Genomic DNA, 142083 nt, shown 5'->3' with positions numbered 1-142083 from the left:
CCAGGTAGGCCAGTTGAGAACAAGTTCTCATTTGCAATTGCGACCTGGCCAAGATAAAGTAAAGCAGTGCGGCAAAAACAACAACACGAAGTTACACATAAACAAACATAAGTCAATAACACAAAAGAAACAAAAATTGAAAAATCTATGTACAGTGTGTGCAAATGTAGAAGAGTAGGGAGGTAGGCAATAAATAGGCCCTAGAGGCGAAAATAATTACAATTTAGCATTAATACTGGAGTGATAGATGTGCAGATGATGATGTGCAAGTAGAGATACTGGGGTGCAAAAGAGCAAGAGCGTAAGTAATAATATGGGGATGAGGTAGTCGGGTGTGCTATTTACAGATTGGCTGTGTACAGGTACAGTGATCGGTAAGCTGCTCAGACAGCTGATAAGACTCCAGCTTCAGAGATTTTTGCAATTAGTTCCAGTCATTGGCAGCAGAGAACTGGAAGGAAAGGCGGCCAAAGTAAGTGTTGGCTTTGGGGATGACCAGTGCAATGTGCCTGCTGGAGCGCGTCTGTAACAACCACCACAGAACATTCCCCAAAGGTTCTCATTAGTTTTTCAGGTAATGTAATAACACAATATACCAGTAATGTTTTCCCAGCAAAAAAGACTGGTTCTGTGAAAATTCCCAGAACATTCGTTAGGTAGTGGCAAATGTTCTCATAACACAAATATGTTTCAGTTGTGCTGATGATTATACCATGTTTGTAAAATATTCACCTGATGTTACAAGAACATTCCTAGAACACATTTTGTCTGTTCTTTAAAGGTTCCCAGAATGTTTAATTAGGTTTTGGGAACAGTCTGGTCTGAACATTGTGGGAACATCACAAAAGAGTACAGTACGTTCCCAAAACACAAAAAATGTCCAGTTGGCCGGATTATTACAATGTTTCTATTAGGTTGCAAGAAACATTCACCTGATGTTGCAAGAACATTCCCAGAACACATTGTTATGTTCTTTAAAAGTTCCTAAAACATTTCTTTAGGTTGTGGGAACTTTGTGGAGATATGACAAGGTAGGTTCCAAAAACACTAAAACTGTCCTGACATTCAGATAATGTTTGAATGTTGCAAGAATGTAGACAGAACAGAATTCTTTAAAGGTTCCTAGAACATTTAGTTAAGTTATGGGAGTTGTCTGGGATGTTGAACAAATATTATTGTGATATTAACGAAAGTTGCGCAGAACATTCCCACAATGTTGCACAATGTTCCACAATTTCCAACTAAGTACGTTTTTATGACGATAATAGCATAATTGTTTTAGGTTTAACATAATATTCCATTGATGTTCATGCAAAATACATTTTAACTTGTCTTGGAGGTCCTCAGAACATTTAAAGAACGTTATATTTAAGTTTTACTTAATATTACCACAACATTCTCAGCAGGCACATGTCTAGCTCCTTAAAGCAGATTAAAATTCATCCCCATTATGTTTCTCTCCAAATTTAATGGCAATTTGCAGACTGTGTTATAGGCCGACTACAGCGTGGTACAGACACCCATGGCATTTTTATTTAATTCATAGGACATTTGAACTGTGCTAAATCATACAAAAAAACAACAATTTACATTTTTGGGTTGAAATCATGTGGAAACAATGTTGATTCAACCAGTTTTTGCAGAGTGATATTTGACTCCAATAATCAACATGATCTTCAGTTTGGAATGGAAATAGTTTCATCAGGTGTGTTAGCATTAGGGCTGGAGAAAAAGTTTGACACTAATCACGTCCTCGAGGGCTGGAGATCCAGATGCAATCAACAGACTCATGCTATGTAGAACAAACATGCATCTCTGACATGTAGAATAAGGAATCATGTCAGCTCTATTTGTGGTATTTTCTATCTGAAACTTTTCAGAATGTTTTTGTACTGAACAATGCCCAGGGCTCTCCAACCCTGTTCCTGGAGAGCTTGTAGTCTTTTTTTCCTTTTTTTCTCCAACCCTATCATCGCGACGAATGTATTTTCATCTGATTAACTATAAATCCGTCAAAACTACACCCAGTATTATCATTGTAATGTTTACCCAACTGAACTGCTTATTTTTCTATTCATAGTTGGCATATTATCCATCATGAAGCAAATCAAGACCCACATGAAGAACGGAAGTGGTTTACATAAATACCAATCACATGACTACACTAAATACAAATAAGAGCAAACTGCAGTACATACAGTACAGTAACTGTCGGCAACAACAGCTATCCCAACCCCCTAAGCCAGTGTTCACCAACTCCATCCCTCAAGTACACCCAACAGCACACATTGTGTTGTAGCCCCAGACAAAGCCACCTGATTCAACTCATTGAGGGCCTGATGATTAGTTGACAAGTTGAATCAGGTGTGCTTGTCTGGGGCTACAACACAATGTGTGCTGTTGGCAGAGAGGAAGAGGCGAAGCGAGAGGGATAACTGGGCCCAAAATCGGTCTTCTCCAGCAGGTGGCTTATTTTTGTTTCACTCACCAAGTGAGGAGTTTTTGTATGGAAGTCAATGAGTGTCGAATTTGGTTAACAAAAAATGTAATGGCTTATTTGCGACATGTGGCTTATTTGATCGAATAGAAGTTTTGTAATGCTTAGGTTGTTTCGAGTGTACAGGGAATAATTAGAACACCTGACATCCCGGCAACTTTGAGAAAAAAAACACTTTATATCGGAGTTGTGCCTGTTACCCACGCGTATACCTGCCATTTTATTGGCTAGAATGGTCCCCCCTGATCTTGCCTCCCGACTGCCTTCATTTTTAAGACATTTATTTTCATTGTTAGAGCGGCCACTTGAGTATCTGGTCAATGTAATGGACAATCTGTGCTGTTGGGGGTAGACTGGAATTGGAAAACACTGCCCTAGGCTGTGACATGTGGACATGGTATGGCAGAAAGCAAAGGAAGTGCATGACCTGAAACTTGGGAGTGATATGTACATTTAATATGAGACGTGACAATAAGTTGTAAGGACATGTCATTTCTATAGAGTAAGTTAGTCACTTTAAGTCACCATAGGGTTTCAGAAGCACACATTTCAACACCATTGGAGGGCAGTGACTGTACCTCGTATTGTGTAGTAGTACAAAGGTACATGATGATTCAGTTGTTTGGCACCTGACCTAAGGACAGTGGAATCTGGCTTACATAACAGCACTTTGTAAGTGACGGACCTTGGTTACTGAAGGAGTGACCTGCTTAATGATTGACTCTGTCCAAACTAAAGCCAGGCATTAACGCGCACACACACTGATATTCCTGTGTTGCTGTCCTCTAAGACAACTTTCTGTTACTATATCTTCTCATGAAATGATTGTGTTAATTTTCATTATATTGCTAATTTTCAGTTGTACCGTTATGTCAGTTATGTTTGTGTGTGGTAAATGTTCACAGTAAAAATGCTTTAGAACAGTGTGAACGGTATGGGACATGGTCTTCAACAAGCCTATTGAGTTTGTGAGAGTGCAAGCTTCGACAAACCGTCAGTGAGTGAACCCACTATTGCATTATCATCATAGTTGAGGGCATGTTCTCCCTATTTTCATGCTTCTTAAAGCTCCATAGACTAACGATGGACTTTAAACAATCTCTACATGACACTTACAAAAAGACACTGTTGGAAATGAACTTTTATTTTTCAATTGTTTGGAATAAAAAATATATCATTACATAAAATCTATTCAGGGTAAATTCATAATGGTTTATTACTTGTTTTATAATTCAGTACCATTGGACATTGTGTTGTAAGTCATTGTCAAGTACATTCATTGTTACTTCAAATGATTGCTTGAAAACCAAAATTAGATCAGCAAATGTTTGCCAGTGATTGAGTGATATTAAAGCAAAATAAAAGTCAGATAAATTAATATTGTAGACATTGTAGAATAGATGCTGTGAGCCAAGGACATTGAAGCAGTAAGATATTACCTTTACATAACAACAAAACATAGTACAATATAAAAGCAGTTTTATTTGGTAAAACGTTATATATTTCAAAACTACATTTATTTTCAAGTTTAAAAATCTAAACATTTACATGGATTTTAGATTTCATTCTAACAAACTGTTATCCATCGAATAGTTGAATATGTTCAACCTTTATACCCCCAAACCAGATTTAGCTAACAGCACAAAACATAAACTAAACACAATCAATCAATGAAAGATATACCACATCACAAATTCAACCCCATCTAACCCACTTTCCCTCTTCCTCAACCATAACAAATGTGCCACATCACATCTACTCCTATCTACTCCACACTAGAATTGTCATTTTCAGCCCAAACCCGACCGCCGGACGTGAAATTCTGAGAATTTATTCGGGCCGGACGGGGTTGGGAATTGCCGCGCTCTTTTATAACATTTTGGGGACCGTGCGTGTCTTCGTGACTACTAGCGCACCATAGCTTCTACTACTGCTCTCTCTCTCTAAATATCTCCCTCACCCTCCCTCTACTAGGCTTACGTGTTCAGATGATGAAGGAGAACAAGGAGGGTAGGACCGAGCGCTGCGTGCGTATTTGTGTGCCAAACAGGTGTTAGATTAAAAATGGTTTCATTTCTAGATTTGTTTAATTATTCAAGTCTCCCTTTGTTATTTCATTTTCTAAATAAAATGCCTGATTGTATTTAAGGCCATGAATGACGTATATGCTGTGTAAAGACATGAATGAATGACTGAGATTATATATTGATGTAAATTTCACTAAAACAGCTAAAACAGGACGTGCTCTCAACGCGATGGTGAATAGATTATATACGTTTACTATAGCCTACCAGGCATGATAATGATAATAATAATAACACTTAGTTCATTCATCATGATACCAATAGAAAATAACAGCAATCAATATTTTCAAAAGCATGCGAGTCTCGTGTTCATATTTCATAACCTCTGCGGGCTTTTGGAGTTACCTATACAAGAGTCAAGTGCAACATATTAACTTGATTTAGGCTACACTATTGCATGCAAAATGTTGCTGATCAGTGACAGATGAGCAAACAAATACATGAGCTACCACCTCCACTTATTTGCCCAGCCAGAGATCAACCAATTATACAGATTCAAACAAAATAACATTGATTGATTATCAGACAAGTCGCAATGTTTAGGTTACTACGAGAGTGAAGAGCAAAATCCACTTGTTAAGCTATATAACATGCTCATGAGCACTCACCTCAACTTAGCTAACATTTTCCCTACCGAATTGTAAACAAATATCCAAACGGAGATTCAGTGAAAAGAAATCCCCAAGCTTGTCTCAAAGCAGCGCGAAGGCACTGTCCCAATCAAAACGGTGCTGAAAATATCATCAAATTGACCACCCATGGCTATTGCTTTAAATGTATTATAGGCTAACGGTTGAATATGACTTTGGGAGCTTCCATAAGCAAAAATGTGATACATGCCTTCAATTGCATTAGCCTATAGCCTAATTAATTCCAATATTTTCGTAATTCAGTTGATCATAACTAGGCCTAAGGTGAGTTTTCCTCTCTCCTCGGTTTTCTGCCGCATTGTTCTCAACACCAGCTTAAATCAATAGGCTGTCTTCTAGAAATCTAGCTTTTTTGAGGGGTTCGGGTTCATAACATTTCTATGATGTGGGACCGGGCCTGAGCTCGGTCTTCAGCTCATCGGGCTTGGGTAAGACCAGGCTTTAATTTTCAGACCCAAAAGCAACTCTACTCCACACCCTCTTTCCATATATGTGTTTTAATATTAGAACTTTGAGTTGACGCTTAGGGTGTTGGAGGCAGAAGTGGTGAAGGTGCTGTAGCTGGAGGAGTAATCCACACTGCCCCTGCGGGAGCCACTCCTGGACCCGGAACGAGAGGTGGCCAGTGAGCCAGCCCTGGAGCCCGAACGGGAGCCTGGGTTGGACACGTTGTAAGGGCTGCTAATGCCCTTGCTGGACATGGAGGAAGCCTGGAGCATCTTCATGCCATTGCCTTCTTCCACCATGCAGCTGTCCATGGCCTCCTTGTAGGAGATCTTCAGCTTGGTCTTGGGGCATGTCAGGTTCTTGGTATGGCTCCTTGTGTCCTGAAGCTTCTGTGCTCCTCTCCCATCCAGCCAGCCCCTCCGGATGGCCGCCTCAATACTGGTCTTCTGTCCGTTGCCGGGTTCTAAAAGCCCTCCTGTCAGATACTGGAACTCCATGAACCTCGTGCCAGCCTCGTAAGGCAGCCATTTCTCCTTCATGGCCTCGACCACAGACATCTTCCTCTTGGTCTTCACATCCTCGAAGCCCATGAAGGCTTTCTGGGCTGGCTTCAGCTTGGTGGCCATGTCATCATCGATGAGGCCTTGGTGGACGGCATCCTGCAGGTTAAGCCGCTGGCCATTGGTGGGGTTGATGATGCCTCCAGTACAGGCCTGGGCCTCCAAAAGCTTCTGAGCTGTAATGGCATCAACTATGCCTCTCCGTAGAGCCTCCAGGATGGTGATCTTCTCCATTGTCTCCATGTCAAAGACGGCCGCTATGGGGCTCCCTTCATCAAACTCATCTGTTGGGGAGAAGGTGATGGATATGCTGTTGAAGCGCTTGCGTACGGTGGGGGAAGAAGGGCAGGCCTGGGTGGGACTGCTGCAGGTGGCCACATCCTCCATGTTGCTGGCGGTGATTGACAGCTCGCTCAGGCTGCTCTTGCTGGTGATGAGATCGGCGAACTGGGTCAGAGTCAGGGTTCCTAAACGATACTGCTCTAGGGAGGTCTGGTCGATGATGCCGCGGTCCAGGGAGTCCTGGATGTCATACTGTGTGCCTGTCTTCCTGTCCACCACCACCATACGGGCTGAACCATCAGAAGCTCTGATGGTGATCTCCTCCCACTCACATTCCTGCTCTGAGAGATTCAGAAAGGTGTCGTAGTCGATGAGCTCCTTATGGTAGGCTTCCCTCACGGTCATCTCTTTTCCAGTGTCAGGGTCTACGATCACTACCCTCCTCTTACGGAGGATGTTCTTCTGGCTGCTCTGCTGAACCATCTGCTGAGGATTGGTCTTGTCCCTCAAAGGCAGAAGAACCAGACCAGTCTTGGGGTCGGTGATACACCTCTCCTTCAGCTGCAGATAGGTCAGGTTCTCTTGGGTGTTGGGGTCAAAGAAGCCCTTGGTGTCGTCTCCTTCGTAGGTCAGGATCTCGTTCATTTCCTCGTCAAAGTAGCCCCTCTTGTAGGCAATGTCTACATCGATACGGTGGCTCTCCTTGGGGTCGATGATGCCACCACTGGCGATCTGAGCCTCTAGAAGCCTGATTCCATGGCCCTTCTCAATCAGATCCTTCTCGATGGCTTGGAAGAGGGAGATGATGTTGCCAGTGTGGGGGTCTTTGTATCCAGTGACTGCTTTCTCTGCAGACATCAGCTTGTCCTTGAACTCTTTGCCCACAAGGCCTCTCTTCCAGGCCTCCTCCACATTCATGCAGACATTGTTGATAGGGTCGATCACAAAGCCGGAGGCTGCCTGGGCTTCCAGAAGTTCCAGGGTGGTTCCTCGTCTGAGCAGTCCTTCCTTCATGGCCTGGTAGATGGTCATGATCCTGTTGTTTGCCTCATCATAGATCCCCGCAATACAGTTAGAACCATGCAGGTAGTTCTTGAGCTTGTCCTCAATTTCCTTGCTGCTGAGCTTTCCCTGGTTCAGCTTCTGCACATCGGTCTCAGACAGCAGGTTGGAGTTGATGAGCTCTGTGACGGACACCTCTCCCCTGAGACCCTGCACGGTCATGGGCTTCTCTGGGACTGGAAGGAGCAGCAGGCCAGAGGCGGGCTCCATCCTACACTTCAGCCTCAGATCACTGTAGCTGATCTTCTCCTCAGTGATTGGGTCCAGATAGCAGGCAGGTTTCTTGTTCAGAGCCCTGTAGAGGTCTTCGTCGATCAGGTTGCGATCAAGTGCAAGGTCTTTGGGCAGGAACACGCTCAGAACGGGGTCCAGGATGCCGCCAACGGACTCCTGAGCCTGCAGCAAACGGAGGGCTGTCTTCTTGTCCAGACGGTTCTGCTTTAGAGCCTGTCCGATGGACAGCAGCTTTCCAGTGTATGGGTCTTTGAAGCCTGTGCCGGCTGCTTCAGCTGTCATCAGGGTGTCTCTATCGTCTGTGTCCACCACCCCTCTGGAGCAGGCAGCATCAACTGACATCTTCTCGTTGAATTTGGGGTCCATGATGTGGCCGGTGGCAGCTTGAGCCTCCAGTAGCATGATGGCGCTCTCTTGGCTGAGCAGGTTCTTGGTCTTGGCTTCAGTGATGGACATCCTGCCCTGGGGGCCTCTGACCATCCCTGCAATGACGCCTGTTCCTTTGAGGCTGAGCTGGATGTCCATTGCCACATCCTCCACGGTCCTCTTTCCCTTCAGCAGCTGCTCCAGGGTGGCCTTGCTGATGATGCCGCAATCACACAGCTGGTGGGCGGTGACCTTTCGGCGAACCCCATTGAACACCAGCTTGGACGGATCCACAGTGACCACTTTCTCGTCCGTCTGGGTCTGGATGCTCATGGAGTCAGGCCTCTGCTGCAGCCTCCTCAGCTCCCTTTCCAGGGAATCTCTCTTCAGGGCCAGATCCGACACCTCCCTCTGTGAGCTTTGCAGCCTGCCCTTATGCCTCTCCTCCACAGTCCTCAGCTCCACCATCGTACGCTCCAAATCTCTCTTCAGGGAGAGCCTCTCCCTCTCCATCTTGTCCTTGTCTGAGTCACATTGCCTCATCTGCCCCTCCTTCAGTTCATACTGGCTCTTCCAGTATGTAAAGTCCTTGTGGATCTTGTCTCTTTCTTCCTGGAGACGCTGTTTGTTGCGAAGCTCAGTCTCAAGGGAGACCTTGATGCGGTTCAGTTCCTCTTCGTAGCGACCCTGGCGGGTCTTGTCCTGTTCCAGCTGCTTCAACTTGATCAGAAGGGTGTCCCTCTCAGACAGGATCTCAGTGTAGTGGTTCTGAGACTGCTGCACCATCATGGAGGTCTGGAAGGGAAAGAGAGAATAAGACATATTGGTCAACACACTCCCATGTTTAAAAAAAACTGTATGGATAAAGACTGTATAAATCATTATATATTAAAAAAGTTACCCTCTTCCCTTTCTGGTTAAAATATTGAGGGAAGAAAGATGAACACTATTGTTAGCAGATTGTTAGCAAATTTCCAGCAACCAGCGAATGTATAGTCTTAATTTACTGTAGATATCATGAGTGAGTGCAGTGCAAACCATGGAAGCACTCAGGTGGTGAACATTGGTCCTCTGAGAAAACAATGAAATTATTGATTAAATACTTATAGAATTTAGCCAGTGGAATTAGGAATTATTAATAATGAATGAATATTTCATAGTTGAGTAATAGTTATTAATTGTTAACAACAATACAATTGTTATTTGAGTGAACAAAAGCAAAGCCATTTTCTCATGCAAAAGTTTGAGAAAAAAAACCTGAATAATAGAAAACATTAATTAATCATGTAAATAATTTGAACTTGTTCCTCCTAGTGCCAGTCATTCATGCAGAGTTGTTGGAATTAGTTGGAATTATTTGGAATTGACCCCTCAGATCAATCAAAATACCTCAAATGATTGCTTTTGGACTTTGTCTAAATCCGATTTGAGCTTTTCCCTCTCCTTGGTCATGTCCTTGATGAGCGCTTGAAGTTCCAGTGTCATCTTGCTGCTGCTCTGGAGCTGGACATGCAGGGAAGAGATCTGGGATGTGCTCTCTCCATCAACCCTATCTCTGTCAAGTTTCAGTTGCTCTTTCTCCTGCTTTACTCCTCTCATTTCCTCCTCCAGCCTCAGCCTCTCCTTGGTCAGCTTCTGGGTCAGGCACTGGAGTTTCTCGATTTCTGTGGTGGCATCATTGAGCAGCCGGCTCTTCTCCTCAATGGTTTTGTAGAGGCTCTCGTTGCGGAGATTGACCTCACGGACCTTCGCATGCTCCTGGAGGAGCTGCTGTTGGAGTGCCTTTAGCTCTGCGGATACCTGACCCAGGCGATCCGTGGTAGCTGTGTGCACCCGCAGGCTCTTGTCCAGAGCCTCCTGGAGAGGCCGGAGCTCCTGCTCATACTTCCTTTCTGAGGTGGACACCTCTTCCTGCCTGGCCCGGAGGGTGTTGATGGTGGTGGTGTGTTCTCTGCAGCTCTGGGTCATCTTCTTCAGCTCAGACTCTATCCTCTTCCTGCGGGTGAACTCATCCTGGGTGGTTCTCTTCTGCTTCTCCACCTCCGCTTCCAGACTGTTCACCATGACCTGCACGTCCCGGATGCGGCTCTGAAGCCGGGCGGACGTCATCTCAGCCTTGGTCCTCTCATTGGTCTGCTTTTCGAGCTCCACTCGGACCAGGTGGATCTCCTGTTCTGAGCTTTTGAGCTTGTTGATGACCTCCCGAGAGGTGATGTTACTGGTCTGCAGCTCAGTGTAGGTCTGCCTCAGCTTGGTGACCTCTAACTCCAGGGCACTCCTCCTCTTGCCCTCCTCATCTAGGTTGTATGTGAGCAGGCTGATCTGCCTGCTCTTTTCCTGGCTGCTCCTGATGGCCTCGGCCAATGCTTCTTTCTGCCTTAGCTCCTCTTCTCCTCTCTGGGTGACCAGGGTCTGGAGCTGTATCTCCAGCTCTCTCCTCCTCCTCGACTCCTCCGTCCCCTTAGACCTCTGCTGGTGGGCCTCCTCCTCTGCCTTCCTCCACATATCCTCAGTCTGAGTCACAGATAGTCTCAAAGTCCTCAGCTCCTCTTCAAGATCACTCTTATCAGCTTCTAGTCTTTCACACTGCAGTTTGAGCTCGGCCATGTCCTCTTGTTTCTGCTGAGAAGCCTGGAGGATGGTGGTCTTGGTGACATGTACCTCCGACTCATAGTTTTGCTTAAGGTTACTAATCTCCTGGTTGCACTGCGTTCTTACCTTAGAGATATCCTGCTCTGCCCCGCGCCTCCTCGTGGCCTCCTCTTCCAGCTGCATCCTGAGCCTCTCCAGCTCACGATCCTTGTCCTTCACCGCTTTCTCCAGGTCGATCTTGGACCAGTTGACCTCGTCCAGCTCCTTCTGGCGCCGGCGCACGGCTGCCTCGTACTCTTCCTGCTGGCTCGTATAGCGCTCCTCGGCCAGCCTCCTCTTCCTCTTCTCCTCATCCAGCTGGTAGGTGAGGCGGGCCAGCTTGTCACTGAGCTCAGTCAGCTGGCTACTGGTGGTGTCCAGGCTCTCCCTGGCCACGCTGGCCTGCATGGCTGTGGTCCTCTTCACCTCCTCCATGGAGATGAGCTGTTCTTTAGACTGTGAGAGCTCTAGCTTATAGCGGGACAGGGCATCCTCTAAGGAACGGTTCTTCTCGCTGCGGTCCTGGATGTTATCCTTCAGACGCCTCAGCTCCTCCTCCAGAAGCTCGATCTTGGTGTTCCTTATCTGAAGGGGGGAAATAGAAGAGTCACAATGAGATAATAGTCGCAATGAAAAGTAGTTGCCCTTAAAAACTAGGATCAGATTAACCTAACTCTATCATAACCAAGGAAAGTCATATCACTTCCGGAAATTAATCATTTGGAGGAAACTCATATGCTACATATATGGCAAACACATTCTTTTTATGATTCTGCCATTACGCCCTTACCTTCAGTTCCTCCATGTTTTTCAACATCTCCCCCAGGAACTTGTAATAATCACTGGAGCGGGTCAGGAGCTCTATGTAGCGAGACTGGAGGTCATTTGCCTAGTGGGGTACAGTTAGATTTAATAGATAAACAAGCAGTCATAGACTCTTAAATTAGTGTAAAAAATGATAATAGAGCAACTACTATGTACACTTAGAAAAAAGGGTTCCAAAAGGGGTTCTATTGCTGTCCTCATAGGAGCACCCTTTTTAGTTCCAGGTAGAACCCTTTTGGGTTCCATGTAGAACCCTCTGTGGAAAGGGTTTTACATTGAAGCCAAAGAATTATACCTGGAACCAAAATGGTTCTAGCTGGAACCAAAAAGGGTTCTTCAAAGGGTTCTCCTATGGGGACAGCCGAGGAACCCTTTAAGGTTCCAGATAACACCTTTTTTAATAGAGCCAAATAGCAAATCAATCCAAAAAACAAGGATTACCACACTGGGATTAACATCACTGTAATACCTGTAGGGTATTATGACTGGCATTATGCCACCTCAGGCTTCATGAACTCCTTTATCCACATTACCAGGGTGATTACCAGGGTGATGAAGAATGTCTTTGTTTTCTATGATGATAGTGTTTTGTATTCCTGTTTTGCATTTCATATGTGTACTTGATGTGCATCTTTGTAATTACAGGGCTCATTTGAAAAAGAAAAGAAAAAAGACCAGGCCCAGCATAAAACATAACAACCCCCCCCCACACACACACACACACACACACACACACACACACATTGCTCTAAACAGCTAAACTGATCCTACTCAGACGCTTTATATATACGGGCCCTGAAATCTTTATAACACTGTATACTGCCCCCTGTTGGACAGGCTGGTTCATTACCTCTTCTCTGACCACAGTGGCAGGAGACTGCAGCATGGTTTTCTTAATTGGGATGTTCAGCAGGGTCTCCAGTCCAGCACTGTAGGAGGCCAGCTGCAGCTCATAGTCCTGGAATGAAGTAGAACCATGTATGAATACAAGCATATCGTTTTTATTTTATTTTACAAGCTAAAGTATGATACGGTTTTAGTTGGCGATGTGATATGCAAACTGGTAAGATACTTTTAGTGACAACCAAATTCAAGGTGTTGAGAGAGGTTGTGAAAGCATGCCATTCACCTTGATGGAGGTAGCGCAGGTGTCTGCATCCTTCTGTACATCCTCCACCTTCTCCTTCTTTCCTTTGATCTCACTGTGCAGCACCTGTCCATCAAACACACAGGGCTTGTCATGAGTGTGTTCAAATCTATCAATCATACCTGAAACAACCAGTTAGTCTCTGTACTGTACAGAATTGTACGACACCATTTTAGATAAAACATTTTTTGGGGGGATGGCTGTGCAGTGGCCTACCTTCTGTTGGTTGAGGTGCTCCATGAGGGCCTGGATGTCGCTGAACTTGGCTGCCTGCAGGGTGTCCTGGCGCCTTTTAGCATTGTCTATCCACTGGTCTACCACTCCACTGCTCTGCTGAAAATGTCTTAGCTGTTTCTCCTGCTTCTCAAGGTCCCACACTCTTATTAGAGAGGGATGGAGAGAGGGAGAAGAAAAAGGAGAGTCAGTCCCATGGTCAATTGAGTTGCTGACTACCAGCAAAAAGAAGACTATGGAATGCAAGGAGGCTGAGTGTGATGGATCTCCTGGTAGTGCATAGAAGCAAGTATTATGAAACATCAGAACTGGATATGAGAGTGATTTCATGCACAGCAAATATGCCAGTCTTACCTAGCGAGATTTCTCAGTGTAACATTTCTAGTGTTGATTCAGAAGTTAAATGAACACTCAGTGGTGTAAAAGTACCCCAGTGTTGGTGTTAATAACCAGAGTTGAGTGTGATTGAGACAGTTTTACTCTGTGGAGAGTAAAACACTCCCATCAAAACCAGGGCCATCTTTATCTTTATTTTCCAGCATGCTCTACTGCAGCTCCATTTTTGGGGATTGTTTTTAATATGCGTTTTTGCATATACATTGATTAAATTAATCTTATGGTACACAAAGATAAATAACATACATTTTAGTTAGTTAGATTTATTGCACCTGTAACTGAAATAGTTGTTCCAGTTGAAATGGTTTAGGTTGTCTCCTTTATCAAAGTTCCCAAGACTGACAGTCATTCTGAATGCAGGTCGCGGGTGAATACAAATTCAAACTGTTGATTGTCCTAACTCTGTCCAGATTCCAATAATAAATACATATCATTTTGCAAGCCAGCATAATGTGACTTGGAGGCCTGATGTGGCTACAAATGGGGAAACAAAGCTTCTTGAAGCATTTAGCATTTCTGGCCAATTGTGTCGAAAATAGGTTCATTACGCGAAGCTATGATCAACACGTTGTACACTAGTGGCACTTGCTGATCAAAAGAATTTAGAACAGACAAATTAGTATAGATGATGCCGTAGCGCGTCGTGCGTGCACACGGTACCAATTTTGTCTTCTACCGAAACCAATACCAAACCAATCAGGTGGTTGTTTGACAAAACAAAGCCTTGGACGTCATTGATCACGTGCTTCTGATAAAGTGACACAAGCATCGGCACACTGCTTCAAAGCAAACTGCTTTGCGATTTCGGCGCATGCCTCGGAGCTCCGGTATCAAATATTACATCACTAAATGTGGCCTGTAAACCAGTAGATTCCTAACACCACTGTGTTAGGGTAAAACATGGCCTTGTGATATATGTAATGTATTGTCCCAAACAGTTACATTTTTATGATAAGATTCAAAAGGCACTCGCACATCTGAGCAATCTTGTTACAGGTGCATGGCAACAGTTGAAACAGGATGAAGGAAAAAAAGGAAACCGCACACTGTTCTTGATAGTATCACTGATATTTAATAAGCTTACGTATCGGCCTAACGGCCTTCGTCAGAGCTTTTGTGAATTTTCTGAAAACAGCACCTCTATGTAGACCTAGCCCCACCCACATCCGTTCCAAGTATGGAAAGGGGTTGGAGGCAAAGGAAAAATAAATAAATAAATAAGTGCTACCAAACATAACAATATGCATTTCACAAATATTACAAAAGTGTATAGACAAGACGCACCGAACACGTCCATAAAATCACAACGAGGACATAGCAAGTTTTCATTAATCATTGGGTACATCAAACGAAAAAACAAAGTAATCTTGAATAGGAACATATTTTATAACATACAGTAGAAACTCAATTGGTAAAGTCCACAGAACAAAGGATGTTCTAATTCAACAACCATGTCTCTGTCACTAACAAATATAGTCATGGGTGGTAACTCTACAAATCATTCAAAAAGTCAAGGCACACTGGGAAATTATATTCGAGGCATGGCTTAGTGGCAACATGGCTTTCAATTCGTTATTTTTGGCCACCAGTGAGTGGAAGTGCCTTTCTAGGGAGTGTTTCCTTGCCATCATGCTTCTACAGCTGCATTGCTTGTTGTTTAGGGTTTTAGTTTAGTTTTCTGCTTATGTAAAAAGGGCTTTATAAATACATTTGATTGATTGATTGAAGTATTGTACAGTTTGTGGTCTACGGTTATGTTAATTTAAGTTTGAGAATGTCTGCTGCCAGTTCTGAAGTCTATAAATGCTCACAAGGGCATGTTGCAGTAAAGACCAGTACATATTATATTATCTCCTTAACCCAACACTGAATGACCTAGTCAAGAGACACAGATCTCTTTCTGTGATGGTTAAAAATACTATGAGGTGTTATTGCATAACACTGAAAGTGTTAATTACCTAACATCAGCACTAAGCTGATCATCACATCAGCACTAAGCACTGTGTTCATTTAACACTCCAAAGTGTGGACCCGTATAGACACTGGGCCAGTGTTAAACTGAACACTGTCAGTGTTGATTTAACACGAGAATTTGCTGTGTGTGTTTAAAAGAGTTTGTAAGAGTGTATGTGAGAAGTGTATGTTTAGAGATCTAAGTGAGCTCACCTGCTGTCAATCTGGGTCTGGATGCGTCGCCAGCGGTCAGACATCTGACCCACCAGGTCAGCGTACTTGGACAGGTCCACATCACACTTGTGGAAGGAGGCTGAGATCTGACTGTTCACGTGCACTGCATTGACCAGGTCACTCTCCATGGCCTTCAGCAAGTCTCTCTTATTTTCCAGTTCCGACTTCATTTGCTGTAGGGGCAGACAACAGACAGACAAGCCTTAGGAAAAACACTGACACTCTTCTAGTTGAAATACACTCCCCTTTGCAATGCCATCACCGACACAGCCACAGTGCAGCAAACCACACAACAACCCAGAAGCATCATATATTTGTTTATATTAGGCCGTTCAGAGTCAAACAGTCACAGCACTCCATAATGTACACACTAAACATGGATTGAAAGACATGAATTGACAGCAGTTGGTAACTGATGGTTTATCTGACCTTGAGGGTGGATCTGTAGCGCTCCACCTCGTTGAGATCCAGGGAGGTGGTCTCCTTCTCAGTCAGACGGGCCTCGTGGACCTTGATGACATCCTCAGCCTGGAGGAGGCTCTGGCACAAGTTCCGAAGATACGACAGTCTACACAAGGAAAGCAGACACATGCACCACGTTACAACACCATCTCAACAAACGACATTTCAACAGTGAAACATGAGACAACACCACAACAAACTATAACCATTTTACAGAGGTGACACTTTCCCCCAACAAACATTTGCTAACCAGTTTGTTTACGCAACCATTTCTTAACATAGGAAGAAGACTAGAAGGTAGGAGCTCCTGTGAGAGCCATACCTCTGGAGGTAGGCAGAGGATAGTCCCTGCAGATCTCCCAGTTTCTGGTTGAGGAGGTCTAGCTCTTTCCTGAGGAACTTGGCCTGCTCTGAGTCTGCTGCTGTCCCTTCCAGCTGCCTGAGGACCCTCTCCCTTAGCCTCAGGTACTCATCACGCACCCCGTCCAGATCATGGTGTATGCCCTGAGAATCAGGAACAAGGGTTAGTTCATCATGTACAATAGGTTGCGTTTAGGATTATAAAGATTATTCAAAGAGAAATACACAAATGGATAGGATTGACCACACAGGTTGCATTCATTGCTGTCGCCTATCCAGTCATGTTATCTCAGATACTACATTAAAGACAGGAGGAAGAAATGCAAAGTTTGTCAAACTTTTTACAGGCCCATTTTCTCTATTGAATGTCTGTTATTGATGTAGTTGCATACTTCCAGCTTTAGGAGACGCTGTGAGCACTCCTGCACACTGTTCTCCCCCAGGGGCACATGGAGGTGGTGGCTAAGGCCGGACTCGGCCAGCTCCAGCCTGCGTCTGAGGGCGTGGAGGTCACTAAGCAGGGTCAGGCTGAGGGTAGAGCCCTGTAAGGTATTGGTCGTCTCCACCTTGATGGGCGGCTCATGCTGGACCACCAGCTTGACCACCTCCTTCTTGACCACCTCCGCTTTGGATTGATCTGTGAAATGGAACCAATTTGAATTTAGTGCACTGGCATCAAATCCAGTCGCATAACATATTAATGTAGTAACCTATATCCAACATAATCTGAGTGATTTCTTGGCAAACATCTGTAGCAATTGGAGTCACAGTGTCCTATTTCAATGATTAAATTCATTCTCTTAACCTCCCTGACTCTACGATTTCTATTGAACAGATGTAGTTTGCAGTGTAGACAGGGAAGGCATTCAGCCATCTAAGAAGCTCCACTAGGTGCCCTAGGACTCACTGTATGTAGGCAGCCCTATGACCAGTGTGTCGTAGTGGGTCTGGGCTCCAGCATACTGGCCCTCCATCCTCTTCTTCTCATCCTCTCCAAACATCTCGGAGCCATGGCTGTTGCGAAGGAACTCCTGGTAGTGAGTCTCCAGACTCTTTATGATGTTCCGGTACTCCTCAGGACGCATCTGGGACAGCTAGGAGAGAGAATGACAGAGAGGAAGGAAGAGTGAGATTTACAACTACTGTGGGCTAAGAAGACTACTCTTAAAGACCACCAAGGGGAGAGAGAACGCTTATTAAACATATACAGTTGAAGTCGGAAGTTTACATACACTTAGGTTGGAGTCATTCAAACTTGTTTTTCAACCACTCCACAAATTTCTTGTTAACAAACTATAGTTTTGGCAAGTCGGTTAGGACATCTACTTTGTGCATGACACAAATAATTTTACCAACAATTGTTTCACAGACAGATAATTTCACTTATAATTCACATTTACATTTACGTCATTTAGCAGACACTCTTATCCAGAGCGACTTATCTGACACCGCTGTGTAAGTGGTAGTCTTGTGTAAGGCCTTACCATGGTGAGGGTGAGAGAGTTAATGTGGTTGATGTCTTTAACACAGTACTGCCAGGAGATGAGGCTCTTGATGTTGATGTAGAGCTGATTCCAGATGCCCATGATGGCCTCGTAGTACTGCTCATTCCTGCAATACACAATATAGGATCAGTTACTAATCAACGATCTGTTTGTGTCATAATAGTAGGAAGTCAGTTGATGTAGTCTGTTGTAATGTCATTTTTATGGCAGAGTTATTGAAATGGCAGTAATGTCAGAGAGCCAGACAGCGTGGACGTTGAGGGAGTCTTACTTGTTGGCCAGTCCGATGCTGATAGGGTTGGGCGGGGGGATGAGGAGGCACACAGATGGGATCAGCATGTCCAGACCTCCAGGACCTGTCACGTGCCACTTACTGCGCTGGGTGTTGTCCGTCAGGATGCCCTCGTCCCCCTTGAAGATCCCTTTCTGATGGACACAAAGAACACAGTTCTTCTCTGCAAATATTGTATGCGTGTGTTGGTGGTGGTAGTGGTAGTATACAAGCATATACACAAGAATGTGCATGTGCTACATAAGATCATGGGTTAACAATTTAGAATGAGTGTTTTTTTCTTGTGTGTGTTGTTGTGTTGTGCTGTGCTGTGTGTGTGTGTCTGTCTGACCTGGTCTTGCTTGAAGTCACACAGTGCCTGTACTATAACAGGACTAGGACTACTACTCTTCTCCTCAGGGTTACGTGGTCTCAGCCTCACGATGCTCTTGGACTTGTTGACCAGGTTTTTGACCTGCCTCTTATTCTCCATGATCGTCTCCTTCTCTCTCTGGGGACAAACACACGTCATATAAAGGTCACGGAAACAGGTCCAATAGTCCTATAGTTATCCCTAAAGCTACTAGTTCTCCCATTGAAATAATTCCAACTAGTTTTATATCCACAACTTTCTCACCAACAATAATTCAGTTACATATCAATCATGTCTTGGGATACATGAACCACCCTAAACAATTGCAATATACCTGTATGTCATATGCATTCTGTTGCGCATATGCACATTTTTTTTAAACAAGCCAGAGCGGATCTTAATTTGAGCCAGTTTGCAACAGCAGGAAAATAATCCTACAGCAACAGGAAATGTGAATTATTATGTGGATTATAATTAATGGACATTTTTGTAGGGTTTGACACATTTTTCATTTGGAAAAATCAAGTCTGAAATTTCAAAGTAAAAATTACAAACTTCAGAAGCCTTTTTAAAACTCAAATACACTGCACGTTTTACATTTCCTGGATAGCAAGTAAATTCACCTGCAACAGGGTGATCGACTTAAGATCCTGTAAGAGTAGTAAGGAGGATTGTCTAATATATAGCAAAAATGCTCACTTCATGTCCATCATACTCTTGTCAACTATTTGTTGATATTATGATAGTTACTATAGAAACTATAGAAACATTCCCAGGTGTCAATCAGTTTTAGGTACCTCAAGGTTCTTGAGGAGCTCAGTGAGGTTCTCCAGAGATGTTCCTTTATCACAGGTGAACTTGTTACGGATGTTCTCATGTTCCTTCTGCAGCTTGCTGTAGATCTCATTGGCCTCCTTGAAGAACTGAAGTGGAGCGGGAAGTTTAGTAAAAAAATTACCTATGGTAGCTTTTAAGCAGCATTCCTTGTGTGTGTGTGTCTGTGCATGCATGTCTGTGTGTTTATGGAAGTATGCACTTGTGTGTTCACCTGGCTGTAGGCAGCGTTCTCTTTCAGGTGGACATGTATACACTTGGTGATCTGGAGGAGCCAGCTCCACTGGGTCTGCAGAGTGTCCATGTAGGCCTGGGGAACAAACACCGCCTTTTGGATAGCAGCACCTCCATAAATTGTATAGAACAAACTGATGTTTCCACTTCACTACTTATGGGAGGCTAAGGGTAGGGTTGCAAAATGCCGGTAACTTTCCCCAAATTCCCAGGTTTTCCTGTGTTTACCCGTCTGATTCCAGGAATCTTCCAACCTGAATTTCGAGAACCTGATTTTGGGAACGTTGGGGAAATGTTCAACCCTAGCTAAGGGTAAAGTGACTCTCACCTCGATCTTGTCTGAGGCTGGGTGATTGTTCTTCAGGAGGCCATCGACTTTTTGCTTCAGTTTGTTTAGCTCCTTCTCCTTTACCTCCAGGGCACTCATCAGTTTCTGGATAGAGACAGTGAGAGGACCTTCAAAAAGGCTACTAGAGTATAGGAATCTAGGCGTGTCTACTCATGGTTACCAGTGAAAGGACTTTGGTATCCATTGTTCCCATGTTAGTTTGTAAATAGACAGCAAAGTGAAAAACGAAACTAGGAAGTGTAACATGAGACTAATGAGTGTTCAGAATAGGTATAATGTCAGTGTAAAGCCTTACGGAGTAGCTTTCCTGTTTCTTGGGGATGTAGACGTCAATGTTCTTGTCTCCCCAGTTGAACACCAGCTCCTCCTCCTCTCTCTCGTTGACCCACATGATGGCCCTGGAGATCTCCTCGATGATGTTCTGCAGCTCTCTCAGCTGGCCCATACGAGCAAATGACATTTTCTGACAGAGGAGAAGAGTTCAATGTTAATACACTAATCATAACTCTGAAGAAATGAATGATCAAATGATTGTATTTTGTTCAATTGATTGTTGTTAATATGGACTCATACCTGAAGACTGTCCCATTCTTGCTGCAGGGAATGGAGGCCACCCTTGTCATCATTTTGGGCCTGAGTAAAGACACAGACGATCAGTAGGGTCTATGTGAACTATGTGGCCTGTCCAGGGGGAACTCTGGGCCCTAGTTACAGTCAGCTCTACAGTACGTACCAGCTCATCTCTGGCGCGTTCCACCTCTTGGCTCCTCTGGATGGAGCTGTGGAACTTGTTCTGGCTCAGGATCTGTTGCTCGATGGTGGCTGCGTCCTCACCCCACGGAGACGTCTCGATCAGACGCTGCATACAGACAGACACACAGGAGAGATACAGCTTACTTTACCACAACGACACTGCAAAACAGCATGCCACCAAAAGCTTAACTACATTATTATTACTGAATAACAACCTCTCAGCTTCAGGATCATAAAAAAAAAGCACAATTTGGTGTCATTTAGTTAGGAATTCTATTGAATATTTCCATGTAAGCTGTAGGACAGTGACGACGTGCTACTGAAACCATATCTGTTTGTATGGAAGCCTAAATAAATGTGTTTCTTAACTCTATCCCCTAGATGGTAGTAAATAATAATTAACTGTTCCCACTGTCAGTGTGTCTGGCATCAGCAGGAAACTATTCCACCTATTCCCCCTGTAGAGAGTTCACTTCACTCCACTCATCTTTGATAAGAAAAAGGGTGAGTGCTGTGCTCAGTTGAAACTAGCTGGGATGGTTGGCCACCCCACCACTCCCAGACAGTTTCTACAGAAGTGCACTCTCCCTTTTTCTTCCCTCTCTGCTTCCTTTTGTTTTCTTTCCCCACCCTTTTTTTTATGCATTTATGTTTGTAAGTTGGTATGCACAAATGTCTATTTGGTGAGCTACACTGTCGCAGTGAATAAAGAGGTAGGAGAGGGATATGTGGGCGGGGAGAGAGGGTATGTGACGGCTCAAATAGGGTCACGACAGAGAAACGTTTTATTGTTGCCGTTTTACTGTTGCCAATACTTTTATCAACTTGACATGCTAAAGAGAAGGAGAGAACGTACACAACACAACACGCAGTGACAAAGTCAGAAGGACAAACATCTGGGAAAGAAAAACATCTGAGAACAAGGGATGAGATAATGATAGGTAAGGGATGAGACGGAGGGATGGAATGTTTTATTTAACTAGGCAAGTCACTACTAATTCTTATTTACAATGACGGCGTAGGAACAGTGGGTTAACTGCCTTGTTCAAGGGCAGAACGACAGCTTGTCAGCTTGGGGATTCAATCCACCAACCTTTTAGTTACTGGCCCAACGCTCTAACCACTAGCCTACCTGCCACCCCAAATAGGGAGAGGTAGGGAGTGGTGTGTGTCTGACTGAGCAGATTAGTTGGAAGCAAGGCGTGCAGGGTGTGTTCGCATAGGCATGTAAGTCATCAGTCTAACAGTCATGTTCCACAACACTGTGTGTCAGTAGTGAGTGTTAGATTTCACATTCCTCTCCTTCTTTTGCCCTTTTTTCACTCTCTACTGCTCAATCTCTCTCTCCCTCTCTGGTATGTGTTCTCTCCCCCTTGTTTGTCATTTCTCTTTCTCTGAACCCTCCCCCCCTTCACTCTCTGTCTGTCTGTCTGTCTGTCCCCACCCTCCTCTCTCTCTCTCTCTTTTTGAGCAGCTTATGTTTTTTGCATCGTGGTGGTTTGAGTTTCAGCAGGCCAGAATCTGCGATAAGATTGGTGTCATGCTCCAACCTCCCTGCACACACACACGCACACGCACACACTCAAACTATCTATCCTACTGCTCTAAACCGGTTTGGAGCTTCGAGAGAAGGATGGCATATTGTCTAGGGGCTGAGTTCCAGAGTGATGCAGTCATCTATTCACCCTTTGCAATCACCTTGAGGGGGAATCGGTAGATACATTATGCAGGTTTAATTGCAGGTTTTCTAGCTTTAATACCTTCTGTTGGCCGATCCAAGACATGGCATCAGTGTAGGTCCTCCCCCTCTCCTCCCAGCCAATGCTGCCCCTGCTCATCCTCTGGGTTGTCCCACTGATGGAGGAGGTGATCCCACTCTGCATGTTCTGGAGATGCTGTATGCTGTAGGGAGGGTGAGACGGCAAATGTCAGACATGAAAGATAAGAGTGGATTCGTCCCATCTGTTTCTGAGCACAAATGTAAATGCAAACACATATGCAAATGAATGTATCAAACACACACAAACACACGAGCACACTCTCACTAGCTCTCTCTGTTTTCTCCATCTCTTTCTCTGTCCTTACCTCTTGATGATTTTGTCTTTGGGTTGTTTCATGTGCTGCAGCTCCATGGCACATCCCTTCAGCTGGTCTATAGCCTCAGAAGACATACTCATCAGCTTGTCCACCTCCCCCGCTGGACCACCCTGGGGGAGGACAATCATATGGTCAGTACAACAATACACACATACACAGTCAACACAGTACTGTCAACACACCCACACTGTCCACAAGACTGCCCAGTAAGCTACTATGTCAACATGGTAAACACACCAAAACAGCCAACAAGACAAGCGCCTAACACCTGAACATGGCAATACAGTACGCACCAGTGGAGGCTTCTGAGGGGAGGACGGCTCATAATAATGGCTGGAACGGAACTACGTCAAACACATGGAACCCATCCCACTTAATCCGCTCCAGCCATTACCACGAGCCCGTCCTCCCTAATTAAGGTGCCAGCAACCTGCTGTGGTACACACTACACCAGCGTTTCCCAAACTCTGCCCTCCGGACCTCAAAGGGAGCACTTTTTTTTTCTTCCCTAGCACTACACAGCTGATCCAAATAATCAACTAATCATCAAGCTTTGATCATCTGAATCAGCTGTGTGGTTTTTAATTTTTTTATAATTTGACCTTTATTTAACTAGACAAGTCAGTTAAGAACAAATTCTTATTTACAATGACGACCTACAGAGAAACAGCAGGTTAACTGCCTTGTTCAGGGGCAGAAAGACAGATTTTTACCTTATCAGTTCAGGGATTTGATCCAGCAACCTTTTGGTTACTGGCCCAACGCTCTAACCACTAGGTTGCCTGCCACCCCAGTGCTAGAGCAAAAAAACGAAACACGCACCCCTTGGGATCATGAGGACCGAGTTTGGGAAACACTGCACTAAACTGTCAAAAAGACAACCAGGAAGACCAACGAGGTCAAAAAGACCACACCATTATGACCCATAATGGCTGAAAACACTTCAGGAAGGGGAGATAATAATAGACCATTCATGGACAAAAAGGCAAACAGCACGTTTCAGGACAGTAATTCTAGATGAGTGAAATAGTATCAGTACAGCTGAAGACAGCTGCTACCAATGTTCCATCAACACAGAAAAAACAGGATTGCAAAATCCTCCTGTTTACACAGAAGCATCCAAGATAATTAAAAAAATATGACTTTATATTTGTAAGTGAAAGATCAATTATTATGCTAAAGCTAAACCCATTTTAATGCTGCTATTCCACAACCAAACAAGTTTGTGTGTGGGCGGGCATGTGCATCCATACGTGTGTGTGTTTCTATCCATAATTGACCTGTGTAGGGTACTTACTGCCTGGAGAATCTGCTGTACTCTCTGCAGGTACTCCTGACACTGGCTTTGCAGGAAGAAAGCTTTGTGTTGGATGCTCTGCACACTAAACATGACAAAACAAAGAACACACCATCAACGTTTGCAATATTGTAACACAAAACATCCATTATATTGGCATTATACTAATATTTACAATAACAACAAGGTACGTGACATTAGGTGACGTCACGTTCTGGGGGAGGATCAAGTTAAGGGGTATGTGTGTGTGTGTGTATGTTGTGTGTTGAAAGTTTCCAACACATTTCACTCTTGAACACAGTCAAATATAGATCTCAGATCTCAATGTATCGGCTTTGACCAAGAATATGTGTTGAGTTGAGTAATCTGTGCTTGTATTCTGGATAATGTAGCCTAGGCTATTGAAGCCCTGTATAGAATCAGGGCAATGACCACTATTGTGAGGGTAGTTTTGTCATTTAATACATAATGTAAAACAGTACTTTGTATAATGCTAATCATAATGTAATCTGATTTATCTTAATTAAGTCTAAAAAGTGTATTTCTTCAGTATTTAATATTCCAAAATACCATAAAGATCAATGTATCAAAATAAACTACAAAATACTTGTAGTTTGTAATGTATTTAATTAAAATACATGTATTTTGTATTTTAGCATTAAAAAAAAAAAACATTTTCAAATAGCCAGCCTAACAACAACAACGTTCTCAGTAACAGATTACATAAATGTTGACAGTGACTGTGATATGTTGTTCTTTATCTATCTTAGTTGAATACTCTGACTGTACGTGTCTGCTAAATGATCAAAATGTAAATATATATGTGAAAATGAACATTCCTATATTAACTGGAAAGCACACTGGGTATTATTATTGGCCTTGTTTCAGGGCGAAGCTTATTAGAATAATACTAATGCATGCTTTGCAATCATATACTTTTTATTTAGTTAATTTAGCAGACGCTCTTATCATACCATAGTGCCTTCAGAACTCTGATACCAATGCAGAGTGAAAATACAAATTACAGGTCTCGAAATTATCTTGTTACAAAATTCACTAGAGTGTAGTTCAGCCCAATGTATTTCAAATGACAAAATACTCAGAAGTAATTGAAATACATATTTCAAATACATGCAACAGAAATACTGCCCATCTCTGCTCAAGGGGCGCCACAACCGGTACGCGAACCCTGGTCCAGCTACTGTCAAACCAACACGTAGCCACCTAAATGCGTGGTTCGGTGCGTGGTTCGGACCTCTTGGTCTAACGATTAAGGTGTTGGCTAGACAGTTGCTGGACTCCGGTTCGACTTCTGGTCGGGGATAAACCCCGAATTCACTATGATTAAAAATGCTGATCCAATGTCGGATTGATGTATTTGACAAAACAAAGTTAGATTTTTTTCCACTGTCTAAATACAATGCATTTATTCATCTGATTCACAGTAAACTAGTCATTAACGTTAACTATTGGTCCAATTTTTATCCTGTCCTTAATCAACCTTTAGCCTAATTCTGAACGCAAGGTGCACATACCTTGCTCCCCCTCCAAGTCCCCCTCCGTAGCCCCCACCACCTCCCCCCATGGCCGTTTTGGAGAAAGTTTGTGAATAGCTGTATCCGTCTGCATATTCCTGTTGATAGCCGTTTCCACCAACGACGAACTGAGTGCCGCTTGTCAGGTCTGGTCGAGAATTAGACCTCCGACTCAATGTCGGAAGTCTATTTTGAGAGCCGTACATACTAATTTCAAGTACAGTTTCTGATTTACAATTTTGTTTAAAAAAAAGGTAAATGGTCTTGAAAGAAGTGTAGTCCTAAACGTCGGAGGTGTTCGTCCCTACGCCCACCCTCTCCGACGTCTTCCTGTCGCGCAGATATTGTAGTTACTACTGTGAGAACACGGAGGACAGTCGTTTTTGGACAGACCACTCCTAGCGTCGCAGCGTCGCTAACGAAGACAGACAGTGGGCGGCAGTAACGCCCCTTTGTTAATTATATTTGGTGGTAACTTTCTACTTGCTGTGCAAAGAATTTGTCACGCTCTTCACAAGCAAGATTCTTGAGGTCGGGAAGGTCGAATGAGTATAATAATATTGTCTCTCTTTTTTTTCAAACTAAATGCTCAAATGGACAAGTGATTATTATACTATGAATTTGTTGGTACAATTATATTTTCAGTCTGCAACATAAAACAAATAAAAAAAATGCTATAATATGGGAATTAGTTTTATTAGGTTGAATAAATTAGATTTAGACACACATAGCGTACAGGTGTGTCTGAGCAGCAGGCTTTAACGGGAAAGGAATGGAGGAGGGAGGGGAGTACACACCCAGTCTGAGGCAGAGGTTAAGCTGAGGCAGACAATAAGTGAGCATTAGGCTATAACAGTGGTATTCAAACTTCTTCAGCGGGGACCCCATTTTTTTCTGCCAGAATTTCTGGGGACCAATTTCTTTCCACAATAATTTTTCTTGACCCCACCCCACCCCAAATATAATGACACAACCTTAAAATCAAGTTTTTTACATCAACAAATAACCCTCAATTCATTACATTTTCAACTCTTATTAAAATGAAAAGAAACCAATACATACGTTTACACAATAAAATTGGATTTTTCAAATTATCTTTCTCAAAAACATTTGTATATTGTCCCATACAATAATCTGTCATCTTAATCTTTTGTTCCTTTTTGGTGACCCCACTACAGTCCCTCCGTGACCCCGATTTGAATACCATTGGGCTAATCATAGCGTTAACATAAAACAGCAACGTCACACAAGTGAATAGCTGATTGCTGGAGCAAGTGAAGCTGATCTGAAGTGCTTTACAATAACTTCAACAATATGACACTCACATGTTCAATGTTATCAACCACTCCATCTTAAACTGATAGTGGCCAGACGTTATGCTTATTTTGGCCAGAAGATAAAACAGCTGAGTCATGTGTCTCTTTTTAAACAATGTGTCTGAGAGTGGATTTTTCAGAATGACATATTCTGCCCTCTGGTGTTTAAATCCTGTCTGTGTCGATCCCTAATGGATTGAGTGCACTCTCTCTGGTGTGTGTGTGTGTGTGTGTGTGTGTGTGTGTGTGTGTGTGTGTGTGTGTGTGTGTGTGTGTGTGTGTGTGTGTGTGTGTGTGTGTGTGTGTGTGTGTCATAGCCACTACTTCCAGTGGTTATGTCCACACCTCTCTAGTAATGACTATAGTAAAGATTCAGCCATTCATATTTGCTTCTCATCAATTAAATTAGGCTACTGTAATTACAAGAAAAAGAAACATCAATGCACCCACATATAACTGCATGGTGAATAATACATAACATGTGGTCCTATTCAGTGATGAAGTGGTAAAAAAAAAATGGATGGGTAAACTTTGATAGCTGGTCACAGTGAGAAAAGAAACGCATCATATACTCCCTGCTAAAATAGTGGTACATGTTTTTTGATGAAATACAATCCCCCAAAAGGTGGGTAAACTGTCATGCAAAAAAAGGTGATTAAACTGTGTTTACTTGTGTTTACCCTCCACTACACCACTGGTCCTATCTCTGTATCATGAGATATCTCTTTGATATGTATAGAGCAGCAGAATCCATGATTCGTGTCTCTTATTGAATGGACAGTGTTTAGAATGAAGAGTGTTTTGCATGTGCATATACAGGTAACTGCCAAAATAAAGGAAACGCCAACATAAAGTGTCTTAATAGGGTGTTGCGCCACACCACAAGCTGCCAGAACAGCTTCAATGCACCTTGGCATTGATTCTAAAAGTGTCTGGAACTCCAATGGAGTGATGCAACACCATTCTTCCATTAGAAATTCCATCAGTCGGTGTTTTGTTGATGGTGCTGGAAAACGCTGTCTCAGGCCTGCTCCAGAATCTCCCAGATTTTTTTATTTAAATTTTTACATTTAACATTTATTTAACTATGCAAGTCAGTTAAGAAGTAATTCTTATTCAGTGTTAAACTGGGTTGAGATCAGGTGACTGACACACACGGACACACACACTTTTAAACCCCCTATGCTCTTTTATACGTTACCCTACATTACCCATGATGGGATGTTAATTGCTTAATTAACTAAGGAACCACACTGTGTGGAAGCACCTGCTTTCAATATACTTTGTATCCCTAATTTACTCAAGTGTTTATTTTGGCCAGTTACCTGTATCCTTCAGAGGTGTTAATGAGGGTCCTCCTAGGGCTAGGCTATTGATATAAGGTAATCCGATGTTTATAACCAATACTGAAATGTTTATAACCAATGTCTGCTATGGGTATGGAGGTGTGTAGACACTTCGCAGTGTATTTTTGGGTGAAACAACAACGACAGTAACATTTCTATTTTGCAATGTACCAAACAGTTCTACCCTATTTCTTCTCTACCGTATGCATAATCAGAACCAGGCCATTGTTCTCGACTTGAAGGGCCAAACACACCCCACACCCAAAGGACACACCTTGTTTTTTTCAGCAGAGATAGAGTGATGATGTTCGCTTTGCTCCTTTCTTTCCCTCCTTAGATCTAATAATCCTTACTGCACCAACAAACCCCAGAGCGAGACTGAACGCGCCTGTGTTTTCAAATGTCATGTGTGTAGTGGGGAGCCACTTTGAAATAGCTGGACTGAACGCTGCCTAATATCCCCTAACAAAGACTTCAACAGACATGATGTGTCACCCTGACTCCCTCCAGCAATATGGGGTTGGGATCATTAGATAGTTAACAGAACGATGACAATGAGTTGCAATTATGTCCATGCCTCATTTTTGTATTTGTTGTTAATGTCTGATTCTAGATTGGAAAGTTGGTAAGTATAAGGGGTTCAGTAGGAAGGCTCCAGTCAGAATGTATGAATCTCTTACAGACTCACTCACTCAACAGTGCAGTAGGTGTGGCACAGGGTTGGGCCTTCATGTCTGCCCACCTCCCTCGCCCACTTCTCTCATTGTCAGCAATGCTAAGAGCGTGTGTCCATGTTAATACCCTGTCTAACCCTCTCTAACCCTTTCTCAATATCCTCTTGGCTACATGTGCTGCTATGAACAGCCTGGAGAACTTTTGCAAGCTTTTACTTTCGATTGGCAGTGCACAACCAGTTTGGCTGCATGTCTATCTTTACCCCTCTCTCTCTCTCTCAACTATTTCTGTCTGTCTCTGATCTTTCGCACTCAGTCACACACACACACACACACACACACACACACACACACACACACACATTCGTCATAAAAATGTTGAGGTACCTGCATTTCCAATTCAATGGTAAATCACTCCAATGTTTGCTTTCCACTCTACGTCACTGCACATTGGAGTATACACTACTACAATTCAGACATTAACAGAAAAAAATATGATTTACTAAATAAATCTAATATCCCTTTACATTTAGACAGTTGTATTTTTTTCAACAAATATAAACAGCATTATGAGGCACACCTTGTCTGAAACGTGTTATGGGTGTCTGTGTGTGTGATAATTACTCCAGTCCCAAAACAGTGTTCACTGTATGTGAATCATAGTGATTATGAGCCAGTCAGAAGACAGCTGGTACCTGTAGAGACTAACCTGAATCCACCAGACAGTGACATTATTATCATCTGAGTAAGACAGAGAACGGATTGTGACAGCTAGGTGATGAGCACTTCCTATGTATACTCAGTGGTGACCCGTCATTCAGGGCAGGTGGAGCAGAACCCCACCTGTTCTGAGCCCCACCTGTTAAGCTAAATATATATAGTACCAGTCAAAAGTTTGGACACACCTACTCATTCCAGGGTTTTTCTTTATTTTTACTATTTTCTACATTGTATAATAATAATGAAGACATTTAAACTATGAAATAACACATATGGACTAATGTAGTAACCAAAAAAGTGTTGAACAAATCAAAATATATTTTATATTTGAGATTCTTCAAAGTAGCCACCCTTTGCCTTGATGATAGCTTTGCATACTCTTGGCATTCTCTCAAACAGCTTTTCAATTAACAGGTGTGCCTTGTTAAAAGGGGTATACAGCAGTTAGCCCTATTTGGTAAAAGACAAAGTCTGTATTATGGCAAGAACACCTCAAATAAGCACAGAGAAACGACAGCCCATCATTATTTGTCTTGTCATCTAAAATACTTACAAACTTTTACAGATGCACAATCGAGAGCATCCTGTCGGGCTGTATCACCGCCTGGTACGGCAGTTGCACCGCCCTCAACCGCAAGGCTCTCCAGAGGGTAGTGCGGTCTGCACAACGCATCACCGGGGGCGAACTACCTGCCCTCCAAGACACCTACAGCACCCGATGTCTCAGGAAGGCCAAAAAGATAATCAAGGACAACAACCACCTGAGCCACTGCCTGTTCACCCCACTATCATCCAGAAGGCGAGGTCAGTACAGGTGCATCAAAGCTGGGACCGAGACACTGAAAAACAGTTTCTATCTCAAGGCCATCAGACTGTTAAACAGCCATCACTAACATGTGACGCACGTTAAGGATAGGGGGCGCTACAGCGAATTTTGAAAAAAATACGTGCCCATTTTAAACGGCCTCCTACTCAAACTCAGAAGCTAGGATATGCATATAATTAGTAGATTTGGATAGAAACCACTCTAAAGTTTCTAAAACTGTTTGAATGGTGTCTGTGAGTATAACAGAACTCATATGGCAGTCAAAACCCCGAGACAGATCCTAACAGGAAGTGGAAATCTGATTTGTGGAATCACCTTCAACACTTTGCCTATGAAACACACCGTGAGTTAGGATTCATTGAGCACTTCCTAAGGCTTCCACTAGATGTCAACAGTCTTTACAAAGTGGTTTGAGTCTTCTATGGTAGAAACTGACCGAAAGAGAGGCTTGGAAAGTTGGTCATAGGGGGAGGGCCATTACTACTATGACGCGGGCGCCCATGGGTAGCCTCCCCTTCCGAAACGTTTCGTAAGTCAATGCAATTGAACCTTGAATATTATTGAAGCTCTGATTGAGAAAATCCCTAAAGATTTATGTTATACAACGTTTGACATGTTTGAACGAACGTAAATATATATTTTTTGCACATTCGTGACGACAAGTCCCGCGCGCTTCGGTACATTTTGAGTAGCCTTCGGAACGCGCTAACAAGAAGGAGCTATTGGGACATAAATTATTAACTTTTTCGAACAAAACTACATTTGTTGTGGACCTGGGATTCCTGGAAGTGCCTTCTGATGAAGATAATCAAAGGTAACGGAATATTTACAATAGTATATTTGATTTTAGATGGTTCCAAGATGGTGCTAATCTGTATCGCCTAGACTATTTTTCTGAGCATAGCACCTCGTTTATTGCAAAGTGTGATTTCCCAGTAAAGTTATTTTTAAATCTGGCAATGCGGTTGCATTCACGAGATGTTAATCTATAATTCTTTGACTGACAATATTACATTTTAAAAATGTTTTCGAATAGTAATTTAGTAAATTGTAGCGCTGATTCACCGGATGCATTTGAGGGAAAATATTTTCTGAACGTCACGTGCCGATGTAAAATGCTGTTTTTATATATAAATATGAACTTTATCGAACAAAAGAATGCATGTATTGTGTAACATGATGTCCTAGGAGTGTCATCTGATGAAGATTGTCAAAGGTTAGTGCTTCATTTAGCTGTTTTTTGGTTATTTGTGATGCATGTGGTTGGTCGGAAAATGGCGGTGTGGCTATTTTGACGATGTACTCTCCTAACATAATGTAATGTTTTGCTTTCACTGTAAAGCCTTTTTGAAATCGGACAACGTGGTTCGATTCAGGAGAAGTGTATCTATAAAACGGTGTAAAATAGTCCTATGTTTGAGAAACAGAAATTATTAGATTTGGTTATGAATATGGCGCTCTGATTTTTCGCTGGATGTTGATCCCGATTACGGGACCAGCGTTTAATACGTGTCATATATCAGTTTGAAAACAATGTATTTTTTTCAACATTCAGTTAATAAAGCCGCATACAAACATGGTCTCTTTTTTGCTTTTTTGAGTAAGGCAGCTCCAAAATGCAGGTGTTTCAGCCTAGCTCATTGTTTTCTGTGGTGGTGGAGCAGCCAGCAGAAAATACAGAGCACAGGGGTTGGTAATGTTTTCTAGTTGTGACATGATTAGATCAGTGTTCTGTCACTCACGGAGACACTACGTCACCGCAAAATCTATGGGGAGAGCTCGAAAATCCAAGCCCCTTGGGTGCTGCCATAGAGTTACATTAGAAGTGCCCATCCAAGAAGGCTCAAGATCATTGGCCACAGATAAAATGACTTCAAATCCTGTTATATTTACTGTAGCTTTGATTGGATTTATCATGTCAACATCATACTTTCAAAATCTTAGCTAGTAAGCTAGTGTAAGGGTCCTGTGTGTAGCTGGTGTAGAGAGTCAGGCGCAGGACAGCAAATAGGAGTAATCAATGTACTTTTACTCAAAATGACATATGTACAAAGTAACATCACGAGCACACCATAACAGACCAAAAATACAATAAACAATCACTCACAAACAAACATGGGGAACAGAGGGTTAAATAATAAACAGGTAATTGGGTGAGTGAACCCAGGTGTGTAAGACTAAGACAAAACAAATGTAAAATGAAAAGTGGTTCGGCGGTGGCTAGAAAGCCGGTGACGTCGACCGCCGAACGCAGCCCGAATAAGGAGAGGGACCGACTTCGGCGGAAGTTGTGACAGTACCCCCACCCTTGACGCGCCGACACCGACCTCGGGGATGACCTGGAGGACGAGGCGCAGGGCAATGCGGATGGAGACGGTGGAACTCTCGCAGCAACGAAGGGTCCAAAACGTCCTCCACCGGCACCCAGCATCTCTCCTCCGGACCATACCCCTCCCACTCCACAAGGTACTGAAGGCCCCTCGCCCGACACCTCGAGTCCAGGATGGCTCGAACAGCATACGCCAGGGCCCCCTCGATGTCCAAAGGGGGCGGAGGAACCTCCCTCACCTCAGGCTCCTGGAGTGGACCAGCCACCACCGGTCTGAGGAGAGACACATGGAACGAGGGATTAATACGGTAATCTGGGTGAAGCTGTAACCTGTAGCATACCTTGTTCAGTCTCCTCAGGACTTTGAATGGCCCCACAAACCGCGGGCCCAGCTTCCGGCGGGGCAGGCGGAGGGGCAGGTTTCGGGTCGAGAGCCAGACCCGGCCCCCTGGTGCGAACACCGGGGCCTCACTGCGGTGGCGGTCAGCGCTCGCCTTTTGCCGCCTCACGGCCCGTTGTAGGTAGACATGGGCGGCGTCCCAGGTCTCATCCGAGCGCTTAAACAATTTGTCCACCGCAGGAGCTTCGATCTGGCTCTGATGCCACAGTGCCAGAACGGGCTGATACCCCAGTACGCACTGGAAAGGAGAGAGGTTAGTGGAGGAGTGAGTTTTGGGCCATCTCTGCCCAGGGGATGAACGCCGCCCACTCCCCCGGCCGGTCCTGGCAATATGACCGCAGAAACCTACCCACATCCTGGTTTACTCTCTCCACCTGCCCGTTACTTTTGGGGTGAAAGCCTGAGGTGAGGCTGACCGAGACCCACAGACGTTCCATGAACGCTCTCCAGACCCTGGGCATGAACTGGGACCCCGATCAGAAACTATGTCCTCAGGCACCCCGTAGTGCCGGAAGACGTGTGTAAACAGGGCCTCCACAGTCTGTAGGGCCGTAGGGAGACTGGGCAAAGGGAGGAGACGGCAGACTTAGAAAACCGATCCACAACGATCAGGATCGTGGTGTTGCCCTGTGAGGGAGGAAGATCCGTCAGGAAGTCCACCGACAGGTGTGACCACGGCCGTTGTGGAACAGGTAGGGGTTGTAACTTCCCTCTGGGCAGGTGCCTAGGAGCCTTGCACTGGGCGCACACCGAGCAGGAGGAAACATAAACCCTCACGTCCTTGGCCAAGGTGGACCACCAGTACTTCCCACTAAGGCAACGCACCGTCCGACCGATGCCAAGGTGACCAGAGGAGGGTGACATGTGGGCCCAATAGATCAACCGGTCACGGACAGCAAACGGAACGTACAGGTGCCCAGCTGGACACTGGGGGGGGAGTGGGCTCTGTGCGTAACGCCTGCTTGATGTCCGCGTCCAGCTCCCACACCACCGGTGCCACCAGGCAAGAGGCTGGAAGTATGGGAGTATGATCCATGGACCGCTCCTCTGTGTCATACATCCGGGACAGTGCGTCTGCCTTAGCGTTCTGGGAACCTGGTCTATAGGATAGAGTGAAAACAAAACATGTAGAAAACATGGCCCACCTTGCCTGGCGAGGATTCAGTCTCCTCGCCGCCCGGATATACTCCTGATTGCGATTGTCAGTCCAGATGAGAAAAGGGTGTTTAGCCCCCTCAAGCCAATGTCTCCACGCCTTCAGAGCCTTGACAACAGCCAACAGCTCCTATCCCAGCCTTGGACGCGTCCACCTCCACTATGAACGCCAAAGAGGGATCCGGATGAGCCAGTAAGGGAGCCGAGGTAAACAGAGCCTTCAGGTGACCAAAAGCCCTGTCCGCCTCAGCCGACCACTGCAACCACACCGGTCCCCCCTTCAGCAGTGAGGTAATGGGAGCTGCTACCTGACCAAAACTCCGGATAAACCTCCGGTAGTAGTTGGCAAACCCTAGAAACCACTGCACTTCCTTTACCTGCGCACCAGGGACACATGCTCGGCGCGTGTCGCGGAGTATATCAGAATGTTGTTGATATACACCACTACACCCTGCCCGTGCAGGTCCCGGAAAGTCTCGTCAACAAAAGCCTGGAAGACTGATGGAGCATTCATCAACCCATATGGCATGACGAGGTACTCATAGTGCCCTGAGGTGGTACTAAATGCCGTCTTCCACTCGACCCCTCCCGGATACGCACCAGGTTGTAAGCACTCCTGAGATCCAATTTTGTGAAGAAGCGCGCCCCGTGCATTGACTCGATGGCACTGGCGATGAGAGGCAGCGGGTAGCTATACCTCACTCTGATCTGATTGATCCCTCGATAGTCAATACACGGGCGCAGACCCCGATCCTTCTTCTTCACAAAAAAGAAACTCGAGGAGGCAGGTGAAGTGGAGGGCCGAAGTATCCCTGCCCCAAGGATTCGGAAACATATGTTTCCATAGCCGCCGTCTCCTCCTGTGACAGAGGATACACGTGACTTCTGGGAAGTGCTGCGTCTACCAGGAGATTTATCGCACAATCGCCCTGTCGATGGGGTGGTAATTTAGTCGCCCTCTTCTTACAGAAGGCGAGAGCCAAATCAGCATATTCTGAGGGGATGCGGACGGTGGAGACCTGGTCTGGACTTTCCACCGTAGTCACCCCGATGGAAACCCCCACACACCTCCCTGAGCATTCTCGTGACCACCCCTTGAGAGCCCTCTGTTGCCACGAAATAGTGGGGTTATGACAGGCCAACCAGGGTAGGCCCAGCACCACTTGAAACGCAGGAGAATCAATAAGGAAGAGACTGATTCTCTCCTTGTGACCTTCCTGTGTAACCATGTCAAGTGGAGCGGTGGCCTCTCTAATCAGCTCTGACCCTAATGGTCGACTATCTAGGGCGTGCACAGGGAAGGGCATATCCACAGGAACAAGGGGAATCCCTAAACTATGAGCAAATGAACAGTCAATAAAATTCCCAGCTGCGCCTGAATCTACTAGCGCCTTATGCTGGGAATGCGGGGAAAACTCAGGAAATGAAATAAACACATACATGTGAGCAACAGGGGGCTCTGGGTGAGCCTGGTGCCGACTCACCTGTGGCGACACGATAGTGCCCTGCCTGCTGCCTCGACTCCCTGAGGAACACCCCAGCACCGACCAGCAGTGTGCCCTCTGCGGCCACAGATGGTGCAGGGAATGGCCCCTCCGGTCGCCCTAAGTGCAGCACCTCCCCAGCTCTATGGGCATCAGAGCGGAGATGCTGGGGGATAGAACTGACAGGTCCCGATCTGGACGTCTGTGGGCAGTCAGCAGGTTGTCCAGCCGGATGGACATGTCCACCAGCTGGTCCAATGTGAGGGTGGTGTCTCGGCAGGCCAACTCCCGACGGACATCCTCACGCAGACTGCACCTGTAGTGATCGATCAGGGCCCTGTTGTTCCATCCCGCACTGGCGGCCAGGGTCCGGATATCCAAGGCGAAATCCTGCGTGCTCCTCGTCCCCTGCCCCAGGTGGAACAGACGTTCACCCGCCGCTTGACCCTCAGGCGGGTGGTCGAACACTGCCCGAAAGCAGCGGGTGAACTCTGCGTAATGGTCCAACGCCGCGTCTCCCTCACTCCATACGGCATTGGCCCACTCCAGGGCTTTGCCGGAGAGGTAGGAGACGAGGGCGGACACACTTTTTCAGAGTTCCCAGTTGTCTTGAAAACACCATAAATCCATAGAATGCCAGACTTTGATGACAAAGTTTGATGACAAAATGTTCCTACAAGAAGGACCCCACGCCTCCTTCCTGTTCAAGTGAGTACAGCACAACAAGGTGAGTCCAAAATGTATTGTATGCTGCTTTACAAATTATGTAAATTCCCAGGGAGATATGTATACTGTAGCTAAGAAAGTCATACTAAGTATATGTTGTGTAGTAAGCTGTTAGTAGCCCATGTGCCTCACCCTAATATTTTGGTCTCTTTCCCCCTCATAACTTAGCCTCCTGTTCTGACTACATTAGGTGGTTCACATGTAGTCTATAGCCTGTTTTAGATAAATGTCATCATCGAAAATTGTTAGAGCTTTCATTGTCTGCTGATAAGTCCCCATTATTTATCCTATGGTTCTGACTTGGTGGTGTACAGGGAGAATACTGTAAGAACAGCCCATGTTCTTAATTCTGTCACTGTACATTTCAAGAGTGCTGAACAAAATAAACTCAGCAAAAAAGTAACGTCCTCTCATTGTCAACTGCGTTTATCTTCAGAAAACTTAACATGTGTAAATATTTGTATGAACATAACAAGATTCAACAACTGAGACATAAACTGAACAAGTTCCACAGACATGTGACTAACAGAAATTGAATAATGTGTCCCTGAACAAAGGGGGGGTCAAAATCAAAAGTAACAGTCAGTATCTGCTGTGGCCACCAGCTGCATTTAAGTACTGCAATGCATCTCCTCCTCATGGACTGCACCAGATTTGCCAGTTCTTGCAGTGAGATGTTACCCCACTCTTCCACCAAGGCACCTGCAAGTTCCCGGACATTTCTGGGGAGAATGGCCCTAGCTCTCACCCTCCGATCCAACAGGTCCCAGACTTGCTCAATGGGATTGAGATCCGGGGTCTTCGATGGCCATGGCAGAACACTGACATTCCTGTCTTGCAGGAAATCATGCACAGAACGAGCAGTATGGCTGGAGGTGTGACAAAACCGCGACTCGTCAGTGAAGAGCACTTTTTGCCAGTACTGTCTGGTCCAGCGACGGTGGGTTTGTGCCCATAGGCGACATTGTTGCCGGTGATGTCTGGTGAGGACCTGCCTTACAACAGGCCTACAAGCCCTCAGTCCAGCCTCTCTAAGCCTATTGCGGACAGTCTGAGCACTGATGGAGGAATTGTGCCGTTCCTGGTGTAACTCGGCAGTTGTTGTTGCCATCATGTACCTGTCCCGCAGGTGTGATGTTCGAATATACCAATCCTGTGCAGGTGTTACACGTAGTCTGCCCCTGCGAGGACTATCAGCTGTCCGTCCTGTCTCCCTGTAGTGCTGTCTTAGGTGTCTCACAGTACAGACGTTGCAATTTGTTTCCCTGGACACATCTGCAGTCCTCATGCCTCCTTGCAGCATGCTCAAGGCACGTTCACGCAGATGAGCAGGGACCCTGGGCATCGTTCTTTTGGTGTTTATCAGAGTCAGTAGAAAGGCCTCTTTAGTGTCCTAAGTTTTCATAACTGTGACCTTAATCTCCTACCGTAACAACACTCACTTATGTCATCATGAAGTGCTTTGAGAGGCTAGTTAAGGATCATATCCCCTCTACCTTAAAACTCTTAGGGCTAGGGGGCAGTGTTCGGAAGTTCGGATAAATGACGTGCCCAAAGTAAACTGCCTGTTACTCAGGCCCAGAAGCTAGGATATGCATATAATTGGTAGCATTGGATAGAAAACACTCTGAAGTTTTTAACACTGTTAAAATAATGTCTGTGAGTATAACAGAACTGATATGGCAGGCAGTCCATTTTAACGCTTGTCTATGAGATATACAAATAAATAGCTCCCAGATTTACATTTACATTTACGTAATTTAGCAGACGCTCTTGTCCAGAGCGACTTACAGATTGCAGTTCCTATGGCTTCCACTAGATGTCAACAGTCTTTACAAAGGGTTTCAAGCTTTTAAAAAAAAAATGAATTAGTAGTTGTAGTTTCTCAAGGTGGCTCTCATTTTGACTGTAGTCTTCTGGCGCTAGTGGATGAGGGCGCGCACCTCGTTATTTATCTCCGTTATTGAACATACTACATTCCGTCTTAAATTGTATCGTTTATTTACATATTAGGGTACCTGAGGATTGATTAGAAATGTTGTTTGACTTGTTTGGATGAAGTTTATTGGTAACTTTTCGGATTCCTTTGTCTGCATGTTGAATGGGTGGATTACTGAATCAAACGTGAAAACTAAACTGGGATATAAAGAAGGACTTTATCGAACAAAACTACCATTTGTTGTGTAGCTGGGTCCCTTGGGATTGCAAACAGAGGAAGATCTTCAAAGGTAAGTGATTTATTTTATCGCTAATTCAGATTTTTATGACGCCTCTGCTGGTTTGGAAAATGTTTTTAATGCTGGCGTATGCGGGGCGCTGTCCTCAGATAATCGCATGGTATGCTTTCGCCGTAAAGCCTTTTTGAAATCTGACAACGTGGTTGGATTAATAAGAAGTTAAGCTTTTAAATGATGTAAGACACTTGTATGTTCATGAATGTTTAATATTACAATTTTGTAATTTGAATTTGGCACGCTCCAGCTTCACCGGATGTTGTCGATTTTGATCCCGGTAACGGGATCCGTGCGCTAAGAGGTGTACCTTAACTGACACCCTAGACCCACTACAATTTGCTTACCGACCCAAATAGATCCATAGACGATGCAATCGCCATCGCACTGCACACTGCCCTATCCCATCTGGGCAAGAGGAATACCTATGTAAGAATGTTGTTCATTGACTATTGCTCAGCATTCAACACCATGCTCAACACTCCATGATCCTCATTAAGCTCAGGGCCCTGGGTCTGAACCCCGCCCTGTACAGCTGGGTCCTGGACTTCCTGACGGGCTGCCCGCAGGTGGTGAAGGTAGGAAACAACACCTCCAATGCGCTGATCCTCAATACAGGGGCCCCAGAAGGGGGCGTGCTCAGCCCCCTCCTGTACTCCCTGTTCACTCATGACTGCGTGGCCAACCACGCCTCCAACTCAATCATCAAATTTGCAGACAACACAACAGTAGTAGGCCTGATTACCAACAATGACGAGACAGCCTACAGTGAAGAGGTGAGGGCCCTCTTCTCTGACCTCTCATTCAATGTAGACAAAACAAAGGAGCTGATCGTGGACTTCAGGAAACAGCAGAGGGAGCATGCCCCTATCCACATCAACGGGACCACAATGGACATGTGGAAAGCTTCAAGTTCCTCGGCGTACACATCACTGACGATCTGATATGGTCCACCCACACAGACAGTGTGGTTAAGAAGGTGCAACAGCGCCTCTTCAACCTGGCACCTAAAAGCCTCACAAACTTTTACAGATTACTTTTACTTTTACAAACTTGCACAACTGAGAGCATCCTGTCGGGCTGTATCACCACCTGGTACTGCAACTGCACCACCCCCAACCGCAGGGATCTCCAGAGGGTGGTGCGGTCTTCCCAACGCATCACCGGGGGCAAACTATCATCCAGAAGGCAAGGTCAGTACAGGTGCATCAAAGGTGGGAACGAGAGACTGAAAAACAGCTTCTTCCTCAAGGACATCAGACTGTTAAATAGCCATCACTAGGCGGCTTCCACCCGGTTACATAACCCTGCACCTTAGAGACTGCTGCCCCATATACATAGACTTGAAATCACTGGCCACTTAATAATGGAACACTAGTCACTTTAATAATGTTTACATATTTTTGCTTTACTCATCTCATATGTGCACTGTATATACTGTATTCTATTCTACTGTATTTTAGTCTATGCCTCTCCGACATTGCTTTCCTAATATTTATATATTCCTTAATTCCATTATTTTACTTTCAGGTTGTGCGTTTTGTCAGATATTACTCTATTGTTGGAGCTAGAAACACAAAGCATTTCTCTACACCTGCAATAACATATGCATAACATAACCATGTGCATGTGACAGATGAAATTGGATTTGATTTAATAACCTTATACCATTATAGCTTGGGGATTGGTTAGTAGATCTCTCTTTTGCCTTACACACCAATTTCACCAACGCTCTAGCAAGATACAAATCTGATCTATCTTTGTGTGTGTGTGTGTGTGTGTGTGTGTGTGTGTGTGTGTGTGTGTGCACATGCATGTGTGAGAGAAAAATAAGCTAATTCAACACGTGTACATTGCTCTCACATGATCTCTGTATACAAGAGTAGACACATGGCAATAAAGCCTTCTGAGAAATAATAAATGTGTTTATCTGCACCTCTCAGTTGGACTTTGAATTCAGTGATGCACCTGGACACATTTGAAACATCACAAAGTGATACTATGTATGCAAATCTCATACAGTGCCTTGCAGAAGTATCACCCCCTTGGCGTTTTACTATTTTGTTGCATTACAACATGTAATTTAAATGGATTTTTATTTGAATTTCATGTAATGGACATATACAAAATAGTCAAATAAAAAACTGAAATGTGGTGCGTGCATATGTATTCACCCCCTTTGCTATGAAGACCCTAAATGAGATCTGGTGCAACCAATTACCTTCAGAAGTCACATAATGAGTTAAATAAAGTCCACCTGTGGGCAATCTAAGTGTCACATGATCTGTCACGTGATCTCAGTGTATATATACACCTGTTCTGAAAGGCCCCAGAGTCTGCAACACCACTAAGCAAGGGGCACCACCAAGCAAGCGGCACTATGAAGACCAAACAAGTCAGGGACAAAGTTGTGGAGAAGTACAGATCAGGGTTGGGTTATAAAAAAATATCAGAAACATTGAACATCCCACAGAGCACCATTAAATCCATTATAAAGAAATTGAAAGAATACAGCACCACAACAAACCTGCTAAGAGAGGGCCGCCCACCAAAACTCACGGACCAGGCAAGGAGAGCATTAATCAGAGAGGCAACAAAGTGACCAAAGATAACCCTAAAGGAGCTGCAAAGCTCCACAGCGGAGATTGGAGTATGTGTCCATAGGACCACCTTAAGCCGTACACTCCACAGAGCTGGGCTTTACAGAAGAGTGACCAGAAAAAAGCCAATGCTTAAAGAAAAAAATAAGCAAACACATTTGGTGTTCGCCAAAAGGCATGTGGGAGACTCTCCAAACATATGGAAGAAGGCACTCTGGTCAGATGAGACTAAAATGTTGCTTTTTGGCCATCAAGGAAAACACTTTGTCTGGCGCAAACCCAACACCTCTCATCACCCCGAGAACACCATCCCTACAGTGAAGCATGGTGGTGGCAGCATCATGCTGTGGTGTATGATTTATTTTCATTGGCAGGGACAGGAAACTGGTCAGAATTGAAGGAATGATGGATGGCACTAAATACAGGGAAATTCTTGAGGGAAACCTGTTTCAGTCTTTCAGAGATTTGAGACTGGGACGGAGGTTCACTTTCCAGCAGGACAATGAACCTAAGCATACTGCTAAAGCAACACTTGAGTGGTTTAAGGGGTAAGATTGAAATGTCTTGGAATGGCCTAGTCAAAGCCCAGACCTCAATTCAATTGAGAATATGTGGTATGACTTAAATATTGCTGTACACCAGCAGAACCCATTCAACTTGAAGGAGCTGGAGAAGTTGTTCCTTGAAGAATGGGCAAAAATCCCAGTGGCTAGATGTGCCAAGCTTATAGAGACATACCCCAAGAGACTTGCAGCTGTAATTGCTGCAAAAGGTGGTTCTACAAAGTATTGACTTTTTTGGGGGGGGTGTATAGTTATGCACGCTCAAGTTTTTGGTTGTTGTCTTATTTCTTGTTTGTCTCACAAGAGAAAATATTTTACATCTTCAAAGTGGTAGGCATGTTGTGTAAATCAAATGATACAACCCCCCCCCCCCAAAAATCAATTTTAATTCCAGGTTAGGAAAAATGCCAAGGGGGGTGAATACTTTCGCAAACCACTGTACAGTCTGCATTGTCTTGGAGTCTTGCCTGGCACAGCTACAGTAGCAGGGTGTGGCACTGCTAGTATAACTCAGCAGACAACTAGGATGGAAATCCAGTTTAACAATGTCACATAGACACCTCAACTCACACTCTATGACCTAAAGGCAGACAGGGAAGAATTAAATAATTACTCATTCGTTTGAAAGGTGATTTTCTTGCAGCTGGTTCTGTGGGAAAACTATGAGTCCAGTATGAACTGTTTATCCTCTAGCAACTGATAGTTTTGAATAATTTTAAACAATTCGATTTATATGGAGCAATGATGGTGTGCTCACAAAGCTTTGATCATTAGATACAGTGAGACAGAAAAGGGGAAAATGTGTGTGTGTGTGTGTGTGTGTGTATGTATGTGTGTGGGGGTTGGTTCGTCTATCCTTGTGGGGACCTAAAATCCCCAAAGTCCCCACAAGGATAGTAAAACAAAGAAAATTCTTCCTCGTGGGGACATTTCCCACATTCCCATGAGGGGTTAGATTTAGGGTTACAATTAGGGTTAGTGGTTTGGTTTAGGGTTAAGGTTATGGTAAGGGTTTGGCTTAGGGCTAGGTTTAGGGGGTTAGGGAAAATAGGATTTTGAATGGAAATGTATTTTAGGTCCCCACGAGAATATAAGATCCTTAACGTGTGTGTGTTTGTGTGTGTGTGTGGCAGCATCATGTGTGTGTGTGCGCGTGTCTGTGTGCTAGCAAGAGAGTGAGAGTGTTCTACACAGCAAAGTTAGAATTGACAGCACTGTTTAAGCCTGAGGCAAACCACCAGTGCTTTCCAGCCGAGCATTAATCACCAGCCTAGTGAGTGTTGACAGTTTCCGACACACACACCTACACACACGCACGCGTGCGCACACACACACACAAACACACGCAGGTCAACCGAAGCACATACGGTTTGGCTTCCCGCCACACCTGAGATTGTTGCCATGGTGACAAAGAAGCAGGTTTGAACAATAACAAACAGTATGGTGAGACAGGGCTTGTTTGAGTGGTAAGGCGAAAGCAACCGACTGTGGACGAAAGTCGAGGAGTGAAGGCGAGGGAGGTGCATCTGCGACAGCCGAAAGTCGGACACTGTTGTGGTTTTCCAACAGCAAGGCTTAGATCATTATGGCAGAGTCAACATAGATTGTATTGTTTGTAAAAGTCTTTATAAATGTAAAAATAAATGTTTCTATACCCCCATATCACATACTCACAAACTGAAAACATAACGTGTGAAAAATGAATTGGTTAGACTGGTCTCAAATACCACTTTTCATTTGTATCCCTTGTAGCTTTAGAATCACCCAAAGTTGGTTCCTGTTTCAGTCACGTATTTGGCCACATTCACGTGGGTCAAACAAAAAACACTCTAATGATTAGTTGACAAATAGTGCTTTGCATGATGCAGTTGGTGAGAAGCAACTGCAGCAACTTGAAGGTGACTTCATCAAAAACTGCATGACCTTTGATCAGTTCATGCAGTCGACATGCAAGTCGGACACTTTTTATAACCATAATGCAACACGCTTTGAAAGGCAGTTCACAAAAGTGACCCATTCGAACGTGCCCACAGATAGTGTTGTGGTGTGAAGGCAGGTCAGGTTTTATTGGCAGACACTCAACAAAGTGGGCAAAAACTGGTTGAATAAATATTGTTTCCATGTTATTTCAACCCAAAATATCAATGTGATGATGTTGATGATGATTTGCAAAGAGTCATCTATGTAAGGGAATTTTGTATTTTTTGACAACTCAACCAAATGTAAATCAAAACTAGACTTTGAACTGACGTCTGTACCCAGTGGGTTGTGACAGGCTACATTGACAGGACCAGGTTTTGTGGGAAAGGCTTGTGAATTAAGCATATTAGTGATATTGCACAATTATAGAACGTTTCACTGAAACATTACTGTTAACTCTGTTCAACTAGGATGAATAATTGTATTTTTGTAAATCAAATCAAATATTATTTGTCACATGCTTCGTAAACAACAGGTGTAGCCAAACAGTGAAATGCTTACTGACGGGTCCTTTTCCAACAATGCAGAGTTAAAGATAAATGTATTTTTTATAAATAGAAATAGTGACACAAGGAATAAATACACAGTAAATAACGAATAACAATAACGAGAAAATGTAACATTGCTATATACAGGGACTACCAGTACCGAGTCGATGTGCAGGGGTACGAGGTAATGTACATATAGGTAGGGGTAAAGTGACAAGGCAACAGGATAGATAATACATAGTACCAGCAGCAAGTGTGTTGGGGTGTCAGTGTAAGTATGTCTGAGTGTGTGGGTAAAGTCCAGTGTGTGTGTGCATAGAGTCAGTGCAGGAGAGTTAGTGCAAATAATCGTTTGTGTGTGTTGGGATGTGCATGTGTGTTGGGGTGTTAGTGTAAGTATGTCCAGTGTGTGTATACATAGAGTCAGTGCAAACGAGTGCAATAAAGGGTCAATGCAGGTAGTCCAGGTAGCCATTTGCTTAGCTATTTAGCAGTTTTATGGCTTGGGGTTAGAAGCTGTTCATGGTCCTGTTGGTTCCAGACTTGGTGCAAACACAATAAAGGTAGCCTAGCTGTTAGATCGTTGGGCCAGTAACTGAAAGGGTGCTGGTTTAAATACCCAACATAATTAGTCAAATTAGTCAAAAGGTGAAAAATCTGTTGATGTGTCCTTGAGCAAGGCACTTTGCTCTAGGGGTGCTGTACTACTATGACTGACCCTGGAAAACAACACATTTGACTGCACTTGTCCAGTGCATATGACAATAAAAAACATATATCTTTTTTTACAGGATATCTTTTCATAAAAACGATGCCCTAAGCCACATTGAGCGTAAGAATATTACCTTGAACAGTCAAATGCTACATGACAGTTACATTTGTAGATATATGTCTTTGATCTTTGCTAAGAGCTGTATAATTCCCACATCAAGGTTGACAAGAGCTGTTACTCAGGTTTAGCAGTGCAGGGCAGCAGTGTGTCAGTTAAGACAATGGTAACAAGCTGGAACTGCTCCACGGTCTGTTAGACTACAGTAGGTCTGTATTCTACAGTAGTGGCGAGGAGCTTGGAAACAGTCAGAGAGTTGCATCTTTGGTTGGGGCTGACCGTTACCAAATAGAGCCTATGCTAGTGGAGCTTATTGAAATGTCAAACAAAGAAATAAGTAACTAAGTTATGTGTCATTGGACTAATTGCCATTTACTATCTACATTAAAAGTAAATACCTTGTCATTTCTGTAATGTAAAATAAAGTGGTACCAAAATAATCAAAACATCACATTTTGGGGACAGTTCCAATACCAACAAAACCTCTACCGACAATCCAAGGCCTATGTCAAGGCCTATGTCCTTTAGAATGACTGTTCACACTTTTTTGTGTAAACTAAAAATGGCAATGCTGTAGTGACACACTGTAACCAGCAGAGAGCGGCATTGCCACTAAATAGAAAGAAAAGAGGAAGGGGTGAAAGGGGTGAAACATGAATCAAATATATACCAGTCAAAAGTTTGGAAACACCTACTCATTCAAAGGTTTTTCTTTATTTTTACTATTTTCTACATTGTAGACTAATAGTGAAGACATCAAAACTATGAAATAACACATATGGAATCATGTACTAACCAAAAAAGGGTTAAACAAATCAAAATAGATTTTATATTCTTCAAAGTAGCCACCCATTGCCTTGAAGACAGCTTTGCAGGCTCTTGGCTGGTTTTCCTTCACTCTGCGGTCCAACTCATCCCAAACGACCTCATTTTTTTTCTTTAGCCCTTTTTTTCTCCCCAACGTGCACAGTCTTGTCTCATCGCTGCAACTCCCGTACGGACTCAGGAGAGGCGAAAGTCGAGAGCCATGCATCCTCCGAAAGACAAATACCATACACCTGGCGACCTGGTCAGCGTGCACTGCGCCCGGCCCGACACAGGAGTCTAGTGCGCGATGAGACAAGGATATCCCTGCCGGCCAAACCCCCCCCCAACCCAGACAATGCAGGGCCAATTGTGCGCCGCCCCATGGGCCTCCCGGTCACGGCCGGCTGTGACAGAGCCTGGGCTCGAACCCAGAAAAAATGAGGTAGTTAGTGTCTTAGACCACTGCACCACCCAGGATGCCATCCCAAATTATCTCAATTGGGTTGAGGTTGGATGATTGTGGAGGCCAGGTCATCTGGTGCATCACTCCATCACTCTCCTTCTTGGTTATATAGTCCTTACACAGCCTGAAGGTGTGTTGGGTCATTGGCCTTTTGAAAAACAAATGATAGTCCCACTAAGCCCAAACCAGATGGGATGGAGTATCGCTGCAGAATGCTGTGGTAGCCAAGCTAGTTAAGCGTGCCATGAATTCGAAATAAATCACCAGTGTAAATCACAGTGTCACCAGCAAAACACCCCCACACCATCACACCTCCTCCTCCATGCTTCACTGTGTGAACCACACATGCGGAGATCATCCACTCATCTACTCTGCGTCTCACAAAGACACAGTGGTTGGAACCAAAAATCTCAAATTTGAACACATCAGACCAAAGGACAGATTTCCACTGGTCTAATGTCCATTGCTTGTGTTTCTTGGCCCAAGCAAGTCTCTTGTTCTTATTGGTGTCCTTTAGTAGTGGTTTCTTTGCAGCAATTCGACAATGAAGGCCTGATTCACACAGTCTCCTCTGAACAGTTGATGTTGAGATGTGTCTGTCACTTGAACTCTGTGAAGCATTTATTTGGGCTGCAATTTCTGAGGCTGGTAACTCTAATGAACGTATCCTCTGCAGCAGAGGTAACTCTGGGTCTTCCATTCCTGTGGCGGTCCTCATGAGTGCCAGTTTCATCATAGCACTTGATGGTTTTTGAGACTGCACTTGAAGAAACTTTCAAAGTACTTGACATTTTCCGGATTGACTGACCTGCATGTCTTAAAGTAATGATGGACTGTTTTCTGGGCTTATTTGAGCTGTTCTTGCCTTGTCTTTTACCAAATAGGGTTATCTTCTTTATACCATCCCTACCTTCTCACAACACAACTGATTGGCTCAAACGCATTAAGACGGAAAGAAATTCCACAAATTAATGTTTAACAAGGCACACCTGTTAATTGAAATGCATTACAGGTGTCTACCTCATGAAGCTGGTTGAGAGAATGCCAAGAGTGTGCAAAGCTGTTATTTCATAGTTTGATGTCTTCGCTATTATTCTACAATGTAGAAAATAGTAAAAATAAAGAAAAACCCTGGACTGAGTAGGTGTGTTAAAAATTTTGACTGGCACTGTACTTCATATTGATTTTGTTGTGTTGATTTCAATTATGTAATTTCCTCATAGTTTACAGTATTTTATCTGACCACACAAGACAGTGTCGCTGAGAGTTACAGTTAATCATTACTGAAATAATAATATGATAAGATCATAAAATAATGTGGTTGACTGACTGTATTGCACAGGTGATATTAATCACTCTCTCTGTATATCTGTGGTAATAATAAAATACCCCCTGTATATATGTGTGTGTGTGTGTGTGTGTGTGTGTGTGTGAGAGAGTAGGTCTACACCCCTACATTTTTCTTCTCAACTCTCAATTGCACACTCTCTTCTCCTTTCCCTCCACTATGACAGTCCTATTGTCACAGAACTATAAAGGGCAGGCGTATGGCCTACTAAACGTCTCCTACACACATTACAATGGGGACTTTTGTTGCTATCTAGTGCCAAAGCCTAATAGAGAGCAATAGTACTGGTGTATGTTTGTAGGCACTCACTCCGTCATGGCTCGTTGGCCAAAGCCTATGGGGGAAATGTATGTTTTTTGGGGGGATTTGATTGAAGCCCAAAATAAGGTCTGTGGTAAACACAGGTTTAGGGAAATCTTATACGTTTTGTTCTATGAGATAATCTTCATCAGTTAACGTCACTTTTTTGAATGATATCACATCGTGAGATAAATACATGTTTACCTGACCAAATTATTAGATGGCCTGCAAAAAAAGAGATTTGTTTTTAAGGTAGCCTACTGAAATAATTTGTGCAGACCAGAATGACGCTCTCCTCCCGTATTGTTCCTGAGCTGAGGAATTACCATCAATGTCTTTTATATAGACTAATTTATCTGTGGATAATCGATATCTGGAGCTCAAAAAGCAATAGTAACAATATGCAAATCGGAAGCCAAATGAAAGGCTCTTTCACAGATGCGATTCTGTTCCCGACGTTCTCAAAAACAGCTGTTAAAAAAAGTGACGTTCTTAGCAAACGACCCACCACCAGTCTATTGTTATGCACCCTGTAGGTGTATGCGACGGACAAGGGTGGAGGGTTGCTCAAAGTTCCGCTTATCTTATTCTGCAAACAGAATCCGTGGTACTCCACCGCTGTGTAAATGATTAAAAAAGCATAAACTTTCGATACAGCGGATGACTTGACAGGAAAAGAGGGAATAGGCTTGTGTTTACAAGAAGTCAGAGCTCAATGAGTGTACTGTACTCTGTAATTACATCTGCAACCTTGTACATGTGACTATTTAACTCTGAACGCTATAGGCTACTCTAAAGGACTGTATTTGGGCAGGTGTGTTACCTGTACGTGCAACCGTGTAAGGGGCAAGGTTGTATTCCCTCCCTTGGTTTACTACTTCTTCCGGCACAGCTCACACAGATAGGTTGATCAAATTCTATGCAAACGAGATGTATCCAGCAGATGGGAAATATTGGTGATTAAAAACTTCCCTCGCCGCATGTTCTCGCGCTTGTCTGTTCTAATATAGGACATTTGCCAGCCTGCATTTAAACCTGCTTGCTGTCAGCAAATAAGCGCTCTTCCTTCAGTGATAATAGTGCGTGGAGTCCACCTAAACAGGATCACAGGGAGCGAGCAGCTTCCTGGTCATAAAGAAGTGCGTCTTGCTTCAATTTCAGTGAATGCCTACGCACCGCAGTCACCACCAGAGCGGGGTTATTGACGCAGTGTGGAGTCTCCCGGCAGCATTGCCAACTCGGCTGCACTACAGACGCATCCATGAGTGAAACCGCGATGGCCGTGGTACAGCTCGATACCGAGGACCATCAATCGGAGAACGGCTTTGTGTCCCCCGAAACAGAGTCGCCGGGATTGCTCACACGCATTGACAGTTGTGTCTTGCCTTTTCTTGGGGGATTTGGGAAGTACCAGAGACAGCTAATCGTGCTGACATGGATTCCGGCGTTATTTATTGGATTCAGCCAGTACTCTGATGAATTCCTTCTTGCCCAACCGAACAACACATGTGTTCCGCCTATGGCAAACACGACTAATTTGACTAGAAGTCCTTTATTTCATGGGGCAAATAATAGTTTTCCGCGAACAGCGGCGTACGTTTATACCAATGGCACCCACAACGTAACGGCTAGGCATCTGCAACATTGTATGTGCAAAGAGTGGACGTTTGAGCTGCATACAGGACTCATTCAGAATGTGGTTACCAAGGTAAGTTTCGTAGCCTGACATTGAGAAATTAGGACTGCATTTCCAGTTTATATTATGTCATATACATTCCTCCCTCTTTTCAGATGAGGTGCATTGGGTCAATTGATTTATAATAGGCTATCAGCATATTGTGGCGGGTTACCCACAGCCATAAGTAAAGGCTGTTACCAGATAAGGCCTTTGTCGTTTTCACATTGTTTTATTGTAGGACTATAGACCTATTCCATGTATTGTGGTCTCATACACTAGCGGTTCTGGGGGGGGGCAGTGCCCCCGTGACAACAATTTTGGACCCCCTTGTGACCCTCCTAAATGTGGAGTATGAAATAATTTTTACATAACTCATTTTTGCTATCGTTCTTTTTTTTACATCCGTTATTAGACAGTGGCAACGATGATGATTATGAACATGGTCTTTTGCCTGCTAATGCCTGCAATGCAGTGAAGAAAACGATATGACAACAATAACGTCTAATGTAACTGGCCCCTCTAACAGTACAACTGGCCCCAGCTTGGACCCCCTGTTTGAAATGGTCTAGAACCGCCACTGGTCTCATAATATAATATTGTTTTGATACAGACCAGCACCTGGCTTAACCGTCACACCTTCATAGGAGTCAAAGCATATGGCTGGTTCATGCATTGCAGCCTCCAATATCCTACTGGCGCAACAAGCCCAGGAAAGGATTTTTCCACAATGGGCTATCCCCGAATAATAAAATGGGCTGCTGCACTGAGTGCATTAATAACCTGTTCACGGGGCTAAGAATAATAATGGCCAACTAGCACTATGTGGGCGGTTCTGTGATTTTCATTTTAACATGCCAACATGACATTACTATTCGGAGCAGCTGACGAGGTGTGAGCTATAGTGGAGAGATCTCTGACCACGGCGGAATGTGCCCGTGGTCATAAAGACCCAGACCAAAGTGATACTCGAGCTTTGATTTAGAGCAAAGGGCATGTACTGTCATGCTCATTAGTGCTCCCCCGCGCGCGCCTCCCGAGAATAACGACTTCCCTATTTTGCTATTGTCACCTGCCATATATCTAATTTAACACGCCAACACTAGTCTGCCTTGCTTGCTTGCTTGCTTTCTTTCTTTCTGAATTTATATCTGAAAAGTATACACTAGACTACTGTATCAAGGACTGTAGTCATCAGGTAATGGGATTTCTGCCCAGTTTCCATCTTATTTTTAATTGTTGATAGTTCAGATTAGGGCTGGGCGATATGGCCCAAATATTAATTCGTGGTATTTAAAAAAAAATGGACGGTATGACGGTATTTTTAGTTTGAATAATAAAAGGTCTACATTTGCTTTGATTAGTTAGTGATCCTATGGTGGCAACACATACATTCTAAGTGATTTCAATGAGTCTTTCTCCATTCTGATTGTTTTATACTATTCAGTTCAACTTCAACAAATGTCAGCACTTTTATAATTTCTGCAGTTCCTGCACCCAATTGTCATACTTGAGTAAAGTAAAGATACGCTAATAGAAAATGACTCAAGTAAAATTGAAAGTCACTCAGTAAAATACTACCTGAGTAAAAGTCTAAAAGTATTTTGTTTAAAATGTACATAAGTATCAAAAGTAAATGTAATTGATAAAATGTACATAAGTATCAAAAGTGAAACTATAAATAATTTCAAATTCCTTATATTAAGCAAACCAGATGGCATCATTTTTTATATATATATATATATATATCAGATAGCCAGGGGCACACTCCAACACTCAGACATAATTTACAAACAAATCATGTGTGTTCAGTTAGTCCTCCAGATCAGAGGCAGTCGATGACCAGGGATGTTCTCTTGACAAGTGTGTGAATTGAACCATTTTCCTGTGCTGCTAAGCATTCAAAATGTAACAAGTACTTTTAGGTGCCAGGGGAAATGTATGGAGTAAAAAGTACAATATTTTCTTCAAGAATGTAGTAACGTATAAGTTGTAAAAATAGTAAAGTACAGATAACAAACAAAATGACTTAAGTAGTACTTGAAAGTATTTTTACATAAGTGTTTTACACCACTGCTCAATTGAGAGAATTTCCCCAGGGAGGAGTTATTGTGACAGGGTAGGAACTAAAGTGTTGATAAGTGTTTCCTAGGGGACCCTGTATGCTTTAGCTGCATTGCATGTTTTCTCTTAGCTACTTCATGTAGCTAACATTTTCTTGCTTTGCATATTCCTCTTTGATTTAGAAGATACTGTTGCACAAACAACATGCTGATTTAAGTCTACACCATCACTGGTATTATCAGGCTGTATTAGCTAGCTACGTTTGCTCTTACTCAGTACATTTATTAGCTAGCTAGCTATTAGCATTAGTGGCTATTAGCATCTCACAAGATTTAGGGCAACTTGCTAAGAAAAGACAAACTAGCTGTTTGCTGATGTAAGAAACACAAACTAATACTGTCATTATAGAACGCTAGTGGATTTATATTAAGAAGCAAAGTGAAAACAGCATCGTTATCAACATTGTTGCATGTGCTGCATTGATCATGCAGACTGAACGCAAGTCTCTCGTGGTTGAGGAACATCAAATGCGCTCCTTGAGTGACAGGGGGCGTAGCTAGGTCTGTGTGGAAAGTGGTGCGGAGAGAGAGAGATGACTCAAGTAGCGAAGTAAACTATAAAAATTGACATTACACATGGCGTATCACATTTAACAAACCAAACATTCAAATACCGGTATAGAAGGTAAAGGTAAAACCCAAACCGGTCCCTGCATCAATACCGGTATATCATAAAATATGGTATACCGCTTAGTTCAGTTGTAGTTCAGTTCCTCTTGTGTTTATTGATCCACACAGGCCTAGATCTAAGCCTCCAGCACCGAAACTCTCATCCATGACTCTGGAATTTCCTGTTTGGACTATTGCAACACTCTCCTCACTGGTATCCTCACCAACAGACTTCAACTGAACTCTGCTTCCAGAATCCTCACCCGCATCAGGCCAACCGAACACATCACACCAATCCTAAGCAATCTACACTGGCTCCCTGTCCAATCCCGTATTAACTTTAAGACACTCCTCACCTACAAAGCAGGGGTAGGCAACCCTGTTCATGGAGTGCCGTAGACTGCGTGAATTTGTTCCAACTAGTCACCACACCTGACCAACTGAGCTAAGGGTTGCCTTCCCCTGACCTATAGTTTAGGATTGATTCTGTCCCCCCCCCCCCCACACTCTTACCCTAAACCCGGTCTGTAACCTATTCCCAACCCCGTAAACCTAAACCCTTACCCTCTAGTCTAAATTGTATCCTCTACCCAACCCCTCCTCATTATCTGTCCTGTTTTGTCTGGTCCATTAATTTAAAATTGCACTTTGAGGCACTTGATTTGATGTATATATATATATATATATATATATGTGTGTGTGTGTGTGTGTGTGTGTGTGTGTGTGTGTGTGTGTGTGTGTGTGTGTGTGTGTGTGTGTGTGTGTGTGTGTGTATGTATGTATGTGTATGTACTAACTGCACTTGATTTTATGTAGCCCTACTTTTAATATAAGATGTCCTTGAGTACCCTGGAAGGTGTCCACCAAATAAAATGTATTTATTTATTATTATTATTATTATTATTATTATATACTAGGCTTAGATATATTTTTTTAACCCAAATAGTGACAAAAAAACATGATTTTGCACATTCAAAATAGACCTCATAAGGCCTACTATTTCACAAAAGGGTGTCTTTCTGTGAGAAGATATTGAGAAATTATTTGGCATTCTTCTCATGGACCCCTAGCGGTATAAGAGTACATCCATAGCAGAGATGCCAGTCATGTGGCCTTTTCTGTCGTTTTTGGAGGGCTGCACATCAGCAACAAAACTACGACTTTAGGCCAATGTTGGACACCCCCTAATTGTTTGTTGAGCTTTGTAGTTACACTTTGTCCCAGTGATTCCTTTCTGATGTGTAGTAAGTTCTACATAGATAAACTAAACATCCTCTGTACTGAGTTAATGATTTATATTTTTATCAAAAAGGTTGAAAACTGAACTTTAAGGTCACGTATTACTACATTCTAAACGCTATGTCCTGTGTCCCTGTCGTGTGGGTGTGTGTGTGTGTGTGTTTGTGTGTGTGTGTACACAACTGTCGAAAGCAAACTTTTTTTTTTAAAGTAGCCTAGTATATCCATCTCCATTGGGGCTGGGAAGGAAGGGGCAGTAGAGTTTGATAGGTTTCTGTTGAAGGTACACATTCTTAATCAAACACTGTACTTCAAATACACCCGTTTACACACAGATGCGTCATCCAGTCCAGTGTCTCTCAACTCCAGTCCATAAGTACACATTTTTGTTGTTGCCCCGGGGACAAACAGACCTAATTCAACTCATCACATGCTTAATGATTAGTTCACATGTTGAATCAGGTGTGCTTGTTGAGGGTTACAAAAAAAATGTACTGTTGGTACTTGAGGACTGGAGTTGGGAGACACTGTAGTCTGCTCTATGTTGACCTAGACCTGACATTTTGCTGCTCAAAGGCATAAGAGGACCAGCTTGATAAAGAGGCTGGTTTTGAAGGCTCTCAGTACTATACAAAGTGGTTGTACCTATGGCTGTTGCAGTGACCGTATTACCGCCACACCGGCGGTCACGAGTCATGAAGGCAGTCAAATTCCACATGACTGTTTAGTCACGGTAATTAGACTTCTCCAAGCTCTGATGCTGCTGCTGGTAATTAGTAACCTACCAAACTTGATAACTGCCTGGTACTCAGCACTCTATTGTCCCTCTAATCACCCTGACATCAATGCAAATGCATTTGAAAATCTAATCAAACACTTCATGGGTGCCCATGAACTCATCTTGTGCAAAATTTCTATAGGCTATGTAATTGCGGGAGATAACAGAGTTGATGGCCTCTATTAAAAAGAGGAGGATACCATCAGCTTTCTATAGGCTTAGTATATTTATTTCTCAACTTTCCTAATATTAAGCACATTGCTTATATTTACAACAGGAGAATAGCCTACCTGGCTGGCATGAAAATTAACCACGGGGAAAAGTGTCCTCCATTCGCTATTTAAGTGCATAGATGTCATGTATTTTATCCCACTGCCCGTTTTGATACAGGTGCATGATAATGGTCCATTCTACATCAAAACAAATGTCACACATATATTATTTAGTATATTTAAAGAGAAGATTAAATCAAGAATAGTCTGATCGGTGCCAACATTAGCTAATCACTTGTGAGTTATATACAGTATTATCACTTGAATGATGCCCTGCATAAGAAACAATGTGTTTTTTGTGTAAATTTAAAAAAAAATCAGTCACACACCTCATGTTGCCTAGCCCATAGGCCTATATGTTTTAATACGGTTTGTATAACTAAAGTGGCCAAATGAATTCTTAAAATTAAGCATAATAATCTGATTTACATTACATTACATTACACATACAATGTAATGTAATGTAAATGTAATGTAATGCTTTACAAGGGGTGTAGAGTCTAACTGGCATAATTAAGCAGCGCATGAGTTTCAAGTTTGAGGAAGATAATTTTCACCTTAAATGCACCTTTATAATAAAAGCCTTACATTTTATAATTGCATTTCCGGTCACTTTTGATAATGGTGTTTTCAACTAATGGAACATTCAAACTTATAGCCTACGACCATGTGCGCATTGCTGCGTTTTATAATGTGAAGAAATAGCCTAATAGTTTAACATTTTAAGCTAAACGTACAGTTTTTTTAATTTTTTTTTATGCTATTGGTTGTATTAATTTGGGATCTATCGCATCCCACAACTTTCCCAGACTATGTTTGGAATATTTATTTCTCGCACAGAACAGAGTAGGTTGACTTTTGTACTATGGGGGATAGTAAATTGACATAGACTAGTGCTTTTGCTGTTGGTTAAGACTACTCATCTTGTTGGCTGACGAAAAGTAAATGTGGACAGTTCTTCCAATCTCTTCAATTATGCACCTTGGAATTGGATAAGGACGCCTTCAGTTGCGTCCCCAATAAGTCTGTCTTCACTTGTAGACTGTGAGAAAGACCCCATCACGTGACGGAGAGCCATGCAAGTGAGAGACACTTCGGAATTCGCAGCACACTCAGGGAGAAGGGCACAATGTAGAACTCCGGATCGCAAAAGGCATGGATTTTTTTAGGATGCATTACGGCCACAAAGGGGATGCCGCTGTGAAATTCAAGGCAATATCAAGTGCTTGTCAAATTGTGAATGAGAGACTATTGTAGTGTGTACAGCCTGCACAAAAAACAAAGCAGAGCTCGTGCCTTTCAAGCGACTTTTTTTTCAAATCCTCATTAGTCTCATCATGCAGCCTTAGAATGTATTAAAAATCAAAACGAATAGCCCAACGTTTGTCGAACTAAAGTTACATTAATAACTCTAAATTCAGCATATAGGAGGACCTATTTGTTTTGTTAACCACTCAACACAATAGCCGCATATGTGCACTACCTCAAATCGTTTGGAGAAAATATTTTATATTTATTCAGCTTTGTTCAATTCTTCTTCATACTATAAAATAATGCCACGGAATTCAAAGCAAATCTTGTCTGCTAAATGAACTAGTGTAGCCCACAGCCATTTGGCATAGCCACACCAGGACCTAGCATAAGGACAACTCAGAGTATGCTATTCTTCTGAAATAGACATGTTCTCTAAATCATGGTTCTTTAGACCTGTCTGAAATAAATCATGGATTTATTGTGCTCAGTGTGATATGACAATGAGCAACCGCACGTGCTCCACATTCTCGGACATCTTAAAATCACAGATAATGTCCCCTGTTTAAATGAGCAGCAGATAAAAATGCAGAAGCCTTGCATGCACAGTGTTTCATTCCACCACAAGCCAAGGGAGACTTTAGCCACACTTCATTTTACTGTGGTGTCTTTTTGATACCACTTTGATTGGTAGAGTTGGTATTGAAACTCTAAACAATATGATAGCCTACCCTTTTTTTATTTTATTTTTTTAAAGCATTGCGATGTCATTAAATACAAAGCTATTGTTAAGTTCTTTTACCATAGTAATTACAGCTTTACTACACAGGTATAACAGCAGCTAAAAGTAGTATTACCACAATATTAAAGTCCCAGTGCAGTCAAAAACATGACTTCCCTGTGTTTTTTGCAAAATATGGAGGAATACTGTGAAAATTATGATAATGCCCTTTTAGTGTAAGAGCTGTTTGAAAAGGCCGCCTGAAATTTCAGCCTGTTTTGGTGGGATGGAGTTTTGGCCTGCATGGCGACGTCACAAGAAGGTAAATTAGTTTATAGACAATTAAGGAAGCCCATTCCAAACCTCTCTGCCAATAAATAACAGCTAGTTTTCAGTTTTCCGCTCGCCACTCAGAATTCTTGTTTGGGAAATTGCTCTTTGCTAAGCTATTTTTGACCAATTTTTTTGTTGTTGAAACAATCACATTAAGGTACTTAATTGTTGGCCATAAATTATTTGATATTGAGATACAAATGTCTGCATTGGACCTTTTCAACAATATCTAACAATGTTGCATCATTCCATCTCCTCTCTTGGACTAAATTGTATAGCTACTGATATTTGTGTTGGTTTTCCTGTTGACACTGGCACCAGGGCAAGGCAGTTGTTGACACAGCCGAGCAGTTGGTGACAAAAACTAGAGGTGTCCTTTTTCCCAAGCAAGCATTCCACAAACCAACAAGGTCGTCCCCAGAAGGAATTGATTCTCAGGCTAATGGACGAATCCAATCCCACTAAAGGACCTCATAAGCCCACTCCCTTTCCCTAGACTCCTGGTCCGACATGCTATAACCAGGAAGTGACACACACGATGACATAAAGTGACGGCAACGCAGTCCTTGGTGTGTTTAGATTACATGGGCATAATGGCACATGGTTCCATCTGTTGAAAATTCTGTCTCCCTATCCTTCAGGAGTGGAGCAGAGTGCCGACGCCATGGAAAGGTGGTGTCGTTTTCCTGTCACAATGTACCGGAACACTACGTTAGCGTCTTATCTCAGACGGTTAATGCTTTCTAAGAGAAATCAAAGGAATTACTTTCGCTACGTCTCTTGGAGTAGCATAGCAATACAGTAAGAGGATATATTTCCTTGAATAGTAATAGTACAACATAGTAATAATGCAATAAGAGCTTTGGCTATATCGTCTTTAAATATTAATAGTAGAGCAACAGAATGGATTTACACGGTAGCGTCTCCTTGAATAGTCATGGCATAGTAACTGTGCTCCTCAGTACAACTCTGCCCTCATAGCTATGTTCAGAGAAGGATTTGATAACGCTAGGTTCAGAGGAGGAGCGGATAGGGGCAGATGAGGGATCCAGACTGGCTGGTGTGGATGTGGAGGCCCATCCTAATTGAGACCTTGGGCTCCTCGGGGACTCAGTTAATTGGACTGAGCTGAATAAAATAAAACGAGCCCGGATCATTAGAGAGAGACAGAGGGTCTCCCACGCTCCCTGCTTAATCTCACGCCGCTCATATATTCTACATTATATTCAGATGGCAGCAGCATCACACAGCCAGGAGTAGAGCCTTAAAACTCTCATCACATTCTATCTAGACCAGTGGTCGCCCACCGGTCAATCACAACAGACTGGTCGATCTTCAAGACATTCCTAGTTGATCACCAGACATTTCTGTTGAAAAGCCAACGATAAAGGCTTGCGCTCCGCCTACTGGGCGGCCTGGGAGATTTAAAAAATGTTTTAGTCATTTTAGCAGACGCTCTTATCCAGAGCGACTTACAGTACATACATTTCATAAGTTTTTTTTTTTTTGTACTGGCCCCCCGTGGGAATCGAACCCACAACCCTGGCGTTGCACACACCATGCTGGCGTTGCAAACACCATGCTCTACCAACTGAGCAATGGCCAATCAGCTCAAATCACAGTTTCCTACAGAGCTTCCACGTCCCTGGCCACAGCAAAGTTTGATAGGCTACTAGCCTACGTAAGATTTAATACATTTTAAAATCATGACCAGAGAGAGAGACTGTGAAAGTATACAGCAAAGAGCTGTTGTTTTTATGAGTTCAAGTTCATGTTTAAGATTTTATTCAGCACTGTCAACACTGTTTTCATTCAACACTATTACAAAACATAAAACGCGCTTCTCTGTACGTCCGCTCACGCTGCGATAAATGAGTAGCGAAGTGTATCGATAACCCTGTTTTTTTTATTTTTATTAGTCTATTTTAATTTTGAAGAGTATTTCACTTCTCTGGCCATAGGAACAACATGAATTTGCGCATGAGGCAGATGCGCTGCGGCTCGAGCTTCGTCATCAGGTGTAAGACTGTGTCCTCCCCTCTGTCTCATCGGAGGAAAGGAAGGAGTGAGCAGGGACCGTGAGAGGCGGACAATAAGGGGATACTTCTGATAAATATCCAGCTAACCATACATACAGCCAGCTTTTATAGCTAGCTAACTAGCCATGCATCCCGCTAGTTATCTAATGATAGCTGGCCAGCATACTAGCCATGCATTCAGAAGCTAGCTAGCTAGCTAGTCTACCTAACAGATATGCAATAAAAATATGCTCTTACTCAGAACTGCGTCCATTTCTTTAAAGTACGGGCAGTACTGGGGGTTTGAGCAATTTTTTTGTTGTTGTGCTTAATGCTCTGTCGATACTTTCTTTTCAGATAGTTGATTTGTTCACAGTACTTCGCTGCGTCGACAAATGTTGATTTTTACGGCTGGACATTCCTCACACACCTGCTTAAATATTTCTTCCCAAACTTTTTATGGTTGTGAATAATTTTCTCGAAATGGCGCTGAAAGCGCAGCTCCCCCAACACAGATTTGTGGCATACTGTCTCCTTTCTTGTCCAGTGCCTGGTTTTCTTCGACTTGGGTGCCATATTTTGAATTGCCGCTGCGGTTTCCACGTGTGTTGTTGTTGTGGTAGGCGGAAGTAGTGTGTGACAAGTACATCTGGGAACAGACCAAACTTACTATCATACTCCCTCAGTGATTTTTGGTGAGAAGCCTTATCCCATGCGGATCGTTTATTAAAATCACTGATGTGCAATAGTAAAAAGCACATTACCCACATCCTGTAATACTAAATCCGATTGACTAGGGCTCAAGACAACTGGGGACGCTGAAAAAAAACTAGATCCAACTACCAAGTCAAACTCTTTCTAGAGCTCCGACTTTCTAACGTGACGATCACTAACCTCATGATTATACTTCAATTATATACTGCTAAAAAAAATAAAGGGAACACTTAAACAACACAATGTAACTCTAAGTCAATCACGCTTCTGTGAAATCAAACTGTCCACTTAGGAAGCAACACTGATTGACAATAAATTTCACATGCTGTTGTGCAAATGGAATAGACAACAGGTGGAAATTATAGGCAATTAGCAAGACACCCCCAATAAAGAAGTGGTTTTGCAGGTGGTGACCACAGACCACTTCTCAGTTCCTATGCTTCCTGGCTGATGTTTTGGTCACTTTTGAATGCTGGCGGTGCTTTCACTCTAGTGTTAGCATGAGACGGAGTCTACAACCCACACAAGTGGCTCAGATAGTGCAGCTCGTCCAGGATGGCACATCAATGCGAGCTGTGGCAAGAAGGTTTGCTGTGTCTGTCAGCGTAGTGTCCAGAGCATGGAGGCGCTACCAGGAGAAAGGCCAGTACATCAGGAGACGTGGAGGAGGCCGTAGGAGGGCAACAACCCCGACGTCCACAGGCGGGGGTTGTGCTTACAGCCCAACACCGTGCAGGACGTTTGGCATTTGCCAGAGAACACCAAGATTGCCAAATTCGCCACTGGCGCCCTGTGCTCTTCACAGATGAAAGCAGGTTCACACTGAGCACATGTGACAGACGTGACAGAGTCTGGAGACGCCGTGGAGAACGTTCTGCTGCCTGCAACATCCTCCAGCATGACCGGTTTGACAGTGGGTCAGTCATGGTGTGGGGTGGCATTTCTTTGGGGGGCCGCACAGTCCTCCATGTGCTCGCCAGAGGTAGCCTGACGGCCATTAGGTACCGAGATGAGATCCTCAGACCCCTTGTGAGACCATATGCTGGTGCGGTTGGCCCTGGGTTCCTCCTAATGCAAGACAATGCTAGACCTCATGTGGCTGGAGTGTGTCAGCAGTTCCTGCAAGAGGAAGGCATTGATGCTATGGACTGGCCCGCCCGTTCCCCAGACCTGAATCCAATTGAGCACATCTGGGACATCATGTCTCTCTCCATCCACCAACGCCACGTTGCACCACAGACTGTCCAGGAGTTGGCGGATGCTTTAGTCCAGGTCTGGGAGGAGATCCCTCCGGAGACCATCCGCCACCTCATCAGGAGCATGCCCAGGCGTTGTAGGGAGGTCATACAGGCACATGGAGGCCACACACACTACTGAGCCTCATTTTGACTTGTTTTAAGGACATTACATCAAGTTGGATCAGCCTGTAGAGTGGTTTTCCACTTTAATTTTGAGTGTGACTCCAAATCCAGACCTCCATGGGTTGATAAATTGGATTTCCATTGATTATTTTTGTGTGATTTTGTTGTCAGCACATTCAACTATGTAAAGAAAAAAGTATTTAATAAGATTATTTCATTCATTCAGATCTAGGATGTGTTATTTTAGTGTTCCCTTTATTTTTTTGAGCATTTGTATATATTTTTTTTGCGGGGGGGGGGGGGCGGGGGGAGTTCCCAGTTGTCTTGAATTCACCATGACCAACAAAAGCAGGTAACATCAGTCCAGTAAAAAAAAAAGCTAATTATTTCAATTCATGCTCTGCAGTGCCTTGCAAATGGTACACTAACTGATCTATTTTGTCATCAAAGCTCGAGATTTGAAATATAGTATGGTCTGAGCATAATGAAATTTGGCAGGCCAGGCATATAGCCAGTATGCTGTGATCATGAATTAAGCCTACTGCCCAAACCCCATTTCTACAGAACTGTTTTATTAAGTTCATGTTTTTTTTTGTAGTCATGTAAAAAATATCAAATCTGAGGGTTAGATCTCAGCTTGCTTTTTGACTGTGAAAGTGATTTTGACTTAGAAAATGTTGGTGGCCACTGATCTAGACTATACTGACTAAAACCCCCAGTGTGTTCAAGGAATGTTGTGGTTGTCCATATTAGTTGCAGAGTTAGTGGTTGGAGAAGGCAGAGAAGGGGCAACAGAACTTCTTCAAATGTAGCTGGAGAAGTATCTAGGTGGGACTGTTGTATAGGGGTGCAATAAAATGTTAATTTCTCTAGCAGAGAATTTGGCAGTACGGCCTCACAACCGCAGACCACGTGTATGGCTTCGTGCGGGCGAGTGATTTGCTGATGTAAACAGTGTGCCTCATGGTGACGGTGGGGTTATGGTATGGATAGGCATTAGCTACAGACAACAAACGCAATTGCATTTGATCAATGGCAATTTGAATGCACAGAGATACTGTGACGAGATCCTGAGGCCCATTGAGCATGTTTGTGATGCTCTGTATGTCAGCCTGTTCCATTTCCCGCCAATATCCAGCAGTTTAGCACAGTCATTGAAGAGAAGTAGGACAACATTCCACAGGCCACAATCAACAGCCTGATCAACTCTATACGATGGAGATGTGTTGTGCTACATGAGGCAATTGGTGATCACACCAGATACTGACTGGGTTTCGATCCACGCCCCTACCTTTTTTTTAAGGTATTTGTGACCAACATAGGCATGTCTGTATTCCAAGTCGTGAAATCCATTGATTACGGCCTAATGAATTTATTTAAGTTGACTGATTTCCTTATATGAATTGTAACTCAGTAAAATCTTTGAAATTGTTGTGTTTCGTTTTTATATTTTTGTTTAGTATAACAACATGCAGTAATTCTTTACATTTAAATAAGAAATGTTAGAATATACAGCTCCCCAAGCTTGCACCCCTATTCTCTCATACACATTACCTGTTATGTGTATATGTCCAAGCAGATATCTTTTTCGTTTTTTACGAAAGTCTGTATTCTTTATCTGTAGAAAAAGATTAACTGTATGTCATGACACCTCACTTTCATACAAGTACGGCGCGATAAGGTTTGCACCTAATTCCACTGTAGTGATAGAGTAGCAGGACTGGATAATGGCCCCCACAATGCCCTGTGAGTGAATACAGGAACACCTAGCCTTAGAGAATCTCTATCTTCCATATACTGGCCTGCCCTGTCTTATCCACAGACCCAGGATCAGGGTGGAACAGCAGGAGACCGACAGATCTGTTTGGATAGACGCACGCACACACCTCAAGTGGGAGGAAAAGAGGCCTGCCTGTGGCACTGAAAGATAAAGCTTTGTACAGGCGTTGTATGTGTGTGCTGGCGGGAGTTAGATTCTGATAATATGTGACCCGGCTCAACCTTTGGCCCTGGTCACAGTGGTTTTAGGATTCATTGATGTAATGCAAGGATCAGAGGGAAGTAGCTAATCATGCCCTTTCTCTCCACCCCTCTCTCTGCAGGGTGACAAACAGTGAGATTTAAAAAAAATATAAAAAATTCAACATTGAATTATATGGTTCATCAGCTATATTACCAGAACTGGATAGACTGGAGCACTTTGTGTGTAAGAGACAGAGAGGAGCTATGAGAGTCAGGCAGTACAGTAATCGTTCACTGCATGCTGACACACTACAAGGACAAAAGCCTCTCGTTTCACCCACTATCCGCCCAATAATATTGTCTAGTCTCTCTCTCCACACAGTACAAGGTGACTCATACCCAATATGCTATTACCTTAGTGTAAACACACCCAAACTTAAGAATGTCTTCTGATCTTTTGATGTGTTTGAGTATGTCTGTGTGGACACTTTCAGGATACGGTAAGAATGTCTTGAGTGCTTCCTGCAGAACTCAGACAACTCTTTAGTTTGATCTGATCAAGTCTCTCTCTCTCAGAAAGTGGTCTGACGGACACTGGTACCATTTTTCACTGTGTGCTCTGTCACGGAAACACGCGCGCACACACACACACACACACACACACACACACACACACACACACACACACACACACACACACACACACACACACACAGCAGGCCTTCATAAGGAGATTTTGGTGTGGTGGAAGACTGTTGTCCTGTCACTGAGCGTGCCACTGTTCTCCAAGGCTGAAACCATTCATTTCAGTAGAGGAATAATGGTACTTTTCTTCAGACTGTTAATTTATTTGTGCCCCCGAGAGAAAAGGTGCCCCATTATTTCCATGAATGCTAACAGTAGAGACTTGACCTGAGGTGGTTTTTGAATGGATGTCACCATTGTCTGCTCAGCATGTAAATTGTATGTCCCAGACAGTCCCGTTTAACATTTCTGTAATATGTTTAACCGTTGTGTAAACTTGAGAATTGATTCTGGTATGATATTTATCTAGGATATGATATCAACACCTTCACATAATAGCTCTAGAATATGGCATTTCTAACCTAGGGGATTTCTAACCTAGGGGATTTCCAACCTAGGGGATTTCTCAATGAGTTGCATTTTAATTATCAAAATGATCCCACAGTTGTGGGTTTATATTTTTGGATATTATTTCTGTGACAGATGTACCGGTAATGGAATGTATTTGACGTCTCTCTCTCTGTCACTCACACCTCCACCTACTCTCCTATATTCCCTGATCCCAGAGATGAAATAATCCTTCTAAACTTATACTGTTAATTAGGAAAGAAACTGAGGTGAGTCTGTTGCTAGGTGGTAACTATGCATCAGTCTCTTTACTCCACTCTCCCTCTCTTCACAGTCCCTGTCAGGCATATAATTTCTCGCTCTTTTTCCCTTAATATAGTTCCTTATTCTCTTTCTCTTTCCAATCCTCATTCACTGTCAAGCATTTGCTTACCTCCCCCACCTCCCTCTTTCTACTCCCTCCCCTCCCTCCCTGTCTTTAGTTAGACATGTACTGTACATGTAGCTGGTGCATAGCGTCCTTGTCAGGGCCAATCCGAATCACTGATGCAGGGTGACCGTTGGGGTTAAACGATAGACGCAGCAGCGGGGTTTATACAGGGAGGCTCCTGTCCCCCTCTGTCTCCTCCCTGGACTGGGGCTGTCACTCGGGGCCAGTGTTCAGGCCCTGATGCCCTCCCCTGCTGCCACACACAGACCCAGAGCACAAATAGGCCTTTTGTCCTTCCACTTGCCTGTCAAACTAATGGATTAATAAGGCATTGCCTTCTGTCTAACACAGAGCCTTCAATTCAGCTCTCTGCAATGACCATTACAATAGTGTGTGAGTGAATCAGTGCACAAAAGGAAGCACGGTTAGGCTTTTTATCATGGGTAACATTTTAAGATTAGCATTAAGACATGCTGTTCCTCTAACTAAGATGTGGTCAGGCTTCTTGCCCGGTCATCTCTTTCTTTGCTGATTTTAATGGTTAAGGTTACTTTCAACCTTGCAGTCATCAACTGCTTTGAACTGCATTAATCGGTCATGCTTAGTCAGTCACCCCGACCGCGTGGTCTGGTTGGTCCCCCATTCTGCACAGTCATGAGTTCTCCATATCCCATGGTCTTCACAGTCCCAGCTCTGAAGCGCAAACACACACACCACACTTTCAACACGCTAGTTTAATACAGACCAAGACAGAGGAGACTTCCTTGGCTTTTTTTATGTGGTATTGCGCAACATTGAGTAACTTGTTTGCCTCCTGTCTTGGTCTTGATCCATAGTGACATCGATACTGAAGGTATGAATGACATGGCATGCATGTGTGTCTCATGATCACTGCATGGTGTCAATGAGTAATCCTCCAGAAGTTTCCACTCTGAACACAACAGGTCACTATGCCAGAGGTTATAAGAGGTTATAAACCTTGATAGCCTAAAGACATTGAGTTTCAAAGGAGAAGTGCAAACCCAGTCCCCATTTCATATCCATTGTTATATTCCTTCCTCATAATATTTGTATGCACAGAGAGGGCTCCAGACCAGAGTACCAGGAACCTAGTAACCGTCCCCAATAGCCTGCTTCTCAGTTCATTCACAGCTGCATTGGACTCAAATTTTCAGGTGATAGTGGATAAGTCAAACAGATTTGGGATGAGATTATCATCAGTTTTCTCAAAAGTGGGTTTATTCATCTACTTTATGTACTGTACACATACAGTACTTGTACAGGAGCTATGACTCGGTATACAATTTGATTTATTAGACATGATGTACGACTATCTACTTCATCAATATTGTGAGATTTGTTCAAAGTTGATTTGTTCTGTTCATATGTATGCACCTACTATATCTATAAATAAATAAAATGCTAATGCAAATCATCTAGAGTGGCACAGTATGCTTTGCATTCTGGGAATCCCACTGTTGCTGGGGTAGTGGACTACAGTACACAGCCGGAGGGAGAGCACACAGACAGAGGGTATATGTAATTATAGCCTAAACACAGAGGGAGATCTAGGCGCTGGAAGAGGAAACGCTGCATAATAGGCTATAGTACATTTACATGGCTGAACAATTTTAATGGAGGCTTTAAAGCAACGTTTCTGTGTTTTGCTGAGTCTCTCTGGTTAAGGCAGTGTTAGCAAAGTGAGAGTTTGGTTAGGGAAACTGGATTGGGATCAGGGGTTTTGTTGCCCGTTTCCAATCCCTATAGCAAGGTAGCTAATGCGTTTGAGCCCTGAGTTAATGTCCCCATACAGTCTGACAAATAATGTATGTGCTTCATTTAGTTATTGGATGTATTGAGTAACACACTCTGTGCAGAAAGTCTTCCTTCTAGTAATAGTCAGGGCTTGTTTATTCTTTTGAGGTGCAATGCCTGCTAGAGGGGGGATGGGCTGCCCACTGCTCTTCCACCATAACTGAAGGGTGCATACTTGACTGCAAACTCTGGACACGTCTCCTAACATGGTGGGGTGCTAGTGTGTCAATGCGAAACAATTATAATTATACTTCCACTTCCACCATTATCAACACTAGTACTAACAATTCAATGCTCTGTGTTTGTGGCAATAAATGAGTGACTTGAGTACCGTAATTTTCGGACTATAAGCCGCAACTTTTTTCCCAGGCTTTGAACCTCGCGGATTAAACAATGACGCGGCTAATATATGGATTTTTCCCGCTTTCACATTTTTTTTCTTCCAAAAAAACACATTCTGTGACGTGCTCAGTTTTTTTGGCGGCATGAAGCTTTCATTAGACCAATGAAATTGCCGAACGGGTTAAGGTCAAACAACTTTTTTGTTTACTGTTTTGATTAAATCGAGCGCGCTCAAACTTCCCATCATTCTGATTACGGTAGTCATTTTGTCACCCTGATTCCTGGGGGCACAACAAAGTATTTGCAGCCACTTGACATCAGTGTAAATCGTGCATTTAAGGTGGCGCTCTGTGTTCAGTGGGAGGCTTGGATGACAAGTGGGGAGAAATCCTTCACTAAAACGGGCCGCATGCGAAGAGCAACTTATGGTCAAGTCTGCCAGTGGGTCCTGACAGCGTGGAGCATTGTCAAAAAATCCACTATCATCAACGGGTTTCGAAAGGCTGGACTGCTGCGTGTTGAAGAGGGCTCAGAGGGGGATTTGCCTCCGGATGAAAGTGACGAGAGCGACAATGAAAACGATCCAATATCGGATGAAGCAATTCTGAGGCTATTCAACTCCGAGTGGTTTCAGTGGTTCAGTGGTTTCAGTGCACAGGAGGAGGAAGATAGTGACCAATGACTTTCTTGGTAGGCTACTTTTTACTGCTCATTTTTTATTTTTTGTTACATGCCGTGTTACGTTAAAGCCTGTGTAAAGTTAATTTGTTTCAATGTACCGGTAGGCACCTGCGGCTTATAGACATGTGCGGCTTATTTATGTTCAAAATAATATATATTTTTTAATTCAGTGGGTGCGGCTTATATTCAGGTGCGCTTAATAGTCCGGAAATTACGGTATGTCTCCTGCTGCATCATTGTCCCTGTGATCGGGGACTGGGGAGATTGTCTCTAGTTTAAACCTGCACCTTTCTGAGTTCACCGACCAACAGGTGGCACTCTTTTTCATGGTCATTCGAGACAGATTAGAGACGATTAACGCTGCCTGCCCGGCTGCGGTTCAAAGGCAACACTATCACTTCAGGCGACTGCCACTCCAGGAACTGATCCAAGTGACACCTCTGCTTCTCATCAGTGCTGATTACTCGCTCCTCATCACCCCAGTCCAGCTTGTTCGATCATGTATTGCAGGCAGTCCTGTAGCTGTTAAGACAAAGCTGGGCTGGTTGGTCTAGGGACCCATGGGTTTTCCTTCGCAGGACCCTCCTCGTCAGTGTCTGCTCACCGGCATCCTTATTAGAGACGATTAACCTGGAGAAATTACCAGTAGGGGCTACTCGCAGTCCTCTCTGCTCCCCAGCCAACTCTTGGTCTTGGATCAGGGTGGTCCTGACCAGAGTTATGCAAGCACACACCGGCGAAAAGAGGATGGCGGGAATTGCGGCGGCCTGCTCAGGAGGCTCACCTACCCGGAGAGATCTTTTGACGTGCTCATTGACGCTTTCGACCGGCCCAATCCTTAGTCACAGGCCTCAGGCGATCCACCTGACCAGCCTCAGCCCTGGCCAAGGTTGCCACAGTACATGCCACGGATCGGCGCCTTCATGCACTTAGAGAAACTGTCGCTCCCTGATTTCAACAAAGATGACAGGGGAGTTTGCTCTCTTCAAGATGACCCTCGAAAACCTGTTGCTCCCAGATGAGGACGCATTGGTTAAGTTCCACCACTTTCTCGACCACCTCAAGCTGCCTGATCCCCGTCTCATGGCCATCTCACTCCATGACCCAGTGCCATACACCGCTGCCATGGCAGACCTTGAGCAGCAATGGGGCCATCCACATTACCTTGCCCTGGAGATCTGTCATCATGAAGTTGCAAGACATCCGGCCAGGGGACACACAAGGCTTCAGTCAGTTCTCTTTTCTCATCCAGACCTTAGTGAGCATGCCCTCTTCACTCGGGCCCAGGGGTAATCAAGGCCTGTGGCTCCAAAGTTGAGTGTCTTCTGGGGAAGCTCTGAATACCGGGCCAACTTCATACATACATACATACATACATACATACAAGCTCCCCATACCCTTTTATACCGAGCACAATGGCTGAAGATGGAAGCAGAGTGCCAGAGCCACGACAGAGCAGCCAGTGCCCGTACACTACGAGACAAGCCTGCAGCCTTTGAGCAGAAACGCTCGGGTGCCGCTATACTATGGGGCAACAAAGACTCCTGCACAGGAACTACCACTTGCAGAGGCCAACGCGTAGTGCCCCTGTGCAAAAGCAGGGACCACTACCTCATCAGGTGTTAGATTCAACTCAATGACTGTCGAGCAGAGCCTCAAGTGGCTGAAGGACAAGAGCCACTGTCGGCGGTGCAGCCAAGCTCACCGTGAGGCTCGGTGTGACTTCAGGAGACTGATATGTGGTGGATAGCACCTCATTGTACTCCATTAAGTGCACACGTAGAAGTATAGGTCCAAATATCCCGACAGCTCTTCATATCCAGTGGTTGTTCAGATGGGTCAGGTGAGCTCCTCAGGCCGGACACTGCTCAAAGTGTTCAAGGTTCTCCTGCAAAACAAGGATGGAACCTTGGAGACCTATGAAGTGTTGGAAGACGGGGTTGGAATGCACAATGCCCTTCCCTGAAGCCTCAAGCTCAGGCATGACGGGGCGGAAGAGTCCCTCACCGTCCGGACAGTGCAACAAGATGAGAGCTCCCTACAAGGCTCATCTCTCAGCTTCAGGTGCTGTCCCTTGGAGGGACCCAGGAGGGCCTTCTCCAGGCCCTTCTCCATCAGACACACATTCACTGCAAAGAAGCTAAGCCTGGCAAACCTGTCACGCCCTGCCCTGCTTAGGCTCAAAGACAACACCGCCACTTCAGGAGCTGAACCAAGTGACACCTCTGCTTCTCATCAGTGCTAATTACTCGCACCTCATCACCCCAGTCCAGCTTGTTCGATCATGTATTGCAGGCAGTCATGTAGCTGTTAAGACAAAGCTGAGCTGGTTGGTCCAGGGACCCACGGATCTTCCTTCACAGGACCCTGCTCCTCGCCAGTGTCTGCTCACCGGCATCCTTACTCCTAGACGGATGACTGCATCCACCAGACGAGATTCCCCACAGCAAATGCAGCACCCCCTGCTGTGCTCACAGGGCAGCTATCCAGGCAATGGACACCAGCCTGCAATCACACTGATAACACAGGGCGGCGCAGTGCTTCTAGAGACAATCAAATTGTATTTGTCACATGCGCCAAATACAACCGGTGTAGGCCTAACCGTAAAATGCTTACTTATAAGCCCTTAACCAACAATGCAATTTTAAGAGAATATTTACCAAATAAACTAAAGTAACACAAAATAACAATAACCAGGCTATAAACGGTACTGAGTCAGTGTGCGGGGGTACATGTTAGTTGAGGTAATTTGTACATGTAGGTAGGAGTGAAGTGACTATGCATAGATAATTAACAGCCAGAAGCAGCAGTGTAAAAACAAAGGGGGTTGGGGGGGTCGAGGTCAATGCAAATAGTCTGGGTGGCCATTTGATTAATTGTTAAGCGGGCTTATGGCTTGGGGATTGAACCTGTTAAGGAGCCTTTTGGACCTAGACTTGGCGCTCCGGTACCGCTTGTTGTGCGGTAGCAGAGTGAATAGTCTATAGCTGTGTTTGAATACCCATACTAACATACTGTATACTACATACTTAATGAGTATATACTATTAGTTAATTTTAGTATACTGTAAACGAACAGTATGCTTTCAGTTGAGAGTACTAGCTCTTCGCCTGTCTAACATAAGTTAATGCTGTTGCATTGCAACCTCTTGCTAGCTAGTTAATTTTCTTTTTTACACTTTTTTTTCACCCCAATTTCGTGGTATCCAATTGGCAGTTAGTCTTGTCTCATCGCTGCAACTCCCGTACGGACTTGGGAGAGGCGAAAGTCGAGAGCTGTGTGTCCTCCGAAACACAACCCAACCCAACCCAACCAAGCCGCACTGCTTCTTGACACAATGCCCACTTAACAATTGTGCGCCGCCCCATGGGTCTCCCAGTCGCGGCCGACTGCGACAGAGCCTGTACTCAAACCCAGATTTTTTTTATTTTTGACCGCCTTTTTTTCTCCCCAATTTCGTGGTATCCAATTGGTAGTAGTTGCAGCGATGAGACAAGACTAACTCCCACACGGACTCGGTAGAGGTGAAGGTCGAGAGCAATGCGTCCTCCGAAACACAACCCAACCTAGCCGCACTGCTTCTTGACACAATGCACATCCAACCCAGAAGCCAGCAGCACCAACGTGTCGAATGAAACACCGTACACCTGGCGACCTGGTCAGCGTGCACTGCGCCCGGCCCGCCACAGGAGTCATTAGTGAGCGATGAGACAAGGATATCCCTGCCGGCCAAACCCTCCCTAACCCGGACGACGCTGGGCCAATTGTGCGTCGCCCCATGGACCTCCCGGTCGCGGCCGGCCGGCTGCGACAGAGCCTGGGCTCGAACCCAGAGTCTCTGGTGGCTTAGACCACTGCGCCACTTGCTAGCTAGTTAGCATGACAAATTATTAGTTAGACATTTTACGAGTTCGGGTGTGATCTTAAATTCAGAGTGCACATGTAAATTTAGAGACGTTTTTAAAATCAGTGTTTGTCCGTTTTTAAATTCAGTGTTTCGCTCTAGGAGGGCACACTGACTGCTCCGGCTGAGGAGTAGGGTTGATTTGAGCGTTCTGCCCATACAACGGCAGTCAAGCACCCAAGATAGCTTGCTAGCTACTTCCAGACTCAAATGAGACCACTTACCATTTTACTCGCCTTAGCAGAGCTAGTTAGGCAGTATTCATGTTATCCAGAGTGTTGGTGACTAACTGTGCAGCTGGCAACAATTTAATTATGCTTTTTTTGCCGACGTTTACTGACACTGGCCATATTCAAAGGGTGTTGAGCGCTTGTAAATGATTTATTCTGCGCTGTGGTACACTCAAACGAGAGTGCGCCGAAATCGGAGTAAATAGCCAGAGCGAATTTATGATAGCACCCGAATGTCCATTGAGAAGGCACAACAACTATACCATTTAGATAAGCTAAGAATGATGGGAATAATCAAATCAATAAACGTTGGGTAGGTAGTGAGCCTATAGTTAATATACTGGGAAGTTTGACGTTTAAGTAGCCAACTAACATTAGGTAGCTAGCTACAACATACCAGTACATGCTGCTATACTGATACGCTATGTGGTTCGTAAAGACAGTATAGCTAAAACATTGTCAGCCAATATAACATGTAAGGTAACTTATTTGAAAAGTCATTACTTTATTACATTTCTCAACATTTTTCATAACATTTGTCATAATTAGTTAAAGCAATGAATTTGTATCCGCTCTCATTGTACTTGGACTGCATATTTTCCGCCATTTTCTTCAATTCTGGAAACGATGTGAAGCCATGTCCGTTTCATGAAGAATTGAATTATGGTTCTAAACTACAGAATTAGTGTACTTTGCGTGTATGCTTCTTATTTTGGCGAATTTAGTACGACATCTGGAAACTTGTCATACTAACTATATCCATACTATGTCCAATAAACATACTATATACTCAATCACGTCACAAATAGTGCTGTTAGTATGAGTATTTGAACAAAGCTTACTGGAGTCTTTGACAATTTTTTGGGGGGGCCTTCCTCTAACACCATCTAGTATAGAGGTCCTGGATGGCAGGAAACTTGGCCCCAGTCAAGCGGAGTACACTTTAGCAGAAGAGTGCATACTGGACTGCAAACTCTGGACACTTCTCCTAACATGGGTGGGGTGCTAGTGCATCAATGCAACAAAAAATAAACTTTCACTCCCACCATTATCAACACTAGTACTAACAATTCAATGCTCTGTGTGTTTGTGGCAATAAATGAGTGACTTGAGTATGTCTCCTGCTGCGTCATTGTCCCTGTGACTGGGGACCCGAGGCGATTGTCTGTAGTTTAAACCAGCACTTTTCTGAGTTCACCAACCATCAGGTGGTGCTTTTTATTTTACCCTGGCTGAGATAATTTAATGTACATGTTCCAGTCTGAAATGACTGATGTTAATGTGTTCTTTCTCCCTACGCCGTATTATGGCTGCCCTCTCTGTGTGTGTGTTTCAGAGGGGTCCGGATAAAGCAGAAAACGCATCTGTTGTTTACATTGGATGGCCAATAGTAGCCTAACCTTCATATGTTCTTAATCTTCCTTTACAGTGGAGTCTGGTGTGTGACTCGGCATGGAAGGTCCACATCGCTAAGTTCTCTCTGCTTGTGGGCTCCATATTTGGATACCTGGTCTTTGGGGTCCTGGCAGACTGGTGAGTTTTATTTCTAACTACTACATAATATATTTGAATAGACATTCAGTTCAGGAGTGTTCAGTGTGTTTCTTGCTAATGCACTGAAACAATAAAATACCTTAAGGGGCAGACTCGAAGTCTTTAGCTTGTGTTGTTTAAATATGGGACATCTCCCCTCCTCCCCCTTGTCTCTCTCCCCACCCCCCATCCATTCTCAGGTTTGGTCGCCACCCGGTCCTGATCATCTCAGTCCTGTTCATGCTGGTGTTCGGTCTGACCGTGGCATTCTCGGTCAACGTTCCCATGTTCAGCACCTTGCGCTTCTTCGAGGGCTTTTGCCTGGCAGGCATCATCCTCTCCCTCTACATCCTCAGTAAGTCTTCAGTAAGTCCTGCAGGCCTAGTACACCATGCTTTTCTCCATGCCTTTGCTATGCTGTACAGTCAATTGATTTATCTGTTTTAGTGAGAATTTCAATTAGTGTTGTGGTAATGGATGTGCTGCATTGAGGGCAGCTGTTGGTTTCCATAGCCTTGTCTTTGTGGAGTGTGTTATATTAAACAGACCCCCATGTCTTGAGTTGGCGTTGGGATTCTATATATCATCAGATGGTGTTATGAGTAGGGCCATATTACCTGACTAGGGGCCACATCACAAATGGCACCCTATTCCCTAGGGCTCTTGTTGAAAGTGGTGTACTATGTACAGTAGGGAATAGAGTGCCATTTGGGACACAGACTAGGGAACACCCGAGTGACGAGGTGTTAATATGGTGTGAGGGGTGTGTTCTTTCCAACAGCTGCTGTTTGTTCTAGTTGCCTGTAAACTGTTAGGACAGGCCTCTGTATCACTGGAGATGACTGCAAGTGTTTCAGAAGGAGCTGTGGAAATGTATCGCCCCATAGAGAGAAACACTGCCTTTCCTATGTGGGTTATGTAGATGCTGTTGCAGCAGCTTCCATAGGTCCTAGCTATCGATCTGTGTTGTCACTCATCCCCATTTCCACCAGGCCTCTGCATTGATAGAGATAACTGCAAGCATATGTACCTGTGTGGAAACCTAGGTTGTGTCTAAAATGCCACCCTATTCTCTATATAGTACCCTACTTTGAACCAGGGCTCTGTGTCAATAGTAGCGCACTATATAGGGAATAGAGAACCACTTCAGACACAGCCCTAGCCTTTCCAATGTGGGTCATGTTTGTGGAGGGTCAGCAGAGGGTCAGAGGCTGTTGAATATGTACTAAACACAGAGGGAGGCAATACTGTACCTGCAGCCTGTCTGGTCTATTACATGGAACACTGTCAGGGCTGTGTCAGGCTCACCCTTTTGATGGGGTCAGTTACACTAGGTTTGTTTTGGTCTGGGTTATAGTTCTAGGAAAGACGACATCGCATTACTGGTAGACAGAGTGGAAAGTTATCAAAAGGTTTTTAAAAAAAGGTCATCCCAGCTTGACTTTGCTTGTGTGTTCCTGTGGAGCCAAATACCCTTGATCAAAGTGCCTTTCAGTGTAAATGTAGCCTCTGATAGCATACAGCTTCTATTTTAGAGGGTGTGACCTCCTTCTGAGGAGGTATCAACTGACAGAGAATTGCTGACTTTCCACTTTTTGGAAGTCCCTCCGAAGCACTCCCAACAAGTGCAGAATAGCTTTGAAATGAGTGCAGTTTTTCTAAATCAAGCTCACTTCCTTGGTTTGTCCTCTCATTACTGTTAACCAATAGACTGAGTGACAGATACTGAGATAGAAACAGAGGAGGTGGCAAGTTGATAATCTGTCCGCTCCACTGTACTCGCTGGCCTTGCCCACTGCAGTGCTTCACTGGAACTGTGTGTACTGTACACTCCATAACAGTCAGAGAGATGAATCCTTGTGACCTTTTCTCTCCACAGTAAAAGTTTGATGAGGGATAATCTGCCCGAGAAAGCCGTTCCAGTCGGTCCTGGCGCTCATTCCCATTGAAATGCATTTACCCAGCTAGCGAGGAGAGGGGGGGGGGGCCTTCTTGTCGTTCTAATTTACTCCACACCGTCTACCTTGAAAAGCCTCGCAGCGTTCCCAAAATAGACGGCTGGGACCTTCTGTCAGTTTGTTTTGTGTTTGATAATTGCATTCATTGGTTGGTTGTTTACATAGCTTTCGCAAAGTCGTCTCACTGTATGCTGACTAGATACTGTGTATGTATGGACATAATTAAATTAAGGCCCACTCTCTTTTTGTCTGTCTCGCCAACTCTTTTGTCCCTCCACCCTCTTTTTCTCTCGCGCTCTCTCTCCAGTCTCCACCTCTCCGCCCTGTCTTTCTCTATCCTGTTTTTCCACTCATTATCAACTGCCATCCCAGTGATTGCTGAGTAAATACTGTCGAGTGTACGTACGCTTTAAGGAGTGCCACTGAATCACTCCGGTAACGGTGGTAAAAGACTATGTACGAACCTGGAGTTCAAACCGACTGCATTTCATTCTCCGTCAGTGTTGTTGAGGAACACACAGCAGAAAGGCAGAGCAAGGATATGGGCATTTTCCATGAAGGCTATGTGCTGAGAGGATTCATTATGTCGGGACTACATTGGCTGTCTACTTGTTAAAACTACCACACGGTCATCACGCATTTAGAATGATTGGTATAATTGATTTGTAGCATACCCATGGTTTGGCTGTACTATATTTGCTTTACAGATTTGTCTAGATTATGTCTGAACTCGCCATTCAAGTTGTGCAAATGCCTACCAATACAGTTTGTAATAATTACTCTATGGAATGGGTGGAGTTCAAATAAAAAATTAAAAAATCAGCTAGTCAAGTCATTTAAGTTGAGCTATACCGTATTGTTGTTCTTAATGTGGAGGCGGTATACTTCACATTCTGCGCCTCCCCTCTGTATTGCCACAACTCTACTAATGCAGGTTCTCTTCAGATATTGGCACTGTTGTTATCCAAACCCTATATCACTATATACATAATACTGCTATGTACACTATAGGCATATTTAGACTTTCCCAAAAAAGTTTGATTCCCAAAACATCTACATTTTCCAGGGCAAATGGAAGAATTGTGTATGCCAGGCATCTAGGCTCTCATATCAACACAGCTGTTAAAAGAGACTTGTGGTGTGGGAAAACCTGGGAAGAACCATGTAGTATTTGGGTCAAGGATAGTTCAAGCTGTACTGTTAAGGAGGTTAGGCTACTCCTTTAACGTCCAAGGACTTCATATGTTCTGTTCAGAGGTAACTGGCTCTGGCAACCAAAACAGTCAAATACTCCATCTAAACGTCAATCCATTCTCAATTGCCATACGGTTGTAGAAACATAAATCCGTCAACTTTCATATCACATCAATATAATTTCAAATTTGCAAAATACACTGAGTGTACAAAACATTAAGGACACCTTCCTAATATGTAGTCGTCGTCCCCCCCATCAGAAATGCCTCAGTTTGTCTGGGCATGGACTCTACAAGGTGTCAAAACCTTTCCACAGGCATGCTGACTCCATTGCTTCCCACAGTTCTGTTAAGTTGGGTGGTGGACCATTCTTGATACACACAGGATACTGTTGAGCATGAAAAACGCAGCAGCATTGCAGTTCTTGACACAATCCGTTGCGCCTGGCACCTGCTACCCTACCCCGTTCAAAGGCACTTAAATATTTTGTCTTGCTCATTCACCCTCTGAATGGCACACATACACAATCCATGTCTCAATTTTCTCAAGGCTTATAAAAAAATCATTTTTTTAACCTGTATCCTCCCATTCATATTTTTTTTGTGTATTTTTGGGGGTATTTTATTAGGATCTCCATTAGCTGTTGCAAAAGCAGCAACTACTCTTCCTGGGGTCCACATGAAACATAATACAGAACATCAACAGACAAGAACAACTTAAAGACAGAACTATATACATTTTTTTTTAAAGGCACACACAACCTACATATCAATGCATACGCACAAACCATCTAGGCCAAATAGGGGAGAGGCTTTGTGCCGCGAGATGTTGCTTTATCTGTTTTCTGAAACCAGGGTTGCTGTTTATTTGAGCAATATGAGATGGAAGTTACATGCAATTAGGGTTCTATATAATACTGTACACGTTCTTGAATTTGTTCTGGATTTGGGGACTGTGAAAAGACACCCGGTGGCATGTCTGGTGGGATAAGTGTGTGTAAATTGACTATGCAAACAATTTGGGATTTGAAACGCATTAATGTTTCTTATAAAAAGAAGTGATGCAGTCAGTCTCTCCTCAACTCTTAGCCAAGAGAGACTGGCATGCATAGTATTTATATCAGCCCTCTAATTACAATGAAGAGCATAACGTGACGCTCTATTCTGGGCCAGCTGCAGCTTAACTAGGTCTTTCCTTGCAGCACTGGACCACACGACTGGACAATAATCAAGATTAGACAAAACTAGAGCCGGCAGGACTTGCTTTTTGGAGTGTGGTGTTAAAAAAGCAGAGCATCTCCTTTATTACGGCTAGACCTCTCCCCATCTTTACAACCATTGAATCTATATGTTTTGACCATGATAGTTTACAATCTGAAGTAACGCCAAGTAATTTAGTCTCCTCAACTTGTTCTACAGCCACACCATTCATTACCAGATCCAGCTGAGGTCTAGCACTTAAGGAATGATTTGTACCAAATACAATGCTCTTAGTTTTAGAGATGTTCAGGACCAGTTTTATTACTGGCCACCCATTCCAAAACAGACTGCAACTCTTTGTTAAGGGTTTCAGTGACTTCATTAGCTGTGTTTGTGGTTACTGATGTGTATATGGTTGAATCACCAGCATACATAGACACACATGCTTTGTTTAATGCCAGTGGCAGGTCATTGGTGAAAATAGTAGAGGGCCTAGAGAGCGGTACACCACACGTTACATGTTTGACATTAGAGAAGCTTCCGTTAAAGAGAACCCTTTGAGTTCTATTAGATAGCTCTGAATCCACGATAAGGCAATCTGAGGTTGAAAAGCCATAACACAAGTTATTTTCAACAACCGATTATGGTCAATAATATCAAAGGCTGCACTGAAATCTAACAGTACCGCTCCAACAATCTTCTTATTATCAATGTCTTTCAACCAATCAGTCATTTGTGTCAGTGCAGTACATGTTGAGTGCCCTTCTCCATAAGCATGCTGAAAGTCTTTGTTAACAGATAAATCGCATTGTATTTGGTCAAACACAATTTTTACCCAGCAGTTTGCTAAGAGCTGGGAGCAAGCTTATAGGTCTGCTGTTAGAACCAGTAAAGGCCGCTTTACCGCTCTTGGGTAGCGGAATTACTTTGTCCTCAGGCCTGGAGGGAAGCCAAAGACTTTCCTCTAGGCTCAGATAAAAAAATATGACAGATGGGAGTGGCTATAGAGTCAGCTACCATCCTCAGTTGCTTTCCATCTAAGTTGTCAATGCCAGGAGGTTTGTCATTATTGATTGATAACAATTTTTCCACCTCTCCCACACTAACTTATAAATTCAAAATTGCAATGCTTTTCTTTCATTATTTGTTTTTTTATGCATGAATACAATTGCTCACTGTTCGTTGTTAGCATTTCCTGCCTAAGTTTGCCCACTTTGCCAATGAAATGATCATAAAAATAATTGGCAACATCAAATGGATTCGTGATAAATAAGCCATCTGATTCGATGAAAGACGGAGTTGAATTTCTGCCCATCATTTCATTTCAAGTACTTTAACAAGTGACATCAATAAAGGATCATAGCTTTCATCTGGGTTCACCTTGTCAGATCATGTCATGGAAAGAGCAGGTGTCCTTAATGTTTTCTACACACAGTGTACACGGTTTTAACCTGTTTAACACAGTTGCAGCCGACAGTATTCAAATATTTCAGTTACAACACTTCTGGCATCCTTCTTTCGTTACACACAGGTATTCTGAGATGCTAGATAGCCAATTAGAACAGGTGGTCACCTCTGTCTTCCGTAAACAAGCGCTCTAACATGGAAATATGGCCGTGTGGGAACCCTAACCCTATAAAGATGTCGTAATTGAACCTTTTTTAAAATTTTTTTTATTGACAATTCTTTCTTGCTGATATGATGGTTAAGTTCCAAACGTTTACAAAACCGTATCGCAAGCGATGCATAGCCTATTAACGTTTAGACAGAGCTTCGGGGCAGTGTTGGAGCATCGGTGTATGTGGCAGATATGTAAGTGAATAGACGCTAACACGCTAGCTTTACCGTCTATGAATGTGCTAGGTCAAGGCTAAATGATTGGACCAAGGGAGTGACCATACACTAAAGGTATTTCATCGTGGTTATGTCACCTTCCCTTGCACTCCAAGATTCCCCACATCAATGTCATTCTTCTTCCTTCTCCTAAAGTGTGGCTGTGAGTGCATAGTCATGATCCTAGTAGTCTGATTTTGCTTTGCTAATCGTACACAAACGTCGATCTAGAGAGAGGGACTGTAACCCGGGTAAAACCCTGCAGGGTTCACTGTCAACAATGATATTTCCCCATGGAAACCACCATGTGAGCTACTGTGTCTTTTCAGTGTGGTTTCATCTTACCTAGAGACAGGGCGCAGTGCTGTACTATATAGAGCTGATTGACATACTCTCTGTGTGACTTGTGTTTTCCACTTGTGACTCAAAAGGCTCTGGAGTGTGTATGACAGTAATTCCCCTTTAATTACATAGGAAAGGTGCTCCCTTCCATCTAGCTTCCATCTGTTATCCCCTGCCTGAAAGTATTGGACATGGTATGTTTGGGCACTGGATGCTGCTTAGGGGTCTTAATGTACCTGTATGGGGAAACACTGAGGGTATGGTTAGTAAGAGAACATAACCAACCTCCTCTCTGTTTCCCTTCCCTAACTATATCCCCAGTGCCTGCCTGCCTGCCAGCCAGCCATTCAGTGAGCTCTACGGCAGGCGGTAAGCCCCGGTAGGGGAGAGGTTTGTGTTAATGCCTTTGTTCGCTCTGCTGCGCTGGCCTGTCAGATTCAGCCATACTGCAGGAGCGGACAGGGCTGATGTGAGGCTCCTGACACAACCTCTATCACCATCCAGACGAGGGAGAGGGAGAGCGATGGGAGAGACAGAAAGGCAGTGCGCTAGAGCGAGACCGAGGGTGGGGCAAATGGAGCGAGGGAGAGGAATATAGCTCACTATCTATGTGATGACTCATTATTACTCTTTTGGTGAGGATTTGATGTTATCAATCTTTTTTATGCTGACACAAGTGTGAATGTTTGCTGTGCTAATGTGTGCATTTACCTGCAGTGCCCAGGATGTGTGCACTCCAAAGCAGTGGGCCATATTAAGACTAGCACATCCATATCCACCCTATTTTTAAAACATAGCAGAATCGCTAATCAAATGCACTGCTATTTCTACTTCAGAGTTCCATCACTGACAAGGCCTACAGTATATTAGCATTTTTGCGCTGTAGCATCAGTAGGCATACAGTATGTTAGCATTTCTGCTAGGGTTATTGTGCTCAGGTGCAGTGGGTAGACTTAGCTAGCTAGATTTGTTTCTTTCTCTGTGTGTTATTGTTAGCTCATGTCTTGCCCCAGCTATGTAGGTCACTTTACTTCTCTCCCAGCCTGTGACGCGATTTGAATTCAACTAGTCTTCATTTTTATCATTTTAGCTAGGTCATTGGAAAAATTTAGTTGCCTATATTCTTTTAACTTAGTGAATGGTAAATGTTGACGACCATACTCTTATTCATTAGGCTAATCACAAAAGTATACAGTGTATTAGGGAGATCTCAGTATTTTGTGTATCTACAGCACATAGAAATCATATCAAACCTGAACATAGGCCTCAGCTTGTTGCTTCATATACTGTATCATTCCAGAGCACATGTGATCCTGGGATGTTGAACAGTGTCTAAGCAGACGATACTTGATGATATCACTCTCTGGCTGCAATGTATTCCCCAGGCTTGCCCCCGCCTGCCTCGCTCACAACATACTCGTGTTGTCTCAGGACTCTGACATCTTGTTGAGAGATTAGCTGGTAGAGCTGATGTCACCAAACAGCTAACTAGGAGTGCCCCAGCCCTGTGTACTAGTAGGAATCACAAGTTTGTGTGTGTAGAATTATCCAGATTTGACTACATATTGTTGCCATGCCTAACACTTCCTTATTATTGAACACTTGGGTTGTATTTCACAAAGGGTTAAGTTAGTCAACTTTTACACTCATTAAGAAATAACTTCAAAATAATTGTGATTATTTGATTGATTTAACTCTTCTATACTCTCGTCATGTTTATAAAGATGGAATGAGTCAAGTCAGTTACTTTGAATCACTGCGTCCTCTACGTGACCATATTTGTTCATCTATTCAGAATTCAACACCTCCAGATGAAAGTCATGTGATATTCTCACCGGGAAATCTAGTCTTGTGACTTTATCAGGAGGTGACTTCATCACGTTCTTGCTCTGTTTGTGTTGAAGGAGCAGGGCTGTGTCTTGATCACTGTGAAGCAGTGACATTAAATGAAATGTACTATTGACTATCTGATCATTCCGTTCATTCCAGTCTGACGTGTTGTAGTCTTTATGCTTCTCAACACTTACTGAACTGTATCGATTATTCTGTGTAGTTACAACTTGGAGACACTAGAGTCTGCACTCCAACTTAATTACATACATAGTCATACTCCTAGCTCTAATGGACAGGTAAGTATCTGCTGTACATCCACATTGCTATACATTTAGCATTGCACAGAGGAACTGAGAAGATGCATAGGAAAACACTTATCTACTCTAAAAAGTAGCTAGATGACGGCGTATCCCCTGTTTTGCCATGATCTGTCCTGGTCTGTTTCCCCTCTGGTGATGGGATAGTAAAGCTGGTTTATTCAGACAGGATTTGGGCCAGCTCTGTTCCCCTTCCTGCTGCAGTATGTATGGCTGGGTTCTGCTGCTCGGACAGATTGACTGTCGGTAATTAGTGTGCGTGCGTCCGTCCGTCCGTATCCAGAAGCATTCATCTCCCAGTACAGAGGGAGAGAAGAGACTGAAGTGAAGACAGACATGGGAGGGGGGTGGGTTTGAGTGAGTGAACGTGTCTGTGGGCATGCTGAGACTGAGTTCATGTTGGTGACCATATGTGAATGTTGGAGCTCCCATGGTCCAGAATGTACGAGTCTGGGGTCCTTATACTGTAGCTTCCATGTAATTTTATATTTTTCATTAATTTGATTGTCTATGGGTCTTAGCAAGCAGTTGCTTATCAACAGATAGTATGTTGATAGTGTGACCATCTGTAGAGCATTTACAGATGGATTACCAGACTATCCCCCAAAAATGTAACCGGATGAGTTAAAGCGGAATGATGGAGGCAAGGATGGAGGACCCTGGCTTAACTAGCTGACTATACTAGGATGAGTTAGGGTTGCACTAGGATCAGTTGAAGCAGAATGAAGGGGCCATGGAGTTCACTGGTTTAACTATCTGACTGAACTAGGATCAGTTTGTGCTGAATGATGGAGGTATAAAGGCATGAAGACTTTATGAAGGTATAAAGGCTTAACTGAACATGGATCAGTTAGTGATGTATAGACCTGGCCCACTAGACATTAATGAGCGCTGAGATCAGCCCTTTCTCAGAGAGAGACAGATAAGGATGTCTAGGCAGGATAAATGGTGGATTTTCTCAGCCAGAAGAGAGGAGGAAATCTGTGACTGGCTGGGAGATTCATGGGGAGCGATACCACGGAACCCCCTCCGTCCTTCTCTTCACGTCTTCTTCCTCCCCTCTCTCTCTGCTCTAGATGAGTTAAGGTGCAGACTCAGTGCTTCCTCTGAGCAGGGTAAAGTTCACTTTTGTGCGGGGTGTACATTCCCACTGGCTGCTCTGCAAACTTCCTTCCCTTCATTCTTATCTCTCACCCCTAGCACCCTTCCTCTCCCCTGGCGCTATATCCCTCCTATCAGAAGTCCCAGAGTCGTGGCTGGATGGGGACTTTCTATCCCATAGCTTAATACTGTAGTAGGCCCATATTGCTGACTCAGTTTTATTCAGTGTACAGAGACATGACTCACACTTTCATGATGTATCCAAAGGATGTAGTCACCCTTTGGATACGTGACATTTGCCCAGTACCGTCCAATGTTCCATATGCACAACAAGCTTATTTCTCTCAAATGTTGTGCACAAAGTTGTTTACATCCCTGTTACTGAGCATTTCTCCTTTGCTAAGGTAAGCCATCCACCTGACAGATGTGGTATATCAAGCAGCTGATTAAACGGCACGATCATTACACAGGTGCACCTTGTGCTGGGGACAATAAAAGGCCAATCTAAAATGTGCAGTTTTGTCACACAACACAATGCCACAGATGTCTGGAGGGAGTGTGCAATTGGCATGCTGACTGCAGGAATGTCCACCAGAGCTGTTGCCAGAGAATTACATTTTCAATTCTCTAGCATAAGCCACCTCCAACATTGTTTTAGAGAATTTGGCAGTTCGTCCAACCGGTCTCACAACCATGAACCACATGTATGGAATTGTGTGGACGAGCGGTTTGCAGATGTTAACGTTGTGAACGGAGTGCCCCATGGTGGCAGTGGGGTTATGGTATGGGCAGGCATAAGCTACGGACAACGAACACAATTGCATTTTATCGATGGCAATTTGAATGTACAGGGATACCGTGACGAGATCCTGAAGCCTATTGTTGTGCCATTCATTCGCTGCCATCACCTCATGTTTCAGTACGATAATGCACAGCCCCATGTCGCAAGAATCTGTACACAATTCCTGGAAGCTGAAAATATTCCAGTTCTTCCATGGCTTGCATACTTACCAGACATGTAACCCATTGAGCACGTTTGTGATGCTCTGGATCGACGTGTACGACAGCGTGTTCCAGTTCCCACCAATATCCAGCAACTTCGCACAGCCATTGAAGAGGATTGGGAAAATATTCCGCAGGCCACAATCAACAGCCTGATCAACTCTATGCAAAGGAGATGTGTCATGCTGCATGAGGCAAATTGGGTCACACCAGATACTAACTGGTTTTCTGATCCACGCCCCTACCTTTTCTTTTAAAACTATATCTGTATTCCCATACAAATCCATAGATTCGGGCCTAATTAATTCATTTAAATTTACTGATTTCCTTATGAACAGTAACTCAGTAAAACCTTTGAAATTGTTGCATTTATATTTTTGTTCAGTATACAGGTGAAGTCGGAAGTTTACATACACTTAGGTTGGAGTCATTAAAACACTATTTTCTCTACCACTCCACAAATTTATTGTTAAGAAACTATAGTTTTGGCAAGTCGGTTAGGACATCTACTTTGTGCATGACACAAGTAAGTTTTCCAACAATTGTTTACAGACAGATTATTTCACTTATAATTCACTGTATCACAATTCAGAGTCAGAATTTTGCATACACTAAGTCGACTGTGCCTTTAAACAGCTTGGAAAATTCCAGAAAATTATGTCATGGCTTTAAAAACTTCTGATTAGGCTAATTGACATCATTTGAGTCAATTGGAGGTGTACCTGTGGATGTATGTCAAGGCCTACCTTCAAACTCAGTGCCTCTTTGCTTGACATCATGGGAAAATCAAAAGAAATCAGCCAATCACCTCAGAGAAAAAATATTGTAGACCTCCACAAGTCTGGTTCATCCTTGGGAGCAATATCCAAATGCCTGAAGGTACCACGTTCATCTGTACAAACAATAGTACGCAAGTATAAACACCATGGGACCACGCAACGTTATACCGCTCAGGAAGGAGACGCGTTCTGTCTCCTAGAGATGAACGTACTTTGGTGCGAAAAGTGCAAATCAATCCGAGATCAACAGCAAAGGACCTTGTGAAGATGCTGGAGGAAACAGGTACAAAAGTATCTATATCCACAGTAAAATGAGTCCTATAACGACACAACCTGAAAGGCCGCTCAGTAAGGAAGAAGCCACTGCTCCAATACCGCCATAAAAAAGCAAGACTACGGTTTCCAACTGCACATAGGGACAAAGATTGTACTTTTTGGAGAAATGTCCTCTGGTCTGATGAAACAAAAATAGAACTGTTTGGCCATAATGACCATCGTTATGTTTGGAGGAAAAAGGGGGACGCTTGCAAGCCGAAGAACACCATCCCAACCGTGAAGCATGGGGGTGGCAGCATCATGTTGTGGGGGTGCTTTGCTGCAGGAGGGACTGGTGTTCTTCACAAAATAGATGGCATCTTGAGAAAGGAAAACCATGTGGATATATTGAAGCAACATCTCAAGACATCAGTCAGGAAGGTAAAGCTTGGTCGCAAATGGGTCTTCCAAATGGACAATATACCCCAAGCATACTTCCAAAGTTGTGGCAAAATGGCTTAAGGACAACAAAGTCAAGGTATTGGAGTGGCCATCACAAAGCCCTGACCTCAATCCTGTAGATAATTTGTGGGCAAAACTGAAAAAGCATGTGCAAGCAAGGAGGCCTACAAACCTGACACAGTTACACCAGCTCTGTCAGGAGGAATGGGACAAAATTCACCCAACATATTGTGGGAAGCTTGTGGAAGGCTACCCAAAATGTTTTGACCCAAGTTATACAATTTAAAGGCAATGTTACCAAATATTAATGAGTGTATATAAACGTCTGACCCACTGGGAATGTGATGAAAGAAATAAAAGCTGAAATAAATCATTCTCTCTATTATTCTGACATTTCACATTCTTAAATAAAGTGGTGATCCTAACTGACCTAAGACAGGGAATATTTACTAGGATTAAATGTCAGGAATTGTGAAAAACTAAGTCTAAATGTATCTGGCTAAGGTGTAAGTAGACTTCCGACTTCAAGTGAATGTCCGTGTGTACCGTATTTAGAATGAGCGGGCCCTGGGAACACGTGTTAGACAGACACACACACACACATAAACCCAGTGGCCGAGGTCAGTGAGGCAAGGAGGGGGAGGGCATGAGGAGATCATGTGACTGCTGGGGAAAAGTCAGTGGTCAGATAATGTAGTGTTCTCAGAACAATGGGCCTTCTTTTGCTAACTGGACGTTCAGTTCTTGACGTTGCATGCTCTAAGGATTCCACACTGTGCGTTACTCAACTGCTTGTATTGGTAAAGGCAGCAAAATAAGAAGATTATCGCTTTTGTTGGTAAGGCTACCCCTAGTCAACCTTCGATGATATCACCGTGGCGTTCAATGAGCACCTTGTTGTCACCAAAGCCCTTTATTAGTGCATTTGGTCACTCCGTCACCCTGGCTTTCTGAGTGTTTTTCTTTTGACATCAGCTGAGCGCTTCTCTGTGTCAGCAGGCAGGGCAGGGCCAGAGCTGATGGTTGGCGGTTCGGGTCTGGAGCAGGGAATTGTGGGACTGCTGATTTAGGAGGGATGGGGAGGATTAGGGCCAGCTGGAGTAAGATGCTCAGGTGGCCCCCCACCTCACCCCTCAACCCCTATTCTGCCCCTTCAGGAATTTGTTTGTGTGTGTGTGTCAGGGGATGTATGTGTGTCTTACATGTTTTCATACATAGTAATTCTGTACAGAATGTTCTGTTAGTGCGTCCGTATGTGTGATCCTCACAACCACCTAACACCAAACCAATGCTATTCCCATTGACCCATGACTTGACTCACAAAACTCCCACTGAGCTACGGGATGAGGTTACTCCAAAACCCAACATTCCCCCTCTCCTCGCTCCTCTTCAGTCTTAGCTTGGACGTTCCAGCTGTGTTACTGTTAGTGTCAGGTTGAAGTTACACCAAACCCAATACTCCCTCTCTTTTCTCCCCCCCTCTCTCCCCTCTCCCCCTCTTAGCTTAGTCGTTCCAGCTGTGTTACTGTTCCACGAACACAGAGCATTATTCATACTAGCCAGGAGGGGGGCAGATCCTAATTGAAATTCCAGGCTTTTCTTTGGGAGTGGAGCGGAGCTACAGCCTGCAGACACTGTATTATCCCGGCCCTGTCACCTTGAAAGACCCATCTGGAGCTGGGCCGCGTGCTCTGGCTGCAGAATGCGGCCGCCAGAAAAGAAAACACAAGTCAAAAAGGACAGGAGGACATGTGAAGGAAGGAATGAATGGAGGACAAAAGGCTGAGGGAGAGAAGGGGGAAGAAAGAGGCAAAGCAACTGTTACAGTACCAGACAACCTTGCCTGCTTTTAATATATTTTATAATGTGTGCTGCTGCAGCGTCTAGCTATCTAGCTAAGGGGCTGAGTTGTGTGTGTTTCTGCCGGCTAGCTGCTAGCGAGGTGGCGGCATGCATGCTAATGACTGTATGAATGAACCAGGATCTTTCTTATCGTAGCTGGGGAGAAGTAAGTACAAGTTGGCCATCATTAGTTCACTGCAATAGGCTCGGTTCAGGGCAGAGACTCTTCAGTGCTCTCATGACAAAATAAGCAAATATTTGGCGTCATATTCTCTGCATGATAGTTGTCGAATTATACAGTGGCATCAGTCATACAATGTCCCTGATCTTACCTCGGTATTGCATCAGTTCCAGACAAGGTAACTGGACAACGTTCACGATAATGGCATCGGTATCAGGGTACCTCCTCTCCTTCCCAGGGATGGAGCTGTGTAGTGGAACTCTAGTGCCACCACTCTCCCCTCTGTCCACTCTCTCTGTCAAGTTGTGTATATGTGGGGTTGACCTTTTGTTGCCTCTGCACCATCTATATCATAGACACAATTCTACTAGATACAGACAGTTCTATCATAGATGGAGATGTTTCTGTGATCAGAATCTGTGATCAGAATCTGTGTCTATCTGTATTTTAATTTGACTCGTAGGCTAACCTCTCGCTCTGTCTGTATTGTAATATTACTGACTCATGTCCCTCTCTTTCTTCCAGGGATTGAGCTGTGCCTACCAGCCTGGCGTTTCTCCATGACCATGGTTGCCAGCTTTGTGGTGCTGGGCGGGCAGCTCCTTATGCCGGGGATGGCATACCTCTGTCGAGACTGGCAGGTCCTGCAGGCCGTCATCATCTGCCCACTGATCCTCATGGTCTCTTATATCTGGTGAGGACAACACCTACTTTACTCCCCATCTCAGGCAAAGCACAAAAGAGTTCTGGGACAGGCTATACCCTCCACCTGCTATAATTTGGCATCTTAGTATTGATATATTTAGCTATTTATTATACTGGTGATCCCATTGAGATTGATACTACTGATTTTAATTTACTTGGTTAGTTGCTATAGCCTACCACTCCCAATCATCATACACTACAGGTCATGATTGGGTTATATTGTAGGCTAATGTGGGTTCTATTTATCCAATGCTGATATTATGTACACTATCGGTCAAAAGTTTTAGGACACCTACTCATTCAAGGGTTTTTCTTTATTTTTACTATTTTCTACATTGTAGAACTATGAAATAACTATTAAGTAACACATATGGAATCATGTAGTACCCAAAACAGTGTTAAACAGAGATTTTTAAAATAGCCACCCTTTGCATTGATGACAGCTTTGCACACTCTTGGCATTCTCTCAACCAGCTTCATCTGGAATGCTTTTCCAACAGTCTTGGAGTTCCCACATATGCTGAGCACTTGTTGGCTGTTTTTCCTTCACTCTGCGGTCCAACTCATCCCAAACCATCTCAATTGGGTTGAGGTCGGGTAATTGTGGAGGCCAGGTCATGTGATGCAGCACTCCATCACTCTCCTTCTTGGTCAAATAGCCCTTATACAGCCTGGAGGTGTGTTGGGTCATTGTCCTGTTGAAAAACAAATGACAGTCCCACTAAGCCCAAACCAGATGGGATGGCGTATCGCTGCAGCATGCTGTGGTAGCCATGCTGGTTAAGTGTGCCTTGAATTAGAAATAAATCAGTGTCTCCATTCTTTACGGTGGGAAATACACATGCAGAGATCATCCATTCACCCACACTGCATCTCTCACAAAAACCAAGCGGTTGGAACCAAACATCTCAATTTTGGACTCATCAGACCAAAGGACAGATTTCCACTGCTCTAATGTCCATTTCTCGATTTTCTTGGCCCAAGCAAGTCTCTTCTTATTATTGGTGTCCTTTAGTAGTGGTTTCTTTGCAGAAATTCGACCATGAAGGCCTGATTCACACAGTCTCCTCTGAACAGTTAATGTTGAGACGTGTCTGTTACTTGAACACTGTGAAGCATTTATTTGGGGTACAGTTTGAGGCTGGTAACTCATAATGAACTTATCCTTTATAGCAGGGGTAACTCTGGGTCTTCCATTCCTGTGGCGGTCCTCATGAGAGCCAGGTTCATCATAGTGCTTGATGGTTTTAGCGAATGCACTTGAAGAAACGTTCAAAGTTCTCAATGTTCTGTATTGACTGACCATGTCTTAAAGTAATGATGGACTGTCGTTTCTCTTTGCTTATTTGAGCTGTTCTTTCCATAATATGGACTTGTTTTTTTACCAAATAGGGCTATCTTCTGTATACCACCTGTACCTTGTCACAACACAACTGATTGGCTCAAACGCATTAAGAAGGAAAGAAATTCCACAAATGAACTTTTTAACAAGGTACACCTGTTCATTGAAATGCATTCCAGGTGACTACCTCATGAAGCTGGTTGAGAGAATGCCAAGAGTGTGCAAAGCTGTCATCAAGGCAAAGGGTGGCTATTTGAAGAATCTCAAATATATAATATATTTTGATTTGTTTAACACCGTTTGTTGGTTACTACATGATTCCATGTGTTATTTCATCATTTTGATTTCTTCACTATTGTTTTACAATGTAGAAAATACTTAAAATAAAGAAAAACCCTTGAATGAGTAGGTGTTCTAAAACATTTGACCGGTAGTGTATGTATGAAATGAAAGTGGGAATAGCGAGGCATGGGAGAACATGGAATTGGACATTATCTGTCTTTTCTGTGTAGAATCAGAGGGAAGCTTCTTGGACCCAAGGGAATTTTCCAGCGGTGCTTTCCCACTGTAGTAACAGCCATAATAGCGTATGATAATTAATAGCTTAACATCCATTCAAAGGACCTCTACTGTACATGTTACTACAGCTGGTGTCTCTAAGGCCTGGGCAATAAATACTCATTCATTAACCACCATTTACCTTGTATTCACACTGTATACCTGATGAGCGGCAGGTAGCATAGTGGTTAAGAGCGAGAGTACAGTATTGCAGTTATTAATGAGTTTCAATCAGCTAGAAAGAATGAATGCACACACACACACACACACACACACACACACACACTTTCCAGTACCCGGGGATTCCCACAGAGCCTGAGGAAGGAAGATAATATATTGAGGTTCCTTTCAGCCTCTCATTAAATCCCAATTGGGAAAAAAGGGACTAATTTAATTGATTCAACGGTTCATATTTTATTGAGCAGATTGTTCTCTTGTTTCCATGTAGGATCTTCCCCGAGTCTCTGCGGTGGCTGCTGGCCACTCAACAGTATGGCCGCTCCAAGTGGATCATGGGACACATTGCCAAGAAGAACCAGGTTAACACCGAGCTGGACACTGATCACATCCTCACAGGTATAGTACACAGGGGAGTGGGAGAGGTCATCCCTTTTTTAACTGCTCTAGTCAGATACACTCATATCAGTTTTAGAACTGGTTATATTGATGCTGTGTAACTACTCGGCTCTAGACGTCAGTCTTCGGGCTTGAATTTCTTTCTCTGTGTATTTGCTTTGCTTTTGGTTATTTGAAAGTGGAGGAGTTTGTCTTTTTCTGAAGGGAAAGGACTTTACATCTACTATTTCTCTAGCAAGATCAACTGGCTTGTCTCTGAGACAGAAGTGCTTGGTCAGTCTGAATGGATCTGACTGACGGGGGAAATCCCCTTCCTTCCTCTATGCCTGGTTCCCATAGTAACAGTCCTCTCTCCTGGGGCCGAGGGAAATTGGCAGGGTAGTAAACCTACACCATGGCCTTCCGGATGGGACCCTCCGGACCCTTAATTAACTTTATTAGGGCCTTTCGAGGGTGGAGGGGCAGAGGCATTGATCACAGACAACAGATGGGGCCAGGTCAATCACTTTGGATAGTGACTAGATACAACCATAGGCAGTGCCATACTGTAGGCAATGCTATATTCCTCCAGTGGACAAGAGATAACTATGATAGTGACAGAGGTTATGGTATATTAGATGCCCCTTTGAATGTAACTGTTTTTATGGGTGATTTGTGTGTGTGTGTGCGCTCATTAATAGTCAAAGGTTTGGACATTCCTACTCATTCAAGGGTTTTTCTTTATTTTTACTATTTTCTACATTGTAGAATAATAGTGAAGACGTAGACAACAACTGATGGACAATATAACTCACAGGGCTGAGCTTGTTTTATGCATGTTTGCATCATGCAGGCCTATGCAACTAATAAAACATTTACTCACATCTGTCATCACTATTATGTTGAATAATTCATTCCAGTTAATCATTTGGGATTAAAACGTATAGGCAGCCTAGCCAGCCCGGATTTGAATATAAACCAAATTTGATCACATTCACATTTTCTCCTGACACACAAATGGACTATAAATGCATAACGTTACCAATTTTGTTTACCCTGACCAGATGGACAGGGCACATAGGCTGTATGCAGCTGCTATTATTTGTAGCCTACAGTTGATCAGACTGAAATAGTCTCTTTTTCATCCAATACAGCATATCAGATCTCTATTTAGGTAGCCTAGGCTGCAGCAACATTTATGAAATTAGTTTTTGCTTGTGTCTGTCCGGAGTGATTGTGTTCTCACCTATGCTAAATAAATACAGAAAGAAAGGGGAAAGCCTACTTGAGCACGTGTGGGGAAAAAATGTGCTGCCCCAGCCTCTCTCTTTAATCTCACTTTTAATGGATGATGCGATGGAAGCTATCAAGTCATTCTTTATTGATTTCGACATCCCAGAAAAGACAGTCGGAAGTTCCATATTTTCAGCAAGTAAAGCATTGTAACGTGCAATTACCGCTGAAGAATGCCTTGCATGACTAAACTGTGAGTTTTCTAGCTAATTCTATGTTCATTAACTTCTAATGACTCAAATCCCGTTAACGTGATCGATTTGACAACATCCGGTGAAATGGCAGAGCGCCAAATTCAAATTAAATTACTATAAATATTAAACTTTTATGAAATCACACATGCAGTACACCAAATTAAAGCTACAGTTGTTGTTAATCCAGCCAATGTGTCAGATTTCAAAAAGGCTTTACGGCGAAAGCAAACCATGCGATTACCTGAGGATAGCACCCCACCAAACAAACACAGGCAATCATAATTCAACCCGCCAGGCGCGACACGAAACTCAGAAAATTCATGCCTCACCTTTGACGAGCTTCTTCTGTTGGCACTCCAATATGTCCCATAAACATCACAAATGGTCCTTTTGTTCGATTAATTCTGTAGTTATATATCCAAAATGTCAATTTTTTGGGGCGTTTGATCCAGAAAAACACCGGTTCCAACTCGCACAACATGACTACAAAATATCTCATAAGTTACCTGTAATCTTTGTCCAAACATTTCAAACAACTTTCCTAATACAACTTTAGGTATTTTTTTTAACGTAAATAATCAATAAAATTTAAGACGGGATAAACTGTGTTCAATACCGGAGGAAAACAAAGTGGAGCGTGCTTTCAGGTTATGCGCCTCAACCACAACAGTACACTTCACTCGACCCTCGTTCTGAACAGGGCTACTTCTTCGTTACACAAAAGAAAAACATCAACCAATTTCTAAAGACTGTTGACATCCAGTGGAAGCGAAAAGAACTGCAAGCAACTGCCTTAGAATTCTAGATTCCCATTGAAAACTCATTGGAAAAGAGTGACCTCAAAAAAAATTATTCCTGGAACCCCGAGGGGGTTTCGCCTGCCAAATAAGTTCTGTTATACTCAGACATCATTCAAACAATTTTAGAAACTTCAGTGTTTTCTACCCAAATCTACTGATAATATGCATATCCTAGCTTCTGGGCCTGAGTAGCAGGCAGTTTACTTTGGGCACGCTTTTCATCCGGACGTGAAAATACCACCCCCTAGCCTAGAGAAGTTAAAAGTAGTTAAAACCTATGCCCCGGTTTGTCATTATACAAGGAACAAACATAACATGGTGTCAGATTGGTAGTCGCTATGACAAGACAGAGAAAAGGAGTTACTCTGCAAATTTCTGCGATGAAAATTGAATATTCTACCGCAAGTCAAGTGACGTGAGTAGTCAAAGATGATAGCTTGCAAGAGCTAGGGCAACGAGCCGCAACAACGAGAGTGACAGCAGCGAGAGCGAGGCTGCATTGGAACCTGTTGCAACATACTGAAGTAAAAGAAATTGACACTGTTCCTATTCCCCGTCATGGATAGTCTTAGTCCTCCTACTCCTATGCAGTTAACAGGCAATCTAGCTGACGATTGGAAACGTTTCAAGCAGATTCAATATCTACCTAGTAGCCAGTGGAGCAGGGGGAGATGATGACAAATTGAAAGCTTCCATTTTTCTGCATGTTATTAGAGAGGATGCATTGGACATTTTACAATGGCTTTCAGCAAGATGAGGCCAACTTGACATTGACTGTGCTAATGGCTAAATTTGAGGGGTACTTTGTACCAAGCCAGAACTTCCCATTTGAGAGAGACAAGTTTTTCTCTCATGATTAGAAACAGGGAGTCCGTTTTGACCAGTATTTGGCTGAGCTGAACACACTGAGCGAAACGTGTGAATTCGAAAATCTGAAAGACTTACTAGTGAAAGACAGGATAGTCTGTGGCATACTTGATAATGGAGTCAAGGAGAGATTGCTGCGTGAGCAAGATTAACTTTGGATATAGCAGTGAATATGTGTCGCAGCTGAAACCACCAGAGCACAAGCTAAAGAGATGTGCAGGAATGAGACGTCAGTGCATGCAATAAGAAGAGAGGAGCAACACACACAACACCTTACAAAACAAAAACAAGCTTAAGAGAGAAATCAAAACACTACTTGTGGAAAATGTGGATTCATCCACAAGCCAAAAAATTGCCCTGCAAATGGCAAATCATGTAACAACTGGGAAAAATAATTTCTCAAAATGCTGCAAAGCTGAGGGTACAAAGAAAAAGGTTCACACAGTCAAGGAGGAGATTGAATAATTCTTTGTTGATTCTGTGGAAATATGCCATGCCGTTAAAGCTGAGTGGATTGTGCCATTGACTGTGAATGAAACTATAATACCATTCAAGCTTGATACTGGAGCACAGATAAACCTGTTGTCGCTGGATGACTACAAAACACAAAGTGAAGAGCAAAATACACCGATGAAAATGTAAGGTTACTGGGGAGAACGTACCAGTCAAAGGAAGCTGCATAGTAACTTTACAGCACGAAGGAAAACCGTTTAAAGCACAGTTGCTGATCATGGAAAAGAGTGTGGTATTCCAGGAATCGATGCATGTGAAAAGCTCAATTTGTTGAAAAGGGTGTATGTAGTGACATCACAGACTGAAAATGACCAAGAATCACTACTGGCCGAGGATGTGTTTGAGGGTCTTGGATGTTTACCAGGAGAACACAAAGGTACTGATGACAAAATTACTCCAGTTGTGCATACATGCAGAAAAGTTCCACGCATGGAAAAGATGGACATCATCACAAAAATGGATGAACCTACAAACTGGGTAAGCTCACTGGTTATTGTAGTGAAAAAGAACAGTGATCTCAGGATATATCTAGACCCGAGATCTCAACAAAGCAATCAAGAGAGCATTTCAAGTTGCCAACCAGAAAAGAGATAATGTCGCAGTTTGCTGGAGCAAAGTGGTTCAGTATGCTTGATGCCTCATCAGGATTCTGGCAAATGAAGATAGACGATGCAAGCTCAAGGCTATGCACATTCAACACATCTGAGGGCAGGTACAGATTTCTTTGTCTACCATATGGGATTCTCTCAGCGCCAGAGGTCTCCCACAAGACAATCCACATGATCTTCGAGCACATTCCAGGAGTGGAGACCATGATGGATGACATCATCGTCTGGGGGTCCACAAAAGAACACGACGCGAGAGTGAGACAAGTGCTGGACCTGACACGGAAAGTCAACATAAAACTAAACAAGGACAAATGTGAGTTTGGTGTGAAAACACTTACCTTCGTGGGAGACGTACTTTCAGAGGATGGAGTCGTACCAGACCCGAGGAAAACATTAGCCATCAAAAACATGGAGCGCCCGAAGAACAAGGATGACGTGAGATGCTTCATGGGCATGATCACCTACTTTGCTTAGTTCATACCTCAACTGTCAGCACAGTCCGCTCCACTCAGATGTCTCCTTGAACAGAAAAACGAATGGGAAGGGTCCCATGGACAGGAAAACTGCTTCAAAAACCTAAAGAACACAATCACAGAAGAGCCATTGCTCAGGTTCTATGATCCAGCGAAAAGCACAAGGATTTCTGCAGACGCGTCACAGTTTGGCCTGGGAGCAGTTCCTCTGCAATAGCATAACGACACATGGCAACCCGTCGCTTATGCATCCAGAGCCTTGACAGGCGCAGAGACAAGGTATGCACAAATAGAGAAAGAACTACTGGCGAGCACATACGCGTGCGAAAGGTTTCACCAATATGTCTATGGACGACTTCGAAGTATTAGCCGACCACAAACCATTGGTATCAATCATGTCTAAGCCACTGAATGATTGTCCAATGAGAATCCAGAGATTGTTGATCAGACTGCAAAAGATTGATGTGAAGATGAGCCATACCCCGGGAAAGTTCATGTTCGCCGCCGACACGCTTTCTCGAGCAGTTGACAAGAGATCTTCGACACACAGAAAAACACTGAGATTCAGGCCTACGTCGACATGATCGTAGCATCACTTCCTGTGTCTTCTGAGAAAATGGAGCAGATCAAAGAGAGACCACATCTGACCAAACAATGATAGAGTTGAAAGAAACAACACTGATAGGATGGCCCGCACAGAAAAACAACTGTCCAAGGAGAACACAGGATTACTGGATGTGCAGAGCTCACCGTTGTGGATGACATAGTGTTCAAAGGCAACAAGATCGTCATTCCCATGACACTACCTAAAGAAATTCTACAGAAAATACATGAGGGCCACTTGGGTGAAGAAAAATGCGAACCACGAGCATGAGAAGTAATGTATTGGCCAAGAATGAACCAGGAAATAAGCCAGACCACTGCTTCATGTGAACTGTGTTTGCACTACAGGCCAAAGCAGCAAGCAGAGCTTCTAAATCCTCATCCAGTACCCAACAGACTCTACTACAAAGTTGGAGTTGACCTTTTTGACTGCAATGGCAAAAGTCACATTGTTGTTACCGACTACTACTCAAACTACCCTGAAGTAGCAACACTGCCAACCACCTTCAGCAAAGCTGTAATCACCTACCTGAAATCAGTCTTTGCAAGACATGGGGTTGCGTCTGAACTGTACTCGGACAATGGCACACAGTTCTCAAGTTTTGAATTCTAATCGTTCGCTAACGACTAGGAATTCCGACACAACACCCCAACTACCCAAGGTCCAACGGCTTAGCAGAGGTCAGTCAAAATTGTCAAAGGTCTGATGAAAAAGGCACACGATGGAAAGGGGGATTTCCTAAAAACTCTGATCTACCGCAGCGCACCACTGCAGAACTCACTTTCACCTGCACAAATGTTGATGGGACGTCGCATCAGAACCAACCTACCCATCCATGAGGTTTGCTAACACCCGAAGGTGCTCACAAAGTCAAACTCGCGAAGGAAAAACAGAAAGACAAACAAAAACAGTGACACGACAAAAGTGCAAGACACTTACCTGAACTGAAACCTGGAGATCATGTACGACTCCAAGACATCACTACAGGAACCATGACTGACGACGAACGCTGTCCATCTGTTTCAGGAAGCACTTCAGCAGAACGATCAAAAAGGACTCTGAGCCCCTGAAAGGCTTATTGAGAATTGCTTTAAAAAAATGTAAAAAGGGGCACCTGGACTGAATGTTTTGTTTATGTGAAAAGAAATAGAACCACAATAGAGTATTGTTGGACAGACTATATTTAGTTGGGGAAAAAAATACATCAGAATATGTTCATTGCCTTTTAAGTGATGAGAGCAATGTAAAAAAAAAAAGGAAAGAAATGTGTGTTATTGTAAATTGCGTGTTATGCAGGTTGAGTAAACAAATGTGATGTGACGTGTAGTTACAGAGAAAAGTAGTTTTATTTTAAAGGAAGGAAGATGTAGTCTAACTGTTATTAACACGTCACCCAGCAGGCTATGCGGGGGGGCAGGTGGTATAGTAGTTAAACAGGTGTATAGTAGTTAAACCTTCGCCCTAATTATAACGCTCTAAGCTTCTCAACACATAGAACCCCCCCCCCCCATAATGCTCTGCAGCACAACCCCAACACAACGCACTAGGTTCATTACCTGATCCTAATCCTATGATTGGATGGACAACATATCACTTCATACTGCAAAAGCTTTAATTGGTTGTAGGTCGTCTTACGGAACTGGTCATAATGACCATGTAGGTCTATGGAAGGGGGTGAGGCCTACGAGCCTCCTTGGTTTTATGTTGAAGTCAATGTAGCCAGAGGAGAATATAAGCTAGCTGTCCTCTGGCTACACCATGGTGCTACCCCAGTGAGTGCTGTTGAAGTTACCATAGACCTTCATTGCAAAACAGTGTGTTTTAATAAATTATTTGGTGACATATTAATATATTTAGTATAGTTTTATCTAAAAAGGCTAACTTTGTTTCACTATTTTTATTGATATTACATTTCAATGAGGAGGATGGTCCTCCTCTGAGGAGCCTCCACTGATTTATGTATTTGTTTACTTATTTATATGTACTATATATATATTTATGTAATAGTTTACAGTACAGGACCAGTCAAAAGTTTGGACACACCTACTCATTCTTTATTTTTACGATTGTCTACATGGTGGAACTCTAGTGAAGACATCAACACTATGAAATAACACATATGGAATCATGTAGTAATGAAAATATTTTTGAGATTCTTCAAAGTAGCCGGCCTTTGCCTTGATGAAAGCTTTACACACACTTGGCATTCTCTCAACCAGTTTCACCTGGAATGCTTTTCCAACAGTCTTGAAGGTGTTCCCACATATGCTGAGCACTTGTTGGCTGCATTTCCTTCACTCTGCAGTCCAACTTATCCCAAACCATCAAAATTGGGTTGAGGTCGGGTGATTGTGGAGGCCAGGTCATCTGATGCAGCACTCCATCACTCTCCTTCTTGGTCAAATAGCCCTTACACAGCCTGGAGGTGTGTCGGATCATTGTCCTGTTGAAAAACAAAGGATAGTCCCACTAAGCCCAAACCAGATGGAATGGCGTATCGCTGCAGAATGCTGTGGTAGCCACCATCTCACCACCTCCTCCATGCTTCACGATGGGAACCACATGCGGAGATCATCCATTCACCTACTGTGAGTCTCACAAATACACGGTGGTGGTTGGAACCAAATATCTCAAATTTGGACTCATCAGACCAAAGGACAGATTTCCACCAGTCTAATCAAATCAAATGTATTTTTATATAGCCCTTCGTACATCAGCTGATATTCTCAAAGTGCTGTACAGAAACCCAGCCTAAAACCCCAAACAGCAAGCAAAGCATGTGAAAGAAGCACGGTGGCTAGGAAAAACTCCCTAGGAAAAACTCCCTAGAAAGGCCAAAAACCTAGGAAGAAACCTAGAGAGGAACCAGGCTATGAGGGGTGGCCAGTCCTCTTCTGGCTGTGCAGGGTGGATATTATAACAGAACATAGTCAAGATGTTAGAATGTTAAAATGTTCATAAATGACCAGCATGGTCAAATAATAATAATCATAGTAGTTGTCGAGGGTGCAACAAGCACGTCCGGTGAACAGGTCAGGGTTCCATAGCCGCAGGCAGAACAGTTGAAACTGGAGCAGCAGCACGGCCAGGTGGACTGGGGACAGCAAGGAGTCATCATACCAGGTAGTCCTGAGGCATGGTCCTAGGGCTCAGGTCCTCTGAGAGAAAGAGAGAATTAGAGAGAGCATATTTAAATACACACAGGACACCGGATAAGACAAGAGAAATACTCCAGATGTAACAGACTGACCCTAGCCCCCCGACACATAAACTACTGCAGCATAAATACTGGAGGCTGAGACAGGAGGGATCAGAAGACACTGTCTTTGCTTGCTGTCCATTGCTTGTGTTTCTTGGCCCAAGCAAGTCTCTTCTTCTTATTGGTGTCCTTTAGTAGTTGTTTCTTTGCAGCAATTTGACCATGAAGACCTGATTCACACAGTCTCCTCTGAACAGTTGATGTTCAGATGTGTCTGTTACTTGAACTCTGAAGCATTTATTTGGGCTGCAATTTCTGAGGCTGGTAACTCCTAATGAACTAATCCTCTACAGCAGAGGTAACTCGGGGTCTTCCATTCTTGTGGTGGTCCTCATGAGAGCCAGTTTCATCATAGCTCTTGATGGTTTTTGCAACTGCACTCGAAGAAACGTTCAAAGTTCTTAAAAGTTTACAGGTTGAATGACCTTCATGTCTTAAGGTATTGATGGACTGTTGTTTCTCTTCGCTTATTTGAGCTGTTCTTGCCATAATATGGACTTGGTCTTTTACCAAATAGGGCTATCTACTTTTTACCACCCCTACCCTGTGACAGCACAACTGATTGGCTCAAATGCATTTGGAAGGAAAGAATTCCAGGAATTTACTTTTAACAAGGCACATCTGTTAATTGAAACGCATTCCAGGTGACTACCTCATGAAGCTGGTTAAGAGAACGTCAAGAGTGTGCAAAGCTGTCATCAAGGCAAAGGGTGGCTACTTGGGAAGAATCTCAAATATAAAATATATTTTGATTTGTTTAACACTTGTTTGGTTACTACATGATTCCATATGTGTTATTTCTTTCTATGATGTAGAAAATAGTTAAAGAAAAACCTTGAATGAATAGGTGCGTCCAAACTTTGACTGGTAGTGTGTGTTTTATATTCTATTATACAGGGTGCATTTCGAAAAGAGTCCTAGGTCTCATATCTTCCCTGTCCAAATAAAGATTAGATAACACACACATTATCTAGCCTACTGAATGTAACATAACTAACCCCTGAAAAGGGCCTTCCGTTTGAGGGCCAATTTTATACTAGGTATTATGGCTATGCCGCTAGGCCAGAGGCTGACTTCAAAGCTCCATGATTGTATAGAGAGAAACATTGAGTACAAACTTGGAATGTTGCCCGTCACGTGCATACATGTATGTGTGTGTGCACATGAAGAAAGCGGAGGTTTGTTTTCATAGCAACACCTCGTACTTCAAAACATCCATGCTATGATCTGCGCTGTCCTGGGGTGTTGACTTCCTAAGACATTCCTCTTTCAATTGTTCGTTCATTCACTCACTTGTCATCTCCCCCCCCACTCTATGAAGCCCTTTGGTTGGCTGTGTACAGCCTGTAGATGAGTGCATTGTGGTCATATTTACCTGATTTCTCTACGTTGTTTCAGAGCTGCAGAAAGCTCTTCAGAAGAAACCCAAAAAGACATGTATTGTGAAGATGGTGGGGACAAGGAACCTGTGGAAAAACATTGTGGTCCTCTGCGTGAACTCGTAAGTATCTTTTGTTTGTGTGTGTGTGTGTGTGTTCCTGTGTGAGTTTATGTAGTATTGTGTGCTTGTGTCCATGATGTAGCTGCCAGTCAGACAACTCTGGGTGTTAAAGCGATACTTCTGGATTTTAGCAATGAGGCCCTTTATCTACTTCCCAAGAGTCAGATGAACTTGTGGATACCATTTTTATGTCTCTGCGTTCAGTTTGAAGGACGTTTCTCACTTTCATTTGCGCAACACCTATAGCGCAATGACTAGAAGTCTATGGGAACAGCTAGCATTTTCCTGTAGACTTCCAGTCATTGTGGTAACACTCGTTATCATTGGCTCCTGAAACGACCTATAAACCGGTGTGCCGTGATTATGGGACTATTGACCTGTCAGCTCGATGCAGCATCATCCAGCAGTGGCCGTCTGTGCTTTTAGCAGGCCTGTCTGTCTGTCTGTCTGTGTCTGTCTGTCTAACTGTCTGTCTGTCTGTCTGTCTGTCTGTCTGTCTGTCTGTCTGTCTGTCTGTCTGTCTGTCTGTCTGTCTGTCTGTCTGTCTATCCATCAGTCTGTCCATCCCTCTGTCTTCCTGTCTCTGTGCTGTTTGCAGTCCTGTCTCTCTGTCCGTTTGTCTGTCCGCCGGTCTTTCTGTTCGTTGGCCTTCAGAACAAGCTTCACCTCTCCTCACTCACGTAACCCAGTCATTTGTAGACAGCAGACTTAGACACAGCCCTGGCTATTTCAGTGCACAGTGTCCCTGACTGTAGTCTGACCATACATTTTTCATGAGCTGTGTTCTTATGAGAGAACTGGAGACGAGCAAGAGGGTTTGTGTGCTTTTAGTTTTGTTTCACAGAAATTCACTTTCCTCTTTTTTTTTTCCCTTCTTCCTTACTCTCTGTCTGAACTTATATGGTCTTTCTTTGTCCTCTCTCCCAATATCCCTCTTTCTTTCTCTCTGTCCTCTGTACACTCATCTCCTTACTCCTTTCTCCATCTCTTGCACTACCACACACCCATTATCCCTGTCTTCATTATCTCTCTTTTCTCTTTCCTCATACCCTTTCCTCGCTCTCTCTCTCTTCTCTCCTTTCTCCCTGTATCCAGACTGACGGGCTATGGTATCCACCATTGCTTTGCCCGCAGTATGATGGACCACCACGAGACCCACGAGTCCACCATGTTCCACAACTTCTACGCTGACTACTACACCATGGCGGGCATCGCAGTGGCATCATGCATTGCACTGTGCCCGGCAGTGTCCCTGATGGGGAGGAGGGGAGGCCTGCTCATGTTCATGATCATCACTGCACTGGCATCACTGCTGCAGCTAGGCCTGCTCAACTGTGAGTAGCCTACAGTATAATACGCATATGGTATAGTGCACACACACACACACAGCTGCCTCTTCCTATACGCAAACTATGCACTGCGTGTAAGGCCCCGTGGCCACTAGGGGGCCCCTGACCAAAAAAAAACATATTTTTTTCTGTTGCGAGTTAGAAAAGTACAACCCACATTTCGAAATTTGGTAGTGCATCAGCGGTCTTCCACTTATGTCAGTCAATCAATTAGCCAGTGTCAGCTAACATTGCTAGGTAAGGTAGTCTAGCCAGCTAGTCGGGCCTAATCATCACCAAATTACCGACCTCCGGGCACGCAGGGCATGTGCTCAGGGGCCCTGACCTCCAGGGGGTGGAGGTGAAATAGTTTTTATAGTTGTTTTTGAAGTTGAGTTTGACTGTAGGTGTGTGGGAGGTGGTCTCTTTACTGTGTGACAAGGACGGATGTTGTCTGAAATCTGACCGAGTACTTAGTCCTTTTTTAAAGAGTCACTTAAATGTTGAGGGAACATATATTTAACCTAGACCTACAAATACACCTTGAGATCATTCAAACAGCAAACATATTGTCTTGTTATTGCTATGGTGTAACCAATGTGTGTTTTGTGACTGGAAATCTCACTGTGGGCAGTGTGTGTGTGTGTGTGTGTGTGTGTGGGATCATTTGACTACATATTAACCTGTTTCTGTTTTCCTCTCTCTCCCTATGGCTCCTATAGTGCTGGGGAAATACAGTGTACATCTCAATATAGGTACAGTACAACCATCGATTTCTCTCCTATTCATTCTAGTGGGAACTCAGCCCATATTTCCCTGGTTGCTGTACCCTAGACTCTTAACTAATCAATAGCCCATCATTCTGGGTCTTAACTGTTTACTCCATTATAATCAGCTTACTTGAAATACTGTAGCTGCTTGATAAAAAACCAACAAGGTCCTAGGCAGATGAGAGAATTCCACAATAAATTGATAACCAATCTACTGTCTTAAATGTGGTTCAAGCCGTTAGAAACACATTATGATGGCTGGCTAGCTGCAGATGTCTTAACATGATTTCTTTGATGTGATTAGACGAAGATTGGAGGAACTCTGACATTTGTGTAAGATTGGAGGACACTAAGAAAATGTCAGTGTTCCACCATAGTAGCAGAAAAACAAGGGGGCTTTGCAGTGTGTTTGTTGAGCAATAGAGGTGGTTTAAAGCAAAAGTTGATTTTTCACTATCACTGCGACCTAAATACTGTGACTTGTCCTCTCTCTCCCCTTCTCCCACTCTCCCACCCACTCCCTAAGAACAACAAAGTCAAACTCATTGCAGAGTTCAGTCAGATCCCGATAGAGCAAACCATGGCGTGTCATTTCTGTTTGCCGACTCTGACGAGTGACAGTTCAAACACAGGCACCATGTGACTGTGGCTCAGAACGCCCGTAGGCATCAAGGAATAAATACATCTCTCAAGGACAAGCTAGCTGCATTCTGTTTACTGCATAAACACACATTCAGATCCAGCCTGCTTGTCCTTCAGTGAAACGGAACAGCTAACACATGAAACCAGCGGTAGGCTAGTTGTACAACTTGGTAGTACTACAGTCCATTATAACAAATAAACCTGATGTTGACTGTGTAATAACCACACTACTGCATGGTATTATAGTACGTTATATGGTTTTATCGCCATCGTTCATCAGAACTTTTTTTGATCTTGCCTGGTCTTCATGTAACTTCTTACAACTATTAGAAGTCTTCCTGTCTGTGTTTCACTTCCCGATCCTTGCTTTGTTCTGATGATCCTCTCTGTTTGGCTTGGTCTCATTGACCCTAGCTAACCCTACTAGCCTCTAGCCCTCTTCTTCCCCTGTGTATTTATCTAGCTCCTCTCTTATCTCCGTACTCTCTATCCCTAATCCTCCACCTGGCAGCAAAATTAGCGTGGCCTGTTGTCTGACAGCCAGAGGATTAGACAGGAGCAGCAAACTGATCTGAGTTGTGCCTCAGATTATCCGCTTAGGTCAACTTAAACATGTCTCATTCAGCAACAAACTAATCTGAGACCAGTTTCAGATGATCTTCTGTCAATTTAAACATGTCTCATTCAGCAACAAACTGAACTGAGACCAGTTTCAAATGATCGTCTGTCAATTTTAACACGTCTCATTCGGCAGCACTGTGTGAGTTAGTTCTAGGATTGTTTAGCTGAGGATCAGACAGATAAACGTCAGGGTAATCCGTCATGGCTAGTTTAGTTTTAAATGGATAACATGGTCAGGGTGATGGACAACATACAGGATGCTCAACAACATGCACTCATGGGAATTATGTAACAGTCTAAGTAGGTTTAATAGGATCATCCTACTACTTCAATAACAACCTGCTCTTAGGAGAATGTATTAGGTACTGTTCATCAGTGCACTGAGCCTTCTCATATGAGAATCATTCATTCAGGGTTAGATATAGTATTTTTCTATTGAGTTAATCTCACCTTTCTACAGTACATTAGAATGTATTCTCTCTGTATGATGGCTGGATAATTAAGTTTGTTTTCTTGCTATGCAGAGTACTCAGATACACAAATCTCAACTTAATTCTGAGTCGTGTTTAATGGCTGACTCGTGTGTTGTCGTCTGTCTGTCCAGAGCGCTCGGATACGCTGAAAAAGAACTTCTCCATCGCCTTCTCCATCATCGGCATGTTCTCCTCCCACGCTGTCAGCAACCTGAGCATCTTCTTCTGCGCTGAGATCACCCCCACCGTCATCAGGTAAGCCCACCCACACACTTGGAACGGACCAGTGGAGGGGACGAGGGGGAGGTGAGGGATAGGTTTCAGAGGGGGCCGTCAGTCAGGATATGTGCAGGCCAGGGTTGAGGAGAAAGCTTCATGGAAATCAAAAACAGGGTTTCCATTTTCTTCCCCTTTTATTCAGAGATGGGTTGGGTCAAGTGTCTGGTTAATTTTATAACATTTTACAGAACATTCACTCTGTCAAGCTATGAAAAACATACTGTATACATCTGGAATTGGAGAAAGAGAGGTGTGGAGTTTTGAAGGTTGCTGTCATCACGTAGTGTGAAGGGAAAATAGCCTGTGTTTTGTGATGCGCACTATCATAGTAGAATGTAGTCGCAGTCTGATCTCAATAGAGAGGTTCATGATTCAGTGTCTCTGACCTGCCAGGATATCACCAGAATATTACTACCCTGCTATAAGCACTTAAAATGAGTGTGTGTGATCATGGCTCTCTTGTTAAATGCACAACCATAATAAAGGTGTAGTTCAATATCCATATTTCTATATTATTATTAATTTATTTAACCTTTATTTTGACAGGGAGTCATGCTGAGACCGAGGTCTCTTTTTACAGATCAGCCTTGTTTTGAATTAGCCTTTCCCTCTCTTGACAAACTGACACAGCTTTGGATCATCATCATCATGATGCTGTGTTGTATTATGTAAGGTGTGGTGCACTGTACTGCCTGAAGAGTGACTGTGGATCGCCACCTGGTGGCCAGTCACAGAGCAGACAGGAGAGAAATGAGGGTACTGCTTTGGCAGGATGCTGTTACATGGTATTGCAGCAGTCTCTGCTGCTGTGGGCGTAAAATGGCAAGGACATGTCAATAACACAGACCACGTGCGTCTGCATGAGGAAATGAGAATAGTAGTGGCTTGCAATGGGGAATGTGCTATTGAATGTGAATATAAAGAAAGCATTGAAATTGAATAGACTTGGAATGTAACAAAGCAGAACATTGCACTGGAAATGGTAGAGGTTTCAGGTCACACCTTTTCTACAGGATGGATATGGTTTAAAGACAGTGGGGCTTGGAGGTTGGTTTGGGATCGGGTGTAGTCATGTTCTTCAGAGATAGACAAGGAACATCAGTTAGGAAGTCCCTATTTCTGTATGGGGTGGTGGTCTGTATCCTCTCAAATCTACATGAGAGCTTAGAGAGTAGGGGCCAAGGGTGGGTTTGAGATTTGGTTTAGATGTGTAGGCTTCAAAAGTGATTACTGACATGACGGTCCTTGTCTCGCTCCGTAGGGGTGGGGGTCTGGGCCTGGTGCTCGCCAGCGCTGGCTTCGGCATGCTGACCGCCCCCATCATGGAGCTCCACAACCAGAAGGGATACTTCCTTCACCACATCATCTTCGCCTGTTGCACCCTCATCTGCATCATCTGCATTCTCCTCCTCCCCGAGACGCGCTACCAGCCTCTACCCGAGACCCTGGCCGACGGAGAGTGTTACACCCGCCAGCCACTGCTGCCCCCCAGGAAGCCTGGCGAACAGCGCCTCCTCCTGGCCCAGTTGGAGAGCAACAGGGACTACACCCGGGTCCACGACACGCCGCTGCACGAGGCGGCCGCCACCGCTGTCTCCACAATGGAGTTCACGGCGTCCTCCGCTGTTGACCGCACAGCACCATCGGTTATTGACGTTTCGGCGCCCTCCGCTAGGAAGTTAATGTCACACCAGCCTGAATCTGATGGCAAATCCACTGAAGACTCCACTGATATACCCCTCATTAATTCTGTTGCCCCTTTATCCACTTTCATTGTTAATGATGAGACGGCTCCCTCCCCTACTAAAGACGTTACCAGTAGCCCCCTCACAGAAGATACCCATACATCCATCTTGGTCAACACTATTTCCCCTGTCACTGAAACTCTTCCCATCTCTTTATTGGAATCAACCATTCCGCCAGTACTTGATTCAACCCCTACCTCCGCATTGTACCCTTCCACTCCCCCTGTCATAGAATCCACCCCTAGTTCCGTATTGGATCCTTCCACTCCCCCTGTCATAGAATCCACCCCTAGTTCCGTATTGGATCCTTCCACTCCACCTGTTATAGAATCCACCCCCACTTCATTGGATGCTCCAGAAGTAATTGAAACTCCCCCTACCGCCACATTGGACTCTCCCCCTGTCATAGAAACCACCCCTACATTGGACTATACCACTCCCCCTGTACTTGACCTTCTACCCCCCTCTCCAACACCCTCCCCTACTCCTGTCATCAATGACATTCTTCTCCCTCCCCCCAATGCGGACTGTACGACTCCTATTGATTCTACTGACCACATAACCACAGACCCGATCATATACTCTCTAGATGACAAACTCCCCGCTCCTCCTCCCCCTACATCAGACTGTACCATTCCCCTTCTCACAGACTCTGTCCATACTCTAGAGTTGGACTCATCCCCATGTGTTAATAATATTGTTGTTTCTCCCGCTTACCCTGTCGTAGCTCATGCCCCTGTTCATCCCCCCATCTGCCCACTACCACCACCACCCAATGACTTAGGTCATATCCCCACAACAGTGGACTCTTCCATGCCCCCTGTCATGGACACTGTTCACACCCCCACTGTGGACTCTACCACTCTCCCCATCACAGACATTGTTCAACCCCTTTCATTGGACTCTACCATTCCGCTTGTCATAGACTCACAGCACCCCAACGTAACAGACTCTGAGACCACAGAGGCGGCCACCGCTTCCACAATAATGGACTGCACCATCTCCTCCCCCATAGACTCGGGTATCCTCCCTATAATGGACTGTACTATCTCAGAAAACCGCGTCATCAACGGGGTGGCATCGTCATGATCCAAGGCTCTACCTCTGGAACAAGGAGGTGTGCCCCTTCCTCGTGGCGGAAGAAGCCCTGGACATCCAGGTCACATGTATGGGGTCACTAACTAGCTGATCAGGCCTTAGACATTTTGGCTGCTCTGTAGGGAGAATGCCAGTGATAGACAGGAGAGGGAACAGCTTGATATAGGAACAAGTGTATCTCTGTGACACTTTTTACTGGCAACAGCCAGAAAACAGGACAGGAGAACCGTTCTGAGGTGACAGTAATGAGTGGTTACTCTGCCACAGTGTGGAACTGTACATAACTGACATCTTCAGCGTTTTACATTGTTGGGGGAATCTGTATGTGTCATTTTAGACTGAGAAACTACCAGCCAAAACTCCCTTTGACTTCCTCTGACACTTGATCCCAATGCTTAGTTGGAGATGCCATACATACCACTAAAAAACATTTGACTGTACATTTGCCTCAATTGCAGACTTAGATGTACGCCCAATGTGTTTGATGTACATTTGCCTTATGTAGAAAAACAAATACTTTAAGAATACAATGCATAATTTTGAATGTCAACAGTGCCAGATATCTAAACCGAGTTTAGAGTGTCACCCAATTTGGTTTTTGTTGTCGCTGAAATTAGTTCTCAGAAACTGAATGGAATCTGTGTAGGGAAAAGAGCAATTTGCCAAATATGAAAAACCAAAAGACTCTGAGTTTTGCCCCAAGTATTGGAGATGTTTAAATGTATGATGCAATGAGTTAAAAATCACAAGCGAAACATCTCAAGACTTCAGTCCTTAGTGTTATACGAGCATGGGTGTATGAAAAGGTACTAGAGAAAGAGAATGTTGTGAACTGAAGAGGCATGTTCATACGTTTAAAAGGACAATGGACTGTTTGTCGAGAGAAGGAGAGCTGTACCGGCGACGCGGTATAAGTGAGAGGTCTGTTGGTCCTTTAGGACTATGTTGTGCTTGTTGACGTTGCGGTCCTGTAAGTGAAACATTCGAGAATTTACAGACTATATCAATGTTTCATGGGACATTTTTTTCCACTCTTAAAAACGTTCATGAATTGTACTATATGCAATTGGATCTTGTTAATGTGATATTCTAGGTCAAATTGCGTAGTTTGTTGTTGTGCTACTGATGTTGCGCTTGATCACAAGAAAAAATATTGCTATTATTTCATGGGGGGAGGGGGGTGTCCTTAGTGTATAAAGATAGGGGGCACTGTTAACATTATTTGTGTGAATGTAAGTGGCACTTTATCCTTCGCTACGGGGACAAAGCATGTAAACAAAAATGTGAACTTTTCCATGAAACAAAGAGGTGATGTTCAAATGTTACCTAAAAAAACACAAGAGCTATCTCTCTCAAAAGGATTTTGTCTTCATTACAAATACATCTGTCATTGCCACCATCTTGTGTTTGTTTTCTACATGTAATTAGTGTATTTGGTGATGTAAAAATATTTGTAGTATATTTCCCCAAAAATATACCAGAAAATATTTAAACTTCACCAAGGTATGCAAAATTGATATATTTGTGATATTGACTCAAATTCTGTTGCGATTTGAAATGTCGGCTTATCCCTCTTTGTTTTTGTTAGTTTTTTTACTTCAAAAATATTAACTACCATTTACATGAATTACTTTCATTGTAATCAATACAGACATGATAGCGAAATGTTGTGATCATTATTAGCAAAAACTACAACCAATGTCTCTGATTATTTTTAATTAAAACAAAAATATATGAAGAGCTTTCTTTTTCTTTGGAAAAACTCAAATGTCTAGTGGCAACATCATGTTTTACCAACGTCTGTGATTGACTATTGACAATAGTACATACCGGGCAAACAAAATGGTGGCTGTCAGTTCACTGGTTAGGCAATTGCATCAGATTGTGATGAGATCTTTGTGTTGTTAGGCCACTGTTTACAAATACAACATCACTTATTGTGATGTAGAGCTTCTTTTTTTTTTTCAAAAGTCTTTGATTGACGTCTTGTCCTTTCAAATGCCATGGAGTCCAGTCTTTTACAGTGTGTTTATTAATATATATTTAAACAGGAAAATACAATGGCTTTGGAGGTGACCAAAGTATTATGTATCATGCAATAGCAGCTACTGATCACTCTACTGTACACTAATCATACAGTAGTCATCACAACACACACTGTCATGTAGTTCTATGGATGTAAAATGAACTATGTAAATACTAAGTGTAACAACCTACTTTCTGTTTATTCTCTGGTTATTTACTGGTAAATAAGCACACTGTTAAAGAAGATATACTTGTTGCTGTGGTCTTCATTCCTAATACTACATACACCTTGTCCAGAAAATTCAAGCACGGTGGAGAAAGGATATGTGAATCAAGTAAAACTTCATTACACCCCCTGTATGAGTCTCTTAGCTTCTTTTAATATCTAATAGACTTCACGCCTCAAACCATGTCTCCTGTACTCCTGTCAAGTCAGATTACTACATTTGGTTAGCTGTGATGTGAGGATGGTGTTATTAACGCACGACAGTCTATTGACACTGGAACAACAGAGGCCAATCGTACAAATGTTAAGTGTTTTGTCTGCAGCTGTAGCAATACTTCTCACCCCACATTTCTTGAACTGCAACCGCTCTTATCTTAAAATGTCACAGTACAACACATTACAACCTTACGTTACAGTCTCGGATTTCATATGTAATAGCGACAGCAGCACCAGCGATGGTGTATGGTTAGTCAGACGTATAATGACTCATTCTATTTCTATGGGTAGAGTGATGGCTTGGAAAGTGGCTGTACTAAAACAGTCTAAGTAGATGGACAATATAATACATTGAGTATATAGTGGTAAAGAAAATGCATTGAGATGGAAAAGCAGACTGATGTTATGTAAACTGACTATGATTCGTTGTGCATTGATAGGTTGTGCTATTATACAGTGGTTTGGAAATGGTTTTCAACTGATCAAATGACTCCCCTCATCCTAAATTGTCCCCACTGCAGCCAAACTATGTTGCGGAAAATGAGAAATAGTCCTGATGTAACAGTTTCTGTTTTTGCATGATTTGAATGAATGAATGTAAAAACATGGATTTTATCAGTTTAATTTTCCCTTTTTTGTTTTAACTTGAATAATGCATTTGTATATAAGCCATATGTGTCGGAATAAACTTCACTATTTATTGATCAATGATGCATTCTGGGTCTTGGTTGAGTTAATTGGTCTTCGGACAATTTTCAAGCCACCTCTTGAATCTTGAGGTGTTTCTGTGCAAGGTTCTTGTTTTATGTTTTGTTTTTTACTGCTCGATGTCCTCCTCTCCAACCCAAGATAATGACAAGGGCATAAAGTGTGTCAATTCTGTATGTAAAGGATCAGTTTTCAATATTCACCTTCTTAATGAATTGTGGATTCATGTTGGTGTACTGCTGTGCTGGAAAGTCATCTCCTAAATATGATTCAGTAATTAGTTGTATTGATTAGCATTTCACTACACCCACAATAACATCTGATAAAAATGTGTACAATTTGATTTGATCTTTATATGTTAAGACCATACTACTAAACCAAAAAAACTCACTCGTGCTGCCAATAGATTTCTCTGCTTGGAATACTCTGATTTTAACCACTTCCTGTTGTATGATGTCATACAATAAAGCAATACATGGCGAACGTGTGCCTAGGTGAAGGCTTTTCCTGTCTCTGCTAAACAAGTCATTAATAAGAACAAATAAGTAACCTGTCTTTGATTGTAACATTGTGGACGGTATAGTTGCAAAGCTCCAAACTGACCTCTATTGGACAAAATATAGGCTACACCTGAAGCAGAGTCAGGACTGCAAGATTCAGGACTGCAAGGTACATGGGCAATGCCTATGTTATATTGAAAGGGTGCATATTTATCGACAATTAAGCTGTATTTCCTTAACTTGGAAACTAACAGCTAGGCCTATGCGCCACGTATTAGATTAAAAGTGCTTGGCAACAACCCGCATTTTGGCCCGGGACAGGGTGATGTCATGGAGAGTGATGCAGCAAGATCCTCATCCCGTCCACTGCATCAAACCGGTGCCCGCTGATAGGCTGGTGCGCAAAATTGGGATGCAGCACAGGTGTGACGTCACCCAATCAGCATCAACATGACGAGTCTCCCTTGGTTTACCGATCGCCATAAGAATGTAACAACTGCTGAGAGGCGAGAAACACAGTGGTCGCAACCAGGTTGAGGGCACTGTTGTTAGTTGAGACAAAAGGCTGCTATCTGCGTGCACTGAAAAGGCATCATCATGAGGGAGATTGTTCATATCCAGGCCGGGCAATGCGGAAACCAGATTGGTGCGAAGGTAGGTGTTATGTGTATATTTGTCTAGACGCAGAGGTTATTATGAGCAATCCTTTTTTTTGTTAGATGTTTACAATTTTGAGACCTGCATGCTTTTGTCCCAACATGAATCGCACTACATTTTCCAAGAGAACAAAATCAGCCATCCAGTATTTTGGGGTCATGTTTTTGGACAAATGTGTCGTGGAAATTGGTGTTTCATTTATTTACAAATATAAGATGCCATTAGGTTGATATGGGTGTGTTGCTTTTGGACTTGGGCTAGGAGCCAAAGGGTCTGCAGTGGTGTCGCGCACCTGCGGGGCTGGCGCCAAAGGAGCTGCGCCATAGCGATAGACTACGCACAACGACCGTCCAGTACTTTTCCATGTCTTGATCAGGTTCTAGCCAGATCTCTCAGGTCAAACTATGAAGCATTACGTTTGCATGACCTATTCTTTGTCCCATTTTTAGTTCTGGGAGGTGATAAGTGACGAACATGGCATCGACCCCACCGGCAGTTACCAAGGCGACAGTGACCTGCAGCTGGAGAGGATAAACGTGTACTACAATGAAGCATCAGGTAAATACATATCAATTTACTATCTAGATTGGTCTTCAAGTAATCTCTGCATGCATCTAAACAACAGGTCTAAGAAAATAATCAACCATAAGCACTGTAATGTAAACTGAGTGTACAAAGCATTAGAAGCACCTGCTCTTTCCATGACACAGACCGACCAGGTGAATCCAGGTGAAAGCTGTGATCCCTTATTGATGTCACCTGTTAAATCCACGTCAATCAGTGTAGATGAAGGGGAGGAGACAGGTTAAATAAGGATTTTTAAATCTTGAGACAATTGAGACATTGATTGTGTATTTGTGCCTTTCAAAGGGTGAATGAGCAAGACAAAATATTTAAGTGCCTTTGAATATTTAAGTGGCTTTTGATATGGTAGTAGGTGCCAGGCGCACTGGTTTGAGTGTGTCAACAACGGCACCGCTGCTGGGTTTTCATGCTCAACAGTTTCCCGTGTGTGTATCAAGAATGGTCCACCACCCAAAGGACATCCAGCCAACTTGACACAACTATGGGAAGCATTGGAGTCAACATGAGCCAGCAATCCCTGTGGAACGTTTTTGACACCTTGTAAAGTCCATGCCCTGACAAATTTTGTCTGTTTTGAGGGCAAAGGGGGTGCACCTCAATATTAGGAAGATGTTCCTAATGTTTTATACACTCAGTGTGCTTTGGCCTTGCCCTAAATAAACTCAGAACGAAAACTATATTCTCTGGTGATGAAAACTGCATACCTTTTTTGACTTGCAAACTCATGCACTGTAGGACAAATTTAAATTGAGAATGTGACATTGTGACCATAATATCTGTCTGGGTGCAGAGGGCCCAGTGGCAGGGCAGGGTAAAATGAGGACAGCAGCAGGGACCTGTCAATCTCTCTCTCTCCCTCCCTCCCTCCCTCCGGGTCTCTCTTTCTCTCCCTGTATCACCTCTTTCTCTGCAGCATCATCTTTCTCTCCCTCTCTTTCTCTCTCTCGCTCTCTCTCCGTCTCTTAAGAGCCCGTCGCGGGGGGTGGCGGCGGCATGTATATATCTGCAGTGAATGCAGTCTCTATAAAACCAACCCAACCCTAACGCTTACCTGCTGTCTGTGCGTTGATCAGATTTTTTTTATTGCCCAGGCATTTGAAGGTCACGGCCATGCAGAATCCCATTCGTTGTCTCTGTCTCTCTCTCATACGGAACAGTCAGTCTCCTATGGCAAACCAGCCAGGCTGCAGATTCTGGAGCCTATAGTAGGCCTACATGTCCTGTGGTTAGCCCCGATCCTATTTCCTGTGCGTGCAATGCTAAGCACTATTGACCTCTCTTGTTAACGTGGCTCTGATTTAATATCCACTCATAGAGAAATGCGCACAGCAGCATGATAAGATGATATGACGATAAGAGAGAAAATGTGTCATGTCTACTGGGAGATGCCATCTTGGTCTGAATGAATTCAGCTTAGCTCAGCCTCCTTGGACTGGAGCTAGCAGTTTTTCTGTGCTGCAGTCTGCAAGGGAGGCTGTGTGAGTGAGTGAGAAAAAGCAAGAGAGAGAGAGCCCATCCTCCTTCCCTCCCTAAACCTGATGTCCCTGCCACTCCTCCCCCACAGGTAACAAGTTTGTCCCCCGGGCCATCCTGGTGGATCTGGAGCCAGGCACCATGGACTCTGTACGCTCCGGGCCCTTCGGCCAGCTCTTCAGACCAGACAACTTTGTCTTTGGTGAGTAGTGGTTATCTAACCGGGTTCCAGATTGTTTTATGCTATCTTGCCCAGCCTGGTCCCAGATCTGTCTGTGCTGTCTTGCCCAATGGGTCATCATCATGTCCTGTCAGCACTTCTATCCTCAACCCACAGCATGTCATGTCTGTGTCAGCATTCACTGTCATGTCCTCTGAAGCCAAGCTTAGTTTAACTTTGACATAGATACAGTGTGTTCAATGTGCAACTCTTCCGCCACAGCTCAGCAATGTGCCAGTAAGGGGATGCATGGTCGGCGAGCGGTTGTGTCAGGCACAGACAGCTAGCATGGTGCAGCAGAAAACAGGGCATAGACTGCTACTGTTGCAGTGCTCATCAAGATGGGGATATAGAATTAAATAGAATCCACCCACGACACCTTGCCAATTCTACTGCATAAAGTATAGTAAGTCTACATTCACATCCTATTGTATATGCGGACTTCTACACGATAATATTTTAGATCATGATTATGGTACTCTTGATCATGCTCAATTAAGCTGTTTTTATCCACTGTAATTATCCACTCTTAACAAAATGGAAATGTCTCTCTCAATGGAAACGGACAAATAATATGCCCAATGCATTTGCTTGTTAACTTGTTAACTGACTTTTCATTCTAATTGATGTGCATTGCTACAGTTGAAGTTGGAAGTTTACATACACTTATGTTGGAGTCATTAAAACTTGTTTTTCAAACACTCCAAAAGTTTCTTGTTAACAAACTATAGTTTTGGCAAGTCGGGTTAGGATATCTACTTTGTGCATGACACAAGTAATTTTTCCAATAATTGTTTACAGACAGATTATTTCACAAAGATTGTACTGTTTGGAGAAATGTCCTCTGGTCTGATGAAACAAAACTAGAACAGGTTGGCCATAATGACCATTGTTATGTTTGGAGGAAAAAGGGGGACACTTGCAAGCCGAAGAACACCATCCCAACCGTGAAGCACGGGGGTGGCAGCATCATGTTGTAGGGGTGCTTTGCTGCAGGAGGGACTGGTGCACTTCACAAAATAGATGGCATCTTGAGAAAGGAAAACCATGTGGATATATTAAAGCAAGATCTCAAGACATCAGTCAGGAAGGTAAAGCTTGGTCGCAAATGGGTCTTCCAAATGGACAATATACCCCAAGCATACTTCCAATGTTGTGTCAAAATGGCTTAAGGACAACAAAGTCAAGGTATTAGAGTGGCCATCACAAAGCCCTGACCTCAATCCTATAGAAAATCTGTGGGCAGAACTGAAAAAGCGTGCGCGAGCAAGGAGGCTTACAAACCTGACTCAGTTACACCAGCTCTGTCAGGAGGAATGGCACAAAATTCACCCAACTTATTGTGGGAAGCTTGTGGAAGGCTACCCAAAACTTTTGACCCAAGTTAAGCAATTTAAAGTCAATGCTACAGAACACTAATTGACTGTATGTAAACCTCTGACCCACTGGGAATGTGATGAAAGAAATAAAATCTGAAATAAATAATTCTCTACTATTATTCTAACATTTCACATTCTTAAATAAAGTGGTGATCCTAACTGACCTAAGGCAGGGAATTTTTACTAGGATTAAATGTCAGGAATTGTGGAAAAACTGAGTTTAAATGTATCTGGCTAAGGTGTATGTAAACTTCTGACTTCAACTGTAGCTGTGTATTAGCACACAAAGGTGCGATGTCTTTTAACACAGGTTCACCATGGCTCTTTCAGGTCAGAGCGGAGCTGGTAACAACTGGGCTAAAGGCCACTACACAGAGGGAGCCGAGCTGGTCGACTCTGTCCTGGACGTAGTCAGGAAGGAGTCTGAGAACTGTGACTGCCTCCAGGGCTTCCAGCTTACCCACTCCCTGGGAGGGGGCACCGGCTCTGGCATGGGCACCCTGCTCATCAGCAAGATCCGCGAGGAGTACCCCGACCGCATCATGAACACCTTCAGCGTCATGCCCTCACCCAAGGTGTCAGACACGGTGGTGGAGCCTTACAATGCCACCCTGTCAGTCCACCAGCTGGTGGAGAACACAGATGAGACCTTCAGCATCGACAACGAGGCTCTCTACGACATCTGCTTCCGTACCCTCAAACTCACCACGCCCACCTACGGAGACCTCAACCACCTGGTGTCAGCCACCATGAGCGGGGTTACCACCTGCCTGCGCTTCCCTGGTCAGCTTAACGCTGACCTCCGCAAGCTGGCCGTCAACATGGTGCCCTTCCCCCGCTTGCATTTCTTCATGCCCGGCTTCGCCCCTCTAACCAGCAGGGGGAGCCAGCAGTACCGTGCCCTCTCCGTGCCCGAGCTCACACAGCAGATGTTTGACGCCAAGAACATGATGGCCGCCTGCGACCCTCGCCACGGCCGCTACCTCACCGTGGCCGCCATCTTCCGCGGGCGCATGTCCATGAAGGAGGTGGACGAGCAGATGCTGAGTGTGCAGAACAAGAACAGCAGCTACTTCGTAGAGTGGATCCCCAACAATGTGAAGACGGCCGTCTGCGACATCCCGCCCCGCGGCCTCAAGATGTCCGCCACCTTCATCGGCAACAGCACGGCCATCCAGGAGCTGTTCAGGAGGATCTCTGAGCAGTTCACCGCCATGTTCCGCCGTAAGGCCTTCCTTCACTGGTACACCGGAGAGGGTATGGACGAGATGGAGTTTACAGAAGCAGAGAGCAACATGAACGACCTGGTGTCTGAGTACCAGCAGTACCAGGACGCCACCGCTGACGAGATTGGCGAGTATGAAGAAGACGAGCTGGAGGATGAGGAGCAGGATGTCCAGCAGCACCATGATGTCCGCCACTGAGGGATGCCGGGTAGAAGCAGCACAGCAGTCTGTATGTTATATCCACCAGTCATTTTAAATTATCAATAGTTATGGAACGATAGAGGCGCAGATGAGTTATCGTCGCGTCAAGATATATTATAGCTCTTTAGCCTAAAAACTACTACTACTGCGTTTCATTGTGTTTCGATTATGTCTTGAAGACCATAAGTGATATTAGAAACATAACAATTATGTGAGTATTTTAAATGACGTCATTGGTTTTCCAATTCATGCTGTATCAATGTCAATAAAACAACAATACAGTATTGTCAAAAACCGATTCTTGTAACATTTACCTCAGAATACATTTTTTGTCGCAAAATAAAATGGTGCTGTCCTATGAATATCAGTATCTGTAGGCTTTTTTTCATGGGAGTGCTAATCGTATTCAGCAGGTGAGATACAATGAACACTCCAGACTTTGGGAGCAGGCGTAACCAAAATGCAATAACTCAGTTTTCCATGATGTAATGATGATACTGGATGAAAGAGATGTTTTCTGGTTTTAAAATGCAAGGTAAGACTTGAATGTTATTACCATACCCCCAAGAAGCTTACTACTTTTATAGTCTTGTGAGTGTCCTGAGTCATCATGACTGTGTGTCTGTCTGGGACAGAAAACACTTCCTCAAAGACTCAGAGGAAAAAAAGGAACATCTGTTTAGTCCTCTTTATCATGTTTTGATCTGGGAGCTAGTAAATCAGATTAAAGGCTGGCCAGACTTGGCAGCTGTTAGAGTATAGAGTTTAATGTGTGGAGAAGTAGGGCGCTCTCCATATACAAACTTATACGACTCACACAAACAATGACGACATCATTAGGGCGCTCTTTCAATGCCTCAATATTTTGGCTAATAATTAAGAAAATCAAAGTACCAAACTTTGAATATATAAGCCTTATCAGATATTCACATTGGTTCAGCACAATATCACACACCTTTATTCAACCTGGTCAATTTGCTTCATATCATTTACAACCAGGTCCTTGGTAAAATATGAATTGCAAGGCTGGAAAGGCTCACTGCCAAGAGTTTCTACTTAAGTTAGAGGGACAGTAAATAACGGTTAAATTTTTCATTGCGCTGAGGTCCGTCAATACTTGAAGACTGAAGTAGTTCTATCTTGACAGAAAATGGCTAAAAAGTCTGACAAGGAAGAATGCTGTCAGTGTTCAAGTTGCCAAAGTGTTCAAATGAGGTCATGTTTTCGCATTCAGACAAATGGGCAAAAGATGCTCTTGTCAAATACATCATACATTGAATGAATGTGTGGTTACCAAGGAGGACCTAGCAGAAGCATATGAATTAAAAACCGGTAGGATCACCCAAAACCACAGGTTAGGCCAGAGTGAGGTTATGGTTAGAATTAGAATTGAGCTGGGGTGTAGACATGAGGCAAAGGTTAGAATCATGGCTAATGTTTGATATGCCAATGATGACACCTAGTGGAGTATTACTGCAATTGAGTATGTGCTCTGGACTCGAGCTTTGTAGCCAAACAAGTAATAACACTCCAAGGAAGAGAATATTCCCTGAGATGAACCAAATTGTTCTTGTATATTTTTCACATTTCCGTGGAGATATTTCTTTAAGTTCTCAGTGTCTTTTGAGACACAGTGATAAAAAGCACTCAAAATCAAATCAAAGTTTATGGTCGTGTACGCAGATTTGAAGATGTTATCGTAGGTTCAGCGAAATGCTTGTTTCACCTGTATTGTCTTCTGCACCTGTGCGTCGTCTCCTTCATCTGAAGCTATTCTGTGAAAAACTATTGCCATTGTTCTTTTTGTTAAGGAAGTGTACGTTATTAATAATAAGAGTTACCTGGAGAAAGTCGGACCGCTCTGAAATGAAAATGGATGTCCCTCCCTCCAGCAAAATATATTATAACTAAGCCCTCCCCTATAACTGAAATAATAATTAAAACATACAGTGAATAGCAGAGAACATGCCTACCATTTACCCTCACTTCTAGGACAAACCAGAAACTTAGATAGGCCTATGCAGTTTTAGAAATTGTTCTTCGCCCTGTAAGCATTTGCTGGAATTTTGATAGCTCACAGGGCTGCGGGCCAGAAGGTTGTGGGTTCTCAGACCACCATGCACAAGAGTAGTGGTGGAAATATCTGCTTTATAATAAAAGCTTTGCATGAATCTATCATTGTATTTGCGGGTCTGTAAAAAAAATAAAAAATATGCATTTCTACGTCATTTTACATGGCTAGAAACCTTAGTAGAATATTTTTTTATACCACACAAATTACCGAAATGACAGGCTAAGAATGGACAGAGAGATAGGCTTATGCGTTCGTCTTATCATCTTTCTCCAATGCCAAATCAGTGTGTCTTGTTTGCAAATAAACTGTTTTCAAATCATTATGCATGGTACTATCAAAAGTTAGGCCTTCCTTTCCACCCCAGATAGAGTAGGCCTACCGACGCAGTTTTTTTTTATAACTTTAACTGCTAGCTACTCTTATTCTGTGGCATAACCCAACGGGAGAGGGTCACAAGTGTTTCCTTAAAAACTGTGTGTTAAAACATCTTATATTTTACAGAAAGGGAATAGCTCAATCAATTGATAGCGACAGAATAAGATTACTTTACAAGCAAAGCACATTTTTTTGTCTCCTCGGCTGTAGAAGGTTGTAGCTCAGCCAATGATTGTCATAGAATCTTAACGAAGATATCCACATATGCATCCAGAGTCATGTCTTTCCCGGGTATTTAACAGTTTGTTGCTAGCATAAAGCATTATGGACCAAAGTGCTGTTATAGATCACATTATATAATCAGATCTATTTTATTTTCTTCAAAATCTTAAGCTAACAAAGGATAGGTCAGGCTTATGCTTTTTGCTATGGCATGATACCCATACCCTCGCATACCCCCTCTATTCCTGGTTTTACTTCACTGACATATATAGCATAATAACCAATTCAATCTAAAACACTGAGAAAAATAGAAATGTCATCAATTGCAAATTACATGACCCTCCCCTGGACTAGACTTAAACAACACTAAACTCTCCACCTGACTGAAATTGAAAAACAATGAGCCCTCCCCCATATTCCTCCAGGGTCCCATTCTGTCCCTTCCCTAAAATAACCTGGCAACGTTACTTGCATTACTCTTTTGTTGCCCATTGCTTACAGCAACAGTTGAGATTGCTCTTTCCCCCACCTTCTCATTATATTGTTCTGTATTGTGAGTCCAGCACCATATCATGCACTTCAGGTCCATGCACAGTAGCAAGTCAGAACTGGTTTCAAACATCCTTTTCAAATCAAATAGTACTATAGACCTAACATTCTTCTGGTAATTAATCAGTGATAATATGGTTCCTGTCAGACTTCCGTGGGCTGACTCTGAAACAACTCTGAAAGATCAAAAGATACTCCCATTGCATTGTTGGAGTGGGCAGGAGGGAGGTGAGTCAATATGTCACTGAAAACTGGTAAAGACTTGTAGTCCTCTCTTGTAGAGTCCCCTTTTGTTTGTGTCTTTGTCTATGAGCAGTGACAACATCTGAGATCACATAAAGCATGTGAACATGTCGAGGTGTGATACAGGAGTGATACTATAAAATGGGATTTTCCACTCTCTATCCCCAGAAGAACCACTTACAGTACCGGGGTAGAAAGGATCTCTTTCCAGTCACACGACTCTAACATACGGGTCAATATTAAACCATAACACATGACCAACAGAGCCGTGTATGTTATCACTCAAGTTTTATTGTTACTCTCAAAACATTTTATCAAACTTTTTGATACAGAATGAAAGACACACAGCAGGAACATTCCTTGCATTGCCACAAAATATTAGAAGTTAAATAATTGGCAAAAATATCAGTAGCATTAAAAGCAACATCCGTGTCATACTTTAATGCATATCAGTGCATAATAAGCCAACATCATGGTAAATATCCTACATAATCTCTATTTTTATATTGCATGAACAGATGTAAAAAATATATGCAACAATTTAAAATCCATTTTCTGTAAATGATATTAACTTGGCATCAATAACTTGAACACACTTTTTATCATGGGATAAGTTAATGCATATGAGGCCAAACAGCAAAAACAAGGCACTATTTGGCTTAAAATGTAAACTATTTACAATAGAAAAATAGGAGGAGTTTGAGGGGTCCCACACTTCTATGCCACAATAATTTTGTATGTACCGTTTGTACAACTATAACATTGGAAACATTGGCCTACTCAACTATGAATTAGATCAAAGAATTGACCATCCCAGAAAGAAAAGCTAAATCAAAGATACAGAAAGATTTTGTTACCTGAACAATTAATACATCATCCGCCACAGATTTATCAATTCATCATATCAAGGATTAAATACCCGCTGGTAATCGTAATAAAGCCCATCGCTCCAGTAAAAACTAAAAGCATTATAAAACAGTAGTGTTAACAATCGGTAGACGTATTCATGAATCATTTAATTCCAGACCAGCAGAGAGCACCAATCCCTCTGTCTCTCCCTTGACTGGTGTTTCATTGACTAAAAAGAAAACATCTCTTTTAAACCCACAGTGACTTGGCTGTACTGTATGTTTTCAAGCAAATGTGAGGTTGTTTTTCTACGCTATAGTACTGGTCTCAATGTATTTCTCAGTGACAGAGGATTTCTTCTCTTGCACCACAGCGGTGTGGCTCCTGCTACGTGGTGCAGCCGTGGGCATGGGTGTGGTGGTGACTGTGACAGCAGCAGCAGAGGCCTGATTTGACCCCATCGAGCCACACAGGGAGCTGGAGGTCAAGGTGGAAGCACCCCTCTGACCTCTCACCTCTACACTATGACCATCTGAGGAAAAGGCGGAGGACGACCCCTGGCCTCTCTGCAGGGTGACCTGGGGTGCCCATAAGCCTGCACTGCCCCCTACTGCCGAGGCTGGCCCGGACCCGCCCTCAACAACCAGCACTTTCCTAGAACCCTGTGAGAAGCTTCCTCCTGGCGAGAGATGGCCTCCTCCAATCATGGTCTGCCCTGCCCCCTGTAGAATCTGGCCTCCCTGCGTAATGGTTTGGCTCGTCTCTGTAATAACGTGACCTCCCCCAGTAATAGTTTGGCCGGCTCCCTGTAAGAACTGGCCTCCCCCCATAACGACATGACCATGGCCTCCCCCACCACCACCCACCCCCATCTGCTTCTCTACTAGCAGCATACCCTGAGAACCATGGAGCCCTCCTGCCTGCACCATCCCCTGACCGGTCCCTACCCCCACATGGCCTACCGCCTGATGGGCATGGACATAACCACCTCCTCCTCTCTGCTCCACCAGCAACAACTGGGGCTGAGGCTCCACCATGTACATGGTGGGGGCAGCGGCATAGTACATGGTGGGCTGCTGGATGAGGACGCTCTGCCTGGGGATCACCACGTTCTCCTGGATATGAGACCGGGGGATGGTGACCAATCCCTGGTCCCGAGTAATCAGGCTCTCCTGTAGGGGGATGGAGGTGGTGGAGGTGGAGACTGAGGTGTTCAGGGTATTGACATTGAGAGCAGTATTTCTGCTGACCTCTGTGTGAGTGGATGTGGTAGGTCTGGGATGAGTGGGTGACACAGACACATTGACAGTCTCCGCCTCCATAGCTATCGACCCCTGGCAGATCTGGGCCAGGGTCTTGAACTTGGGCCCCAGGTGGTTGAGGAAGTCCAAGTCATCATCAGCCCCCAGGAGGCTGCAGCAGCCCACAGACCCTACCGGTGACCCCTGACCTTCATAGTCGTAAATCAGCAGGGCATCTCTCTGTTGGTCGATCTGCGCAGTGTGATTGGCCTTCTGCAAAGGTCATTTGATAGGGACAGATATATTAAGACAATGACACAATGAATCAAAATGGCTACAATAACACTGCCCCTCAACTCCTATGTCAAAGGAATAGTCCAAGAAGTTGGATGATGTAAGATACTCACTGCAGAGTAGTACTCCTCTAGGACTTCCTTAGAGAGTGCCATCCCGTCGTAAGCACCAGCAGGTAATCTGGAGAACAGTGAGTGTTCATGATGTTCTGTCATGATTCCTCCGCCCATGCCATAGTCCACCTCTAATCTGCCACTGGGCTGGTGGAAGCCATGGTACTGTTGGTGCGCTCCTGTGAACATTGAGGATGAGGTGAAGCCGTCCCCTGACATGCCTCCTGCTGCTCCTCCTGCTGCCCCTTCTCTTCCTATGACTCCCGCATTTCCCCCGTACTTCCCTACATTCACAGTTTTGATGTGTCCATGCTCCTTCTCCACGGGAACGTTCAGGACAGGAACTTCCTGTGAGGGGGAATGCGTGGGTCAATCAGAGGAGGGAATTTCAGAGCAATTCAAATATCAACTTGAGCCATAATGGAACATAACATGTATTTCCAAAGATCATTCTTATTCACTAACTCTAGAATATTTTCATGTCATCCATTGTGTATAAAATACCTTGTCTTCTCCTTGTCCTTCAGTGTGATATGCAATCAGGTGTTCTTTAGTGTCAAACGGGATGGGCTTAAAGTCTCCAATGGCCACCGCTCCTCCACATAGACAGAACAGCAGCAGGAGAGGAACCACTGTGAACCCACATTCCACATTTTAACTCATGGACACAATTCAAAAGCACAAGACATGTTGCTAGGTGAGAGACCTGGATGCCTTCCCACTGGGCACAGACGTCAATTCAACGTCTATTCCACGTTGGTTCCACGCCAAACAATGTTGATTCAACCAGTGCGTGCCCTGTGGGTTGGCTTAAAGGCCTGTTGTGGACATGACCCATCAATGACTTGTCTTGGTCATCTTACTAATCACTCAAAGCATGCTGAAACAGGTGTATTTTTATGAGCATGATGAAGCAGTCTCTCCTTCCTAGATTCTTACCAGGTAGGCAGTCTGAGGAAGCCAATGAGTATGAAGATAACAGAGGGCCTACTCACGCAGCAACAGCAGGAGGCCCAGGAGGAGCAGCAGGATGGCAGGCGCTCCTAACCTGACGTCCGTGCCCGTCCTCCGTTCGAAGCAGACCTTATTGACCTGATCACAGGTGCACACAACCACGTTCAGAATCTGAATGTCAGCACAGGCCTTCCCCTGCTGGTCATGGATCTCCACTGCAACCTTGTAGTGACCTGGCCACAGGTGGGCATGGTCTCGTAAAATGGCAGTGGTGGCTAAAAGAAACATGAAAGAGAAAATAAAAATGAATTATACAAATTGTAAAATGAAATCTATCAATCAAATCCATGAAAACATACAAGATATAATTTAAGTTCAGTTTAAGACTGCACTTTTAAAAACACCTATCAGGCTCAACAAAATAACTCCAAAACAGTCCCTTAGTGAGAAGCTTGTCTATCTGCTTCCTACATGCCAAACCTAAATGTCCTGGAATAGGCCTGTTACCATTGAGGTGCTCCACCATCCACGTCTGTTTGCCGTCGTCCTGAATCACTCTGAACTTGAAGGGAGCTCCGTTGGGGAAGGCATCCCCATCCACAGCCGTGACGTACACAGCGGTATCCCCCAGACACATGGTCGTAGTCGTAGCTGTCAGCGTGGGACAGTGGTCGTTAAAGTCTTCCACCTGGATGGCTATTGTCCCTGTGGCCGTTTTGGATGGCAGATCTGGACACCAAAAGAAAATACAGAATTAGATACAGACCTGACTTGTTCTCTTTTGGCTTCTTGTGGAGCAAAGGTCCTAGAGTGTATCTCCAACTACAACTGTTCTGGGTAGATTTCTTCACTTAATTCCATATCTTACAGAATGGCATTAGGACCAATTGATTATTACTATGGGTACTTGCCCGTTGTGATGGCTATTATCTTGGCGTAGTATGTTCCATTGACCAGGTATTTGGACTCCCGATCAGGCAGTTTGTTCAGCTTGATCTCTGCTGTCTTTTCATCGATGATCAGCCAGTGGTCTTCGTCATATATTTTGGCATACCTGAGAAGATGATCATGACAACGGCACGCGATCAGGATGAACTTAAGGATTCTTTAGTACTGTATGATGGAGATTAACATTACACCGCATAATCTTCACCCCAATAAAACAATATGAAAACATCTGGGACCTCACCTGACATTGGTAGCGACCTGTAATGTGTCGCTGTCGATGGCTTTGTAGGTAGTGATAACCTTGTTAATGGTGACCAAGCTGGAGTCCTCAGAGATGGTCACCACTTTAACCGTTGGCTTGAATTTGGGGCCCTCTTTCTGGTTGACCACGTTGATCTTGATGGGATAAGTCTTACCGCCGCCCGTGATAGCTCCTCCCATAACCCCTCCTCCTATGGATCCACTCGTAGAGGAGGAGCCAAAGTAGTACTCTGCTTTGTTGGAAACACGTATGGCAAGGTTGAGCACTTTCAGCTCCTCATAGTCCAGTGCCTTTAGATTCAAACAACAGGGATAAACAGTAGAATCAGTCAAGTGACACAAACAATGTTGGAATAAGGTGAGAACACTAGTAGTTACAACCCGCTGGGCACAGACGTCATTTCAACATCTAGTTTTCATGTACAGTACATTTGGTTGAGCTGTCAACTAACGTGAAATCAACAATAAATGTCTCCATGCCATTGGATTTAGGTTAAAAGTTACATTAAAAAAAATTGGAAATCCAATCAGTTTTCCATGTTGATTCAACGTCATGACATTGCATTTTTTGTTGTTGAAATGAAGTGGAAACAATATTGATTCAACTAGTGGGGACACTGAGGCTGGAATTCAATCTAAAAGAAAATGTTAACTGTGCTTCGGTTCAATTCTAGCCTCAGAGTCAATCTACAATCACAGCCCTTACCTTGGTTATCCATATAATGCCTTCGTTGGTCTTAGCGTCTGTAGTGATGTTGAAGTAGCCGGCCTCATTGCCTGTGACGATGGTGAACACAGACAGCCAGTTGTCAGTGTGCATCAGATCCAGATCAATGGCTTTGATCCTCAGTACTTCCACACTGACTGTGTTCTCCTCCACACTGCCCTCGTACTGCAAACACACATCATAAAGGTCATACAGCTCAGGAACATATTGCAGTGAATTCAGGGAGTCCAGCAACTGTCAACCCAACACCTTAGCCAAGGGATCTGAACCTATTGACGCTAGGTGTTAGGTTAAGGTTGCTACAATATAATAAATATAATTCCCTATTATGCTGAATAGAAAATAGAAATGTAGTGGAGGTTTTGTCCTTACAGATTCTTTCTCCAGGGTGGGGATGTTGTCATTGATGTCCAGGATTTTAATCACAACTTCTGTTGTTCCTGTGTTTCCTCCGAATGCTCCGTTCATGTCTGAACCTTTTACAGTCAGGGTGTAGGTGTCTTGAGTCTAGACAACCAGGAAATACAATGGAGCTTACAGTCACTTACTACAGTTACTCAAATATTGACAAAATGGCCTCTGAAAGTGTCAATGCATACAGTGATATGCTCACATAGATGCACTGTGTACTGTATAATAGTATACCAAGGCATCTCTCTCACCTCTCTGTCCAGTGTAGTACTGCGAACCAGTATCTCTCCAGTCTGGTAGTTGATGGCGAACATCTTATCTGAAGAGCTCTTCTCCACTATGCTGTAGTAAATCTGAGAGTGTAGACTGTTCACTTCATCTGCATCTGTGGCAGTCACTTTCATGACAACGGTCTCTGGAATTGACCAAGGGGAAGGTTTACTTGTGCAGTACAGCAGTACTATACTGTAGTATTATTACTATTCATTTTACTACTACTACTACTACTACTACTACTACTACTATTATTGTATCACTACTGTCACTATTCTACTGATTACACTGGTACCAGCAATACTAGTACAACAGCTGCTACAACTTCAACCATTACCACTACTCCGACTACTAACTCTGATAGAAACATATATACAATAGTTGGAAACTACATGCCTGCAGCACTGGACTCGTTGACGGATCCAGATTGGCCAAAAACGAACACTGGTGAGCAGTCATTCTGGTCATCAACTAAAATATTCAGCTCAATGTCCTTCTCTGCACGGCTTCCATTGTTGTACTTCGCTACTCCAAGTAACTAAAAGAAACCACGATAGAACAACATATTTTTATTCATTTCTTACATTTTGAGCACAAGCATTCCACACCTTGGATTAGGTTTTAGTGGGTAGCTTACATGGTAGGAAGCGGTCTCCTCTCTGTCCAGAATGCCGTTGATTCTGACAAGGCCTGTCTCTGGGTTGACGGTGAATAAGTTTATGGGGTATTGGTCTGCACCGATCCCGGTCAGTGAATACGTCACTCCTGACTTGTACTGCTCATCAGAACGAATCTGGCACAGACACACATTCCAATCAGCCAAGATAGTAAAACACCATTGTTATTGTAATAGTATTCATATAGCAGCCTCATTTGTCCAAAGAAACATGCAGTAACATGAGGCCCCTATTTAACACTTCACACTCTATATTTATACAGCTGGATTATGGTCACCAAGAATGACCCTAAATGCAGATACAATGTGTTGTAAGCATCGGTGAATACCTAGGTTGGTACACTACAATGCTATAATGTTATTTTAGTGCCAAAATGTTTTTTTTTGTGTTTTTTTTTCAATATAGCTCTCATATCAAGGTATAGGTACGAAACTATAGATCAATTAATTGTATATTTGAGTTCTAGAAAAGCAGGCATACAACAATATTTGTTGAGAGACTTCATATTTTGTTTTTAGCCTGAACCATTCCTCAGCCAGAATGACTGTACTGTACATGTGACCACACATTGGGCTGCATCTCTGAGCAGTTTGTTCACAACACATACGTCTTTATTTGTATTTATTGTATTACTTGTTAAACAAAATCTCATTCTCTGAGCAACTGTATTGGTATAAAATAATTAAAATATATATATATTTTTAGCATACAATATAGCTCAGTATTTGTATTATTCATTTTATAGTATTTTTTGCTCATCTTTATCAAGGGTGCCAATCATTTCAGACCTGACTGTATGTCATGCTCAGACAAAGGCATGGTCTTATGGTAGTCAGAAACATCTGAACCACTCCATGAGTTTGACTAAGAGATGAGCTCATACCTTTGCAATGTACTTCATGTTTCTGTAATCTACATTCTCCTTCAACTTCTTAGGAGGAATGATCCATTCTCTCTTCTGTCTTCTCAGGTTCAGCCCGCCGCTTTCTACTGCCACCACACATATAAACTACAGAGAAAAACACAACAAATAACATTGACTCCTCATTTAATATTACTGTAATAACACTGTAATACCAATGTATCTCTTCTAAATCACTCAACACTGTACAAGTTGTACAATAACTTATAATTTCTAGCACAGTAGTTAAAGCTTAATGTAATTAGGTGTGCTGTACACAGATCCATGTCATGATTGTTTTCCTCAGTGTCTGTTCCACTTTGTACAGATTAATGTGTGTGGTTTCTTGACAAGCCAAATGATGATTGCATGTTTAGGCCTGTTCATAATGAAAACCATATGACATGCATACTTACAATTTACAATTATATAGCTTTAGGCAATTAGGCCAATTCGTTTTCGTTCACTATCACAAGGCCTACAAACGGAAGCTGTATCCTTTCGGTTTATGAGAAGAAAACATATTCTTTATGCTGAGGAGCAATGAAAATATCTCATTAATTAATTTCACAACATTTAAAGGAGAACGTTGTAATAGTGATATCACTGTCGATAGTGGGTGTCAGTATACTTTTTTTGTTTTAAATCTGAGCTAAAACTGACATTGACCAGATGTGGTCTGACATACTGTAGGCTATGACTCCCTGGACAACCATTACGCAGGTAAACACATTTTCTTCTCATGTTGTCCATAGTCGTTGTCACTTGCACGCAAACAATGACAGAGAAATTGCAATTAAATAACGAGATATACAGTAAACACTCTCCTCTTGTAGGCTTAAGGGATGGCTACAATGCTAAAAAAACGGTAAATTAATTCGAGATATAAACTGTATTGTCGACATTGACGCTTAAATCTACTTGAGCAGTGCCACACCCCAAAATAGAGAACTGTTATAAATGTTAGGGTATATCATTATCAATACCTGTTACGATATGAAAAGTATTATTCTTTACTTACCGTTAGTATGAACGGCAACAATATAACAACCGTTTCTACACGGGCCATTGCAATTCAGTAAAACGTTCCCCTCCTGAAGTATAATGCTTTAAATCCGCGGTTAGTATTTTCTATTCTGCATTGGACTTCGGCCTTTCCGAAGGTGTAGGCACAACTTTTCTGAGATTATACGAACTGCAATAGGCGGCGCCTCGACGAGTTTCACCACAGCACATAGGCTGATTACAGAAGCGCCAATCGAGGCGAAACTAGGGAGGGATTTTTTGTTCACAGTCCCGACAAGGAAAGCTATTATTATTATTGTGTTGAAAATGAAATATAAACTATTACAATGTCATGTACAACACACATCACAACATATTGACCAAAATTGTTTTGATTTCTTTAGTAGTCCAAAACTGCAGATAATGCATCCACAATCATTAATATTCTATAAAATGTTAGGACACCATCTTGTGTCCAGTGCTTTCTCATTCAGGTGTAAAACCTCATTCAGGGATGTGAGATTCCCAAACCTCTGTTTCTGCTAGGAAGGACTACACTCAGAACTTGAAAGACACTCTTGATGTTTACATTTTCAACAGTCTTTAGCCTGGTAATAAATTGATTAACCTAGTTAAATATTATTGCAGTGTGCCTGTCTGTGTGTGTGTGTGTGTGTGTGTGTGTGAGAGACAGAAGACAGACAGACAGACAGACAGAGACTAAGAGAGAATGTGTACTGACAAAAGAAAACAATTCCACTTTTGCATATGTTGCCAAATTACAAGGAACTCCTTAATGGTCTTTGGGGAGTAGGGTGGGAGATTTCAGCTTTCATCTGGACTGATAAAACCATGGGTTTATTATGGCTGCAGTCTGTCTTCATACAGTAAAAGTCCATCAGGTCCCTTTATGAAAAAAATTGCATTCAGAGTGCAGTATAACTGCAGTACAACTGTAGGAAGAGTGCAGTATAACTACAATTCAACTACCAAACACTCCAGTTATTCTGTAATTACTGTGTCCAAAATAATACAGTCGACTGCAGTTACTGCACTTTTACTGCAATTTCAAAACTGCAATCTTTTTTTGTAAGGGGTGGATTGTACAGAGACAGGTATGCTAGGGATGTTGCAATCACACCAAAGTGAGAACTTAAGGGGAGGGTGGCAAGGGTGAGGGAGGCAGGGTGACAAGATAGAATTGCAGGACTTCTACAGAAATTATTATTCAATGTTTTTCCTTAATGTGCACCCTGGCCGCCCTAGGCTAGACCAAAAAATAGCAGCCCTCCTATACCCCCACAAATTTAGAAAAGTCCCAGTAAGCAAAATTATGTCAAAAATAGGTCTAAAATACGTATTTTCCAGACATTGAATTTTGGTTTATTTTATGTTCTGAATGAAAGGTGAAAATATCTATTTTCTGGATGTTTAAAATACAATTTTTTTATGGTGAAATCAGGTTAATTTTCAGTTCTGAATGAAAGTTGAAAATACTTATTTTGTGACATTGGAAAGATGTCTTTTTAGGATGTTGAAATCAGGTTCATTTTCGGTTCTGAATGAAAGTTTAAAAGACGTCCTTTATAGATGTCTATTTTTTTACCAAATCAAGGTCGGTCCAGACCGGACCAAAGCTGAACCAAACATAGACGTCTAAATTGCTACAGGGAGACAGGACGGACAGCTGATCGTCCTCACAGTGGCAGACCACGTGTAACAGGACCTGCACAGGATCGGTACATCCGAACATCACACCTGTGGGACAGGTACAGGATGGCAACAACAACTGCCCGAGTTACACCAGGAAACGCACAATCCCTCCATCAGTGCTCAGACTGTCTGCAGTAGGCAGGTCCTCATCAGACATCACCGGCAACAACGTCGCCTATGGGCACAAACCCACCGTCGCTGGACCAGACAGAACTGGCAAAAAGTGCTCTTCACTGACAAATCACTGTTTTGTCTCACCAGGGGTGATGTTCGGATTCGCGTTTATCGTCAAAGGAATGAGCGTTACACTGAGGACTGTACTCTGGAGCAGGATCGATTTGGAGTTGGAGGGTCCGTCATGGTGTGGGACGGTGTGTCACAGCATCATCGGACATTAGCTTGTTGTCATTGCAGGCAATCTCAACGCTGTGCATTACAGGGAAGACATCCTCCTCCCTAATGTGGTACCCTTCCTGCAGGCTCATCCTGACATGACCCTCCAGCATGACAATGCCACCAGCCATACTGCTCGTTCTGTGCGTGATTGCCTGCAAGACAGGAATGTCAGTGTTCTGCCATGGCCAGCGAAGAGCCTGGATCTCAATCCCATTGAGCACGTCTGGGACCTGTTGGATCGGAGGGTGAGGGCTAGGGCCATTCCCCTCAGAAATATCAGAGAACTTGCAGGTGCCTTGATGGAAGAGTTGGGTAACATCTCACAGCAAGAACTGGCAAATCTGGTGCAGTTAATGAGGAGGAGATGCACTGCAGTACTTAATGCAGCTGGTGGCCACACCAGATACTGACTGTTACTTTTGACCCCCCCTTTGTTCAGGGACACATTATTCAATTTCTGTTAGTCACATGTCTGCGGAACTTGTTCAGTTTATGTCTCAGTTGTTGAATCTTATGTTCATACAAATATTTACACATGTTAAGTTTGCTGAAAATAAACGCAGTAGACAGTGAGAGTTTATGTCCAGTATTTCTGAAAACTACAAACTCTCTTGAATACACATCTGTTTTATTAACACAGCTATCTTTAACAGAACCAAAGTAAGAACCTTTTAACGTCATCTACATCCCCAAATTAAAAAGATAAAAACATGAATTAAAAGATTCAAAGACACTCAACTGGGTTGTTTTCAAAAAGATTGTTACTGTATTTATATCTTTTGAAACAACACTTATTCATATTATTTGCAATAAAATATCACATAGAACAAATGATTTTGACAACAGTGTTGAATTATTGGTACCACTAGAATGAACACATTTCAGAGTCAATATTATTTTTTTATATCAGTTTACATTTAAAAGTTGATTAACACGTTGGATACAGTGTAAAAGATCACAAACAATTAACTATAATAATTATATTAAAGGCTATATGTAATTATACAATCATTACAATATGATGATTATATAATTAAGCAATAAGGCACGAGGAGGTGTGGTATATGGCCAATATACCATGGCTAAGGGCTGTTCTTAGGCACAACGCAAGTTAAGCAACCCTGAGGTGCCTTATTGCTATTATAAACTGGTTACCAGCATAATTAGAACAGTAAAAATGAATGTTTTGTCATACCCGTGGTATATCAAACAGTATACCACGGGTATGACAAAAGATTTCTTTCAGCATTCAGGGCTTGAACCACCCAGTTATAGTACTATATATACAAATTATAATAATTATATTTATATTATTATATTAAATGATGTACTGTAACTTCTAAACATTACTGTAGGCTAGATATACATTACAGTAGGCTAGTTATTGATTAAGTTGTTGTGGTGTGTGTGTGTGTATGTGTGTATGTGTGTGTGCATGCATACGTGCGTGCTTGCGTGTTGGTGTGTGCGAAGCTGATGAATTCTTTTCAGAGTCCTCACAGTAAGCCCTCCTCCCAGGCTTAGGGACTGATGGGAAAGGGGTGGTAATGCCCCTACACTCTTCAGCGGTGAAAGGCCTTATCTCATCATAGCAATACCATGGTCATTTTGTATCCAGTCCTTTTGGAACAATCACTTTTTTCTCACAGGTGGCTCTTCATCTTTAAGCAGACTTTGCTGTGTGACTTCACTGTCTGCAAACTCTTTGTTCTTCACAGACCCTGACCCCTGTGTGAAATAAAATGGTGGTTATTTATTACCCCCACCACTTTCCTGAAGAAACTGCTAAGGAATGCTGTCCAGTCATATGTTGGAACAATCCACACAATATGTTAACCTTGTTCATCATCATCATCCGTCTGATTGTTTTCCTCATCTGAATTGGTCAAACAACGTTTTTGGGAAGAAGAACCATCACTGTCAGTTTCACTGCTGTCACTTTGACTTCCTCTCTCATCATCATCATCTTCAGCAGCAGCAGGGCCCTCGTAAGATAATCATTGATCAATTCTGGCAAATTAGAACCACTATCAACAATTCTCATATTAATTAGATCTAATTAGATTAAACAATGAGCAACTTCACTACCTGAAAACGGTGCCGTCCTGTTGATTGACAGCTGTCAATTTTAGAAGTTGATGTCTTCATTTCGGACACAGCGGGAAGCGCAGGGGAGGGGGTGACGTGCAGCGGGATGTGCACCTGAGTACTTTAACCATCTTCACAAGGTGCGGATGCGGGAAGTTTCTCCGCGATTGCTTTTCATTTAAAAGATTTATAGATTATAGTTTAACTGAGATAAAGGACTGCATATAATCCACTGCCTTTGCTTTAATCATTGGGAGGATGCAGTCAAATGCAGGAACATTTCATTTGAATTAGGACAGGGTGACTGACCTGTCTCTCACTTCTAATGTTTTAAGAATAGGGTAGGCTATCGTTTAACATGAAGTAGGGTACAACATATTCATCAGTGTTTGTCTTTTGATCACTGTCTGTCAACTCCGTTTTATTTGGGCCAGCTGAATGAATTTAGCTTTCAGTTAGGCTAGGAAAGCAATCTCGGATAAACTCCGTGCATCCGCATCAACATTATAATGATATGGAAAATTAGAATCAATCTGCGGTCGGATCTGTTGATACATAGCCTAGTTGTACTATAAATAATCAAGGAACTGGCTACTAGCCTAAGCCAACACGGGAGCTGTCAGTTGGCTAGCCAGGCACCGAACATGAACAGTGTCAAAACAACTAAATTGACTAATTTAAAACTTGTAAACACATACTAAGTAAATGGTTCAAAGTATCTGATTTATTACAAATGTCAATCTATGGGTGGACGTGACATCCGATGGGTTCTTCTCGACCACTGCACATATGCCACTGGTTGAGAGAAACCGTAATTGTTTTTGGGAATAATTCTGTGAGGTTGTTGGAGGTGCGTCTTGGTCAGTTTCGCTTGGAAAATGTCGCCCTTGTCAATCTGCTGTCATAGGCAGCCGCCTAATCATGTCTAATGGGCAGGCCGGCCCTGTCCCTGATAGTTCTGTGCTAGTCTGTGGGCCAGCACAGACAGATATTTTTGCAGATGTATAAATGTGAAGCATTCAGTTGGTGTTTCCACTCACTACCAAATGGTGATGAGAGGATGATGAGAGGAAGCCCAGTGGCCGGCAGCCCAGTGGCCCAGAGTCTGGGAGAAAATGGAGCGAGATGGATTTTGGCCGACCTTTTGCACATCAATGAAACGTTTGATCTCCATACATTTTTCTGTTTCCAAAACTATAATCTGGAACAAACAGAATGGAGTGCATTTTGTAGACTTTATCCCTTGCCAAAGTTTCAAAAAATTGCGTTGTTTAGGAGTGCAAGTGCAAATTGAGTGATTGCACATGCGTACTTCACAAAGTAGGTGTTCCCTTTTGGCAAAACGTTCCCTTTAGGCAATCTCAATGTTCACTATGCGCTGGATTTACGGTGGAGTTGCTCATTGGTTGTTTTCCATGTCAACATGTGGAGCCTCGAAAATAGAATTAGAATTTATAAAGTAAAAAACAAACATGTAGCTGTTAGCTAGGCAAGTAAGATGTTTTGTGGTTGGCATTGCAGTCTGTATTTGATAGAGTGTAAATATTTGCATTGGAGGATAGTTGAGAGGGTGATCGAATCAGGATCAAATCCTCTGCTCTCCAGCCCATTAATAATATAATAATAGATTTAGGAATTAGAACAATGGAATGGTCATGAACCTTCTTGTGATGGTCCAAAGGTCAGCCATGTTGGTCAGGGAGTTGGCCAACTTTGCCAGTCCTGTGATAAAATATTGTGTAAATCAGATCAAACTTTATTTGTCACATGCGCCGAAAACAACAAGTGTAGACTTTACCGTGAAATGCTTACTTACAAGCCCTTAACCAACAGTGTAGTTCAAGAAGAAAAAATATTAACCAAGTAGACTAAAATAAAAAGTAACACAATAAGAATAACAATAACGAGGCTATATACAGGGGGCACCGGTATTGAGTCAGTGTGTGGGGGTACAGGCTAATTGAGGAAATCTGTACATGTAGGTGGGGGCGAAGTGACTATGCATAGGTAACAAACAAACAGCGAGTAGCAGCAATGTACAAGGGTGGGGGTCAATGTAAATTGTCTGGTGGCGATTTTATGACTTGTTCAGCAGTCTTACGGCTTGGGGGTAGAAGCTGTTGAGAAGCCTTTTGGTCCGAGACTTGGCGCTCCGGTACCGCTTGCCGTGCGGTAGCAGAGAACACAGTCTATAACTTGGGTGACCGGAGTCTCTGACAATTTTATGGGCTTTCCTCTGACACCGCCCATTATAGGTCCTGGATGGCAAGACACTTGCCCCAGTGATGTACTGGGCCGCTCGCACTACCCTCTGTAGCGCCTTGCCGAGCAGTTGCCATACCAGGCGGTGATGCAACCGGTCAGAATGCTCTCGATGGTGCAGCTGTAGAACCTTTTGAGGATCTGGGGACCCATGCCAAATCTTTTCAGTCTTCTGAGGGGGACTAAGGACACTGGGACACCTCCCTCTTCAATTGGATCCTAGACTTCCTGATGGGCCGCCCCCAGGTGGTGAGGGTAGACAACAACATATCAGCTACGCTGACCCTCAACACGGGGGCCCCTCAGGGGTGCGTGCTTAGTCCCATCCTGTACTCCCTGTTCACCCATGACTGCGTAGCCGCGCACAACTCCAACACCATCAGTAAGTTTGCAGACGACACGACAGTGGTAGGCCTGGCAGACGACACAACCACACTGTCCTGGCAGTGTGGTGCCAGGACAACAACCTCTCTTAATGCCAGCAAGACAAAGGAGACGCTCATTCATGGACTACATGAAAAGGAGGGCCGAATCTAGTTAGCATTTTACAAAGATCCCCATCAAAATCTGTCTGTTTAAGATAGATATCTGTATAATACAGCTTGTGTTAAAATACATCCCACTGGGCACAAACTTCTTGAATCAATGTTGTTTTAAGGTACTGTCATTTGTCAATATAATACATTGGATTTGCAAAAAGTCATCAAAGTAAACTGTTGTTTTTAGGTTGAAATTTAAACCACAGGATTATGTCATCATGGTAACCAATTTTCAAGATAGACAAATCTTGTATAACATTTTTTGAATTTGTAAGTTTGAAACAATGTCAGATCTTCAACTATCAGAAAAAATGCTCAGTAGTACCTCCTACTGGAGAGTTGATCTATCTACAGCTAGCAGTTGGTCTCCCATCAAGGGTTTTAACCAAGCCCAGTCATGCTTAGCTTTGATATTTGTTACTGACTACTACCAATGTGCTATCGTGAAAATGATTAATAACTAAATAGATTCACTGTTGCTACCAAAGTAATTCCAAAGGGTAGGTTTAACAGAGCAAATGAAATCTAACCATACTTTATAATTAATATATAATCAATGATGCTATTTAGTATATAGCATTTGCGAAGTCATCAACAGCTATTGTTTCAATTTAACCGAGGGTTCAAAACCCCCCCCCAAAAAAAAATAAAAAAATTATATATATATATATATTTTTTTTTGGGGGGGGGGGGGGTTTGAACACACTGCTCAAAAAAATAAAGGGAACACTTAAACAACACAATGTAACTCCAAGTCAATCACACTTCTGTGAAATCAAACTGTCCACTTAGGAAGCAACACTGATTGACAATACATTTCACATGCTGTTGTGCAAATGGAATAGACAACAGGTGGAAATTATAGGCAATTAGCAAGACACCCCCAATAAAGGAGTGGTTCTGCAGGTGGGGACCACAGACCACTTCTCAGTTCCTATGCTTCCTGGCTGATGTTTTGGTGACTTTTGAATGCTGGCGGTGCTTTCACTCTAGTGTTAGCATGAGACGGAGTCTACAACCCACACAAGTGGCTCAGGTAGTGCAGCTCATCCAGGATGGCACATCAATGCGAGCTGTGGCAAGAAGGTTTGCTGTGTCTGTCAGCGTAGTGTCCAGAGCATGGAGGCGATACTAGGAGACAGGCCAGTACATCAGGAGACGTGGAAGAGGCCGTAGGAGGGCAACAACCCAGCAGCAGGACCGCTACCTCCGCCTTTGTGCAAGGAGGAGCAGGAGAAGCACTGCCAGAGCCCTGCAAAATGACCTCCAGCAGGCCACAAATGTGCATGTGTCTGCTCAAACGGTCAGAAACAGACTCCATGAGGGTGGTATGAGGGCCCGACGTCCACAGGTGGGGGTTGTGCTTACAGCCCAACACCGTGCAGGACGTTTGGCATTTGCCGGAGAACACCAAGATCGGCAAATTCGCCACTGGCGCCCTGTGCTCTTCACAGATGAAAGCAGGTTCACACTGAGCACGTGACAGACGTGACAGAGTCTGGAGACACCGTGGAGAATGTTCTGCTGCCTGCAACATCCTCCAGCATGACCGGTTTGGCGGTGGGTCAGTCATGGTGTGGGGTGGCATTTCTTTGGGGGGCCGCACAGCCCTCCATGTGCTCGCCAGAGGTAGCCTGACTGCCATTAGGTACCGAGATGAGATCCTCAGACCCCTTGTGAGACCATATGCTGGTGCGGTTGGCCCTGGGTTCCTCCTAATGCAAGACAATGCTAGACCTCATGTGGCTGGAGTGTGTCAGCAGTTCCTGCAAGAGGAAGGCATTGATGCTATGGACTGGCCCGCCCGCCCGTTCCCCAGACCTGAATCCAATTGAGCACATCTGGGACATCATGTCTCGCTCCATCCACCAACACCACGTTGCACCACAGACTGTCCAGGAGTTGGCGGATGCTTTAGTCCAGGTCTGGGAGGAGATCCCTCAGGAGACCATCCGCCACCTCATCAGGAGCATGCCCAGGCGTTGTAGGGAGGTCATACAGGCACGTGGAGGCCACACACACTACTGAGCCTCATTTTGACTTGTTTTAAGGACATTACATCAAAGTTGGATCAGCCTGTAGTGTGGTTTTCCACTTAAATTTTGAGTGTGACTCCAAATCCAGACCTCCATGGGTTGATAAATTGGATTTCCATTGATTATTGTTGTGTGATTTTGTTGTTAGCACATTCAACTATGTAAAGAAAAAAGTATTTAATAAGATTATTTCTTTCATTCAGATCTAGGATGTGTTGTTTAAGTGTTCCCTTTATTGTTTTGAGCAGTATATATATATATATATATATATATATATATATGTGTGTGTGTGTGTGTGTGATACCACCTGAGGGCAGGACACAGGGTGTGTCCTGTGATATGGCTCTCTCTCTAACCTGAGTAGAACCCTGGATGCCTCACCACACTGTGTTTTGCAGGGAACAGGTTTCAGCGGCATTCCTCTCTGAAGAGAGAAGAGCAGATAACACTGCTATGGAAACCCCGTGAGACACATGACTGCAGTCAGCCAATCAGATAAGGCACTCCAGAAATGTGTGTTATATTTGGTGATGTGTCTAAGGATATTAATATGTGTTTAAAGCCAACTATCTAGTGATATTGTACATTCATAACCTGGGTCTTGGTCAAAAGTAAAAGTATGATTGATTGTACACCAATAAAGACTGAGATGACTTGAAGATAGGCCTCAGACCAGTCCTTTGACTGAAAAATTATAACGTTCCTTCTGACTTTTTATAATCTGAAATGTAAAATCAGAAGGGCCATTGACAGTGCAGTAGTTTGTTATCTCTTTGTAGCAAAGATGGTGTCTACATTTTTAAAGCCTATAATGCAACTTCTCTCACCCAGACAATGATTCAATGATTCCTCTTAACACATACGTTGGAGCCCCTCCCACTCACTCACTGGCTTCAAGGGAAGGGAAGAGGGGGTGTTGGTGACGCTAATGTTTGGGTAAGGGAGGGGGGGAGAGGTGGGTGCCTGAGGTATACGCAGAGCCACACCCTTGTCTGTCACTGACCTTTCTACTGAAGAAAGTTTCATTCAGCAACCGCCTTTATAGACATTCCCTTTTACTGGAACAATACTGACTAAGACCTGAGGTATTGTTTTGGGTTAACATTTAACGAAGAGCATTAACTGACAGTTGAGGGGAGAGTTGCACAAGCCTCTCTTTTTTTGCTCCTTTTTTCTTCTTCTAGTTCTCAATAGTTTGATAAGATTTACAGGTAAAGGGGGTTGAAATGATGTGGTTTGTTGAAAGAACAAGAACAATCATCAATCCTTACCTGGTTATCCTGGTTAGGGGAAATAAAACTAGGACTCGTAAATCAGAGAGAATATGAAACCCAATCTGTCATTTGCCTATGCCCATACATTTAACTGATTTAAATTACGAGATATTTTCTTCTGTTGGATCATGTGTGTAAAACTGAAAGCGCACATGCGAAGGTGAGGGTTAGAACGGTAACATCAGAGCATCTCATCAAACTCTTCTAAAAAGTCTCCAGAACTGTCCAGCATGAGGATAACTTTACCTTAACTTTCTCACACTATGTTTTAATGCACAGGTTTTAACGCAAGACCTGGTTAGGGATGTGTTTCTACTTAACATAACACTATTACATGAAATTGCTATCACAAGTAAGGTACTTTTGTTTGGAGTTTTGGCTGGGCCTTGGTTGACAATAACAGACATTACTACCTCAAATTAACTTCACAAGGAAATGATTGGAACACTAACAGACCTGTGCAGTGCTATAGGGTATACTGGGGTTGTGTTCACTCCTGCAGTTGTCTACTAGCCTGTAGTAGACACACCTATTCACACTAAGCTCTAAATGACTAAGTATTTATCAGTTAATGAATGACTCGTGGAAGAAAGATTATGCCTCGACAACACAGACAAATAAAATAAATAAATAAAATAAACAGTATAAATTTTGATCCCTTGAGACTGACATAGGAGAAAGAGGAGAGAGGAGAGAGAGGAGAGAGGGACGTCGTTGTAGGGGCATTTGCAGAGTGTGTTTTTGTGTGTGTGTGTGTGTGTGTGTGCATGTGTATCTGCTTTGCATTATGGTGTTACATTCCTTCTCAAGGCCTGTCATAATGTCCACAACCATGACCCAGACGTGAAAGAGTTTTCCACTACAAGTGCTTTCATTTTCTTTTCCTGTTCTAATTCTTTGTGTGGATTCTGAATGCAAAGTCAAAAATATTAAACAAACCAAGAAAAACAATGCTTAATGGAGTGTGATACTATGTTGGCCCATCAGTGGGAGATTCAAACATCTGATATAAAATGTAATAATAGCGGCAACTCACTCTCTCTCTCTCTCTCTCTCTGAATGCTCCAGTCTTATCAGCAGTTTATAGTGATAGCATGAGCTCAACGGTCTGAACACAAATCCCAGCCTCCTCCACTTCAGCTCCCATACAAAACACATTTATCGCATGCAGCAAGAGGTGCAGAGGGAGGTCATGTACTTTCAAGTACAGACCATGGAAGGCTTTACATGGATTAACAGGCTTTGGGCAGGTCCATTAGAGTGCAAAAGAAAAGTTTGGGATCAACAGGTATGGTGCACTTGGCTCACTAAAACCTCATACTCATTTTAATAATGACAAAGCATATTCCCAGAACAAGTCTTGGTATATTGACCATACACAACAACCCCCCGAGGTGCTTTATTGCAATTATAAACTGGTTACCAACGTAATTAGAGCAGTAAAAATAAATGTTTTGTCATACCCGTGGTATACGGTCTGATATACCACGACTGTCAGCAAATCAGCATTCAGGCCTCGAACCACACAGTTTATTAAAAAAAATATGGGGTGTGTATAAACCAATGATGTGTATAAACACTGGATGACTGACAGGGGGAGCAGTATTGAAGCCACTGCACAGCCATGTTGGTACTCCTCCTCAATTGTAAAAAAGATTTGGAAGCTATAGAAATGCATTTATTCATGTCTACATTTGTTTGTGACATTTGTTGTTTATTCTATTACAGACACCTTAATGAATATTTTTAAATTATGTTATGTGAGCTAAACAGAAAATTGAAAAAATATTTAAAAAAAATTCTTCAGAGTACTAATGTTACTGTACTTACTACAACAACACACATTTAGAATAAACAGAAATTGATGCTGGATAATGAACAATGCCAAAATAGCCTTTGTGCAAAAACGAACTTCCAGAAGTTATCAAGGCACTAACATGAAGTGAAAAAATAATAAGGAACAATTAACTACATGAAAATGCCTTGATTACTTCTGGAAGTTCGTTTTGCACAAATGCTATTTTGGCATTGTTCATTATCCAGCACTAACTTCTTTTTATTTTATTGTATTTCATCCCATGATCAAAGAGCACCAAATGGATTAACTACATCCCAAAGAGGCACTCTTCTCCTGTGTCACTTAATTACGTTTAATTGAAATACTGTAAAATGCCATTCATTCCTATGGAGGGCTGCTCCTACTGGGGAGTACAATTATGGCCTACCGGTGGCTTCAAAGCCTCTCAATGGCCAAAACATCACATCAGCAATCCAGGGTTTATATACAGTACCAGTCAATAGTTTGGACACGCCTACTCATTCAAGGGTTTTTCTTTATTTTTACTATTTTCTACATTGTAGAATAATAGTGAAGAA

The 142083-nt window shown here is 43.3% G+C and overlaps 4 protein-coding genes across 5 annotated transcripts; 2 read left to right on the top strand and 2 right to left on the bottom strand.

Annotated features, from left to right (window-relative positions):
- Window positions 1-3620: 3620 nt before the first annotated feature.
- Window positions 3621-26065, bottom strand: LOC106599719 (desmoplakin). The gene is made up of 24 exons (XM_014191018.2): window positions 25673-26065; window positions 24138-24222; window positions 22829-22950; window positions 22504-22645; window positions 20724-20849; window positions 20564-20623; window positions 20286-20453; window positions 19970-20074; window positions 19622-19717; window positions 19371-19496; window positions 18553-18711; window positions 18201-18355; window positions 17909-18035; window positions 17332-17518; window positions 16817-17061; window positions 16387-16568; window positions 16032-16170; window positions 15582-15775; window positions 13002-13164; window positions 12768-12851; window positions 12489-12596; window positions 11604-11702; window positions 10901-11398; window positions 3621-8977 (listed from the first exon to the last, which is right to left on the bottom strand). Exons 1-24 carry the CDS (start codon window positions 25876-25878, stop codon window positions 5735-5737), a joined length of 6819 nt encoding a protein of 2272 aa, XP_014046493.2. The 5' UTR covers window positions 25879-26065; the 3' UTR covers window positions 3621-5734.
- Window positions 26066-49058: 22993 nt separating this feature from the next.
- LOC106599714 (solute carrier family 22 member 23) lies at window positions 49059-111041 on the top strand. The gene is made up of 10 exons (XM_014191013.2): window positions 49059-49965; window positions 73237-73340; window positions 73541-73695; window positions 88164-88332; window positions 90692-90819; window positions 100808-100910; window positions 102006-102244; window positions 102961-102993; window positions 104876-104999; window positions 106285-111041. Exons 1-10 carry the CDS (start codon window positions 49519-49521, stop codon window positions 107855-107857), a joined length of 3075 nt encoding a protein of 1024 aa, XP_014046488.2. The 5' UTR covers window positions 49059-49518; the 3' UTR covers window positions 107858-111041.
- A 910-nt stretch (window positions 111042-111951) lies between these two features.
- On the top strand, window positions 111952-117644 carry LOC106599713 (tubulin beta-2A chain). 2 transcript variants are annotated; one of them, XM_014191012.2, is made up of 4 exons: window positions 111952-112195; window positions 112648-112756; window positions 114348-114458; window positions 116186-117644. In XM_014191012.2, exons 1-4 carry the CDS (start codon window positions 112139-112141, stop codon window positions 117277-117279), a joined length of 1371 nt encoding a protein of 456 aa, XP_014046487.1. In that variant the 5' UTR covers window positions 111952-112138; the 3' UTR covers window positions 117280-117644. The 2 variants fall into 2 exon arrangements, with proteins under 2 accessions (XP_014046487.1, XP_045570673.1); XM_045714717.1 differs by lacking the exons at window positions 111952-112195; window positions 112648-112756; window positions 114348-114458 and adding an exon at window positions 114707-114882.
- A 3374-nt stretch (window positions 117645-121018) lies between these two features.
- LOC106599711 (desmoglein-2) lies at window positions 121019-129699 on the bottom strand. Its single transcript, XM_014191010.2, has 14 exons — window positions 129416-129699; window positions 128377-128502; window positions 127454-127609; window positions 127213-127354; window positions 126795-126958; window positions 126505-126639; window positions 126112-126297; window positions 125386-125696; window positions 125108-125250; window positions 124704-124925; window positions 124238-124471; window positions 123747-123874; window positions 123243-123590; window positions 121019-123108 (listed from the first exon to the last, which is right to left on the bottom strand). The coding sequence occupies exons 1-14, from the start codon at window positions 129461-129463 to the stop codon at window positions 121903-121905; spliced, it is 3549 nt and encodes a 1182-aa protein (XP_014046485.2). The 5' UTR covers window positions 129464-129699; the 3' UTR covers window positions 121019-121902.
- Between the last annotated feature and the right edge of the window lie 12384 nt (window positions 129700-142083).

Source organism: Salmo salar, chromosome ssa03, assembly GCF_905237065.1.
Source record: "Salmo salar chromosome ssa03, Ssal_v3.1, whole genome shotgun sequence".
Classification (NCBI taxonomy): Eukaryota; Metazoa; Chordata; class Actinopteri; order Salmoniformes; family Salmonidae; genus Salmo; species Salmo salar.
Note: the sequence above shows the minus strand (reverse complement) of the source record. Positions and strands in the feature narration are given on the sequence as shown.

Coding starts and splice junctions, on each gene's coding strand:
- LOC106599719 (XM_014191018.2), bottom strand. CDS start 25,878: ATGTACGGCTCTCAAAATAGACTTCCGACATTGAGTCGGAGGTCTAAT. Junction 19,718..19,969: donor CAGCCTCAGACAAGATCGAG/GTGAGAGTCACT, acceptor TTTGTTCCCCAG/GCCTACATGGACACTCTGCA. Junction 15,776..16,031: donor GCTACAGATCCACCCTCAAG/GTCAGATAAACC, acceptor CTGCCCCTACAG/CAAATGAAGTCGGAACTGGA.
- LOC106599714 (XM_014191013.2), top strand. CDS start 49,519: ATGAGTGAAACCGCGATGGCCGTGGTACAGCTCGATACCGAGGACCAT. Junction 73,696..88,163: donor CCTCTCCCTCTACATCCTCA/GTAAGTCTTCAG, acceptor TCTTTCTTCCAG/GGATTGAGCTGTGCCTACCA. Junction 90,820..100,807: donor CACTGATCACATCCTCACAG/GTATAGTACACA, acceptor ACGTTGTTTCAG/AGCTGCAGAAAGCTCTTCAG.
- LOC106599713 (XM_014191012.2), top strand. CDS start 112,139: ATGAGGGAGATTGTTCATATCCAGGCCGGGCAATGCGGAAACCAGATT. Junction 112,196..112,647: donor GAAACCAGATTGGTGCGAAG/GTAGGTGTTATG, acceptor TCCCATTTTTAG/TTCTGGGAGGTGATAAGTGA. Junction 114,459..116,185: donor ACCAGACAACTTTGTCTTTG/GTGAGTAGTGGT, acceptor TGGCTCTTTCAG/GTCAGAGCGGAGCTGGTAAC.
- LOC106599711 (XM_014191010.2), bottom strand. CDS start 129,463: ATGGCCCGTGTAGAAACGGTTGTTATATTGTTGCCGTTCATACTAACG. Junction 128,503..129,415: donor TGTTGCCGTTCATACTAACG/GTAAGTAAAGAA, acceptor TTTTCTCTGTAG/TTTATATGTGTGGTGGCAGT. Junction 127,610..128,376: donor ACATGAAGTACATTGCAAAG/GTATGAGCTCAT, acceptor TGTCTGTGCCAG/ATTCGTTCTGATGAGCAGTA.